Source organism: Phacochoerus africanus, chromosome 11 (genome assembly GCF_016906955.1).
Source record: "Phacochoerus africanus isolate WHEZ1 chromosome 11, ROS_Pafr_v1, whole genome shotgun sequence".
Lineage (NCBI taxonomy): Eukaryota > Metazoa > Chordata > Mammalia > Artiodactyla > Suidae > Phacochoerus > Phacochoerus africanus.
The window spans coordinates 39,635,624-39,779,512 of NC_062554.1; the positions used below are offsets into that span (position 1 = coordinate 39,635,624).

At 46.8% G+C, this 143,889-nt stretch overlaps 1 protein-coding gene and 1 long non-coding RNA gene across 2 annotated transcripts; both read left to right on the top strand.

Annotated features, from left to right (window-relative positions):
• Positions 1-15,625: 15,625 nt before the first annotated feature.
• Positions 15,626-96,994, top strand: LOC125111059 (uncharacterized). Its single transcript, XR_007130821.1, has 3 exons — positions 15,626-16,209; positions 95,033-95,196; positions 96,448-96,994. It is a non-coding gene; the product is annotated as an uncharacterized LOC125111059 (long non-coding RNA).
• Positions 96,995-97,353: 359 nt separating this feature from the next.
• On the top strand, positions 97,354-113,463 carry LOC125112108 (uncharacterized). The gene is made up of 4 exons (XM_047754355.1): positions 97,354-97,464; positions 99,717-99,953; positions 111,812-112,060; positions 113,288-113,463. Exons 1-4 carry the CDS (start codon positions 97,413-97,415, stop codon positions 113,461-113,463), a joined length of 714 nt encoding a protein of 237 aa, XP_047610311.1. The 5' UTR covers positions 97,354-97,412.
• Positions 113,464-143,889: the final 30,426 nt, after the last annotated feature.

Below are 143,889 nucleotides of genomic sequence, written 5' to 3' on the forward strand. Positions count from 1 at the left end.
GTTTCAGCCATGTCAGTAAACGCACAGAGGAAAGTCCTGGGGTCTGCGGTGGAGGGAATACGGCGGTATTTGAATCAAACCAGTAATTTCATGCTGATCACATGCATTTCCTGTATCTTCCCATCCCCTAGAAGATGAGTACCTGCCTGTATTTCTGATGCTCTCGGGCATCCCGGGTTCCAGGATGGGGGTGGGGGTGGGGGTGGGCAGTGGGCAGAGGACATGGCCACCTGCCACTGTTTTACTGAATAATTAATTGCGTAGGAATTATGAAGTCATTCTCTGACACGCTGTGATGGGGGTATGAGTAAGACACCATCCCTGCCCTCTGGGGCTCTCGGGTGATCCAGGAAGAGAGGCAGGTGGACACATAACAAGAGTTTCAGATTAACCCCCAAGCCGTGTTGGACGTGGAAAGGCAGTTCCATGAAAGAATAGGGAAGGGAGGAATTATGTTCTGAACACCTTCTTATGTGTTGTCTTTCCCCCTCCCCAGTGAGATTACAGGCTCTCGGAGGATAAATACTGTCCCTCCTTGTGTGTCTCCCATGAGACTCGGCAGACCTGGGGCAGAGCACAGGGCAGGTGCTCCCTCTCTTCTCTCTCGCTCATGCCCATGCCTGCAGGGCTTAGCACATGCTCTGCATGTGTTGGGTACTTGGTTTTCTTAAATGAATACAATTACTTTTCCCTCTCTTTCGTGCCATCCCTTCATTTCTCTCCTGTCTGTCAAGGATTTGTACAATACATGCTTATTAAGATGAATCACGAAATGGTCAATGACATTAGAAGGAATTAGGCTTCCTTGGCAAGAAATTGCAATGATTACATCAGCAAAGATGAATAAAAATAGGAGCATTCCCAACATTAATGAGGCTATGGTAAATGGAAATTTTATAAATTGTTGAAGGGAGAATAATTGTTCAGTTTTTGTGGGAAGGCATCCCGATACTCTGTCAATAGCCCAAAGGATGCACATATCCTTTGGCTTATATTTTCAATCTCTGTGCATTTACCCTAAGGAGACGATTACGCAGAGTTGAAAGGATTATATATATGGGAGGACGATAATCAGCATTCTTCATGATAGTGAAAATTGAAAACGTTTTCAGGGACTGTGGATTAGTTATCTTAAAGGAACTTATAATAATGTGGTAGAAAAGTATTTAAAAAATGACAACACAGTAAAGATGAATTGAATTTTTAAAAAATATCACAAAAAAACAGCTCGGAAAACTGGAACGATAGGCATTCTGGAATTCTGGTTTGTTTCGTCCTAGATCTGTGGCCTCTGGAAGGTTACCTGGCCCTATTTGCCCTTTGGGTTTTTTTTTTTTTTTTTTTTTTTTTACCTATAAAATGGAGACAGGCTGTCTGTCTTGCAGGGTTACTGTAAGGACTGATGGTATGTATGCGGTGCCCTTGATTCTGAGCCTGATGTGTGTCAGGTGCTCAGTTAGTAGTGGCTTTTATTACCCAAGTTCTGCTTTAAAAAAAAAAAAAAAAAAGAGAGAGAGAGAGAGAGAGAAAGAGAGAGAGATGTCTATTTGTGTAGTGAAAGAACGACCAGCAGGAATTACAGCAAAATGTTAGCAGTGTTGTCTCTGACTGGTCATATTGTAATGATTTTTCCTTCCTTCTTTGGCTTATTCTCTTTTACCATATTTCCTACAGGGAACATTATAAAAACGATGTTAATATTGAAATCAGAAACAAAATAATACTGGGCTTGTATTGAAAAATAAAAGAATTAGGAGTTCCCGCTGAGGTGTGGCGGGTTAGGAGTCCAACTGTGGTGGTTCCAGTGGCTGTGGAGGTGCAGATTTAATCCCCTGCCCAGTGCAGTGAGTTAAGGATCTGGTGGCATTGCTGCTGTTGTGGCATAGTTTGCAGCTGTCCCTCAGATTCAATCCATGGCCCAGGAACTTCTACAGGCCGTGGGTGCAGCCATTTAAAAAAAAAAGGAATTAATGAGATGAATTACTGATTCATCTATGGTAGAATTTTAAGAGACCTTTGGGATCATTTATTTAACTTCATTTTACAGTCGAGGACACCAAGGCACCAAGAGGGAAATACATGACGGAAGATACAGATGAGTATCAGGGTTTCACCTTTCCTGGGCCTGTGTTTTTCAACTACATGCGTCTGTCTTTGAGAATTTGGGGTTCAAGAGAGAGGTGGATTTAGCTCTGGATATTCCCCAAACCACTGGAGTCACTAGTCGAATCTGGGATTTCTGGAATTTTCTGTCTCTGGGGGAGAGTCTTCTGGGTCAGGTAAGGGTCCACTCCTGGCATCTACTACTTTCTAAAGGTTCCTTCTCCATATTCTATTTTTCTATTCATTAAAAGGAGACAGTGATGTTTCTGGAAATCTTTGGCATAGTTCTGGAAATCTGGGCGTTAAATCTTTCCCCATAGTTTCTGGGGGGCCAGAGCCATCTTTTTATCCGTATGTGCATGTTCTTCAAGCACCTCCAACTCTTCGTGTCTAAAATGGAATTCTCGTCTGCCTCCCAAACCCGTTTCTTCTCCTGATTTCCACCCTGGAAAGCGGCGCCCCCCCCGCCAGGATGTCTTTCTCCACACCACCTTCTCCGACCCCCTTGTTGATAAGCGGTTAAGCCTTGCCCACGCGGCCCACCAACGACTCTCATTCCTGCCATCAGTATTGCTTCGCAGAAGGCTCTCTCCATCTGGCTCGTGGGTGGGTAGGAGGAAACACCTGGCTGACCAAACCGTCCCCAAGGAGCTTATCCTTGCGAGAGGATTTTAAGAGCCATAAAATCAGGTAGAGAAGTTCCTGTCGTGGTGCAGTGGAAATGAATCTGACTAGGAACCATGAGGTTGCGGGTTTGATCCCTGGCCTCGCTCAGTGGGTTAAGGATCCGGTGTTGCCATGAGCTGTAGTGCAAGTGGCAGATGCAGCTCAGATCTGGAGTTGCTGTGGCTGTGGTGTAGGCCAGCGGCTACAGCTCTGATTGGACCCCTAGCCTGGGAACCTCCATAGATGCAGCCTGAAAATGCAAAAAAAAAAAAAAAATCAGGTAGAGAGGGACAGTCACCATAAGCAAAGGACAGAGAGTGGGACGTGGGGCTGGAGATGAAGGGGAGATGAGATCTGGGGGTGGGGGTGGGCTTGGCGGAGGAGAAGGGGAGGCATTTGACTTGGACCTTGAGGATCAGGGTAGGATCTGGCTGTGCTTGGGAGAGGAGGAGAATTCCGGACACCGAGGCACCGTGAGAAAAGGCCCAGAGGATGAGCAGGGAGAAGGAGAGCCTCATGGGAGAGGGAACCAGGGTGACAGTAGGAGACAGAGGAGGAAGGGAGGCTAGTGTGGGGCTGGGAAGGCCTTGACTTCCTCATATAGAGGCTCCCTAACTGCAGGGCTCAGGGCCAGAGGGGACAGAGCTCTGGGTGACAGGGCAGAGAAGATTCCTAGGACTTCGTTTTCACTCCCTGGGGCTCTGGTGTATATACATATGTATTTAATTCATTCTGAGACTCATTGATAAGTGCCAGGACAAGTGGTGAATAGGACACCCCTGCCCCCGGAGACTGTGCAGTTTAGGGGTGCAGACAGGCAGAGAAGAAGAAAATATATTAATTGCAAACTCTCTTCCTTGCAGGGGTGGGGTGGGGCGGAGGGGGGGGGGCTAGCTGTTGTTAATTTGTAATTTTGTCACCTCCTTCATTTTTGTTGTTTTTGTTTTCTTTAGGGCCCCACCTGAGCATGTGGAGTTCCCTGGCTTGGGGTCAAATCGGAGCTGCAGCTGCCGGCCTACACCACAGCCACAGCAATGTGGGATCTGAGCCTTGTCTTCCACCTATACCACTGCTCATGGCAGTGCCGGATCCTTAACCCACTGAGCGAGGCCAGGGATCCAACCCGCGTTCTCATGGATACTAGTTGGGTTCCTAACCTGATAAGACACAACAGGAACTCCAAACACACATTTAAAATTTTAACATAGTCGCATTATAACCTTTTCTTTTATGGGCAGTGGGCTTTTTTTTTTTTTTTTTTGAGTCTTTTAAGAGGACTCCTCGCCTTCTCTGAAATACTAAAAACGTATCCCTTGGGAATTTGGGGTTAGTACATGCAAACCATTACATTCAGAATAGATAAGCAATGTGGTCCCACTGTACAGCACAGGGGCCTATATCCCAACTCTTGGGATAGACGATGATGGAAGATAATACAAGAAAAAGAACGTAGATATATATGTATGGCTGGATCACTTTGCAGAAGTTGGCACAACATTGTAAACCAACCATACTTTAATTAAAAAAAAGATAACCCTTTATATTTTATTCCGAAGTTTAGAAGATTTCTGTGCCCCTTTTTGGTCTTGAATGTACCAGGAATTTATTTTTATGACTGGGGAGATAAGAATCGAATATTTTCCTATATGAATAACCAGCTCCATCAAAAGCATTCTATCTCCGTAGACCTGCAGTAATGCCAGCAGTGATGGGGGGGTGGGGTATTTAGATAGAAAGACATGGAAGCCCTCTCTGATAAGGGTACAGAGAGCTGAGTGAACGAGGGAGTGCATGAGCCAAGCGGTTATCTGGGGGATGTTTCCCTTTGGCCCAAATGCCCTGAGGTGACCCCCCCCTCCACCGCCCCGTCCGGAGAAGAGTCAGTACGAGGATAGAGGGCTGGGATGAGAGGTAGCATGGCAGGCTCACTACAGGCCAGGTCAGGAAGGAACTTGTCAAACACTGTACGGGCTTGGAGCTTTGGCAGCCACCGGAGGGCTTTGAGCGGGGAATGGCACGATCAGATGTAGGTCTCACATGATCAGATCTATGTCTGATCTTAGGTATGTGATCACGTTGGCTTCTGCATAAAGACAAAACTGCAAAGGGGCTAGAGGTCACTTAAAAAGCAAGAGAGGAGTTCCTGTCGTGGCTCAGCAGTTAAGGAATCTGAGTAGCACCCATGAGGACACTGTTCGATCCCTGGCCTTGCTCAGTGGGTTAAAGATCTGGTGTTGCTGTGGCTGTGGTGTAGGCTGGCAGCTACAGCTCTGATTCAACCCCTAGCCTGGGAACCTCCATATGCTGCGGGTGCAGCCTTAAAAAGCAAAAAAAAAAACAAAAAAAAACAAAAAAAAAACAAAGAGAGAGAGAGAGAGCCATTTGAATCCTGGTGGCTGGGACCGGGAGGGTGGAAGTGGTCAGATTCAGGGTGTACTTTGAAGGTTGAGTCAAGAGAACCTGCTGATGGATTGCAGGTGGGGTGTGAGAGAAAGAGGCGTGAGACCTCCTCACTCTTGCCTTCATCCTTTGCTTCTGAAACGCTTGACTGCATGTTTGTTAGAGCCACTCCGTCCATCTGCCACCCTGCCAAGCTTTCATACCTTTGATGTCTCTGTGCTCCGGCTGCACGCTGGTGAGTTACAGGGCTTCTTTCAACCCACTCATTCCCTCTTTGACTGTGGCCGCTGTAGAGAGTTTTGTGACTGTTGAGTTTTCAACATAATTACTGTTTTTCATCCCTGAGATGAAAAAAAATTTCGTGTCTGTTTTGGTTTCATAATTTTGTTCTCTTCGAAGTAGATATTGAGGGACAAAAATGTGTCTGTCTAGGATTGACCTACCCCCCACGGCCCCCAGATGGGCCTCTCAGAAACAGAGGTGGCCTCCTGCAGGAATCCATGGGAACTGTCCCAGGGCTTATGACAGCTGATCCGAATCCACAGCGGGGACGGGGGTCCCAGCCCTGTGCCCTCACTCCCCCATCATGCCTGGAGTGCGGGCTGGTGCTCCCTCCACCAGGAACCCCTGAGGCTAGTTTACTCAGTCATTTAGCTGCAGCCACTAGGCTGGGACCTCAGTCTCAGGCCCAGGGGATGGTGCTGGTGTTTCGTCCCACCAGGAGCACTGAACCCAGGTTCTGCCCCCATCACGCTGCTGCTGCATCCCTGCCTCTGATGGCTCCAGAAAGAGGCCCATGCTTCTCTAGTCAACAGCTTCAAAGCCTGAGAGTCAGAGTCCCTCTCCTACAGTCTGCGCTCTGGCCTGGGCGACCTACCTCTGCTGCCCCGGAAGAGGGCGTGGTACCTGCACACAGGCTCCTGCTCCTCTCTGTTTTCCCCAGTCGGGGCGGCTCCATCGGGCCAGTGTACATGCTGCTTGCTCACTGCCCTTCTTCGCACAGCAGACATGACACCTTCATGTATCCCTCAAACTTCAACATCCTTAGCTGCTTCCTAGAACAGAGTTCACTTGGATTGGTTCATGTTCAGATGCTTGCTGTTTTTGGCTGTTATGCACATATGCACAGCTTTCCTTTCCTTTCTTTCTTTTCTTTTTTTTTTTTTTTTAGAATTTTATTTATTTATTTATTTAATTTGGGGCTGCACCTGCAGTGTATGGAAGTTCCCAGTGCAATTCCTACGGCTGCCCTGCTGGCCTATGCCACAGCCACAGCAATGCCAGATCCGAGCCACATCTGCAACTCATGCCACAGCTCACGGCAATGCTGGAGCCTTAACCCACTGAGGGGGGCCAGGGATCTGAACCTGCGTCCTCATGGATATTAGTTGGGTTCTTAACCCACTGAGCCACTATGGGAACTCCCATTTCATTTCTTCCCGTGTTTTGTAATTTTAGATTTACAGGCTCATTTGGAAAAGGAAGCTTTAGGAGTTTTTTTCCTTTCTCTTCCTATGTGTTCAATCCTGCCTGTTGAAAGGTGTTGTGGTGGGCGCTTCCTGGGCCCCTCATGCCGTGGGCTGGTGACTGGAGATGGAGATGGGGTGGTGGGCTCTCTTGGCTCAGTTCCGGGAAAAAACGCTTTGTCCCCCACCCCACCTGGGCCCACAGCCTCCTCGGAAGTTGATGTCCCAGGCTGCACGTGGTCAGTTTTTGTCGGCTTCCTTTCTGGATCAGGGGAGTTAAGGTGACTTTAAGCAGTGGTGCACGTTTAGTCCTTTTATTGTTGTTCGGGCCGAGCTCCCCGACACTCTGCCAGCTTCCAGACCTGGAACCCAGCAGTTTAGGGCTTCAGCTCTGTTCACTGCTTTGGTTTCTCTTCCATTTCTGATCCAAAGAAATGTTAATACATACTTTTTTCAGCCCAACTCTTTTGGTTTTCTCTCTCTCTCTCTCTTTTTTTTTTTCTTTTTTGGCCACCCTGCAGCATGTGGAGTTCCTGAGCCAGGAATCATATGCCACAGCAATACCAGATCCTTTAAACCACGGTGCCAGGCTGGGGAATCTAACCTGTCTCCTGGTGCTGCAGAGTCACTGCCCATCCTGTTGCGCCACAAAGGGAACTCTTGGTTTCCCCTTTTTACCTCTCTCTCTCTCTCTCTTTTTTTGTTTTTGGCTGGACCCACAGCATGTGTACTTTCCTGGACGAGGGATCAAACCTGTGTCACAGCAGTGACAACACTGGATCCTTAACCCACTGAGCCACGAGGGATCTCCTGGTTTTCCCTCTTTATATTTTGCAATGTGTTTGGAGCAGCAGGGATGCAACAAGCCTGGACTCATCGTGCTCTCCTGACCCTTTGTGTTGTCTTTTAGCCCAGAGCAGGCAAGCTTTCAGGCCGCAGCTCTGAAAACCTCAGCGGGAAGGCTTCTGTCATGAGTGCCTCGCCCCCTGGTGGCATAAGGCAGTATGACTGGCAAACAGCCACTGAGCAGATGGCAGATGGGACCCCCAGGCCACACTTCTCCTACCTGCAAACTCAGACACCATGAGACCAATCTCCTACGCGGTGGAGGCATCCCTCCACACTACCTCCAGAGATGGTCAAGGTCAGCTTGATTAGCTCCCTGTCCAGCACTCACTCTGCACAGCTCTGTTTTCAGGGAGCCCTTCTGGTATCCAGTGTCTAAATTCTTCCCTCTAGCTCTCACCCACAGGTACTATTCTACTCCTACGCAGTGTCCCCTCCCCATTTCCTTGCAGCTGTTTGGGGGCAGCGGTGGACTTTTCTGTCCTACCTCCCTCATTCAATCTCCCCCTGTCCATTTGGTCGTCAGGAAGTCTGGGTTATCACACGGACTTTGTAAAACGAGGCTTTGTTTTGACCAAGGCGGTGAGACAGCCCATTTTGTTCCTGAGAGGAGGCTGCTTCCTGACGTCTCTAAAAGAGGAAGATGGGAAATGCGTCCCCTCCCATCCTCGGGTCTCAGCTAAGAATCCTCCCTGGTGGGTAGCCGGCTAGGACGTTACACAGGGAGCATCTCCCTCTAGTGGCCGTCGGGGTGTATCGCATGATGCTGTCCTCCCTTTCCTAGCTTTTTGGTCCTTGAAGATTACTTTATAAGCTTAAGAAGATCCACCGAGGTGTGGGTGGTAGAGCTGTAGACTGCAAAGCCCCCCGCCCCCATCTGGCTTTCTGACTAAAATGAACTGATTCTGAGGTGGTGACTGGTGTGAGAGAGAACTCGGCTTCAATTTTTCTTTCTTTCTTTCTTTGTTTCTTTCGGGCCACACCCACGGCACTCGGAAGTTCCCAGGCTAGGGGGCCAATCAGAGCTACAGCTGCGGGCCTCCACAGCAGCTCATAGTAACGCGGGATTCTCAACTCACTGAGCAAGGCCAGGATTGAACCCTCATCCTCAGGGATACTAGTCGGATTTGTTTCCACTGTGCCACAATGGGCACTCCTTCAATTTCTGTTTCTCATAATTTCCCAAAGCCAAAATTTGCAAATAGTTACACAGATGTTAATTATGTTCACTCCCAGAAACTCTGGAATAGTTCTTTCAGGAGGCTTCTTTATTTTTTGGCTCCTTTCATGATTTTCTTTGTCTCTACTTGCTAAGTGGTTTAATTGAGTTCTTTTTTTTTTTTTTTTTTTTGCTTTTTAGGGCCAAACCTACGGCATATGGAGGTTCCCAGGCTGGGGTCGAATCGGAGCTGTAGCCCCTGGCCTTCACCACAGCCACAGCAACGCCAGATCCTAGCCATGTCTGCGACCTACACCACAGCTCACAGCAAAGCCAGATTCTTAACCCACTGAGCAAGACCAGGGATCGAACCTGCAACCTCATGGTTCCTAGTTAGATTCATTTCTGCTGTGCCATGACGGGTACTCCCAGTTGAATCACTTTAATTGCAGTAAACAGATTCCTTTACCCCAGTTGGAAGGAAGTGGGGGAAGATGTTAAAAGGACAGCGGAGCAACAGGGGACAAAAGGGAGGTCCACGGAGCTGGCCTTTTGAACTCAAGGTCACACTAGAGCAGGAGTCCGGAATTTTGCTCTACCTCGTTCTCTCCAGGAAGGTGACTTGCTATCTCTCCATCTTCTACTTGCTGCTGACCGGCTCCCTTGCCCTGAATCCCACTCTAGGCTTTTCTCCGCATCATAGCTTCTGCTTATTTGTAATTTGAGTTTGCCCCTGGCTCCTTGTGGTCCCTCTGGCATCTCTCCACTCTCTCCACCTCATGACACTTCAGTCTCAGCCCTTACCACCAACTGACTTATTTTCTTGGTATTTCTCAGTTCTGTTTTCTGAGGCAGAAGCCCAGTTGGTGCCACCACCCCTGTTTTTTGGTGCTCAGCTACACCAAGAATCTCTGACCAGCCAGCAAATTGGCCAGGTGGGGCTCTGCTTCTTGTTATAATCAGCTGGGCAGGGAGGGTGGGATACAAAGCAGAACCGCCTGGGGATGCCTCTGTGGCAGGGCCAAGGGCAGGCAGTTTCTTTCGGAAGGGCAGGTGGGCGTGACACACCACAGGGCCACCCCATCTGGAAGCTCCTATGCGGCTGCTGAGCTGTGGAGCCTTGTCTGGGAGCTGGGCCATTTGGTCTGCATTGTGGGGGGCTGGGAATCCCCTCAGAATGAAAGCTTCGGGATCTCTGGGTGGGTTTCATCGTCTCCATTTGTCCTGTTGTATTTTGCATTCTCATTGTGTGGTCAGGGTTGAGGAGCATGAGGAGCTCGTGTGTCCCTGAGACAGGCATAATCAGGACTTACCTGGTGGGCAGGTGGAGTAGTTGACTGATGAGGGACAGTGTCACCTTGGGGTGGAGGAGACAGAGAGTGGGGCTGGCACCCTGGTGCTGATTGATTGAGCAAGTCTCTTTGAATATGGAAGAGGACGCCTCTTCCTCTAGACACTTCCCTGACATGACATTTTCCAGAAAAGTGTTGCGGAGACCAGACAAACCTACGACGACCACAGGGTGAAAGGAGCCCTCGGGAGCTGTGTGTGCAACCCTTGCCCTGTGTCAGCACTGCCTGCTGGGGCCACACTGAACATCTCGGGCATCCCAGCCCGCTTTGCACCTACACTTCCTTACAAGGATCTCTCGTGCATATGGAATAGGGGTCCCTCGCATTCAGGGGACACAAGTAATGCGTTTAGCATATAGAAAACATTAGAGGAAGAGGTGAGAAAAAATAAAGTTACTGAACACTTTCTGTATGCGAGGTGCTATGCTGTTTCACATACATGGTTCATATTTTTGCATCCAATCTGTTGTAACTATTATTATTCCCATTTTACAGCTCAGGAAACTGGGCTGGGAGGTTCCACCAGGGCTGCTGCAAGGTGTCTATTTTCATGATTCCAGGCAATGCCTTTCACTTTGTAGTTCAAGCCGCGTGTTGGATAGATACACAGACTGCTGCCCTAGGTGCTGTCAGCAAGACCCAGTTCCACTGGAGGCTGTGCTGGGCTAGACTGGGACTGTCTCCCGGGTGGCTCTGAGGACCTGCGCTGAAGAGGTGTGTGTGTTGGGGGGGGTCAGTAGATATGTGATTTTGGAGAAGGGTTACAGGCAATTAAGCACACATCTTGGTAAAAGGTTACTGTTAATCCGAAGGAACAGATATCTCAGTTAAAGAATTTAGAGCTTTTCTGCATGTGGGAAGACGCAAGAAGCTGGGTTCATCCAATTTTCTCCTGAAAATATATAACGATCCGAGGGCTTGTTCTGCCTGTTTCCCCAGAGCACAGAGGGCCTCATTCCTGGTCTTTGCCCTGGATCCCTTTCAGGGAGTCTTGCAGGTAGAGCCGGATACAACATTCTTTGTTTTGCCCTTTCCTCCCTCCCCTCTTCCCTCCCTCCTTCCTTCTTGTTTACAGTACTCCTCCGGCATTTCTCTGTCTTCTAACTGGAAGTTTGTGCCTTTTGGCCACCTTCACACACTCCAGCCCTGTCCTCTCACAGCTCAGGCAGCCATCGGTCTGTTCTCTGTATCTATGAGCTAGATGTGTGTATGCCCTTTCTTTAAAATTCCATGTATAGGTGTTCCCGTTGTGGCGCAGCGGAAACGAATCCGACTAGGAAACATGAGGTTGTGGGTTCAATCCCTGGCTTCACTCAGTGGCTTAAGGATCCAGTGTTGCTGTGAGCTGTGGTGTAGGTTGCAGATGCCGGCTCAGATGGATCTGGCATGGCTGTGGCTGTGGCTGTGGCCAGCAGCTGTAGCTCTGGTTTGACCCCTAGCCTGGCAACCTCCATATGCCGCGGGTGCAGGCCTGAAAAGACAAAGACAAAAGACAAAAAAAAAAAATCCTTATATAAGTGAAATAACACACTATTTGTCTTGGTCTAACTTATTTCACTCAGCATTATGCCTTCAAATTTCATCTATGTTGTCACAAATGGGAGGACTTCCTTTTTTTAGGGCTGAATAACATTCCATTGTGCGTGTGCACACACACACACACACACACACACATTTTCCTTATCCATTCATCTGTCAATGGGCACGTAGCTTATTTCCATATCTTAGCTATTGTAAATGATGCTGCAGTGAACATGGGGGTGCAGGTATCTTTTTGAGCTAGTGATTTTGTTTTTGCTAGATGTATTGCCAGAAGTGGGACTGCTGGATCATATGGTAGTTCTATTCATAATGTTTTGAGGAACCACCCTACTGCTTTCTGTAGTGCCTGCGCCAATTTAGATTCCCACCAACGGTGAACAAGGGTTTCCTTTTCCCCCGCATCTGTAAAGCACTTCTTTCTTTCCTTTTTGGGCCACACCCCTTGCATGTGGAAGTTCCCAGGCCAGGGATCGAATCTGAGCTGCCACTGTGACCTACACCACAGCTACAGCAACACTGAATCCTTAACCGATGGTGCCAGACTGGCGATGAAACTGGGGCCACCACAGAGACAAGCCAGATCATTAACCTGCTGGGCCACAGTGCGAATTCCCTTTTCTTATCTTTTTAATAAGAGCTATTCTAACAGATGTGAGGTGATAAGTCATTGTGGCTTTAAGGCACGTTTTCCTGATAATTTGCAAACTTTTAACAGATAGTTTTGAGGTGAGCATTCACTGGCATCTACATGTGGAAAGGAACTTTGGTGAGATTGGCCTTCCAAATTTTCACTTTTTATTTTTATTTTTTTGTCTTTTTGTCTTTTCTAGGGCCGCTCCCACGCACGTGGAGATTCCCAGGTCAGGGGTCCAATAGGAGCCACAGCTGCCAGCCTACGCCAGAGCCACAGCAACAGAGGATCCCAGCCAAGTCTACAACCTACACCACAGCTCATGGCAACGCCGGATCCTTAACCCACTGAGCAAGGCCAGGGATTGAATCTGCAACCCCATGGTTCCTAGTCAGATTCATTAACCACTGAGCCAGGATGGGAACTCCTCCAAATTTTCACTCTTATGAAGAGACTGAGCTGAGCTTTTGACACGCCCACCCCTTGGCCAAGGTTATCAAGGATGGAACCAGCCAGATCTGGGGAACGTGCAGCTGTCTGACCGTGGGAGATGGTCGTGCCCCAGCCCGGTCGGGACTACAGGGTGGGCGGGGGTGGTGCCCCTGGAGGGGCCTGGGTATGAGAGGGGGTAGTCCAGGGTGTGCGCTGATTTCGGGAGAAGGCCTTCAGCTGGGGTGAGGCACCATCTCTCTGACTCGGACTCCAGAGCTGGCACGGCTTGGCATGTTTCGGGCGGTGGGAGATGCGTGAGGCCTGGCCCTGTGAAGGTGGTGGGTGGGAGGTGGGAGGCCGGGGGGTAAGGGGCCTGTGGAGGTCTTTCTGTGCTTCCACTCCTCCTGGAAATGCATGGTGGATGTAGCTGGACTCAGCTGTGCTGTGTGGTGGAGCCCATGGGAGGGCCTGAGAGGCAGGGGTCAGAGCTGGGGCTTGTCCTCGTGGCCAGTGTGGCCGTGGCAGTGGCACCTCCTGGTGGAGGCCCGCATTGGGCTGCCCAGGTGCTGTTGCGCTGATGCGCCGGTTGGTTGGTGGGGGCGTGGAGTCTAAGCCCCAGGTGACCACAGTTTGGGACCTGAAAATAAATGTGTGCTGGCTTTGCAGTTTGCAGGGGTGGGGTCTGGAACCTTCTGGTTATGCTTTCATAGTCCCCTCCCGACTCTCAGCAGGGCCCCTCCTGCTTGGGAGCTCATTCTTTGGAAAAATTCCCTTTTAAGTCCTTGGCTTCTGTTTCTCAGTTTGTGTTCATGTGTCTTGGTCTCATTCTCCGTCTTGCTCTGTCTCTGTCTCTGATTTCTCCCGAGGAACTTGCCGGTCAGCAGGCAGTTGGTCACCTCGTGATTCTGAAATGTTTCTTCTCTCTCCTGCCTGTCTGAGTTCTGCTGCGGAGAAGCTGCTGTTTCTCCACGGGTCATGGAAAGACTGGCTGCTGATCTCTCTCATCCTGGGCTCAGGTGGTCCCTGCAGGCTCCCACACCAACCAAGCAGGAGCTCTTGATGAAAGAGGGGGCTCTGCTCATCTGAGATGAAGCACCAGGGGAAGAGCCGGATGGCTGAGCCTGGGGTCCCCACCCCCGCCTCTGATGCAGGCTTCCAGGCAGGCCATCGCACGCTTTGCTGGTATGTGCCATCTCCTTTGTTCTTACACGTTTCTACTTTCTTTTTCCCCAGCCTCGTGTTGATTGCTTTTCTGACAACTTTTTGGCAAGCTATTTTTGCTATGAGGGAGGCTGGGGTGGCTGCTGTGGGTGGAGGTCATGTCACAAACCCAAGAGGGAGCAGTTGCCATGACCTCATTCTGTGCCAGGGGAGTGAGTCCTGGTCCCTGACCTAGAGCAGAAGATAATGACGTTGAGTCATAAAGAGTTTTTTCTAAACTGTCAGTGATACAGGCTCGGAACCTTAAGAACTACGGTAGCCTGTAGCCAAGCCTTTTCTAGGGGCTCATTCTCTTGCTGGTTATGGGTTTAGCAGGTTGCCCTTCCAGTGCGGGGACCTCAAGGTGCAGGTGCCTGTGAGCTGGGCTAGATGCCCTCTGAGGTGTCTTCTAAGATCCTATGAAGGCCAGCAGCACAGAGACTAGAACTGGGGTGGTCTTCCTAACCACGTCGGAACATGCGGTCTGGGGAGTCAGTAACTCATTCATCACAGGTATTTACTCCTAAACTCCTGCCCTGTGCTGGGCACGGTGCTAAGAGCTGGGGTGCAATAGCCAATTGGCGGCCAATTTGGTGGGGGCGACAGACCCCCCCCACCCCTGACACAGGTGGAATTACCGTCCAGTCATATGTGGGGTGTTTGGAGCACAGAGGAGAGGTACCTGGCCCAGTGGGGGCTTGGGAAGGCTTCCTGGAGGAGGCACTGAGGCGACTGAGTCTGAAAGCAGTAGCAGGATCTGGCTCGGCCAGCAAAGGGGAGTGTAACGGTAAGGAGAGGAAAGGTGAATTGTTCTGCCCAAACCACCCAGTTTAAAAGCAAAGCCCATGAGGGATAATGACAAAGCCCAGGTCTAGATTTTACAGACCAAATTTTAATCTACTCTTCCTTGTACAGGCTTCTCAAACTTAACGTCCATCTGATATCTGACCTGGATCCCCTTCGAAGCACCTCAGCAAGGGGCATACAACCTAAAATTTCCTGCAGGGACTGCAGATAAGTGTGTCCTGATAATCCCGGCTTCAGGAGTTCCCGCTGAGACGCAGTGGGTTATGAATCTGACTGCAGTGACTTGAGTTGCTGCGGAAGATTCCCCAGCCAGGTGCCATGGGTTAAAGTATCTGGCATTAGCGTTCCCACTGTGGCACAGTGGGTTAATGATCTTGCCTGTGTCCCTGGCAGTGCCAGTTTGATCCCTGGCCAGGCGCAGTGGGTTGGGGGTCTGGCATTTCTGCAGCTGTGGTGATGTAGGCCAAAGATGCAGCTCGGATTCAATTCCTGGCCTGGGAACTTCCATATGCTGTGGGTTCAGCCATAAAACAAAATTAAAAAAAAAAAAAAAGAAAATCCTTGCTTCAATGGGGAAGTGTCTAAAAGGTGGGCCCCCTTAGCACCCAGTGTGGTGCAGAGGTGCTCAGCAAATCCTTGATTGCAGCTGTGTGTGTGTGGCCCCCCACCTGTCAGGGTGATCAAGAGGAACTTGGCAGTGAGCGGCAGCCACCAGTTACACGAATCATTGAGTTTACAGCGGAACCTGTGCCAGGCCAAGGATATGGCTGCCAGAGGCATCCCTGAGCCGCTGGCAGGAGAATTGGAGGCGAGACCTTCCCAGGTGGATGGACACCTGTGCTGGCTCTGCTGGAGGCCAGGAGACAGCGAGTTCCAGCCTGGGCCAGCTTCTCTTCTAAGGACTCTCCAGATGAACCTCCCCCCCCCCCCCCCCGCCCCGCCCCGCCCCGCCTTCCCTTCCTGACTTTGCCGCCGGCCACAGCTCTTCTGGGCAAATAACGGGAAGTCCATGGGAGATGATGTGATTTTAGGAAAAGTGGCCTTGGTGTCAGCTGGCCCTGAATTTCAGTCTAGCGCGGATGCATTAGCTGTGCAGCCTTGAACACTTAACTTCTCTGAGCCATGATTTCCTTATCTACAAAGTGGGGTTCATCATATCTGTTTTTTAATAGTCACTGGGAAGATCAAAGGGGACAGCACACATAAAACACATTCGTCACACTTTTATCTCTCGAGCTGGGCGGAGTGGTTGCATTCGTTCTGTAAACAATCACTGATTGCTTATCGCTAAGCATTGTTCTGGGTTCTGGGGAATTGGTAATGAACAAAAAGTTTCTCCTAAAGCTCACATTCTGACAGGGAAGCAAGTGGATGAACCAATACATGAACAAACAGGAGAATTTCAGATCGCAGTCAGAGCTCCCAAGACAAGGACAGAGGCCGGCATAGCAGGGGGTGATTTAGTAGGAAGCCGAGGCAGCGTCAGACTGTGCAGTGACATTGGAACCTGAAGACTGAGAGACTGTCTGCCTCGCCAGGACCTGGGGAAGGAAGAGCGTTCAACGCAGAGAAGACCGAAAGGACGCACGAGATGTGCGGGGAAGGGTAAGTGCCTGGCTCCTGCAAGGGAAGAAAGAAGGTCCTTGTAGTTGGAGCTCCTTCAACCCTGGGGACTGTGATGCTAAATCCATGCATGCTTCCCAATTCTGCTCTAGGGGTTCCTGGAGCCCTGCAGTGAATTCACAGGGCTCCCCAGGATGTTCAGTGTTTAAGGGGGACATTCAACATCTGTTGGGCTCCATGCAAACTACTCACCAGCTCAGGAGAGCTTGCAGTTTCTCCATGACATTGCCTTTGGTGCTTTTGGAGGACATATCTTTGTGAAGTTGTCTTTTTAACTGTCGCTGTGATAAAAGCAGGCACCATGGGAAAATCAGTGTCGGACAGGAAATGAGGGTGGCGCTGTCTAATCTGATTCCAAGTTTTGTGAGGCTGTACACTGCCCACAGGGTACACCACACACATCCCCTGAGTAGTTGTGGTTATTTAAGAAGGAAAGAAAAATATCATTATTTTTCAATGTATATGTATTTTTTTTTCTGATAGCTACTTAGTTATTAGGACATAAATACTTACTATATTGTTCCTATTTTTTCTTAATAGGAGGTATTTCTGTTGGCCACTGGGGACTATGAAAAAAAAAATTTCTGAGCCAGTAAAGGCACTATGAGCGGGTTTGTTTGCAAACCCACCCAGGGCTAGGTGACAGTGCTGTCAGTTAAACCCTTCTCCTTCCAAGCCCTGGGCCTGTTAGGAGGTGTTTGCCTTCGACATCCCCGGGCGTGCGTGTTTGTGCCCGCCAGCAGGTAATGAGAAAAGGTCATGTAGATTTTCTCAGTGGGTCCCCAGCCGGCCTGACCGTTTGGATCATCCGGGAAACTTGGCAAAAATAATTTCCTGTCCTGTCCTGGAGACTTCGCATTCAGTGGCACCGACAAAGGCATCTGAATTTAAAAACCTCTGCACCAAGCCGCATTCCTTTCTGCAGTCAGGAGGGCGGGGTTGAGGGGGGCAGAGGGTCCTGTTTTTTTCCGGTGTCCTGGGGGCCAGGCTATGGCCTGGGGGAAGGGAGTGGCGTCGCGGGATCTCCAGGCGGGAGGGGGCGCGGGCACCTGCGCCTCAAAACCCTGGAGGAGGTGGGGGCTGGCCGCGCTCACCCCACATCCATTCCGAGAGCGCAGTGGGCCTGGCCCGGAAGGAAGAATGGGTCACCACCGACCCAGGCCCAGGGATCACGATCCCTCGGGAGGATTTCGGGGCGGGGTGGGGGTGGGAGAGGGCCGAGTGCAGCCGGGCTAGAGGCGGCCGAGAGGTGGCAGCAGCTGCCCGCCCGCTGCCTCGGAGCATCCGGGCGGGGCGGGGCGGGGCGGGGTCGCGGAGACGCGGGCGGCTCGGGACGCGCGGGTGGGCAGAGGACGCTGGCGCCGAGGCTGTCTGGGCTGATCCTGGTGGGAAGGAACCGCAGAAGCAGATGCGGGGTCCCCACAGTGGCGGCTGCATGTCTCCCGGAGTCTGGGAGCTGGGGTTGGAACACTGTGGTTACACCCTTGTTGAGTGTCTATGCGGGATTTATAGAGGTGCAAGACACAGAGTTAGGGGACATCCAGATGCGCCAAGGCCCTGGGTACACACATGAGGAACCATGGTCTTAGTGTGGTGTGGTGTGTGATATGAAGGTTTTTTTTTTTTTTTTCAGGGAGGGGCTTAGAAATAAGTCCCTTGCTAGTGTCTAAAATATCACTATTAGAGATACATTCTTTTATCTTAAGTGTTATCCCCTCCTCAAGACCCTGGGAAGGAGGAATGCATTAGAACTTTTAAAAGTGGAATTCCCGCGGTGGCACAAGGGGATCGGCTGTGTCTTGGTAGTGGGTTTGATCCCCAGGTAGCACTGTGGGTTAAGGATGCCGCATTGCCGCAGCTGTGGCTTAGGTCGCCACTGTGGTTCAGATCTGACCCCTAGCCTGAGAACTCCATATGCCACCGGGTGGCCAAAACGAAACAACTTTTTAGAACTCTTTAGAGTAAACCAGTGACTTAAATCTAATCTTCCTTCCTGGCAGGAATAAGGTTAGCCCAGAATACTGAAGAAACAAAGAGAACCGAAGGCGTATTAGTTGGTACTTGCTAATCTGGCCCCAGGCACCAGGGCACTCCCTGAGGATGTCTCAAAACCATTTATGTTAGAGAAAAAGTAGCCCCGTGTCCACTTTGTGGATGTTTTAGAGAGGCTTAGTGAGGTACCAGGAAAGGGTTCAGCCCATGGTATTATTATTTTGTAAAAGAGGAAGCACCTGCACTGATACTTTCATGAATTATACAATTAATCTCTGCCTCCCTTTCCTTCTACTTTCTCTCTTTGAATTAGAGATGTGGTGTGGCACAGTGTGATGAAATGTTTATGCCAGAAATCCCTGGCTTGGAGATCTGCCTCTGCCACCTGCTTACTGTTTACGTAATCAACCTGGAAAACAATCTTTCTGAGCCTCAGCTTGCACATCTGTAAAGCTGGAAAAATGGTATCTACCCGGATGGTTATTGTGAGCATTAAATTAGGAGATAAAAAAACACCTAGGAGCTCCCGTCGTGGTTCAGGGGTTAAGAATCTGACTAGCATCCATGAGGATGCAGGTTTGATCCCTGGCCTTGCTCACTGGGTGAAGGATTCCGAGTTGCTGTGAGCTGTGGTGTAGGTTGCAGATGTGGCTTGGATCCCTTATTGCTGTGGCTGTGGCGTAGGCTGAAGCTACAGCTCCGATTCAACCCCCTAGCCTGGGAACCTCCATATGCTGTGAGTGTAGCCCTAAAGGGCAAAAAACAACAACAAAAAACAAAACAAAACAAAACAAAAAAACACAAAAAAAACCCAAACAACCAGAAAACCCACCTGATTCATGTACTGACTTCAGGCCTAAATGCCGTGTATGTCGTTAAGAGTCACCATAGAGAACTTCCCTGTGGTCTCAAGTTTTGTGTCTTTCTTTCTCTGTGACACCAGTGGTGCTGTTGGCCAAAGCTGTACAGCCTGAGGATGGTCACAGCCTACACGGACATGGGCTGTGGGAGTGTGTGTGTGTGTGTGTGTGTGTGGTGCTTGTAGGTATAGAAGCACCATTGCGAACAAGAACTCTGTATTTTTTCACACTCGATTTTAGGAGTCTTTTCCCAGAAGGAATGGAAAATCCCAGTAGGCAGGAAGGTCTAATCATCATTTGAAGACTGGTTTCCATAGGTTTCTTCCAAGAATTTAACATTTGTTTATTCTCGGTACAAATGAAAATCTATCCTGTGTGTTGGCTGGAGGTCTTCAGACTAAAGACCTTGAGGCAAGGGTGAAGTTTTATTTGTCTTTGGAAACACAGCTCCCCGCTCCCCATATGTTTCTAAAAATATATGTGAACACCAATCAGTATTTCTCTCAGTAATAAAGTTAAGGGTAAAATGGTATTTGGGGGGCTCACAGCTATGTAAGATAATGACTTTTGTATCTTTTTATTTCCTTCTGTTCTCCGTTTTTACTCGAAAGTTTATTAGTTAAATATGGCTTTGAAATTTGGGTTGCTGCTAAATTTTTTTTTTTAGATGTTGTGTGTGTCCTGACTCTAAATTTTTGACACTTACATTCTGTCTTGTAACTGTATTTAAACAACTATCTTAGACCTGTCCTTACGTCTGATTGGCTTTAATGCTCACTGCTAGTCCTTTTATATTTTGAGCTCTTATGAATGTCTTTTTGTTATCTCCTCTCAAAAACTAAAACTTATCCGTGAGGAAAATACTCGAGTCTAAATCTTTTCCATGTCAAAACTGTATAGACATAGCTCTATCGTAGAAGAGAAGACCAAGCATAATTTTTATTCCTTTATAGATATTTTTATATCCTATTTTTGGTATGGATCTCTCTCTGTTTCATCTGTACAACATGTTTTGAATTTTAAAAGTTGTCAGGATATTTTAATTTATTTTAAATTTTTTTGTCTTTTTAGGGCCACACCCATGGCACATAAATTTCCCAGGCTGGGGGTTGAATTGGAGCTGTAGCCGCTGGCCTATACCACATCCACAGCAATGTGGGATCCAAGCCGTGTCTGCGACCTATACCACAGCTCACAGCAATGCCAGATCCTTAACCCAGTGAGCAAGGCCAGGGAATGAACCCACATCCTCATGGATACTAGTTGGGTCGTTACTGCTGAACCACTATGGGAACTCCTGTCAGGATATTTTTAGGTGTGACTCTCTCTTAGTTACTTTCCCCCAGAACCTGATGAACCTGTTTCATTCTCTCAGGTTCCCCCCTTCCCCTCCCTTTTCGGAAAGTTTTCTTTCACTGTATCTTCAGTGATTGCTTCTTCTTTGATCTGGATTTTCCTTCAGAAACATAATTTTTGGGCTGAATCTCTGTTCTGGTCTTCCATAGCTGTCATCTTCTTTTTTAATTACTTTATTTTATTAATTGTAAGAGGCGCTATATTTTATGTACAACAAAGGAAGAAAAAAATGGTGCCAATTAAACTATGGCATGATGCCGTAATCATAGTCCTGTGAAATTGGTAAGTTGATCATATCAGCTTCTTTCTTGTTTTGAAATATTTCATCGATTTTGAGAGATTTGGCAGTTTTTCTTGTCCTACAGTTGCATTGTTTGGCATGAGTCAGGCAATCCCTTTTGCGTACATCTCCGTTATAAAGCATAATACAGCTTCGAAGCTTCTTCTTTTCCCTTTCCTGGATTCTGTAAAGCACTTGCCTTAGAAAGAGTTGCAGTCATTGCTCCAATAACAGATATTTGCTTATTAAATTACATCCTGCTGCTCTAATTCCACGCCTTTCTACCTACACAATAACTTCTTGCTTCAATGCCAAATCATAGTGTAATCTTTTAAAAGACATTTTAAATGGCAATTAAAGTCACATGTAATTGCGACAATGTACATAATTCAATTAAAGTGCTTACCACATGAACAGCTGAGACCACCGTTCACCCATGCCCAGAACTTGACAGCCTCACTGGGACGGCTCTCAGGTCCAAGATGCCACTGATCGTAAGGCTTATCCTGATTTCAGAACTGTTGTCATTTGGAAAAATGGACATCTTAGAATCAGTGAAATATGATAGTTTCAATTCTTTGCTTTCTCTGCATTTTGGAAGTGTTTCTTAAGTTTGCCATCTATAATACTTATTTGATTTTCTGCCATGTCAATTCCATTCATTTACTGCTTCCTATGTATAGCTTTCAATTACTGTTTAATCATTTTATTTTCTTTTTTTTAAACTTGATGAATTTTCTTATATTATAGTTGTACACTGATCATCTTATCATTTTATTTTCTTGGAAATATTTTTCTTACCCAAACTAGCTTCCTTTCTATCTGTTCTTGGGGACCATTGGTCAGATTCTTCTTTATAGGCCTGAAGCCCCCTAATATTTACCATGTGACTGAGTTCTAGTGAATTCCAGTGACGTGTGTGACTTATAGGACTTACATAAGAATGTGCAGTGAACTCTTCTCTATGTTCTTTTTTCCTCATTCCAGCTGAGTGCCAGGAGATGACAATGACAGCCTTGGAGGCCACGTGATGAAGATGGCAGAACTTTTGTTATTTTGGGTGCCCAAGGACAGCTGCTCTTGGCAACTTGGGACATTTGCTTCGGGCTGTTTTCTTTCTTTCTTTCCACACCTTGGCTGGGGATGAATGAGTCCGGCATCTGAGGCCTACACCATAGCCACAGCAACACCAGATCCAAGCTGCATTCGTGACCTATGCCACAGCTTGCAGCAAGGCTGGATCCTTAACTCACTGAGCGAGGCCAGGGACTGAACCTGCATCCTTACAGAGATGTTAGATCCTTAAGCCACTAAGTCCCAGTGGGAACTCCTGGGCTGTTTTCTAAGTGACAAATACACTTTTATTATATTTCGTCTAATATACAAATATTGAATGTTTCTGTATAGCAGCTGAATTTAATAATATATATTCTGAAATCACCATGTACCGTTTATAAAAGATTTTCACAAAATTCTTATGAAATTTCTATAAGAACTGCCTTGAATTTTGCTTTCTTAATTACTCATTGTTCCTGCTAAGAAAAGAGAGTAATTTGGACAATGAAACTATCTCAAATGAGGTAATGAAGTAATTACTGGATTTTAACACTCCCATCACTTCTGCCCAAAAAAAAAGAAAAAAAAAGTTTCATCAGAACACCGCCTTTCCCGAGTGGCTGTGTGGATTTCTGATTTTCTTAGACATTTGATAAAAGAAGAAAAGAACTCTCACAAGAAAGTGTCTGAAACCTGGGTGGGTAATAACGGAACATTGTCTAATGTTATTTCGGATGAAATATTTACCAAAAAAAAAACTCCACCACTTTAGCTAACTGCTGTCTCTTGTGGTCTAAAATTTAGGTTTCATTGTTTATTTAAAAAGATTCACAATTAGACTTTGTGTAAACAAAGGAGCTTCTTCCCCCATCACATTTTTTGTCAGAACATACAATATCACCTTAAGTGGCAGTCTTTGAATCTTGTCCCAGTATCAGTTATCTCAGCTTGTTTTCCATATGGTTTTCAATTTCTCTTTCTTTTCTTTTTTTGGTCTTTGTTATCTTTTTAGGGCCATACCTGTGGCATATGGAGGTTCCCAGGCTAGGGGTCTAAATGGAACTACCAGCTGCTGGCCTATGCCACAGCTGCAGCAATGCCAGATCTGAGCCACGTCTGCAACCTACACCACAGCTCAGGGTAACGCCAGTTGCTTAACCCACTGAGCAAGACCAGGGATCAGATCTGCATCCTCATGGATGCTAGTCAGATTCATTAACCACTGAGCCACCATAGGAATTTTTTTTTTTTTTCAGTTTCAACTTCGTAGGGCCATGTTTTGTTTTTCATATGATAGATGCCAAATTTCTAAAATCGTCTTCAGAGGTGTGCTCTTTTTCTTAGTCTTCTGGGTGATGCTCTCCTCCCCGTATGTGGCATTGCTTTTTTGTAGGATCCATGGCCCTATTCCTGCTCACTGCTTTCTTCAATTTACCTTAAGGCAAGTAGAGCTCTATGGAGACTTGGTGCTTGCTGAGAGAGGAATTGTGGCTTGTCCTTGGCTTTGGTCACTGCACTGTCCTTGGGTGTGCAGCTGGAGGGCCAGTTGTGGGGCACGGCTTCTCAGCAGTTCCCAGAACTGATGGGATTCATCTTGTGTAGCCCTGCTGATCTGATGTGAGGTCTCCTCTTACTTCTGCCTGAACGTTCAGAACTGATAGTATGTCAAAATCTTACTTTCTAGCACAAACTGCCTTTGTCCTGCCTACGAAGCATCTTGTGTGGGAAAAATACCTTCCAACATATGATATGCTGTTGTTAGCCCCCTTCTACTTCCTGCTCCATTGTTTCCCAGGAACTGTGTTCTGTGAATGGATGTAGATAGGTTGGGGGAGACAGAACAGTTCTCTGGCCCATCCAAAGCGTGGCACCCATAGTAAACAGCCATGTTTGGCTTGTATTGGATCTCTGAGCTGGGGGTAGAAAGCAGGAGAAAGGCAAAGGATTCCTATCATTTTTCAAGGGCCAGTCTGTTTTACAAGGTGAGACATGGATTGCCTGTCTCAATGCAGTTTAGTGTCGTTAGCTTTATTTATGTGATAGAAATTCCTTCTAGATTCTGGTAACAGTTAGTTGGTTAGTCTTCATTTTTGATGTGAATTTTTGTCTTTTTTTCTGTTGTGTAAGTAATTCAGGGAGATGTTTAGAGACATTTCATGGGGAGCGTCCAGCCAGATGCCACTTTAACCCTGAGTGGACCTGATTTTTATTTTGAAACAATAGTTCTAGGAATTAGTTCAGTTTACTTATTCATTGTGTTCTGTTTACTTTAAATCACTTCATGAAGCATACACTGGGTCCAAAGTTGGCTTCAGATCCATCTCTAAATTTCACTGCATGGGCCTTTGGAGGTGGCGGGGGTGAGCCTTCTTTGGGTTGCAGGTGGCCATGCCAAACAGTCATCAACTGAAGGGTGATTTCTCTGGCTTGGGATTTTATTCAAGGTATTTTTGGTTGTTAATATCAGAAATCAATTACAGCAAGTGGGGACAGCTTGGGAAAGGGGGAGAAAGAGAGAAAGAGAAAAACCTGGGTATTGGGATGCTGAAGTACCTTATAGAATGCAGGGACAGTTGGGACAGCAGTTCCAAAGCTCTTGGGAACCCAGACCCTTATTCACGCTCTTCCTGTCTCCCTCTGACAAAAACATTAATAGTAAATAAAGGCCTGATAGGATGTAATATGAGTTGGTCTGTTTCACATGTACGTGGAGTAAAATGTATGCCTCAGAGCTCCTGCTTTTTCTCAGTTTAAGGCATCCACCTTGGGCTGACCAATGCTCCTTCCTGGGGTCTATCCTAATTCCGGGCTACAGGGAGAAAGAGAACTTGATGGGCCCGACTTGGGTCAGGCGACCAGTCTTGTCCAATCAGCTGTGCTTGGATGTGTGTATCTCTGTGAGGTGCCAAGTCAGGGCTGGGCGTGGGGACAGCTCTCAGAGAAAGATGGTTCTTGTGCCCTGGACAGGCTCCCGCAAGGTACCTATCACTCTTGACTTTGGGAAGAAAGCTAATTAAGACCCGTCCTAGTGGGAGCTGGAGTGTCTGGCCCCGGCCCTCCACACAGGCCTTCGTGTTACTTGAGTGCAACAGAGCCCCAGTCTCCCCTTGAGCTGTGGGTCTGGGGGAACTCTTGCGAAGAGCTACAGAGTCATTTATAAGTCTGTACACCTGCATTTCCAGCTGTCTCCCTTTACATTTGCCTTGGCCTCCTTCCCACTTCCCTCTAATCAGAACAACTCTTTAGTATGAAATCCACATTTTGCAAACTTTCTAGCAGTAACTTTATTTGGAAATTAAGCTCACCCTTCATTTCTAAAGCAGGCCCAGTAACAACCGGACACGGCACACCTGCACCAATGCTTTTTTCTAGGAAGGTAGAAATGGAAATATGCTTCTCATAGATGCATTTAGTGGCATGCAGCTGAAGCTAGTAGCATGGGAGAGCACTGGCCTTGGAGTCAGAAGTTCTGGATCTTATTCCCTTTTTTTTTTTCTGCTTTTTAAGGCCGCACCCTTGGCATGTGGAGGTTCCCAGGCTAGGGGTTGAATCAGAGCTATAGCTGCTGGCCTACACCACAGCCACAGCAACATGGGATCCAAGTCGTATCTGTGACCTACATCACAGTTCATGGCAACACAGGATCCTTAACCCACTGAGCGAGGCCAGAGATCAAACTCACAACCTCATGATTCCTAGTCGGATTCGTTTCCACTGCGCCACGACGGGAACTCCCTGGATCTTATTCTTTTTTTTTTGTCTTTTTGTCTTTTTTAGGGCATATGGAGGTTCCCAGGCTAGGGGTCTAATCAGAGCTATAGCTGCTGGCCTGTGCCACAGCCACAGCAATGCCAGATCTGAGCTGCATCTACAGCTCATGGCAAAGCCAGATCCTTAACCCACTGAGCGAGGCCAGGGATAGAACCCACAACTTCATGGTTCCTAGTTGGATTCTTTTCCGCTGCTCCATGGTGGGAACTCCTGGATCTTATTCTTGACACTTCCCTTCACATAAAAGTTTTAGACTTTGAGCAAATTTATCAATGGACCCAAATCCCAGTTTTTAAATTTATAAAATGGGGATAATAACACTTATTTTGCTTACCATCTATCAAGTACTTTATATATGATCAAATCTATAAATATAAGCCATCCCCCCTCCCCCCCGCGCTTTTGGGCTGCACCCATGGCATATGGAAATTCCTGAGCCAGGGATTGAATCTCAGCCACAGCTGCAACCTATAGCAACACCAGATCCTTTAATCTACTGAACTGGGCTGGGGATTGAACCCGTGCCTCTGTAGTGACCAAAACAACTGCAATCAGATTCTTAACCTATAGCACCACGGTGGAAACTCTTATAAACTTTTTCTTTTTTTTTTTTCTTTTTCTATACACATGTGGCATATGGAAGTTCCCAGGCTAGGGGTGAGTGCTATGGGTGGGAATGAATGGGATCTTGCTGAGGCTGGGGCCTGACCATGATGGGGGCACCCGGACAGGCTCCCACCCCAGCCTCTGTGAAGAGAAGCTTGGTGGGGCCAGTCTGTCTTCTGCCAACCCCGGGCTCCTGCCTGCCATGAGTCTCTGCCTTCGTATGGCTCCAGGTTGTCAATGGGAAATGTAAACAGTGCCTCTAACACAGCAGCCTGGCAGCGGGGAGGCTGCAGGGGGGTGGCAGCTTGAGACCCAAATGGCATGACTGTGGTGGTGAGTGTGGGCTTGTCCTGTCCCTGGCAGAGAACCCTCGCCTGTCCCCGGCATTGCTCCCTAGATAGAGGCAGGAAGACTGAGGGCAGAGACTTTTCTTTCCTCCCTTCCTCCCTTCCTCCCTCCTCCCCTCCCTCCCTCTCTCTCTGTCTTTTTAGGGCTGCACCCACAGCATATGGAAGTTCCCAGGCTAGGAGTCAAATTGGAGCTACAGCTGCCAGCCTACGCCACAGCCACAGCAATGCAGGATCCGAGCCATGTTTTCGACTTACACCACAGCTCACAGCAATGCTGGACCCTTAACCCACTGAGCGAGGCCAGGGATTGAACCCGCATTCTTGTGGGTACTAATCGAGCCCTTAACCTGCTGAGCCACGATGGGAACTCCACAGAGGTTTCGAGTTCCACTCTCCCAGAATGAGATGGGTTCCCTAGGTGCCTGTCCCCTGGGACCAGGCAAGCTGCAGTGGCCCGGGCTGCTCCACTGGCTCTGCAGGGACAGGGACGCCCAGTGTGCACTGCCCTATCACACCCCTTAGCACAGGCACTAAGAGGGATCTCTTTTGTGGAGGAGGAGCTGGAGCTTAGAGAAACTCTGCCAAATAGCCTTGCCTCTGGGGGTGGTGGCGGCTGCCTTTATCTTGCTGAGGGGGAACAGACTGCTGCACCTCACTTCACCCCAGGGCCTCGGGCTTCAAAGCTCTTGTCGTCCATCCTGATGAAAGATGTGCAGATTTTACATAATTATAGGGAAAGAGAAACCCATGACATAGGTTTCATTATTTATACAGCTGGTTTTGTATATACATTGCTTTTTAGGGCCACACCCGTGGCATATGGAAGTTGCCCAAGTTAGCGGTCCAATTGGAGCTACAGCTGCCAGCCTACACCACAGCACCAAGGAACTGAGCCACGCCTGCAACCTACACCACAGCTCAGGGCAATGCTGGATCCCCAACCCACCGAGCAATGCCAGGGATTGAACTCTCATCCGCATGGATACTAGTCAGATTTGTTTCTGCTGTGCCACAATGGGAACTTCTCAGTTTTGTATATTTTTGACAGTACTGTTACATTTTCAACAGTTATCAAAGCTCTTTTTCTCTGAGAGTGGGGAGCAGGGGCTTGGCCGAACAAGGATCCCCTTCTCCTATCCTTACAATTGCTAAATTGAGATCCTTTCATTCACTTAAAAGTTTATTTATTTTTAACATTTCATTTTTAATTCATTTCAGACTTAGGGAAAAAGTTGCAAATATGGTACAAAAAATTTCCCTCACTCAAATTCCCCTAAATGTTAACATCGTCTATAACCTAGAGGACAATGATCAAAGCTATTAGGATTAGAGGTGGTGTGGAGAAAAGGGAAGCCTCCTACACTGTTGGTGGGAATATAAATTGGAGCAGCCACTGTGGAGATTCCTCAGAAAACTAAATATAGAGTTACCATATAATCCAGCAATCCCATTCCTGGACATTCATCTGGAAAAGATGAACACTCTATTTCAAAAAGATAGTGCATCCCTGTGTTCATAGCAGCACTATTCACAATAGCCGAAACATGGAAACAACCTACATGTCCATTGACAGATGAATGGATAAAAGCAGATGTGGTATATATGTGTGTGTGTAGGTATATATTATATATAAGATATATATTATACACACATATATAGTAGATATGTCTCTATGGTATATGCATGTATATATTATGTACGTACAATATATATGCAATGGAATATTACTCAGCCATAAAAAAGAATGAAATAATTCTTTTTGTAGCTACACGGATAGAGATTATCACACTAAGTGAAATAAGTCAGAAACACAAATACGATGTGATGTCACTTATATGTGGAATCTAAAGTTCAACACAAATGAACATAGCTATGAAATAGAAACAGAGTTCCAGATATAGAGAAAAGACTTGTGGTTACCAAGGTGGAGGTGGGGTGAGAGAAGGCAGGGTTGGGAGTTTAGGCTTGGTAGATGCAAACTATTTTATAAAGGATGGATAAGAAACAAGGTCCTAGCAAGGTATAGCAAGGGAACCTTGTTCAATAACCTGTGATAAACCATATGGAAAAGAAAAGAATATAACTGAATCACTCTGCTGTACAGCAGAAATTAAGACTACTTTGTAAGTTATACTTCAATAACTTAAAAAATTTGGTTTTTAATTTTTTTATTAATGTGTAGTTGATTTATAATGTTCTGTCAATTTCTGCTATACAAGGTGAGCCAGTCATGCATATATATATTACTTTTCTATTATCTTCCATCGTGTTCTACCACAAGTGATTGGATATAGTTCCCTGTGCTGTATAGCAGGACCTTGTTGCTTATCCATCCTAAATGCAATAGTTTGCATCTACTAACCCCAATACATTTTTTTTTTTAAGGGAGAAAAGGTTATTCACATTGATACATACTCTTATCTAGTTTAGAGATTTAACTAAGATTTTGCAAGTTTTTCTGCTATGCCTCTGCTCAGATTTAGGATCCAATCCAGGATCACACATTAAATATGATTGTCTTGCCTCCTTGGTCTCCTTTCAAACGAAACAGTCCTTTGGTTTTAATTTGTCTTTTGTAACCTTTTCACTTTTGAAACATGCTGGCCAGTGATCTTCTAGAATGGTCCTTTTTTTTTTTTTTTTTTTGCTTTTTAGGGCCACACCTGCAGCATATGGATGTTCCCAGGCTAGGGGTCAAATCGGAGCTGCAGCTGTCCGCCTAGGCCAATGCCAGATCCGAGCCGCCTATGTGACCTGCACCACAGTTCACGGCAATGCCGGATCCTTAGCACAGCCAGTGAGGCCGGGGATCAAACCTGCACCCTCATGGATCCAGTTGGGTTCCTTAACCACTGAGTCATGATAGGAATTCCTGGAATGTTCTTAATTTGGGTTTATGTTATGTTTCATAGTGATTTAAATCCAGGCTATGCATTTTGGGCAAGAGCACCACAGCAGTGACACTGTGTCTTTCTCAGAGCATCATGTCAGGGGGCACATGACCTCTCTTTGTTCTGGTGCCTTTGGTGGGGACTTCGATCTCTTGTTTAAGGTGGGAACTGCCAGGCTCCTCCACTGTAAAGTTACTGCTTTTACTTTTGTAGCAAATGTTGGGCAGGGAGATAACTTATAAATATCCTATTTCTTCTCAGGACTTGCCCACTGATTTTAAGACTCATTAATGGTGCTGCCTGAAATAACTGTTCCTGGGGAATTTGATTCACTTACAATGTAAAGGCAATTATAAAGCAACACTAAAAGAGCCTTTTAGGCACATGGCAGGATTGTATCCCTTCTTAGACCTCTAACTCTGTTTGCTCGGTTGTCGTCATAGTTTTGTCTCATTTAGTACAGCTTAGTCAGGAGTTAAGTACATAAGACTTAACTGAATGTCACATCTACTCCACTCTGTTTGCTTTCAGGTGTAACAATATTTCAACAGATGCTTCATCCTTCCAACTGATTCATTCCTGTCTCTTAGAGCACACAGCGCCTTAGGAGCTCAGAGCTACCTTCTAAATTTGATCTGCACTTCAGCTCCACCTCCCTCTATTTAGACTGAAGATATGTGGTCTTGCTCCGTGTGCCCCAGTGATTCCAATTTCTACTCAGGATCAGTCTTTTCTTGGTGAATGACTCAGCATTTTACAATCTGACATTTTTAAGAGAACCACTTTGCTATTAAACTGAAGTGGTATATAAAGTGAAGCCCTGAAGGAAGCATGGGTCCAACAAAGGTTAGACAAAGATAAGACAATTTGTCACACCCACTAGCCTGAGACATGCATGGCAGAAATGAAATGAGATTCCAGAACGAGAGCAGGGAGAGGGGGCTTTGACTACAAATTCAAATGCAGAGACACCCTTCTCTGAGGCAGCTGTCACCGTGGCTTTCCAAGGACCCTCTCTTGGCTGTGTTTACAGATTGGGGTGGGGTGGCGGGGGGATTCTGTGCTCTGGATCTGAGGCCTGAGGTAGGACAGCGTGTTTAAAGGAGGCTTAGACGGTGAACTTCCAGATGGGGAAAGTTAGAAACTTGAAGCAAGCTCTTATTGATTTTTGCTTTGCACCAAAGAAGAATTGATGAATGAGAAAGGAAGCCTTCCTGTCTGTGCATCTCACGGGTGCTGTCGGGCGCGGTGAATGTACTTCCTTTATTGTTTATTTCAGGCCCCACAGAAGTGCTGGCCAGGAAGGAAGGAGGCTGGATGAAGCAGCGTGATTCTTTTGGTAGAAGAGTGCTTTTCTCTCTGTGATCTACCTCCACACTGGCTGTGACCCAAGCTTTCCTTTTAGCCTTTCTGTATCTTGTTCTTCCTGAGTGTGTGTGTGTGTGTGTGTGTGTGCGCGCGCGTGTGCACGCTTGCACGCGTTGGGGAGTCCCCCTAAAACCAGGTTCCCCTGCTGAGTGCATGATGACACTCTCTACCCCAAACTTTATTCCCTTTCCTGTCCCATCCCCGTTCCCCTCAGGATTGAGGAGCATCAAAGAAAAGAGGGGACTGAAATGGAGCAGGACATTGCCAGGCCTTCAGGACACAAGCCCCCCCCTACCCCCGCTTCCGCCACCGCCGCCACCGCAGCCACCGCTGGCGCCACCACCGCCGCCACCCGTCGTGTGTCCCTGCTTCTTGTTTGGCCTTTCTCTGACTTTCAAAGAACAGGCTCATAGTGTGTATGCCCGTGCATGTGTGCACAGCAAAAGGCTCCTAAGAAAGATGCACCTACTGCATCATCCCTCTCTGCTCCCCCCCCCCCACACCCCGCACCAGTGCACTAGGGTGGGCCTGGGCCTGGCACTGTCCTGTTCCCTCACCGGATCATGTGGGGGCACCAACTCATAAGCACACAGCCGGATGTTTGTCCCTCTTCCCCTTGGCTCTTAATCCAGGCAAGTCACAGCAGGGAGGGGAGCTGATAGTTCATGACCCTTGGGAAGGGTGGGTAGCAAAACCCAGTCAGAGTGGTGACAGAATTAATCTCGTACCCTTGTCCCTGGGACATCCAAAAGAATGGGCCTTAGAAGACTCTTTTGCCCAGGCTCCTTAGCGTGAGGGAGGGAGGGCTTGGACAGAAGGTTTTGTGTTTCCCCATGATCCCAGCCAGATCCAGTTTCAAGACCTCAGAGCTTCCTCTCTGAGCCAAGAGGACACCCCTCTAGTCCTCAGATGACTCCAAAGCTGGAGGGACTGCCAGCGACTCTGGCGTCGGAACACCCAGAGCCAGGTAACAGGCCGAGAGGGAGCAGTGCCCAGCTGTGACATTAAGTGGGAATTATTTCCATCGTCTCTGCTTCCCGCTGTATGGCATGCACCTTCTCCACCTGCAGATGCAGCCTTACTCTAGGACACGAGTCTGAGGGTTTGAGGGCGGTCTGAGGAATAATGGCTCTGCGTGCCGTCACTGCCTGGATGTGCCCTTGCCAAACACACAAAACAGGGAGGTGACCTGCCGATTCAGTGGAAAGCAATAAACCACGCATTCAATTAGAATGACATACATTTAATCACAATTGTCTAATGGTATTCGAGATTTCTTATTTAATCAGTAATGAGACAACCCAGCAATTAATGTCCCTGGAATTGCATCCGCCCTTACCAGTGCAATGTTGATTTTAAACTAATCTTTCTATTTTACATCCTCTTTCTATTTCTGGAGTTAATAAAGGTGCTCTAATGAGTTGCCTTAAAACATCAATTTCTGCGTTTGTTGCACCCACCAGTTTATCATGGTTTTTAATCAAAATACTGAGTTAAGGTGCAGGAAGGCGTTTTGAACATCAGGCTTTGCCTGGATGGAGAAGCCAGGGTGGCAGACGGTTTGCCTCATTTTCCCGCCTCTCCCAGCGGTTTTGCCCCCCTTGGAAGAGGTTTGAAAACAAGGATGGCTTCATGGGCCCGTGACCTGTGTAGTCACAGAGGCCCTGTGCTCAGACGGACCCTGGCTTGTCTCACAGTCAGCTGTCACTGTCTTGAATCATAATACCTTTTGAAAAAGGGACCTCACATTTTCCCTTTGCACTGGGTCTTGCCAATTGTGTAGCCAGTCCTGTTTGAGGGTCTGGCGGATTTGGCCATTTCTTGAGTTAGTGTTGAGGCCTCTAGGCTACTGTGGAGGGGGCAGGGAGTGGGGGGGGGGAGGGGAGGAGGAAGGAGAGCTGAAATCTGTTCTGAGGTTCCCACATGATGGTTTATGCCCCCCAAACTCCCTTCTTCTTGCACTTCTAAAGCTCAGGTTATAGGAATACCAAATAAAAGTAGATGCCAAGGAAAGGGACATTTGGGGGGAGCGGAAAAAGTCTTTTTTTTTTTTTTTTCTGAAATTCATTTCAGAAAAAAAAACACAATGGCTAACATTTATTGACTACTTACTATGGCTCCGGAACTGATCTATGCACTTTACGTATGTCATTTAATACTCAAAACAGCCGTATAAGCCAGGTACCGTCTATGACTAACCCCACGTTGGAAATGCGGGCAAGAGAGGTTAAGCAGATCGTCCAAGGCCCTCTGGCCAATAAAAGGCAGAACCAGGCTTGTATCCAAATTTACATTCTGGCATGGTAGAAAGAGATGGGTTTGGGGAGAAACAGATCTGGGTTTGTATGTATGTATGTATGCATGCATGTATTTTTAGGGCCACACCCGCAGTACACGGAGATTCCCATGCTAGGGGTTGAATCAGAACTGCAGCTGTCAACCTAAATCACAGCCACAGCAACTCGGGATCCAAGCTGTGTCTGCGACCTACACCACAGCTCACGGCAACGCTGGATCCTTAACCCACTGAGGGATTGAACACACAACCTCATGGTTCCTAGTTGGATTTGTTAAACACTGAGCCACAACGGGAACTCCTAATTGGCTTTTTAAATGGAAAAAGAAATACATACGTGAAGGTAAAAATTTAGAGTGCAGAGGGCTATGTAAGAAAAAGCAAGGTTATCAGAGTTCCCGTCGTGGCACAGTGGTTAACGAATCCGACTAGGAACCACGAGGTTGTGGGTTCCATCCCTGGCCTTGCTCAGTGGGTTAAGGATCCAGCGTTGCCGTGAGCTGTGGTGTAGGTCGCAGACACAGCTCGGATCCCGTGTTGCTGTGGCTGTGGTGTTGGCTGGTGGCTGCAGCTCCGATTACACCCCCAGCCTGGGAACCTCCATATGCCACGTGTGTGGCCCTGGAAAAGACAAAGAAAGAAAGAAAGAAAGAAAGAAAGAAAGAAAGAAAGAAAGAAAGAAAGAAAGAAAGAAAGAAAGAAAGAAAGAAAGAAAGAAAGAAAGAGCAAAGTTATTTTCTATCCCCAGCTCCCAGGTCCCCCTCTGTAGAGTCAACCATTTTTTTCATTTTCTTATATATCTTGCAAACATTTAGGAATATATAAACCATATATGGGCATGTCTCTCCTCTCCATTTAAATCAATTATTTGTATAAGTATTATACATGTATTGTTCTGAATTTTCCTTTTGTCACCTCATTGCATATCTTGGAGATAATTTCATAGCAACCATAGGTTCTGTTTCCTTGAAGGTTTTGGATGGATTTAAACTGGTGTGCATGTGGAATAGAGGAAAGAGAATGGAGGAAACTAGACCAACTGGGAGGCTCTTTCGATAATTCTGATTATTTTTATTCACTCATCAAACATTTATTTAAGTCTTTGCGGGGCTCTGTGATATCAAGTCACATAAGAAATTATCCTTGCCTTCAAAGAGCTCAAGGGAGCTAAGACAAGTAAACAAATAAATCATCGCAATGCGCCCAAATGTTGGAACTGGAGTGAAGTGACAAGTGTCTGGCCTGGGATGTCTCCAAGAGATAAAACACAGGAGGTGGCTGGAATAGTTTTTTCTTTGGAAAAAGTGTCCACAGGTGCAGTCTGATAAAGGGTAGCTTTGTCACTCCTGAAAGATTAGACTGACACATCTTTCATTTATTTTATCCCCTCCTGTTTCCCCCACACAATCCCCGGGCAGACACAGACACCGTGTCTGATACAGACAGTGTTACCTTGACAGACTGAGGACAAGGCTAAGGAGAGGCTTGCAATGGGATCAGTGGCTTCTCAGCCCTTGCCGATGGCGTCTCTGACTCCCGCCTGGCTGTAGCGGAAACAGTGAGCAAATTCTTGATTATGCAGGAAGATGAGCCTCTGATTCATTTTTGATGTTCAATGTTATGAGGCAAGCTCCCCGGCCATCTGTTCCAAGGAGGAACGTGTTACATATTTTGATTGATTTATTTTTACCTTAATCAAGGGACAACTTTCCATCGTGATGGATCTTAACCTGAGCCGTTGTGGCTGGAAGGCAAAGGTCTTGAACAGACTGATGAGGGAAGGGGGGAAGGATGGGATGAGCCACCTGGTGTGATGCTGGTGTCAGATGCAGGAGCAGAGTCTCCCCTGCATCGCCCTTTCACCTCCCTAATTAGTGAAGAAATTGCAATCCCTCGGCAGGGGGTGGGGAGGCACTGAAATGCTTAGAGTGCCACCTTCCTGGGGTTCATTACACACATGGGGGCAGAAGAGCAAAACCCTCAGGATGTGTTGGCTACAGCCAGGGGGCCACAGGGAACCCAGGCTGGAGGCGAGAGGCACGAATGTCTTCCGGAAATGGTTAAGAATGAATGACGATGGGGGAGAGGCTGTAGTTTCCGCAAAACCTCTCCGCCCATCTCCTCACATTAAGAGATTTACGTCTTTCCAGCCATTGGCATTGGATGGACTACACAATTATGTTTCAGGAGCTGGATGGCCGACCTCACAGAGAGTGGGATGGAGTAGAGAGTAATAGTTTAGCCATTTGTCTCAGTTTGGGTTTCCCTGAAAGACGAGCTCAAAAAAAGGAGGGGGGAGCAGTTAGTTTATTTGGCAGTGATCTAAGGAAGAGGATGCAGAGAAGGAGGAAAAGTCAGGGTGAACTGGTTACCAGGTGGCAACTGGGCTCACTTCTGAGGAGGACCTGTCGGATGGTCCCTCTGGAAGGGAGGCTGGTGCTTTTATTCACTGACTTCCAACCCCATTGGTTGGGGGTGTGCCCTTGGGGGTGTTAATACCTTTACCTTCAGACTTCTCAACAAGTGGGACTTGGGGGGAAAAAGCCCTAAGGAAGACACACAGAGACTAGGAAGATGCTTGAGTTGGTCTTTGGTCCATGTATGGGAACCATCTGTGCCAGCTGTAGCCAAAGTCACTGTCTGGGGCACAGACAGCATCCCCGTCACTGCTGGGGAAACGGAGTGGGAAGGGGAAGAAGAAATGCCACTTAGTCCGCAAAGGTGACCAGTGCCGCGAGTTTTGTGGGCAGAGCAGGCGCCAATTACAGATGGGTGAGAAATCTCATATTCTATCCTTGCCCATCAAGTAACCTAAGTTTGACTTGGCATTCCCAAGGTACCGCGCTGATGGAAAACGCTCTCTCACTTTGGGACTCTCCTCCTCCCTCTGTGCAACCTTCTTCCCAGCTCCATGGTTGGTTCTAGGTTCCTGTGAGTCATCCGAGGGCTCGGGGCAGCAAGCTTTGTGCTTGTGCCAGTGTCTCTAGAGAACAGATTGTGATGCATAGGGTTGTTTTTGTTTGTTGGGTTGTTTTTGGTTGGTGATGAATTTTCTGGTTTACTAGTCAGGTTGAACTAGCTGAGCTTTTTCTCGTTTGCAAGCTGCTTTATTTTGCATGCTTGGAGGGTCTCCTGCAAATCACTTTGCACAAAGAGTGCTGCTCTGTAAGAAGATGTACTAGCTTTTGTGAATAGTTGCTGCCTCACTGTCCCCATCCCTGTAACCATCTCCAAATGACACTCTGACCCCTGTGTGTGACAAACAGCACAAGACTGGCACCTGAATGCTGGCAGTCTAGACATGTCCAATGCTGGCTTCTCCATGAACTAGCCTATGGGGTCTGTTTATTTATTTGTTTTTGGGTTACACCCACAGCAAGTGGGAGATCTTGGGCCAGGGATCGAAACTGCCCCACAGGGTAACCTGAGCCACAGCCCTGAAAACACCGGATCCTTAACCACTAGGCCACCAGGGAACTCCAATCTGTTTATTTTTTGACTGCTTAGGAAAGACCTTTTAAAATTTAAGTTGCTTTAACTTAATTAATTAAAAAGCTATCATTGGAGTTCCCATGGTGGTGCAGAGGAAACAAATCCAACAAGTATCCATGAGGTTGCGGGTTTGATCCCTGGCCTCACTCAGTGGGTTAAGGATCCAGCGTTGCCATGTGTGAGCTTGGTGTAGGTCGCAGATGCAGCTCAGATCTGGTGTTGCTGTGGCTGTGGCGTAGGCTGGCAGCTGTAGCTCTGATTAGACCCCTAGCCTGGGAACCTCCATATGCCGCGGGTGTAGCCCTAAAAAGACAAAAGACGAAAAAAAAAAAAGCTAGCATTCGCTCAACCTGAACATTTTTGGATGTATAGTCCTGTTTTGAGTTTAGCACATATGTAAATTTGTGGGACTACCACCAGCATAAGTCAGGATACAGAACTTCCCCTCACCCCAAAAAGCTCTTCTGGGCTGCCCTTTAGTAGTCATGTCCTCTCCCCACTGTAACCCCTGGCAACCACTGATCTGTTCTCCATCACTATAGTTTTGTCTTTTTGAAAATAAGAGCTTTGTATTTAAAACATTGGAATGAAATCCAATTTGTAAAGTCCTTCTTGCTTTGTGCTGATACACATGTTTGCTTGTCTCTCTGTTGAAGCAAGGATTAGACATTTGCAAAGTCACTTGGGATAAAGTACCTTATCATGAAGATGCTACCAGAAGACAGTCCCAGGGAAGGTGGCCAAAGTTGCCAATCCCATCAGCCCTGGAGTATTTCAGGGCCACCAGTTCCATCCTCTTTCTCTCATACTTCTTCTTCTTGGGAGTATGTAAACTGACTTCTTTTTCTTAACATTGCCATGAAGTATTCACAATAGACGGGGTCTCCCTTTGAATAGTGTAACCAGACATTGCTGGTACATCCATCTTCCTGTTGCTTTTCCAGCAAAATCAGTAGTCCCTGCTGATTGGGAGGAATCTTAGCTTTCACTTTTTTTTTTTTGACTGCACCTGAGGCATATGGAAATTCCCAAGCCAGGAACTGAATCCAAGCTGCAGCTTCGACCTATGCCACAGCTGCAGCAATGCCAGATCCCTAACCTGCTATGACACAGAGGGAACTCCCACTTTTTTTTTTTTTGTATCCATGGGTTCAGCATGAAAATGATGGTTTTTCCTGGTAGGGCTTAAAAAAAAAAATCTGCATCTTGGCAGTGGTTCCACCTGAGATAAGTGAATCTGAAAGGAAGAGTTAGTGCTGATTAAATGTTACTCAAATTTATATTAAGCTGAGTTATGGGAGGAAAAGGGAAGAAGGAGTCCAGTATCACAACTGGAGATTTTTCTAAGGACTCAGGGGAATACTCGTTACTGTAATTAGACCATCCTGCCCTGGTCCCTTGGACCATGAAAGGAATTAATTGGCACTTCTTTGAAATAAAGTGGGAGAGGGCCTCCTTACCTACTGCCCGCAGACTTGGCAGTCTGGCTGGTGATCCCAGGGAGGGCTGGAGAAAAAGGGAATAGAGTTCCTAGGGCACCTGCAGGAATGAGATTTTTTTTTTTTTTTGTCTTTTCTAGGGCTGCTCCTGCAGTATATGGAGGTTCCCAGGCTAGGGTCTAATCGGATTTATAGCTGCCGGCCTACACCACAGCCACGGCAATGTGGGATCTGAGCTGTGTCTGCAATCTACACCACAGCTCACGGCAATGCCAATCCTTAACGCACTGAGCGAGGCCAGGGATGGAACCCGCAACCTCATGGTTCCTAGTCAGATTCGTTAACCACTGAGCCACGACAGGAACTCCCCAGGAATGAGATTTTTTATGAAAATAGGGCAGGAGGCACAGGGCCCATCTCTGGAACCCTCTTTGGTAATCAATCATTCTCAGTTCCACATGGCATGAAAATCACTGCTGAGCTATTTCGAAAAGATTCCCACACATGTGATAAAAGTCTTGGATTCTTTTAAGGAAGAAGACCTGAGATAGTTTTCCGTCTCTATTAGCCAGGTTTCAGCTTGGCTATGAGAGAGTGAATCCAAACACAACAGTGGCTTAAACTAAATAGAAGTTTATTTCTCCAGTAAAGACAGGCAGTCCTGAACTGGTATGGCAGTCCCACGATTTTTGGGAACCCAGGCTCCTCGTGTCTGGTTGCTCTCTTTCTTTCAATGTGAAGCTTCCACCTCGTGGTCCAAAGTGGCTGCTCAAGCTCCAGTCATATGTTCACATTCCAACCAGCAGCAGGAAAAAGAAAGGAGGAGGAGCCAGGTGACTTCTCTTGAAAGGCTCTGCCCAGAAACCACCCATACCATTGCACTTACTGTATCCTCTTATTTTCTTTGGCCAGGACTCAGTCAATTGACTGCAATTGGCAGGGGATTTTGGAAAATGTAGTCTTGATTCCATGTAACTGTTTGCCTGGCAAAGAATCTGAGGATACACATGAAAATATCCAGATGAAAGCGGGAATGGAAAGAGCTTGATCCCTTGAGGTTCGTCTCCTGTCTGGTGTAGTCATACGTGTTTGCCTTCACCCCACTAGAGGGCACAGAACTACTCCTTTGAAATTTAGAGCCAGGAAACACAACGCCTTCTTTCCTTCTTTGTTCCTAGGAAGAATGGGTACCTTGGCATTTTCAAAGATCTTTATTTGATACTCAGGTGTGCAAAGAATAAAATAAAAAAAGAAAATGCTGCATGCTCAGAAACGTACAGATTTGGAATTTGTTTGTTTGTTTGTTTGGGGATGGATGTCCTTGGCCTGTGTAAGTTCCCGGGCCAGGGATCAAACTTGTGCCAACACTGGATCCTTAACTGCTAGGCCACCAGGGAACTCCTGAATCTTAAGGTAACTGCTTTCCCTCCCTCAAAGGCGGGCCTCCGTACGCAAAAATCATGCCTGAATAAAAATCATGCCTGCCTAAAAATCATGCCTGCCTTTGTTCCTTTCAGCTGCTGTCAGGTCTTTGTATAGAGAAGAGTAGCTTTGCTTTTTCCTGGAACAAGGCACAAGACCGTTTTCAAACTCTGCCATCCCATGGCGCTCAACCATTTAGATCTGGCTTCCTGTTGGGCTGCAGGCTTTGTCAATGATTGCTCCTAGCGATTAACAGGGAAGACTCTTCCTCTCCCTGCAGAGAATAAATTTGGTCCTTCAGGCCCATAGGGCAGCAGAACTTTCACCGCACTCTAAATAGTATATCTTGGAGACCTTTTCATGTCTGTCTCTATGGATCTAATGCCTCCTTTTAAAGAGTTGCATAGATATGCCATTGTGTGAATAACTCCAATTTATATAACTAAACTCCGTTGCTAAATACTTTAAGACTTGATGTTCCTACAACAGAATTCTGTTTTTTATTGATTCTTTTCGGAAGGGGGAACAGGCTGAGTTTAGGAGGGGACATAATGACAAGGGAAGCCATTGGGGTGGTGGGCTGTAAAGACCAACATTTTTTTACTTCATAGTATTTTGAAGGCTGACCTCATTTGAGAAGCTTGGGTAAGAATGGTTCAATAAATTACGGAAAGAATCGAAGCCTTCTAAATCTGCTGGAGGCTGAGACCAGATCCACAGGTGTCAGAGGAAATAGAGTCATTAACTTTAAACAGCAGGTGGGCTGCCCACAAATTTTTAAAGTTCGTACCTCAAAGCAAAACGTTGGCCTCTCACACGCAAGCTGGTTAATGGAAAAAGCAGAGGTGGATAACCACGAGAGCAACACTTCAGAAATCACCGATGCCAAGGACAAATATTTGTTCGGTTTCTCCACCAAACTTCTCAATCCTAATGTGATTGTTTGGAAATAGCACCAACCTCAACACTTGGAAGCATTCCTCCAAACGTCTTTAGGGACCCCAGTCTCCCAAATATATTTCTCACCTCCTTCCCCAACGGATGGTCTTCTTCTGCCTGCTGAGAATTCAGCTATCTTTCTGTTCTTTTATTTTTTCTAAAGGGCCACCCCTGCAGCACATGGAGGATCCCAGGCTAGGGGTCGAATTGGAGCTGTAACTGCTGGCCTACACCACAGCCACAGCAACACAGGATCCGAGCTGGGTTTGTAACCTATGCCACAGCTCACAGCAACGTCGGATCCTTAACCCACTGAGTAAGGCCAGGGATCGAACCCATGTCCTCATGGATGCTAGTTGGGTTGGTTAACCACTGAGCCACAACAGGAGCTCCGATCTGTTCTTTTACTGTCAAAATCTTTTCTCAAAAAGATGCAAAAACTAGAAGTTCCCGCTGTGGTGCAGTGGAAACGAATCCACTAGGAACCATGAGGTTTCGGGTTCGATCCCTGGCCTTGCTCAGTGGGTTAAGGATCCAGCGTTGCTGTGAGCTGTGGTGTAGGTCACAGACGCGGCTAGAATCTGGCACTGCTGTGGCTCTGGTGTAGGCCAGTCACTATAGCTCCAATTAGACCCCTAGCCTGGAACCTCCATATGCCGCAGGTATGGCCCTAAAAAGACAAAAGACAAAAAAAAAAGATGCAAAAACTAAAACTTGTTCATATTACAATTTAAGTTGCCAGTAACTGTTTAAAATGGTATCTGCTAGATTTATTTGTTTATTTATTTATTTATTTTTGTCTTGTTTTTTCAATTGAAGTATGGTTGATAGTATTATACAAATTACAGGTGTAAGAAACAGTGATTCACTTTTTAAAGGTTATACTTTATTTATAGTTATAAAATCGGCTATATTCCCTGTGTTGCACAATATATTCTTGTAGCTTATTTTATACCTAATAGCTTATACCTCTTAATTCCCTATCCCTATATTTTACTCTCCCCACCTGGTAACCACTAGTTTGTTCTCTATACTTGTAAGTCTGCTTTTTTTTTTGTTATGTTCACTAGATTTTGGATTTTCCAGATTCCAATATAAGTGATATCACATGCTATCTATCTTTCTCTTTCTGACTTATTTCACTTAACATAAGGCCCTCCAAGTCCATCCATGTTGCTGCAAATGGTAAAATTTCATTCTTTTTAATGACTGAGTAATATTCCACCTTTTACATATGTGTGTGTGTATCTAAATACAACATCTCCTTTATCCAGTCATCTGTTGATGGACGCCTAGGTCAATTGCATATCTTGGAAATTATAAATAATGCTGCCATGAACCTTGGGGTGCATATATATATATATTTTTGTCTTTTGTCTTTTTGTTGTTGTTGTTGTTGTTGCTATTTCTTGGGCCGCTACCGCGGCATATGGAGGTTCCCAGGCTAGGGGTCGAATCGGAGCTGTAGCCGCCGGCCTATGCCAGAGCCACAGCAACGCGGGATCCGAGCCGCGTCTGCAACCTACGCCACAGCTCACGGCAACGCCGGATCGTTAACCCACTGAGCAAGGGCAGGGGCCGAACCCGCAACCTCATGGTTCCTAGTCGGATTCGTTAACCACTGCGCCACGACGGGAACTCCCATATATGTTTTTGAATTAGTGTTTCTAGTTTTTTTGTTTGTTTTTGGTTTTTTTTTTTTTTTTTTTTGGCTATACACCAGGAGTGGAATTGTTGGGTCATATAGTAGTTCTATTTTTAGTTTTTTGAGAAATTTCCATACTGTTTTCCATGGCGATGCCACCAATATATATTTCCACTAACAGTGTACAATCAGTTCCTTTTCTCTGCATCCTCACCAACGTTTGTTATTTGTGTTCTTTTGGGTGATAACCATTCTGACAAGTGTGAGGCAATATCTCATGGTGGTTTTGATTTGCATCTCCCTGATGATTAATGATGTTGAACATCTTTTCATACACTTGTCAATCTGCATTTTTCTCTTTTGAAAAATATCTATTCAGGTCTTATGCTTTTTTTTTTTTCTTGGCCATCTCTGTGGCATGTGGAAGTTTCTGGGCCAAGGATTGAACCCATGCCACAGCAGTGAAAATGCCAGATACTTAACCTGTTGTGTCACAAGGCCCCTCTCATTTTTATTTTTGTTTTTTCTCCTTTTCAGGACCACACCTGCAGCATATGAAAATTCTTGGGCTAGGGGTTGAATGAATCTGAGCTTCAGCTGCTGGCCTATGCCACAGCCATAGCAATGCAGGATCCAAGCTGCATCTGCGACCTATGCGGCAGCTGGCAGCCACGCCAGACCCTTAACCTACTGAGCAAGGCCAGGGATCAAACTTGCATCTTCATAGACACTGTACTGGGTTCTTAACCCACTGAGCTTCAACCGGAACTCCTGTTTTCATTTTTTTAAATGTTGAGTTCTATGAGTTGTTTATGTATGTTGGATGACCACTTATTGGTCATATCATTTGCAAATATTTTCTCCCATTCAGTAGGTTGTCATTTCATTTTGTTTATGATTTCCTTTGCTGGCCAAAACGTTTAAGTGATGTTTAATTAGGTCCCATTTATTTATTTTTGCTTTTAGGGGATGGATCCAAAAAACACTGCTATGATTTATGTCAGAGTGTTCTGATTATGTTTTTCTCTGGGAGGAAATCCTGTGGTATCTGGTCTTAAATTTAGGTCTTTAATCCATTTTGAGTTTATTTCTGTATATGGTGTTAGAGAATGTTCTAATTTCAGTGTTTTACATGTAGCTGTCCAGTTTTCCTAGCACCACTTACTGAAGAGACTGTCTTTTCGCCATTGTATGTTCTTATCTTCTTTGTCACAGACTAATTGACCATAGGAGCTTGGGTTTATTTCTGGATTTCTATCCTGTTCCATTGATGTATGTGTCTGTTTTTGTGCCAGTACCATACTCTTTTGATTACTTTAGCTTGGTAGTATAGTCTGAAGTCAAGGGGTATGATGCCTCCAGCTTTGTTCTCCTTTCTCAGGATTGCTTTGATTATTTGGGGTCTTTCGTGTTTCCATACAAATTTTTAAATTTTTTTATTTATGTGAAAAACGCCATTGGTATTTTGATAGGGATTGCATTGAATCTGTAGATTGTCTTGGGTAATATATGCATTTTAATAATAGCAATTCTTCTAATCCAAGAATATTGTATATCTTTCCATCTGTTCATGTTGTCTTCAATTTCTTTCATCAGTGCCTTACAGTTTTCCTAGTACAGGTCTTTTACCCCCTTAGGTAGGTTTCTTCCTACATATTTTCTTTTTGATGTGATGGTAAGTGGGATTACTTCCCTGATTGCTCTTTATGAGTTCATTGCTAGGGTATAGAAATGCAACTGATTTCTGTATATTGATTTTGTATCCTGCAACGTTACCAAATACAATGATGAGCTCTAGTAGTTTTCTGGTGGTACCTTTAAGATTTTCTATTCTGTAGCCTTGCAGTATTGCTTTACCTGCAAACAGTGATGGTTTTACCTCTTCCTTTCCAATTTACTTTCTTTTTATTTCTTTTTTTTTAAAATTATTATTATTACTATTTTTTTGTCTTTTGTTGTTTTGTTGTTGCTATTTCTTGGGCCGCTACCGCGGCATATGGAGGTTCCCAGGCTAGGGGTTGAATCGGAGCTGTAGCCACCGGCCTACGCCAGAGCCACAGCAACGCGGGATCCGAGCCGCGTCTGCAACCTACACCACAGCTCACGGCAACGCCAGATCGTTAACCCACTGAGCAAGGGCAGGGATCGAACCCGCAACCTCATGGTTCCTAGTCGGATTCGTTAACCACTGCGCCACGACGGGAACTCCCTCTTTTTATTTCTTTTCCTTCCCTGATTGCTGTGGCTAGAACTTCCAGAACTATGTTAAATAAAAGTGGTGAAAGTAGGCATCCTTGTCTTGTTCCTGATCTTAGAGGAAATATTTTCAGTTTTTGACTGTTGAGAATAATGTTAGCTGTGGGTTTGTCATATGTAGCCTTTATTATATTGAGGTATATTCACTCTATGTCCACTTTCTGGAGAGGTTGTTTTTTTTTTTTTTTTAAATCAGGAATGGATGTTGATTTCACACAGATATGTTTTAATTAAAATTTTTATTATACAATTTTCAATCCCAAAATTAGAAAGAAAAGTGTAATAACCCACATGTCTATTTTCTTTCATCCTTTATCAGCCACCTGCCATTTTTGTTTCCATCTATCATGTGTCTGCTCCCTCCCCTCCCATTACTCTAAATTATGTCAAATCTTTTCATTTAACATATAAATATGGCAAGGGAAAGTATATTTAATGGGATCAAAACCTCATGGGAGGTTTAGTAGGGTGGTGGCTGCCTGGGTTGAGAAGAACTGGGTGTAGAATCAGGATTCAGCAGGAACGGATTGCTGGGTTGTGTAGGATGCCTGCCACCAATGCAGAGGAGGAGCAGTTGCCCCAGCCACGTAACTCCGTCTTGCTGTCTCTGCTTTCAGCCCAAGGAATGAAGCTCTTACAGCTGGCGGCAGAGACTGCTCCAGAGGCGGAGGACTTTCACGCTCCAGTCACCCGCAGTAGACAGCTGCCTATTCCTCCACCGTCCGCTGTGTATCACTTTGCAACGCCTTGATGTGGTTTGAGCAGAGTGGGGTGTGAATGTCAGGAAGAACACAGGCCTTGCTGCCAGCGAGTGTCTGTGAAGGGAACAAAGCCAGGCGAGGCTTCAGGTGGCAGCCTGCACGCTGCCGAGGGGGAGGAGGGAAGCAAAGAACTCGCCATTTGGAGGGACTGTGGGCTTCAGGCCTCCTGCAGGAGCCTCAGCAGCTGTCGGTGTTATCCAAACTCACTTGCTGCTCAAGATAAAGATGTCATAGAGACAGAAGAAAATGCCAGTCCTGCCTTTTGATTTGCTAGTTTTTCCCAGAAGCAGCAGTTTTGCCTCTAAAAGTCTTTTTGGCAAGCCAGTCTGTCCCAAGGACAGCTTTTTGCTTTTTGCATGTGGTAGAAGCTAGGAGGTAGCTCATGTGGGATTGGTGTGTGCTGCATGGGTGGGCGGGCACAGGGGAAGGCGGCTGACGTCACGTGGACCTGGGCATCTCCAGGGGCACCTTAGGAAGCTGCTGCCCCGCATCTCCCCGTGCCGTAGGCTTTGGAAACCTTTGCAGCCATAGTCAGCCAGCTATTTGAAGAACAGGGTGAATCTCCCAGGGCGGGCTAGACCAAAAGATGGGGTGACTCAGATTCACTGTTTAGCCCAAGGGAATGACAGGAGCCCAGAGGGGCTTGTTCCTGTTTCTGCTGCCCCCTCAGTAAGGCTTGCGGGCTGGGTACATGGATGCTCGGCTCAGATGGATTCTGCTGCTGCTCGTGTGATGCCTACAGAATGTTCAAGGGTTTTAGGGGAGAATCTGGTTGTTCATGGTGAGGTCCGCAGTTGGCCACAAGACCTTTTGTGTGTGTATGTGTCTTTTTTAGGGTCAAACCTGCAGCATATGGAGGTTCCCAGGCTAGGGGTCTAATCAGACCACAGCCACAGCAACACAGGGTCTGAGCCACATCTGTGACCTACACCACAATTCATGGCAACACTGGATCCTTAACCCACTGAGTGAGGCCAGGGATTGAACCCGTGTCCTTGTGGCTACTACTCAGGTTCGTTAACCGCTGAGCCATGACAGGAACTCTTCTTTCTAGTTTATTAAATAAAGAAAAAATAATCCACTTTGCCTCTGTGTAATTCCCCTCAGAGCCTGGGTATATTCTTACTCTTCCAACAACCCTGAGAGGTAACATCCCCATTTTACAGACGGGGACACAGAGACTCAGGGAGCTTTGGCTCAAAGTCTCACAGCAGGTAACAGAAATGCGGACTTCAGTTTGTCTAACTCTGAAGCTTGTGTTCTTTTCCTTCAGGTAAATGAGGGGCAGGCTTTTCTTGTTTGATGTCTGTCTTGCCCGCAAGAATAGACATACTTTCCCTGAGGGTGGGAACCCTGTTTTGTTTACTTGGGAATCCTAGTGCCTAGCACATAGTAGGTGCTCTGTAGATATTCATTGAGGGAAAGAAATCACTATCTTCTTCCACTATCCCTTCTGTGTCTGTTAAGGAGGTAAGTTTGAGAAAGTGCAGTTGAAATCACAGTCTTTGTGAGGCCAAGTCAAATGATGAGGCCAGGGTTGTTCTGGGGACAGAGAGGAAGAAGTCAGCCCTGTGGGAGTGTTCCTGCGCTGTCTCCGAATCCTGACTCCTTTTAAATTTAAAAGTGAGAAAGGAATATTTACCACACATGCCCAGGAGCAATAACAATGAGAACAATACAGAAGGGGGTGACATGAAAAGGAAGTTTCCCTCTGCACCTCCAAGGCTGGTTCTGTTCTTCACTTGACAGTTTTGAGGGTGACAGTGGCAGTGGTTTTGTCCATAACTCAAATAATATGTTTACATTTCTAGTTCTTGATTCATCTCTTTGAAGCAGTAGCTATTGACTCCCCACTATGTTCGATGAGGCATGTATCTTCCCTCCTTCTGCCGATTCTTGTTATATTTTTATTCTTCTATTTACTTCCTCTATGATTTAAAGTAAGGTGCTTAAACCTTCCTTCCTTGAGTGATCAACTTAGCATCTCTTGTTTCTCCACCAGGTAACAGGAGGACATTGCTTCCACATTGCCTCCTTCCTCCTCCTACCAATCTTGGTTACTGCTAACTTTATTTTTATTTTGTCAAAATTTAGAACATTTATATTTCATACTTCTTCAACCATAGTTAGTCTTTTCGTGCTTTGTTTATACGTAAGTTGATGCTGAAAATTGACATCAATGCCTAGCTTTAAAAATATTGTGATTTTGATGAAATATTACTCAGCCGTGAAAAAGAATGAAATAATGCAGTTTGCAGCAACATGGATGGACCTAGAGATTATCATACTAAATGAAATGTCAGAGAAAGACAAATATATGATATCGCTTATATGTGGAATAAAAAATGATACAAATGAATTTATTTACAAAATAGAAAGAGACTCACAGACTTTGAAAACAAACGTATGGTTGCCAAAGGGGAAGGAGGCGGTGGGGAAGGAATGGGTTGGGAGTTTGGGATTGGGATATGCATACTATTGTATTTGGAGTGGATGGCCAATGGGGACCTCCTGTATAGCGTAGGGAACTCTACTCAACATTCTGTGATAACCTATATGGGAAAAGAATCTGAAAAAGAACGGATGCGTGTGTTTGTATAACTGAATCACTTTGTTGTATAGCAGAAATTAACACAACATTGTAAATCAACTACACTTCAATAAAATTGAAAAATGAAAATATTGCGATTTTGTAGCTATTATACATGGTAGAATCAGTAGATTATTTGGATCTATAGTGAAGCTGTCATTCTAGAAGCCCACTAAATCTGGGCTGCTCAAAGGAGGTTGTGTCAGGCATCAAGGTCAAATGAATCCCTGTTGTACTCTGTCACTTATTCAAAAAAACCTGATTTTTATCTGTTTCATATCTGGCACATTACTCTCATCCTGGAATTGCTAACTTCATGTCTCTCTTTCCTATTGACTGAAATAACAAAGACCTCCTTTGCCATATTCTGAGACTGTCCAACTTCTTCATCATTCTACTTGTCGAATGGCCAATTTGGAACAGACTTCTTTCTAACGGTGTCATCCTGAGCTTTTTCAGCGCACTCCTGACTTAGTTCCACTCTTTGCTGGATCTCATTCAGTCTCTTAGGTTTGAGAGACTGAATATACAAATGGACAATGGCTGAGGATATTAAAAAAAAACAGAACTCTGACTCATAATCGGCAGCGACCAACCCAGGACACCAACCCATTTTTCTGTAGTAACTAGCCCAGGAAGCTGGCCTGCCATCCATAAGTCAGACCTGTAGGAAGTCACGTCCCTATCCTAGCAACCAGGCCAGGAAGCCAAACAACAACTTCTGTAACAATACAGCCAACATGGCCAGGTCCTGATTCCAACTTAGGACCAGCCAGAGGTAGCCAGTGGACACTTTTAACCAGTCATATAAGATGCCCTGCTTCTAATTAGCCCACCCACGGCTTCCCTATGCCAACAGCCTCCAATCCAGGCAGAGCTAAAGCCTTTCTTTTTTCCAATATATAGCTTTTCCACTCTTCTGACTGCCTTTGAGTCTCTGCCAAAACACAAGTTACGATGGCTAATTCCCTTGCAAGCTGTGAATAAATAACTTTTGCATGTTCTTATTTGGTTGGTCTTCATTTATTTCCACAGGTTCATTTTTGTTTGTTTGCTTTTCTGGAGTATCTCCTCATGTAATTTTTTCCCAAGACATCTGGGTCATAGCAGGTGTAAAAATATCTTTATTTTGTCCTCTCCCTTGGGTGACTTCTGGGTTCAAAATAACTTTACTCGAAATTTTGGAGGAATTGCTTCACTGTCTTCTATTATCCAGAGTTGTTAAGGTGGAGGATTATCAAGCCTTTGCAGATAAACTCTTCCCCAAGTGCTTTTAGAAACTTCTCTTAATCCATGTTCCAAAATTGCATGAGGATAGCTCTAGGGATTATCCTTTAGAATCATCCTGCTCAGGACTCGGTGGGCCTTTTTGGTGGGCCTTATTGCTATAAAGATCTCAGAAATATTTATTTGATTCTTTTCTCTATTCCTTTTTCTTGGTTCTCTCTGGACTTTCATGAGCTAAACATTGGCTCTGACTAGTCTTCCATGTTTTAAATTTTTTTTTTCTCATGTTACAGCTCTTTGCCTCTTTGCTTCCCACATTGGAGTATTTTTTTTGAATTTCTGTTTCAACAATTTTCATAGCAACCTAATTTTTTTTCTTTTTTTGTCTTTTTAGGGTCTCACCTGCAGCATACGGAGGTTCCCAGGCTAGGGGTCTAATTGGAGCTGTAGCCACCAGCCTATGCCACAGCCACATCAACGCCAGATCCAAGCTGTGTCTGTGACCTGCACACTACAGCTCACTGCAGTGCCAGATCCTTGATCTGCTGAGTGAGGCCAGGGATTGAAGCCGCAACGTCATGGTTCCTAGTCTGATTCGTTTCCGCTGTGCCATGACAGGAACTCCTTATAGCACCTTCTTCTTCTTCTTCTTTTTTTTTTGTCTTTTGTCTTTTTAGTCCCACACCCACAGCATATAGAGGTTCCCAGGCTAGGCGTCTAATCTGAGCCATAGCCACTGGCCTACGCCACAGCCACAGCAATGCCAGATCCGAGCTGCATCTGTGACCTACACCACAGCTCACGGCAATGCCGGATCCTCATCCCACTGAGCAAGGTCAGGGATCGAACCCACAACCTCATGGTTCCTAGTCGGATTCATTAACCACTGAGCCAAGATGGGAACTCCAGCACCCTATGCTTTATAAATGTAATTTCTTCTCAAATCTCTTTGGGGTGACTATGGTGAGTTCCGTACATTTCCTCGAGTCTGTTTCTTCAAGGGCCTGTTTCTTAGAGCTGTTTATTCCGTTGTTTTCTCCTGCAAGGTCTGCTGACCCTAGACGGTCTGTGCAAATTTACAAGGGGAAGACCAGAATGACTACAGCAGGGAGCCTGCATGTGGAGAGCTTGGCCATTGCCCTTCCCCTGAAGGACAGGGCTTAGTGGGTGGGCCGGCTTTACAGGCAGGCTTCATTTCATGGTGTGTGAGTGGGGAAAGCAGGCAAAATTAGGATGATCCTTGCTTGGGGTGTCAATTCCACTGTGAAATCCTACACATTTCAAGGAAAAAACTCCCACTTTCTTCTGATTTTTCAGATTCAGCCTGGGGGCAAAGCGTGGGGATACCAAGCCTGGAAGACCTCCTCTGCTCAGCATGCTCCCAGGCAGCTCCTCCTCGCCCTCTGGGGCTCTTGCTGCACATTTTTGGGTGGGGGATAGTGAGGAGGGGTCTCTGCAGCCCGCAGTCACTGCTGTTTACAATCATCATGATTGAATTCACTGTGTGACTTCTTTGGTCCTTTCCTACCCTATCTTTTGTTCTGAGCATTTTGTGATGAATTGATTCCCTCTGTACAATTTAAACTGCCATTTGGTTGAAATTTGGAATGGTCTGCTTTTTTTGGTTTGTTTGTTGTTTTTTTAGGGTCGCACCCACAGCATATGGAGGTTCCCAGGCTAGGGGTCAAATCGGAGCTGCAGCTGCCAGCCTACACCACAGCCACAGCAACACCAGATCCGAGCTACATCTGTGACCTACACCACAGCTCATGGCAATGCTGGATCCTTAACTCACTGAGCAGGGCTAGGGATTGAACCCGTGTCTTCATGGATACTAGTCATGTTTGTTATAGCTGAGCCAGGATGAGAACTTCCCCCACCTTTTTTAAATCACCTTTTAATGGACTCAAGTGCTTTTTTGTTAGACTTAGGACTGAGGTTCTTTTTTTTTTTTTTCTTCATATTTTTATTTTTTTTCTTTTTAGGGCTGTAACCGCAGCATACAGATCTTTTCAAGCTAGGGTTTGAATCAGAGCTGCATCTGCTGACCTGTGCCACAGCCATAGCAACATGGATCTGAGCTGCATCTGCAACCTGTACTGAAGCTTATGGCTTATAGCAATGCTAGCTAGATCCTTAACCCACTGAGTGAGGCCAGGTATTGAACCCCCACTTTCACAGACACTATTTTGGGTTCTTAACCTGCTGAGCCACAGTGGGACCTCCCAAGGCTGAGGCTCTTGGAACAAAGATTCTATGACCAAAGGGAAATCAGTATAATCTTAACACTTCATTGCCGTTACCCCAAAGCATCCTCCAAGTTGCAAAAAGACAGAGAACTGGGGATAAAGAGGCAATGACAGACGGGTCGGGAGTGCTTTTGCTCTTTACTATTTACCATGAGTAAATGAAGACCCCGCAGGGGCACGCTTGTTGTCCCAGGGAGATTTGCTGGGCTCTGTCGGCTTCTCCCTGCTTGAGGATATTCAAAGAATATTTTGCAGAACTGGCAGAATTTGTTGGAGAGGGCTACTTCACATTCTCCCAGGTGCCCCCTCTCTAGCAGGAGCCAGAGTTATGGTACCCTAACTTCGGAATAACAAGATAGATATGTTTCCCAGAACAATTCAACAATACATTCATAAACAACTTTGTAGAGCAGGGAGGAAAAAGAACTCTGCAAAAAAGCTGGCTCAGTCCTTTCACGAAACAATTAGGAAAAGAAGGCTTTGTTGTTATTTCTTGTATATTGTGCACGAATTGTGGGGAGAGAGAAGTCGTTGCCTGGTGTCCAGTGTCCGGTCTAGAGAATGGCTGTCCAGCATGTGCCTAGAATCTATTCCTCAGATTCCACCCTGATGGAAGCCAAGGGACAGTGGTCTTAGGATGTCAGATGCTAGGATGCAGCTCATTCCTGCAGAAGCCAGCTGTCCTCCCAGTGTGACAAATGTGGTTCTGCCTCGTACCACATCTTCTCTTAAGTTTGTGCCCAGGTCACACAGCCAGCAAGGGGCAGAGCTGGGATTCAAATCCAGGACTGCTGGACCTCAGAGCCTTCGGTCTTGCTTCCACAGCATTGCCCAGCACTGTCTCTCTAAAGAAGCCTTGGCATCAAAGGGCAAGCGTGACACATGGCTGGGCCGTGAACATGGGTGGTAATAGGCTGAGAAGTTGTGGTTGTGGTTGTGCTTCAGTGAAGGGGTGAAGGGAGGGCCGAGCGCAGTGTGGGGAGAGCAGGGAAGAGTCTGTCCATCCATGCTCCTTCAAGCAGCCTCGCGCTGATGCCTGGTCGGTATTGCAGCTGAATGAATGGCTTGGAGCCTCATGTTAGGTTTGGTGGAGAAGGTAGGGTTTGAGCTTTGAAGGGGCCTCAGGTCTGAGAGGATGGGGAAGGCAGAAAGAACTTTCCAGGGCCTGAGAGACAGGACAGAGCATAGCATGCAGGTCAGGGTGAGGCGTGAGGGTTGGAAACTTGTGACAGGTCAACTTGAAGAAGCAGCAAAGAAAGACCAGGTGAGGGAGTTCCCATCGTGGCTCAGCAGAAACGAATCTGACTAGTATCCATGAGGAGGCAGGTTTGATCTCTGACCTCGCTCAGTGGCATGTGGAGGTTCCCAGGCTAGGGGTCGAATCAGAACTGTAGCTGCTGGCCTACATCACAGCAATGCCAGATCTGAGTTTCGTCTGCTACCTACACCACAGCTCGCAGCAACACCGGGTCCTTAAACCCACTGAGGGAGACCAGGAATTGAAGCTTGGATCCTAGTCAGGTTCTTAACCTGCTGAGCCATGATGGGAACTCCTGCCTCTGAGGTTCTTAATAACTAGATTTTACTGCCTCCCAGAGCAGGTGCAGTTGGCTCCAGCTGCAACAGTGGGAGTCCCAGGGGGTGCTGGGGGCGAGTCTGCTGCTGTGTCTTCCAACAGACAGAATCAGGCAGGCAGGCTGTAGGAAGTGTGGGCTGGCTTTGCCCGGGGCTGGGCTGGCACAGCAGGACTCTTCAAGTGCCAGTGCCCTCAAGGTCAATTCTAGCCGCATTCCTCTATGCTCCTCCTGCTTCAAGACCCGAAAACAGCCTCAAAGGAATAAATAAATGAGGCAACAACATATTCACTCTTCCCTGTGAAGCTTGCCTGGGCGTATCTCTCCCACATTTCTCACATGCGAAATTCAGTTCCAGGGAGCAGATTAGCATTTCAAACTGGTTGATGCAATTAGACCGGAACACCTGGTTTTGCAATAACTCTCATTTTCCACGTGTGTGGAGGGGGCTCTTGAAACTCCTGGGCTTGGTGGGTTACCCTGATGACTGGTCACCAGCTGTTACGTTGGCAGGTTGTGCAACAATTGATTGTGGCTCCTGCTGGCATTTGACAGAGACCCCAGTAGAAGCAGCTAGTGGGTTAATGCTGACACCCGCCCCTGTCCTCTTCAGTGGTAAGTGGCCCGGGCTGAGGAGGTGCATGCCAGGAGCCGCAGACCCAGGAGGCCGGCAAGCACCCTCCAGGCCTCAACATCTGGGCTGATGGATCAGGCCTGATGGACGGCGTGGGCAGGAGGTGGGTGACAGAAGGACACTGTGAGATGTGATGTCCTCAAATCCAGACCCACTTTGTGCAGCCCTCAGGTACATGTCTTCATGGGGTGGGGTGGGGGGGCTTTCTACCAACTTTTTGACTCCCAGAGCAAGTTCTAGAATTTCATTTCACTGCAACAATGAATTCCAAATCCCTCAAAACAAACCCCCCAAAATCTGGAGTCTGGAAAGACAGAGCAGATATTTATCATGTTTTCCCAACTGCCTGAGGTTAAGCTCTCTTGCCCGCTGTGTGGGATGTTAGTGGAAGGCAGGGCCGAGCTACTCTCCTCCGAATCCACCTGAAAGCTTCTCCCCTCTTCCGCCCTGACTACAAGGCACCAGGGGGCGGCTTAGGCTGGGCCATCCAAACACTCGCACTCAGGCTGCCTTTGACCCTGGTGTCAAGGCCTCAAGGATGACAGCGAGGGTGTGGTAAGGAAAGACCAGGATCAGGAGTTCCCGTTGTGGCTCAGAGGTTAACGAACCCAACTAGGATCCATGAGGATGCATGTTCAATCCCTGGCCTCGCTCTGTGGGTGAAGGATCTGGCGCTGCCATGAGCTGTGGTGTAGGTTGCAGATGCAGCTCGGATTGTGCATTGCTGTGGCTGTGGTGGAGGCCGGCCACCACAGCTTCCATTGGATCCTTAGCCTGGGAACTTCCATGTGCTGAGGGTGCAGCCCTAAAAAGCAAAAACAAACAAACAAACAAACAAAAACACCAAAAAACAGAAAGAAAGAAAAGACCACGATCACGGACACAGTCATGCCAGCAGCCAAGGTGTCCTGGGGGAGTGGTGGGGTCCCAACGAAAGGCTGGACTAGAACATGAATTTATCACCTGTTCTTAACTGCTTGGGTCTTGGACAGTTTCTAAGACTGGAGAGCAGTTTTCATTTTATTTATTTATTTATACATTTTATTTTAAAATTTAAAAAACTTTTTAGTTTTAAAAATTTTATTGAAGGATAGTTGGTTTATCGGTTTGTGTTATTTTATGTTCTATGGCAAAGTGATTCAGTTATACATATACACATATCCGTTCTTTTTCAGATTCTTTTCCTAAATAAGCTATCACAGAATAGTGAGTAGAGTTCCCTGTGCTATATGGTAGGTCCTAGTTGGTTATCTATTTTATATATTATACTGTGTATATATTAATCCCCAAGCCCTAATTTATCCCTCCCCCATCACATTTCTCCTTTGGTAACCATAACTTTGACTTCTAAACCTGTGAGTCTGTTTCTGTTTTTGTTTTGCTTTGTTTTGTTTCTTTTGCTTTTTAGGGCTCAACCTGCGGCATGTGGAAGTTACCAGGCTCGGGGTTTAATCAGAGCAGCAGTTGCCAGCCTATACCACAGCCACAGCAATGCCAGATCCTAGAAATGCCTGCGATCTACATCGAAGCTCATGGTAGTGCCGATCCCTAACCCACTGAGCGAGGCTGGGGATCCAACCAGTAACCTCATGGATACTAGTCGGGTTTGTTTCTGCTGAGCCATAATGAGAACTCCCAGTCTGCTTCTGTTATGTAAATAAGTTCATTGGTATAATTTTTAAAATTAGAATCCACTTATAAGAAATATCATATAGTTTTTCTCTGTCTAACTTACCTCTCTTTGTATGATAATTTCTAGGTCCATCCCTGCTGCTGCAAATGGCATTATTTCGTTCTTTTTTATGGCTAATATTCCATTCTGTTTATGTAGCACATCTTTATCAATTAATTCCTCTGTTGATGGACATTTAGGTTGTTTCCATATCTTGGCTATTGTGAATAGTGCTGCCGTGAACATAGGGGGGCATGTGTCTTTTTGTTTTTGTTTTTGTTTTTTTTTTGTTTTTGTCTTTTTGCCTTTTCTAGGGCCGTGCCCATGGGATATGGAGGTTCTCAGACTACCAGTCGAATCAGGGCTGTATCCTCCCGCCTGCGCCACAGCCACGCTGGATCTGAGCAACGTCTGCAACCTACACCACAGCTCACGGCAACACCGGATCCTTAACCCACTGAGCAAGGCCAGGGATCGAACCCGCAACCTCTTGGTTCCTAGTCGGATTCGTTAACCACTGAGCCACGACGGGAACTCCTGCATGTGTCTTTTTGAATTATAGTTTTCTCCGGATATATGCCCAGGAGAGGGATCGCTGGATCATATGGTGGTTCTATTTTTAATTTTCTGAGGAATCTCCATACTGTTCTCCATGGTGGTTGTACCCATTTATATTCCCACCAACAGTGTAGGAGGGTTCTCTTTGGAGATCTGTTTTTAGAAGTCAGTTGTTGGGTCTCAGAGCTCCTTCAACTCTTTCCGTGGCCAGTGTGCCACCGTTGCTTAAAGCTGTCAAGTAAAAAACAAATCTGGGAGTTCTCCTGTGGTGCAGCCGGTTAAGGATCAGGTCCTGTCACAGCAGTGGCCGCTGTGGCTCAGGTTGGATCCCTGGCCTGGGAACTTCCATATGCCGCAGGCGCAGCCAAAATAAAACAAACACAAACAAACAAAAACCAAATCTGGACTTGATACTAACAGACTTTATTTACGAGGATTATTTCAGGGAAGGGACTATTGTAAAAGGGAGAAACTCCCCCAGTAATAGCTGCCAGGGCCTCAAAGGCTGGGCAGAAGGGTTTTGTCTTTTATACAGGGAAGTAGATAATAGCAGAAAGAACCAGGTGTGAAAACAGGGCTAAAAGGATCAGAACAGTAGCTGGGACAATGGTTTGCCCTGAGGGCGAGTCCAAGCCCAGGCACCAGAGAGGAAGGGGAGCAGCTTTTTCCTCCTATTGGTCTGATTGAACTATTGGGGACAAAACAGTCCAGCGAATCATTTACCAGGCCAAGAGTGGGACTTCAGAGGCTCTGTGTCTGGCCTTGTCATAGATAAAAAAGGCTGGCGTGGTAAGTTCTGTGGGAAGGAAGGTTCTTTGCCGTGACCCATTTTCTGAAACGCAAAAAGGTGGGGGGATTTTTTTTAACCTTCAATGTTTTCCAGGGACACAGGGCTCCTGGCTGATAAGGGAACATGTATTTTTTATACGCCTCTACTGCTGCCAAATATATTATTTCAGGAAGGGTCGCGGTGTAGGCTGTTATTATCATCCCCATTTTACAGAGAGGTACAGGATTAGCAGAGATGGAAATTTCCAAAGCACCCCCCCAGGAAATGACCTGAGCTGACCCTTAACCCTGGTGTCTTAGATTCCAGGTCTGTACACGACGCTCCTTCGCGTCCAGCTGCCTCTCTGAATGGGCTCAGCCACATACCTAATACCACAAACCCGGTTTGTCTGGAAGACATTAGCACAATTATTTGATAACATGAAGGATCCATATGTATTTGTGGAATTTTTCATGATAATTATGTTACATCAATATCCAACGCAATATGAAAGTGGAGATCAATTGCAATCTCAATTTTCTAGACTGAAATTGTGCTCTGTAATTCCTCCGCAGTCATCAGACGTACCCTGCTTAACGGGCTTGTCTTCTAATGCAAAAGGACCACATTAGTGCAGCCATCAAACCCCGCAGTGCCCAGCAATACAATCAATGCTGCTGCAAGCCCTTTAAACAAAACAAAACAAAACAAACCTCCCCAAACCCCCAAAATAACTTTTTTAAGGAATAAAAAGAGATATAAATCTTACAGCTTTCTCTTTGCATGTTTTCTGATTCCCTACCAAGTAACCCCCCAAACAAAAGATAATGGCGATGAAGTATTCTTTTTTTTTTTTGTCTTTTTGTCTTTTTGTTGTTGTTGTTGTTTGTTGCTATTTCTTGGGCTGCTCCCTCGGCATATGGAGGTTCCCAGGCTAGGGGTTGAATCGGAGTTGTAGCCACTGGCCTAGGCCAGAGCCACAGCAACGCCAGATCTGAGCCGCGTCTGCGACCTACACCACAGCTCACGGCAACGCCGGATCGTTAACCCACTGAGCAAGGGCAGGGACCGAACCCGAAACCTCATGGTTCCTAGTCGGATTCGTTAACCACTGCGCCACGACGGGAACTCCCGAGGAAGTATTCTGTATAGCATCAGGATGGAGCCCCAAACTAGCTTTGTTTGGGTCCTGAGAAAGCCTATCTCTGTTCACATGTGGTTGCAACTGTTTCAGGGGCATCTGCTGGGAGGTGCGACAAACAGTTTTTAAGCCTCATGACATTAGGATGCTGCAGTATGAGGTGAAAGGACCCCAGTGTCATCCCCTGAGGGGTGCTTGTTTCCCAGATGCCTCCAGGTGGAGGTTAGTGCCTGGGGGCTTCTTTCTTCCTCCGGCTCTGCTCCCCACGGGCAGCCCAGGGCTGATAGCTGACCTCTCTCTCCTTCTATTCACATGGGCTCCTTCTTTTGGCCGTTTTAAGGAGCTGGCACCCTGCTCCTCCGTTGTGCCCTGGGCCTCTACTGGGACTTTGGACCCAAAACCCAGTACCTCTCGGGGTACTCTCAGGGTGATGGCCAGCAAAGCCCCGCTGTAGTCGGGATCTGGGCTCAGGTTCTAGATGGAAGCAGTCCTGGATTTCCTTCTGGCTCTTCCATTGACCTGCTGTGCAGCTTGGATAAGTGATGCAGCCCTTTGTGCCTTAGTCTCCTCATCTACTGACCAGGGAGTGATAATACCCATCTTTTGGTGTTATTGTGAGGATTAAATGAGATAATGCACCCAAGTAGGTGGCATAAAATAAGACCTTAATGAATATTAGCTAATAATGATGATGTTGATAAGACAAATATATCAATCAGTTGTGGTGGGAAAGGAGAAGAGATTTGCTCGATCCTCTGCCCTTTCCTGCAGGAAACACATGGTCAGTTTCAAGTTCATTTCTGGAGCTTTGTTATTTAACCCACTGCTCTTCACTGTTGTTCTCTTGGGGTAGGACACAGGGTCTCATAATGGTCACTAAGATCTTACTCTCCCTCCTTTAGTTTGATTTTCAACGCAGCACGCTTCTCCCTGCCGACCTCCCTGCTTGCTGTTGGTTCGGAAGGGCCCAGTGTACAGTTTGGCTAAGCTTTCCTTAGCGCGGGGTCTTGCTGCCTTATCTCAGGAGACAGCAACACAGGGGGGAAATACCCAACTTCAGCAGGAATCACAGGCGGATTCAAATCCTAGCTCTGCCACTTCCTGCCTATATGGCTTTAGGCACAGATTAGGCAAAATACTTCATTTCTCCAAGCGTCAGTTTTTCCTTCTGGAAGACAGAAAAAATAGTGGTAGTTTATCCAAGAAAGTTATTGTGAGGATTCAATGAGATCTACAGTGCCTGGCATATGGTAGAAACTCAGTCAATGAAGATACTTGTTGAAATAATTACACTAAAAAGCCATTTAGATCGTTCTTGCTGCTCTATCTGCAAAGAATAGTTGAGAGTGATGGATGGGATGCAAGGTATGAAAGAGGGAAAAGCCCTAAGTGAACCCATTACGGATGCTGACAGTGGGCTTTGGAAGAGAAAGGCTGTGCGGAGAGGTTTTGGGGTTGGGCTGGGGGGGATCCCCAGTCCCACGTGTGCTTCAGGGCTGAAGGTGAGGCGGTTCCCAGCATGGGTCGGGGATTTTGGTCGTATGTCTTCACACTTGAGTCCCCTGACAGGTCTCACTTTCCAAGATGCTTCCCTGCAGCCTTCAGCTCACACCTTTCCAAAGGCCTGACATCCTCCATGCAGCAGTGCATCTTAATTTGCAGTTGGAAGTGGATGAGGGCCCAGAGCTCCGATGCCTGCCACTTTGGAGAGGGAGTTCAAGGCCCGCGGGGAGCAGGTGTGTACGCTGGCTTATTACTTTCCTGTTTCAGTCAGGCAGGCAGTTACATTTATTAAGTGCCCACAGGGTGGAAAGAATAGCACCTGATACTGGTGGGAGGAGAAGGGGACCAGAGAACGTGCCCGTCTCCCTTGCAGAAGAGTTTGCAGGCCATCAGGAAGTTAGGACACACATGGAAAAGATATAACAGAGAATTCATGTCCCTGAGTATATCCTGATGCGCTAGGTGTCTGCAGGGAGGGGAAGCTGGGCTGTGGCTGGAGGTGCAGCCTAGAGTTGTATGACGTGCATCAGGAACAGCTTTTCTGGAAAAATTAACCTGAGCAGGGTTTGGAGCCACCGAGGGACACAGAATGCTGGAGAGGAGGGGGCTGGGGCCCCGCAGAAGGGACCGTGGCACTGGCAAAACTGCAGCAGCAGGACCTATAGCACGGCTGAGAAGCCCATGGACTTGGCTGGAGCAGAGGCTCTGGGAAGGAGTGGCATGAAGTCTGCAAGGTGGTGTCGGGGAGAGTGTGGGCTGGGTGGGGAGCTCGCAGTGCAAGTCTCGCGAGAGGCCAACAGCATATTCGTGTATGTCTTCTGGCAGAGGTAAACCTTCACAGGGGGTTGAGATAGAGTGCTTTTGCCCTGTGTAGGGGTGTGGTGGTGGTGGTGGTGGTGGTGGTGGTGGTGGTGGTGTGTGTGTGTATGAGTGTGTATGTACATTGAGTTGAAGTGGGTGGTGAATTACTTAGGATTTTTTTTTGGCCACACTCATGGCATGTGGAAGTTCCCGGGCCAGGGACTGAACGTGTGCCACAGCAGCCACTGCAGTGACAATGCTGGCTCCTTAAGTCACTGCACCACAGGAGGATTCTAGGACTCTGACTGCAAGCAACAGAAACCAAAGTGCGGTAGCTTGAAGCAAAATCCCGCAGGCTTTGGAGACTTCTGAAGCTGTTTGCATAGCAAGCCCAGGGTTTACTCAGGTTATACGTTTGTTTGGAGGTGGATTAGGGACACTGTGGGGATCACGACAGAGGTAAAGCCACCAGTTCTTCCCTACCAACCTCCTGCCAAGGAAAAGCCATCTTTTCACCCCCAGCTGGGGCTGGAACCAGTAACAGAAGCTTAGGCTTCTTTTTCCCCCTCTGTCATCTCTGCTCCTGCTCCGTGTCTGTGTTCCTCTGCAGCCCACCTCCCTTTTCCCCTTTGCCACCTTGAAGGGAGAAAGTCAGACAGAATTAGAATGTCCTTATCCCTCATTCTAAATGTTGGGAGAAAAAAAATCTGATTGCTCTGACAAGTCAGATTGCTATCCCTAATCCAGTGAACCCCACTTGGGGCTTGGTCACAAGAAAAGGGTAATTTTGTGCTCCCCCCCATCATGAGATGGGCAGGGAGAGAGACAACACCCCAAAAAGTGTTGTAGCATCTTGGCAAGTGGCCGTCAGGGCATGTGAAGGAGCTTGCCTGAGGGGATGTGGGAAGGCCAGGAGCCCTGGTTCTGGTTCTGAGGTCCTGATTCTAAACGGCTGGTGATCTCCGTACACCTCCCTCCTCTCTGAGCCTCTGCTTCCTCATCTGTAACGTGGAGGGGTGTCTTAACCTGTTCCTCCCAGCTGGAAAAGTGTGGCTGTCTTGTTTATGGATGAGCTGGTGAGGGCAGTAGAAGTGAAGTAAATATGGGAAAAAATACCGTAGGAATAATCGGCAGGTGCTGGTGAGCTTAGGTGAACTAGCAGTCGTGAGTAAAGAGGACTCCAGGGACTTAGGAGTTCCCCTGTGGCACAATGGGATCGGTGGCATCTCTGGAGCGCTGGGATGTAGGTTTGATTCCCCAGCGCAGCGCAGTGGATCCGGTGTTGTTGCCGTAGCTGTGGCACAGGTTGCAATTGTGGCTCAGATCTGATACCTGTCCTGGGAATTCCATGTGCTGCGAGGTGGCCAGAAAAAGAAAAAAAAAAAGAGGATTCAAGGGACTTAGAAGCTGAGGACAATGGCATTCCTCATGGTGATAATGACAGCAGGAAAGAAGGCTCACTGGCAGAGAAAGATGAAGAGTTGAGTTTTAGGTGGCGGGGTATCCAATCTGAGAGACCTGAGGGTCCCCAGGATGGTTGATTGTCAAAAGCCATGTGGTCACAGTCAGAAATGGAGGTTCGACAGTCCTTTTCATAGGAGCGATATGTGGAGCCAGAGGAGATACTCATGTTGAGCGGAAAAAAGAGGAAAGAGGTCAAAGTCCCCTGGGCTACAGAAGAGCCACAGAGATGGCGCAGCTGGGAGGAGGGGTTTCCGCAGGGCAGGGGCTTGGGAGATGGCCAAACGTGTGAGAAACTGGAGCAGCCAGAGAAGGGCGCCGGCCACTTTTCAGGGAGCTGTGGGCGTGGGTGCCCAACGGCAAGCGGTTTAGAAATGAGAGGCAGTTGAGGCGGAAAAGGCAACCCGTTTCTTCATAAAGGAATTGAGCAATGAAGGCAAGGAGGTAAAAAACAGGGTAGTAGCTCAGTGGAGTCCGTGGATTCAACAGAAACCCGCTCCCATCCTCCTTCGCTCGCTCTCTCTCCCCCTGCTCTAGACTGAAGGTCCACATCCCAACTTCCCTTGCGACCGTACTGGGGGGTGGGGCTTCGGGGAGATAAGTAGGCCGTGGGGGCGGAGCTTCGTGGGTGGGATTCCTGATGGAACCCCCCCTCACCCCCCCACCGAGTGAGGACACAGAGAGAAAGCTGCCCGCTAGGAACTGGGAGCAAGCTTCTCAGCAGACACTGGATCTACTGGTGCCTTGATCTTGAACTTCCAGCCTCCAGAACTGTGAGAACTCATTTCTCTTGTCTGAGCCACTGCGTCTGTGGTAGTTTTGTTATAGCAGCTGGAATGCACTAAAACACCTCTCTGCCCTCTCCCCTTTCAGAATGGGGAGATCTCAGGGACCCTAAAGGACATCCTGGAGCACAGAGCTCGCTGGCCCCCTCTGTCATGCACCCTGGCTGATCTTTATAATCCATAGGGGAAATCTGCTGCATGATGGGCTGGCTGTCCAGGTGAGAGGTGTCTTTTTCCACAGCTCTTGGTCTTAGATCATTAAGACTGGAAGGCTGAACAAAGTCTGGAGACTCAAAAGATGTCCCTGCTATCAGCGGCTTATTCTCTTGTTTCTTAGGTGCTGGCCACCAAAGCATCTCAGTGAAGGCTTATGGACAGTGTCACCTGTTAGTGTTTGTGAAAAGCAACTCACAGGAGCTGAGGACCAGAAGGGCCTGGACTATGCCCCCAGGCTGTGCGCCAGGCAAGCATGTGGGCTTCAGGGGCCCTCCTCTGACCACCACCCCAATCGGGAGCAAAGAGCCACCCTTGACCCTTGGACCAACTGCCTCTTGGGGTGTGCAAGCCAAGAAGGGTGTTCAGGTGTTGGGGGAGCAGAGACTTTAAATGCACACCCTTAGGACGTCTAAACAGCACTGGCTCCCCCGTGGCCTGTCGCCTCAGAATTCTCTTCACTTCCCATGTGGCAGAAATCCCCAAAGGCTTCTGAAGGGGAGCCTCCCAGGCCTGCTCGGTCTTCTAGAGAGCTTGTCAAAACATCTTTTGTTCATCTTCCGTCTTGCTTCCCTTCATCTTGCTGCTCTTTCTCCAGCAGTAGTTTTAAAAATAGAGGACCTCCTCTCGCTTGAAATTCCCTTCTCCTAAAACATCTCTGCCATCGACCAAGCCAGACTGCAGGCTTCCTGCCCCTAATTGGCAGCGCTGCCCCGGCTGCTGGGAGTGAAGTTCCTCTCTTTGCAGGGAGGGGGTGTCCCTGGGCTCTGCTTGTCCTTCACACTCCTGTCCTGGTGTTGGGGGAGCTGGAGGGGGCCTGGTGGGGTTGAAGCTGCCCCATTTGGACTGGCTTCTTGGATGCATCCACCCTTATACCCCCTCAAGGCTGGGCGCCTGTTGGAAGCTGGCCTGGATTCTGCGCAGGAGGCCGGGGAAAGCATCCCCTTGCAGGCAGCTGCATCAGGCAGACATCTGCCCGAGGCAAGGTGAACGCTCCTGCCAGACAGACGCTGGGGCTGGTCTTTTGGCCTGTGTTCAAGCCTGAGCCAGGCTCGTGCTTGGCAGGAGCGCCCGTGGGTTCCTTCACTCAGAACGTGCCCAGTCTTTCCCTTCATCCTGGCTCTGCTTCCAGACAGAAGGAGGCCAGCTGGCTTTGAGATCGGCCGAGCCCCTGAGCTATGCAGATGCCCCGCTGGAGGAGCCAGGGAATGCGGAGGTGCAGGCAGGTGCTTCCTGGAGTCCGCTGGCTGAGGGGAAAGTGGGCTGGAGCATCTTCTGGGCCCCAAAGGTCTCACATATTCAGCCACAGACACGGGGACTTTTCAACCACAGCCCTGTTCCTGCCAGCCCTTCGTGTTTATCCACTCACAGGATTGATTTTATAATGAAATCCTCCTACTGCATGATTTAGGTTCATTTATATAAATTATACAGTGATTTATTTAATGACCTACTTGGAGCACTATAAATTCTACAGCATCCGTGCAATTTATTATTTAAGCCTCATATAAATCATGCAAGACAAGGAGACAGAATAGTGTGTAAGGATCAAGGGCTTGGTTCAAATTGCCTTACGGAAGCTCAAAGCGGGCTTTGTTTTAAGTGTGGTAAACAGACAGGCACAGGAACAGGTCAGCTATTTGGGGGTCAGGGCGGGGGTATCCCAGCAACCTCTGTTTCTTTGCTCGGACAGTGAAGCCCCCTTTGGGGCTCCACTCTCAGACTGTGGGGTGAGCTGCTCTTAGAAGAAGCCCCTGGGCTCCATGTGGCCAGGGACCAAGTACCGCACACGCTGACATTTCTGAGCTTAGAGAGGTGAGCCATGCTTCCTGCAGAGGGGACAGAAGAGGCCCGTAGGCTCTTGTCTAAGCCCGAGCACTTTTGCTTAAAAAAATGTTCTCTTGTGTGAAACTGCCCACCTCTTCATCTTCCACAGTTGGTCAGTTCCCCCCGATTTCCCTCCAGGCAGCGGTGGCAAAGGAAACCCATGACCATATACAAGGAGGCCCGCTCCCCTCTGCCTGGACCGAGAGCTGGGAACAGGATACACAAGATCTCAAGTGCAGTGTGCAGGATACTGTGAACGTGGCAGGACATCATTCATTCATTCATCACTCCCTCATTCATCCCTTCAGTAAGATTTCCAGAGCTCTTCCACCATTCTCAGGAATACGAAGAATGAGGCACCATGCAGAGCAGTTAAGGGCGTCGTGAAGTCTGTCGAGACTGGAGTGGAACAGTCTTCGAATCGGCATCCCCAGCATGGAGCTTAGGAAAATTTTAAGCCTCCTGCTGGACACTTGGTTTCCTCAGCTGTAAAATGAGGATGCTAACAGGACCTACCACCAGAGGTCTTTAATAAGAGAAGAGAAATAAGCGAGATGATGGATAAATCATCAAGAATGGGGCTTGGCAGATAATAAATGCTCAGAAATGTTAGTTATAATTTGACATGTATTCTTCCTTCCCAAACTGTAAAATATAGAAGATTTGCAAAACTTGTACATAAATAATGATGACATGAGATAGAAAAATATATGTACTTGGAAGAAAGGTACTGATGGAGTACTGAGCCAGGCTTTTCTCTTTTATCATTTGAATATTTTGTCATAAGTAAATCATACACATGGTGCAAATTCAAAAGGCACAAAAAAAAATACAATAAAGAGTAATTCTCCCTTCCATAGTTGTCTCCTGCCAGCCAGGTTTCCACAATGGGTGCAGCCACTGCTAAATCTCTTGTGTATCATTCCAGAAAAATCTTTCAACGTGGAACATATGCGTATGCGTGCTCTTTCTTTTCACATGAACAGCAGCGCACAACCACTGTCCCAGAAAGCTTTCTCTTTTCACTTAGCAATGTATGCTGGGAGTCTCATGGTGGCTTAGCAGGTTAAGAATCCGGCATTGCCACTGCTGGGGCTCGGGTCACTGATGTGGTGTGGGTTCAATCCCTGGTCTGGGAACTTCCATATGCTGTGGGTGTGGCCAAAAATTGTATGCTGAGCTTCATTCCTGCAGCACCTCCTGGAACAATTCTGTTCTGTGGGAGGACACTGCCGAGTTAACTGGCTCTGCGTGGCTCCACTTTTATGTCGCGTCCGATATTTTGCTATTACCAGGAATGGCTGCAACAAATATCATTTCCTGTTAAAGTATTTCTTAAGGTTGGCGTTCCTGTCATGGTGCAGCGGAAACACATCCGACTAGGAACCATGAGGTTGCAGGTTCGATCCCTGGCCTTGCTTAGTGGGTTCAGGATCCGGCGTTGCCGTGAGCTGTGGTGTAGGTCGCAGACTTGGTTCGGATTTGGTGTTGCTGTGGCTCTGGCATAGGCCAGTGGCTACAGCTCCGATTAGACCTGTAGCCTGGGAACCTCTATGTGCCATGGGTGTGGCCCTAAAAGGACAAAAAAACAAACAAAAAACAAACAAAAAAAATAAAAAGAAAGAAAGAAAGGTTAAGAAAAGACATGTAATTTCTGGGACAAAGAGTATATGCATCTGTAATTTTTACGGCTGTTGCCAAATCATGCTTCACAGAGCTCTCACCACCTTCACTCCCACCAGCCATGGATGTACTGCTTTGCACACACAGCCAACAAAGCGAGCCACTAAACTCTTGATCTTTGAGACGGAGTATCTTTTCATTTTTAGGAGTGATTTGTGGTCTTTCAAATGAACTGTCTATTCATTTTCTATTGAGGAGCTTATTTCTTTTTCTCATTGATTTGGAGTAGCTCTTTATATGTTAAGGATATTAGCCCACGTCAGTGGTACGTAAGAGAGGTTCTTACCCTGGTTCCACTCTAGCCTCCTGTGGATGTGCACTAGCCCACAGTTGAGGACCCAGTAGTGCTAAGGACATACTCGCTCTTCTAGACAATTCCATGGGTTCATGGGACCCTGGGATTTCCTGCTTAAACAGCACTCAGCCCATCACCAGACCTCTTTCCCAGGTCCATCCTCCAGAGAGTGGACTGTGCTGCTGTTATACACACCTAGACCCACTGGCATGAGTGTGTGTGTGTGTGTGTGTGTGTGTGTGTACAGAGTGTGGACATGCAGGCTGGGCTACTCTCAGCATGAGTGCAAGGTCCTGTTGCAGTATGAGATGGAGCCAGGAGTGGGAAGAAGAGTGGGGCGAGGGGGCTGGGTCAGCTCTTCTACTGCCATGTATGACGTGGGTCTCTGAGGAGGGCAAGAATTCTCAAGTCCAGCCTGGTTCCACAGTCCTTCCAGGTTGTTTCAAAGGCAGATTTTTCAAGGTAGGTGATCAAAGCATATTTTATTTAAATTAAGTTTATCGCCTTGATGTATGCCTTTTCAATATTATGCTATATGCTATGTGGGCTTCCATTTACAGTCTTTCCCTGGGCACTTGCCATGCCCACGTCCTCCAGAGTCAGCAGGAACTATAGGGCACACTGGCATTTATTCGCATTTTACTTTAGCATGGAACCAAGGCTTCCAATTTGTCATGGATTTCAGAGCGTGGAGGAAGTACAAGAAAGTCAGCCTTCCTTCAGACAGTTGCTGTCTTACTTCCATTTACAGATGAGGCACCAGAGGCCTGGGGAGGTTCCATGATTTACCTAAAGTCTGTCTGCTTCTTTCCTTTCCCAGGCTCCCTGATATCATTGCTAAGTGTGTCTGTGACAGCTGCTAAACACCCAGATTTTCATTTTTGTCATCAAATGGGGTAGTGCTAAAGTCTCAAGCAAGAGAGAATAAATATAGCTTCAAATGCAAGGATCAGACCGGATTTCACACCAGACTGGAACTGTCTGTCTTCAGAGGCGGCCTCCGGATGCCTGCATTTCAGAGCAGAGGATGCCTCCCTTTGATTTTCTCCTGTGCCATCATCTGGAAGCACAGGCACCAGATAGTTGGAGCAACGCCATTAAAAATATTTATACTGGTGTGGAGCTGTTTGCATCTTAGCCCGTGTGCCACTCTAATAGCATGGTGGCAAACGTGACATTTTCCCCAAGTAATTGCAGAATCCAGCAGACATTTAGAGAGGAAGTCGGCTGTGTATTGACATGGGAAGCACAGCCTCACAGGCTGGGGCTTCTGGAATGACGGCAGTGTGGCTTTATAGCCCGATTCGTCCTCCTTCCTAAGAATGAGCCGAGGCCCTGCCAAGAGCTGGGCACTCACTTATGGCCTGAGGAGCACCCCCGGCTGAGAGAGTCAGCTGCGCTGCAGGGATCAAGACTGCTGGGCTGCTCCCCACCCTGTGCTGAGCTTAGAGGCATCTCCAGGCCTGTGGGGGTGGGGTGGGTGGGGAGGGCGCAGCAGGTGTTTGCCTCCTCCCTAGGGAAATCGGTCGCCTGTCATAGCCATAGACAGGGCCTGTTGTAGCCTCTGAAGGTCCCCGCTGCCCAGGGAGGCCAAGGGGACTGTAACCATGGGGACACTGGAGGCAGGGTCAGGGATGGGGGAGAGGCAGGTTGAGACCCAGGGTTGACCCCGTGGTTCCACGTCTTCACCCCTCCAAGCCAGTCTCCGCTTTACCCCCTCCACTGTCACTTAGGTCCCAGACCTGTCTCTGCTAAGGAACTCCCCAGCCAGTGGCTAAAGTCAGATTTCTGTCAATGCCCTTCTAGGTTTGCTCCTAAGAGGAGAAACCATGCTACCCTGGAATTCATTTGGCTTTCAGCAGGGTCTGGTGCAAAGCACACACAGTCTGGAGGCAGACACACCTGGGCTGAGCCTGGCTCTCCTGCATTAAACTGCTGACATTACCAGCCAGTCACTCAGCTTCTCTAGGCCTCAGTTTTCTCTTCTGTTAAAAGGAATGATAACCCCTCTCTCTGGTGTTGGGGATTTTAGAAGGAGGTGATCCAAGGATGTACTGATCACGCCTAGCATTTCTGAGTGGTTACTATTTTTAGAACTCTCTATGCCTACTGTGTTTTTAACTTTACAGATTCTCTTAGCTTCTCATCAGTTGTCAGAGCCGCGTAATAAAGGGAAGAAGGGCGAGTATTTTTCCACATAAGCGGATGAGTTGTGTAAGTCACAGAGAGGCTTTCACAATTTAATTTACAAAAATTCGTGACCATCTGTTGTGTTCAGAGCACTCAACCTTCCATCTGCAAATCCTACCCTTGAGACGTTTGTAAGAGACCGACAGGCAATAAAATGTAAACTCAATGAGGGGAGGAACTTTGGCTATTTTGTTCATGGCTGTATCCCCAGGGCTCCAGAAATGTTTGTGGACTGAATGAAGGACAGGGTTCAAATGCATGACCCAGGGAAGGTAAGGGCTGCTTTACAAGTCTCTCTGGAAATTCACAAGTCGGGAGGGGCACTCTTCTGGCCGACTAACGCGAAGCATGCTTTAGGGAGGCAGTCACCTTTGGGCTGGGCTTCGAAGGGGTGGTTGGCTCTTGACAGGCTGGGATGAAGGGGAGTGGATTCTCAGAGGCAGGGACAGCATGAGCCAAGGCACCGACGTGCACTGGTGGCCACTTAAGGCAACACGAGGGATGCGGGTGGCCTGGAGATTGGGGTATGTGACACTCAAGTTAAGAGTCAATAGTTTAGGAGTTCCTGTCATGGCTCGGTGGTTAACGAATCTGACTAGGAACCACGAGGTTGCAGGTTCGATCCCTGGCCTTGCTCAGTGGGTTAAGGATCTGGCGTTGCTGTGGCTCTGGGATAGGCTGGCAGCTACAGCTCCGATTAGACCCCTAGCCTGGGAAATTCCATATGCTGTGGGAGTGGCCCTTGAAAAGTCAAGAAGACAAAAACCAAACAAACAAAAGAGTCAATAGTTTAGGCAACCAGGCCCCCAGGTTTTCCAGAATAAGTCCCAGCTTCTGCCTGTTGTGGCTCAATGAATGAGCAATACTTATCTTAGTGCTATTTTTCACTTTTGAAAGTGCCTGGTGGGGAAGATCCATCATGTGCTCACTTCATATGCTCACAGTGAGAGGGAGGCCCCAGGACAGGTGGGGCCGGATTCAGGAAAGGAGGTCAAAGAGATTGGACTTTAGTCTCTTGGCCATGGAGCTGGGGGGTGCGTGGTCCAACAGCCCTCAGAGTGGGTGGCTGCGGTGACCCAGCTCCAGCCAACAGCTTCCAGGTAAATAAAGGCCCGGGTCATTGGTCAGATTCTCCAGAGAGACTGCAGCAGCAGGATCTCCCTCATTTTTATTTATTTATTTATGTATGGAGGTTCTCAGGCTAAGGATTGAATAGAGCTGCAGCTGCCAGCCTACACCACAGTCACAGCCATGCGGGATCCAAGCCGTGTCTGCGACCTACACCACAGCTCATGGCAACACCAGATTCTTAACCCATTGAGCAAGGGCAGGGATTGAACCTGCATCCTCAGGGATGTTAGTCAAATTTGATTCCGCTGAGCCATGGCAGGAACTCTTCCCATGGTTTTCAAATTACTCACCGGGTGTCTGGACTTACTAAGGTTCAGGTTCTTTGTGCCTCTTCAGCGAAAGACAAAGTGATAGGCAAGAAATAGATACATTAAGATAAGATACTCGTGAGAGATGCAATAGGGCAGGCAAAGTGGCTCGAGGACCTCCCTTGTAAGAGGAGGTTCACTGTATGTGGTTACGGAGACAAGGAAGTCCCATAGTTTGCAGTCTACAAGCTGGAAACCAGGGTTGCTGGCGATGTAAATCAGACTAAGTCTGAAGACCTGAGAACCAGGGATGAGGTGGGTGGACATGGTGCTGGTCTGGGTCCCAGTCTGAGTCACCAGAACCAGGAAAGCTGATGTCCGAGGGCAGGAAAAGCTGGATGTCTCAGTTCAAGCAGAGAGAATGAATCCCCCTTCTTCCTCCTCTTCATTCCTTCCAAGGCCCTTGATGGATTTTTTTTCTTTGTCTTTTTAGGGCTGCACCTGTGGCATATGGAGGTTCCCAAGCTAGGGGTCTAATTGGAGCTACAGTTGCCAGCTTACACCACAGTCACAGCAACCCTGGATCCTTAACCCACTGAGTGAGGCCAGGGATCGAACCCACAACCTCATGGTTCCTTGTCAGATTCGTTTCTGCTGTGCCATGATGGGAACTCCTCTTGATGGATTTTTGACATGTCCCCACACTTGGCTTCGCTCAGCTCACCAAGCGCTAATCTCTCCTGGAAACGCCTTCACAGACACACTTAGAAATAATGTTTAACCTGCTGCCTGGGTATCCCTGAACCCAGTGAACTTGACACGTACAATTAACCATCACACTGGGTTTGCCAGATCTCCTGGTGCTGGAGACAAGTCAGAAATCTACACTTTGATGTGTAACTCCTGATTTCAAAAAATTTGAAAACACTGTGTAGGTCAGAAAAAAATCTCTGTGCCTGAGGCCACCCATCCACCCCTCTACTGGGCAGTGGGGAGCTGGGGAGATTTCTGGGGGGGAGGGTGGCCTGGTTCGAGCTGAGGGTCCCTGAGACCTGGGTGTTGAGGGGGAGTCAGGTGGGATGTGGGCAGAGGTGGGGCTTTCAGGTGGGAGCTCTAGGCGGTAGACCAGGTGAGCCATGAGTCATCTCTGAACGAGGCACAGGGTGTGGGGGTGCAGATGGAGATGGGATGCAAGATGCATTGAGGAAGTTTGGAGGGCGCAAGCTGGCCATGCCTGGGCCTGGGAGCTTGTGGGGGAAGGTGCAGTGGGGTGAGGCTGAGGCCCCAGTAGTTTTGTGGGTTTCACACCGTAGAGGTGACTGTCCCCCCAGGAGGCCAGAGGATCCTGGGAGGCTCTGCTTCTTCCTCAGCTAGTCCTGCCTGGAATTCAGCATCACATTTGTGGAGAGAGGACCGTCCCAGGGCTCTGGTGGTGCAAACGCTGGTGACCAGCTCCTTGGGGCAGGAAAACCCAGCCCCTTGGGGGTCAGGCCTGTGGCTGACCCTCTTCTACGGATGGAAGGTGCTTAAGCTCAGAAGCTGTCCTGACTTCTCGGCCAGCCTCTGGTGGTGCACGAGAAACCCATTAGCTGCTTGGTTACCTCCTTCAGGGGACATATGCTAACTCTGAGTCATCACTGGTAGCCTTCACCGTTCATAAGAGACGTTTGGGGGACGGGATTAAGATGGCGAGACAGAAGGAGCTCAGCTTCTCTCATAAAAACAACAAACCACAACCAAATGCTGAACAACCTTCAACCAAATGGACTGGAAACTTTCAAAGAGACATCCTACTCCTCCAAGAGGAGGCCACATCAAGAGATGAGGTGAACATTTAATTTTGGGATGCAAAGGACTTTTTTTTTTGGTCTTTTTTTTGGCTTTTTTGCCTTTTCTAGGGCTGCTCCCGCAGCATATGGAAGTTCCCAGGCTAGGGGTCTAATAGGAGCTGTAGCCACCGGCCTATGCCGCAAACACAGCAACACGGGATCTGAGCTGCGTCTGCGACCTACACCACAGCTCACGGCAACGACAGATCCTTAACCCACTGAGCAAGGCCAGGGATAGAACCCGCAATCTCATGGTTCCTAGCTGGATTCCTTAACCACTGCACCACAGTGGGAACTCCCACAAAGGACTTTTTAAGCATAAGAAATATTTGACATAAAGTACATGCCAAAAAATTACATGCAAAATTAAAAAGCAAACAGTAAACTAGTAAAACTTTCTTAAGTCGAGAAACTATTACTATGCTATATAAAAATATTTAATAAATGTTTGCTAAATGGAAAAAAAAGAGACATTTGTTTCGAGCACAGATATTTGAGATGGCCGCAGACACAGCCATTTCCTCCCCATGCTGCTTCCAGCTCCAGAAGCATGACTTAGTGACTATGGGAGCCAAGCGGGATCTGAGCTGTTGAGGTCGGAACTGGACATCTAATCCCGTGGTATTAACTAGGATGCAGGCAGCAGAGCCAAAGGCCGTATAGCGGATGGGTGACAGCTAATTCTCACAATGGCCTGATACTACCTCCACGCCAAAAATGAGGACCCTGGCGTTCCCATTGTAGCTCAGTGGGTTAAGAACCCGACATAGTGTCCGTGAGGATGCAGGTTTGATCCCTGGCCTTGCTTAGTTGGTTAAGGATCCGGTGTTGCTGTGAGCTGTGGTATAGCTTGCAGATGTGGCTTGGATCTGGCTTGGCTGTGGCTGTGGTGTAGGCTGGCAGCTGCAGCTCCAATTTGATCCTGAGCCTGGGTATCTCCATATACCTCAGGTGTGGCTGTAAAAAAGAAAAAGAAAAAGAAAAACAAAAGCACCGCCCCTCACCAACTAGGACCTTGAGGCCTCGAGGGGGAAGGAGAGAGAAGGCAGCAAAATGGAGAATCAGGGCCGAGTCAAGCACCCCTCCCACTGAGGCCTATAGTGGGCAGCACGCTCTTCACCCCAACGGTACTGTCCCAACACGGGGCGGACAACGAGCTGTGTCTGCACTTGGTCACACGCTCTCCTGAGGGAGGGCAACACACTTCTGTGCTGCTGCCGTGTCCTTCCTCCGGGAAGCACTACTGTTGGGTATAATGCTGGGGTTAAAGGCTGGATATTTGGGATTCGATCTCAGCCCCACCACATAATAGTCGTGTGACATTGAACAAGTTACTTAACCTTTCTGTCCCTCAGTTCCCACACCTGTAAAGTGGGGATGATCCTGACCTTCGAGGTTATTTCAGAACTTCAATGAGTACGTGTGTAAGTGATGAGACATTTGCAAGGGCTCCGTTATGGCACCTGGTTACAGGAGGGGCTGGACTCCAAAGGGGGAGCCGTGTCACGCGCAGAACCAGGGGAGAGAAACAGTACCTGGTCACACGCGCCTTCCACCTCCTCCCCACAGCCAGGGCACCACAGGGCTGGGAGAGGTGGAGGGCTTTTTCTGAGAGAGTTGTTGGTGAGCTGGGGCACCTCCCACAACCTTCCCATCCCGTGGGGTGGTGATGGAGAGGTGAGGACCGCTCAGAGAGCTGGAAAAGATCACCATCACTGGGGACACTTGGGGAACGACGGTTGCAGGGCTCACACCTGCGGCTGCAGGGGGAGGCGGCACCTGGAAGCGGCCACGCTCTCCTCCCTGCGGATGACGTACCTTCTGGCCCAGAAATGGGATGTGCATTAGGATCGGCCCGGAAGGGCTGCAAAGAGAGGGTCCCCAGTACAGGGCTAGCGTCCTGTGGGTGTCCCTCTTGGGAGCAGTCAGGGGTGTGGTGGTTAATTTTATGTGTCAACCCAACTAAGTCATGGGCTGCCCAGATGTTTGGTCAAACATTATTTAGGTGTGTCTGTGGAGGTGTTTCTGGATGAGAATCATCTGTGAATCAGTGGACTGAATAAAGCAGATTGCTCTTCCCCACGTGGGTGGTCCTTGTCCAATCAACTGAGGGACAAAAAGGCCAGGACACTCCTTTGGCCCGATTTCCTGAGCTGCAACAAAATCTGCCTTCAGACTTAGACTGAAACATCAGCTCTTCATGGATCTTGAACTCAGTGGCTTTCGGGCTGGAACTTAGACCACTGGCTTTCCTCGTTCTCAGGCTTATAGGACTCAGATTGAATCTGCAACACTGGCTTTTCCTGGGCTTCCAGCTTGCTGACTGCAGATCTTGGAACTTCTCAGGCTCCATGATCACAGGAACCAGTTCCTTTTAGTAAATCAACCAGTTTGTCTGTCTGTCTGTCTATCTATCTATTATCATCTATCCATCTATGCATCTATCCATGCATCCACGCCTTATTGGTTCTGCTTCTCTGGAGAACTCTGACTGAGCACAGCCTGAAGGGCAGGATGGGGAAGTTTAGCAGCAGAAGAGGCACTGCCCACATCATAGAACCCATGAAAATGCCACCCGAGGAAAACTCTCAGCTTAACCTTAAGCCCTGCCAGGTCCCAGAGAGAGAGGCCGTTTAAGTTCGAGCCAGTCAAGTAGTTACCTTCCTGTCTCCTTCCTTACCCCCTTCCCTGCTTCCAGTGGCACCGGGGGTGGGGGGGGGTGGGGTGGGGTAAAGGAGCAGCCAAGGAAGATGGAGGACGTGGGAGAGAAGGAGAAGCTGACTGCACGAGCTTCCCAGGTTGCACTGGCCCTGGGGGTGAGGGAGGAGTAGCCAGCGGCAGGCAGCAAGGAAGCATCATTCAGGTCCTGGGGAGGCAGAGATTGGCTGCAATCCCTGTGAAGAATAAAGGGGAAGAAAGCAAGATTATGCAGAGGGAGAGGAAAGGATGGAGAACCGGGTAGGAAGAATCCCAGACTAGAGAGCAATGCTGAGCCAGTCTGGGTGGGAATAGCCAGTCCCCCGCTAGCTCCCAGCTAGTCTCCTTGCAAAAATTACCATGAAGATCCCCTGCACAGGCAGGAGTGGCCTGGTCCTAGCTGTGTGTGGCCTTGAGCTGGGAGCAGCCCGGGGGAATAGGGCCTCCATGCAAGCGTGTGGGTGGATCCCCAGGGTGGCCGCTGGGCTGTCAGCTCTGCTCCCCACAGCAGGTCCTCCTGAAGGAGAATTGAGGGGTCACCTCCAAGGCTGCCATAAGCCCCTCCCACACTTCCCCACTCGCTCTTCTTGCTCCCCAGTAGCCCTATAGGCTGCAGAGCTCAAGGGCAGCAGAGCCCAGCTGCGCAGGGAACATTCTAACTCCAGGTCAAAGTTTGTTTATTGCATGGGATCTGACCACTGCGATTGCTGAATTGGAACTCTTTGTATTTTAAAGGGACTGTAGATGTGTTTATTGCCTGAGAGTGACCAGAAGAACGATGTAGAGTATTTAGGCTTTCATCTAAGAAGGGCCACTTCCAGTTAGGAGGTAAAAATGAACCGTGGGGCTCAAAGTAAAAATACCTTTATGACACTGTGTCCTGAGTCCTGCTCGTTCAATGTAGTGGTGACATCTCTAAAGTGCTTAAAACAGTGGCCGGCCCACAGTAACCACCACATAACAGAGGTTAGCTTCAGGCAAACCTGAGGTCCTAGAAAGAGTAGAGAGAGGAGATTGGGAACAGGAAAGGTCGGGGAAAGCAGAGAGGGTGTGCGTGTGTTCATATGCACGTCCAGCCCTCTGGCCAGCCGGTGAGCTTGGGGTGTGGGTGGTGGGGATGCCCTCCCCCTGCATGGGGTCTGCGAGGGACTGGGGTAGGAGGGGCATGGCTCAAAACCCATCTCTGGAATTAATTAGATCATGAAGCCTCCTCTTTGGAGGAAGAGAAAGAGGCCCATCTGTCCTGCTGGCTGGAGCCCAGCTCTGCATGAGTCCTTCCCTAGAAGAGTGGGTATGTATTTTAGGTTATTCAGAAAATACCCCCAACCTGGCCCTAAAACAGCACCAGTCATCTTGATTGCCAGTGGCTGTGAAGGACTTGGTGCAAGTGAAAAACCCATTTTGGTTTCTGAAGATGCTGGAACTATAGTTGGAGAGAAAAGGCACGGAAATAGAGAACAGATAAGCAAGACGAAATAAAAGCTCAAGGTAAAACTCAGGTGCTAGCGAAGACCTAGTGTCAGAGCTTCGCAGACTTAACTACCAGACGAATGCTTCTGACCACAACTGCGCGAGGAGTTCAGGACCAGGAGACCCTCGGACTTGGAATCAGACAAGATGGAGCTTGCATCACATCCCAGCCTTCACCTGCTGAGTGACCTTAGACACAGGACTTAACCACTCTGAGCTTCAATCTCCTAACTTGTGTGGGAGGACAGGAATTTGAGAGGATAGAAGGATACAGTGCTGGTGAAAACAAACTGTGGTTCGTAAGTGTTAATTTTCTTTCTTGCTTTCAAAGGGCTGGAGTGGGCCAGTGGGACTTGGCCTGAGCTTTATACTAAGGGGAGTGTTTGGAGTGTGTGTTGTCACAGGCAGCTTATAGTACAGGAAAAGCTTGCAGAAGGGAGAGTTCAGGTGTCTTGGTTAACAGTGAGTGCAAGTGTCTGGTTGATATGGGAGTGGGGATACAAAAGTGATGAAAAGGTGAGTTGGGGGTTGAGACTTTGGGGGTCCAGACTGTGAGAAATAGATACTTATTGCTTAAGCCATCCAGTCTATGGTATTTCATCATAGCAGCTCATACTGACTAAGAGAGTCATCAAGTGAATATTGGGGTGAGTAGATTTTTTTAAAGCAGAAGGTGCTACAATTAGTACAGAACTGACTGTAAGTGGAATAGGAAGATGGGGTAACCTCACTGGCTTTAAAAAAATATTTTGTATTTTTCTCCATTTAAAAGTAATACATTAACAAATTTGAAAAATGTCTCTCATAGGAGTTCCCATCATGGATCAGCAGTTAGTGAACCTGACTAGCATCCATGAGGATGCAGGTTTGATCCCTGGGCTCGCTCAGCGGGTTAAGGATCTAGCATTGCTGTGAGCTGTAGTGTGGGTCACAGATGAGGCTCAGATCCTGCATTGCTGTGGCTGTGGTGTAGGCCGGCTTCTACAGCTCCAATCAGACCCCTAGTCTGGGAACCTCCATATGCTGCCAGTGTGGCCCTAAAGACAAAAAGACCAAAAATAATAATAATAATATAGAGAAATAAAAAAATAAAATCTCTCATAGAAGTAAAAGGAGAAAGAAAAAATATTACTCATTCTCATCCCGTAAGGATAACACAGTAAGCAGTACACTGAGCAAGTGATAATCCCCAGAATATATATAAACAACTTCCAAACTGTTATTTGAACTGTCGCTCAAGCCTGTTCACACCTGCTCTCAGGCTGGTGCATTTTTTGTTTGTTGAGAACATCTAGGGCAGACCTCATGACTCTACCACCTCAAATAATAAAACTCTCTTGTAACTTTTAATCATGAAACAGATCCTTTTAGTGATTTAAATGTCTATTCTGTGTAACAGCAAAATTCAGAATTTAATTTGGAATTTCTCTGTAGTAGAGACTGGCCACTGTCTACTTAAATCCTTCCCCCACCCCTCATTTTCCGTTATAATAGGAGTTTGTTTTGTCTTTTTGGTCTTTTTAGAGCCACACATGTGGCATATGGAGGTTCCCAGGTTAGCGGTTACATCAGAGCTGCAGCTGCCAGCCTACGCCACAGCCACAGCCACGCAGGATCCGAGCCGTGTCTGCACCTACACCACAGCTCACGGCAACGCTGGATCCTTAACCCACTGAGCAAGGGCAGGGATCGAACCTGCGTCTTCCTGGACGCTAGTCGGATTCGTTTCTGCTGAGCCACGACTGGAACTCCCTATAATAGGAGTTCTGAGCATCTGGCCAGCTGGACTACAGTGTCCAGTCTCCCTTGCAGTCAGCAGTGATCACGTGGCTGAATTCTAGCCAATGGAATATGAGCAGAAGGGATAGGTTTCACTTCTAGGCCTGTCCTTTAAAAACCGCCCACGTGTGTGCCTCCATACTGTTTTTTCTTTCCAGTTGACTGAGATGGAAGGGACTCCAGGGTGTTTTTGGAAGCTGTGTATTAAAGATGGCCAGCAGGATCCCTGAATAACTGTGCAGCCAAGCCTCCTACCTTCCTCAGTACCCCAACCTGGAACTTTCCTGTACTGTTTGAGGAGCAAGAAAAAACCTTTCCTGTGTTGAGTCACTAAATGGGTCTGTTTGTTCCTGCAGCCTAACCTGCTCTAACTAGTACATTCTTCGCTCAGGTCTGCACCAGGTTAAAAGCCTGCAGTGTTTGGGAATGGGGACAACCAGCCCCGCTCTCTCCCTGCTTTGTGCCTTCTTTCTCTGCCCTCAACTCTGCTGACCCTCTGCAGTTTCTGACCTCTTTGGGGTTGGCAGGAGCACAGAGGGGAGGTCAGAGGCAGGAGAGATCTTACTTGATTGGGTCTATCCATCACCCAAAATTTGCTGTTTTTAATGCCCATTTTGCTTTGGTACACATTTGAAGTTGACTCTCTCTTGTGGTTTGCCTTAGTGGGGTGTGCTTGAGTGCATCTGTTTTTTTTATTTTTATTTAAAAAATTTTTTTGGAGGAGGGTTGATTTACAGTGTGACTCAGGTGTAGAGCAAAGTAAATCAGTTTTATATATATACACACACACAACATATATATACATGTATATCCATTCCTTTTCAGATTCTTTCCCCGTATAGGTTATTATACAGGATTGAGTAGATTTCCCTGTGCTATGTAGGTTCTTGTCATCTATCTACTTTATATATAGTAGTGTGTCTATGTCGATCCCAACCCCCTAATTTATGCCCCCCCCCCAAGTTTCCCCTTTGGTAACCATTAGTCTGGTTTCAAAATCTTTGAGTCTCTTTCTGTTTTGTAAGTTCTTTTGTGTCATTTTTATTAGATTCCACATATTAGTGATCTCATATGATATTTGTCTTTCTCTGACTTACCACACTTAGCATGATAATTTCTAGGTCCATCCATGTTGTGGCAAATGGCATTACTTTGTTATTTTTCATGGCTGAGAAGTATTACATTGTATAGATGTACCACATCGTCCTTATCCAATCTCCGTCAATGGACCTTTAAGTGGCTTCCATGTCCTGGCTATTGCAGACAGTGTGCAGTGAACATAGGGGTGGCGTTAGGTAGCTTCTATTTGTCAGTCTGTCTAACCCCTCACTCGCTTCAACCTGCCTTTCCGCCAGGCAGCTGACCTGCATAGACTCTATCAGAGAACGTTTTCACCTTTTGGCTTCTGCTGGAGTTGGGCCAATGGGGATCACGGGAAGCAGAGCAGAAGGAGGCAGGAGAGAGTGGCTGGGGAAGTGATTCCCTTGGTTTTCTTCCTGTAAGGTTGCACCATCTGGCTGCACCCCTCTGCGGAAGTCACAGCTCCTGCTGGGGGGTTCTCTCCATACGTTGCTCTCTGCATCTGGGCTCCGATGACCACTTTCCCTCTCGGCCCTTCAGGGTGATTGGGGTGCCAGGCTGTTATTAGCCTCAGATCACTGCACTGTTCCCAAGGTCTCCTTCTGCTCTGCCCATGCATACTCTCTCTGCTAAACTCTCCTCAAATGATCTAATTTGAGTGCCACCAATTCTGTTGGTACTGGGGGTTCTCTGGAGAAGCAGAAGCATCCAGCAGTGTGCACGTCTGTTGATGTGGGCAGAGCATCTGCTGTGCTGCTGGCTTAGGATGCGACCAGTTAAACAATGAGATTGCCCTGTCTTTCAGCTGGACTAGATTTCTGCGTGAATTAGAACGAGCTGATGGAGCTGGTCTTGGGAGAGCTCACTCTTTGGGCATGAAGGCAAAGGTCTGATTGATATGATAATTCTATCAAGAAGTTACAGGAAGGAGATGTAATAAGAAATTTAGGCCTGGATTCTGCTCTGCTTCTGCTGAGCAAGACAGCCGGTGACTCAGCAAAAATCAGGCTGCCAGCAATGGGCCTCCTTCGGCAGGTAGATGTGGGTCGTGTTTGTAAACACACTTCAGTTTGAGTGGGGGCTTCTTTGCTCCCATAACCATTCCCCTCCCTGGCCCCGACTGCTCCCAGGCCTGAAAACATCTTACAACCTCCTGGGCATCTCTTAACAGATGCGGTATTAACACAACAGCCCCTCAGAAGGGTGGAAACGGGTCCCTTGCTCTCTTGCCTCACACTCCCTAGAGGGTGGCTCTCCTGCCAGCCCCTCGGCCAGGCAAAGGTTTCCAAAGTGGTAGTGATGCAATAACAGGCACCTGGAGTTCCCGTTGTGGCTCAATAGGCTAAGAACCTAACATAATGTCTGTGAGGATGAGGGTTCGATCCCTGGCCTCGCTCAGTGGGTTAAGTATCTGGCATTGCCCGGAAGTCTGGTGTAGGCCGGCAGCTACAGCTCTGATTCGACTCCTAGCCTGGGAATTTCCTTATGCTGTGGGTGTGACTGTAAAAAGAAAAGAAAAAAAACACAGGCACCAGAAGTTGCTCCCTCAGGAGCAACTTGAATCCACCCGTCAAGGAGTGAGGTACCCGTGGGCTGAGCACCTCTTCTCAGTGTTTTCACAGTGCCCCGTTCTTAAGGCCTCTGTCAGTTCAATAAGTGTTTATTGGCACCGACTTTGTGCCTAGCCCTGTTCTAGGACCTGGCTCTGAAAATCTCCACTCCATCCTAGCACGTGGATGACTGTTTCGTAATTATCTGTCTACTCCAAAAGGCACCAGGAAAACCACTGACTTTAAATAGCAAGTATTCATACTTCTAGAAGTCTGCCTGAATTCTGAGAGGCTATGTCTCATTATTTGAAAAATATGTTCTTAAATATTATTATTAAAAAATCTTTGTGGCCCAGTGCAGCCCACATTGCCAGCAAAGAGTAGGTACGCGATACAGATAGAGCCTTTGGGTAGCTTATTGGATGAGCTGGGGTTGGGGGTTTCCTTGACAGCCTTTTTTTCGGCAGGAGAGGGAACTAAGCCAGTCAAGGGCTCATCAGGGACACATCCAAAGCCGTGGGCCGAGTCCGTGTTGGAACGCAGACTCCTGGAGCGCTCACCCTGCTCTCTGTCACTTCCCTTCCTGTTTCTGCATCCTGCCACCCTGGTGTGGCCAGCACAGCCACAAAGAGATGAGATGGGTGTGAAGAGAGAGTATCTGCTTCTGCTTTCTACGGGGAGGCCCCAGAGAGTTGCGAACCCTGTGCAGGTGTTGCCATCATCTCTGAATAGTCCCGACGAGGCCACTGAGGTCCCGAGGACTCCTAGCTCCCCAGGGCCACCCGGGTGGAGAGTTGGGGTGAGAAATTAAGTCAGTGACCTTTCCACCACACAACACCATTGAACCGGTGTTTTGGTTTAATGAGAGGCCTGTCTGGAAGGGGTTATGGTCTGAGGGCCTCCTTATTGGTCTATGAAGTCCTGACATCCATGAGGAGTGGGTGATGGGAGCCATCATGCTAGGTGGGCAGGTGTTTGGGGATGTATCGTGTCCTTCCTCACTGGGGCCTCCCGGCTCCTGGCTGGGGTTGCGCCGTGACAGGGGAGCCGCGAATATGTCTGGGAATGAATTTGGTACTTCGCCTCAGGAATCTTAGAACAATGCCAAACCACATGAACAGCAGTTTGTCTAACGCTTCACAGCTCGCTCAGTGCTTGCACATACGTTATCTCATTTCAGGTACCTGCTCTCACTTGAAATTGTTGCAGGTGTAAGCATATAATTAAAATATCAATTAAGCCAGGTTTGGAAATGAATCAGGCTGTGCTCGAACAGGAATTAAAAAAAAAAAAAAAAGACAACTCCTCAACCTCGGACTAATCCCTAGTTTCAACCCACAAACCACCCCTCTCCCCTCCAATTCTGCTCCCCCTTCATGGTGCCCACGACCCGCACTGCGAATTCTCACTACGACCCGCACTGCGTATTCTCGCTGACTTTGCTCTTGTTGGGTCCTCAGGAATTCTCTCCTCTGCCCTTATCCAACTGTGGAAGAAAGTCTTCCTTAACCTTCAAAGCCCTGGCTTTCTAGCTTTGATTTTGTTATAGTTTCTTTCTTTTTTTCTTTTTTTAGGGCTGCCCCCGAGGCATATGGAGGTTCTCAGGCTAGGGGTTGAATTGGAGCTGTAGCTGCTGGCCTACACCACAGGCACAGCAATGCAGGATCCGAGCAGCCTCTGTGACCTACACCACAGCTCAACGCCAGATCCGTAACCCACTGAGCCAGGCCAGGGACTGAACCTGCATCCTCATGGATGCTAGTCAGATTCATTAACCACTGAGCCAAGACGGGAACTCCCTGTTACAGTTTTCTTAACACCTAATCTTGCCCCTTCCAGTCCTTCGGAATTAGAATTCCCCGGGGTGCTCCCACAGACTGTGCTATAGCACTTTTACGTTGCATTATACTAATTAACTTCCCTTCACTCTCTTCATCAGACTGAGCATCTTGTGGGCAGAGCTGTTTATTATTTCCAGCGCCTGGCACCCTATAGGTGTTGGATGCATGTCTGTTCTGTGGATGAGGAGACATGCCCGAGGCATTTGGTGGCTAGAGGGGGTGTCCCGGGTGGACTGGCCTTTATCAGCCCAGCTGCTCCCCACACGCCCCAGCCCAAAGCCAAACAGAGCAGGTTCCCTGGGGCAGAGGCCAGTCCCCAGGACCAAGTCATTCTCTCAATGCAGCCCTGTTTCCACACAAAGCTCTGCCAGGTAAAGAATAAATCTCCAGTTTTACAATTTTCTTGCTTTACTTTCGAACCAGACTTATCATTATTATAACAAAGCACAATGAAAGAAAACCTCACAAAAATCTATTTTCTTGTGCAAACAATAAAACACCCTAGGAAGGATTATGAAAGATTTGGCTTCTCTGAATGCATCTGGCAATGTGTTCTATGTTGCTTTTTCCAAAAAATAATTGCCTCTGTACACAGTAGATAAGGCCTGTGTGACTGTGTGTGTGTGTGTGTGTGTGTGTGTGCACATGTGTGCGTGCACACACATACTGAGGGCTGAGGACGGGGTGTGATGGAAGGGGTGTGGGTTCTGAAGGTCAGGCAGTCCAGGGTTCAAGTCCACCTTGACTGTTCACCATCTGTATGATTTAGGGCGTCTATAAAGTGAAGATGACAAGGCCTATATAACATCGTGAGGTCCTTGTGAAGACTGAGAGGAAGCCAAGGAGCCAGCATAATTCTCGACCCTCAGAAACGCTCTCCTTGAAAGTAATAGGAACATGAAGAAAAGCACAGTTCTAGAAATTTCTCTCTCCCTGGGAGCCTTCTGCACACACATTGTCTTGTTTTTGTGTCATTGACGGTCCTGCCTGTTGTCAGTTATCTTTTTCTCAGGCATCTCTCTTCCTAACGGAGCTGGGGCTGCCTCAAGGAGGGCAGAGCCAGCGCGAATACTTCCTTCTATTATAGAGACCTTGCAGAGGTGACCCTCACCGGGGCGGCTGGCCAGGAGGGGCATGGCCACACTGGGAAGCCCCCAGGAGAGTGTGAATACAGGCTCTAGGTTGTGTAGGTGTTGAAAGCCTGGGACAGCAAGAGGGTGATTGTGAAGCACCCCAGAGCCTCTTAACAGCTGGAAGAAGCTGCCACAGCTGGGGTTGGGGATCCGAAGGGAGGGGGAGGTGGTACCAGAATCATAGAGTATGGGGGTGGGGTGGGGAGGGTGTCCTAGCCTCCAGAGTCCCATGGAGGTTTCAGCTAGAGTTGGGATGATGGAAAGAACACGGGTTCTATAGAGACATCACCAAGAGAAGAAAGGAGGAGAGAAGGAGTGAGAGAGTTAGAGGAAGAACAATAGCTTCTCCCTTTCTCTCACCTTCTGTTCTCTTCCAGCATCTTTTATTGAGAAAGCTTCCGAGGAAGCCCACTGGCAAAGGATCCAGGGCCTTGTAGAGCAGTATATGGAGGGTGGGCTTGGGGTTGAGAGACAGCACGTAAGCAATAAGAACATTCAGGTTAACAGGTATTTATTGAGTACCTTCCACATGCCAGACCTTGTTGTAGTGCTGGGGAATCACTAGTGAACAAAACAAAAAGTTCCCACTCCCTTAGAGCCCCACATTTTTGTTGGGAGAAATATCCAACAAACATATAAAAAAGGTAACAGTATCTCAGATGATGGTAAGATTTAGAGAGAAAAATAAAATAGGGAAAAGGGTAGGGAGTGGTGGGAGTGGGTGGGTGGGCAGGAAAGGTTTACTGACAAGGGGTATTTCACTGAAAGAGTGAGGGAGTGAGCCCTGGCACAATCAGTGGGAAGAACATTTTAGGTGGAGACACAGCAAATGCAAAGGCCCTGGGGCTTGCCAGTCAAGGAACAATAAAGGGGCGAGAGCAGAATGTGCAGGGGGAGAGGTACGCTCTGTATCTGTAGGTTCACATCCAAAGATTCAACCAAGCATGGATTTAAAACCCTGGGTATGGAGAGCAGACTGTACTGTCCATTTTATAAGAGACTTGAGAATCCACGGATTTTGGTATCTTCAAAGAGTCCTGGAATCAATCCCTCATGGATTCTGAGGGACAACTGTAATAGGAAATGAAGCCAGGGATACAGACTATCAAAAGCAGTTTGGGTTCTAGAAGAAAAAAAATAAAAACAGGAGACTCCCTTTGGAACATGCAGGAAACCTACAGATCTTTACTTTTCTTTTTTTCCTTCTTTTTTTTTTTTTTTTGGCTTTTTAGGGCAGCACCTGTGGCATATGGAGATTCCCAGGCTAGGGGTCAAATTGGAGCTGCAGCTGCTGGCCTGCACCACAGCCACAGCAATGCTGGATCCAAGCCATGCCTGCACCTACACCACAGCTCATGGCCACGCCAGGTCCTTAACCCACAGAATGAGACCAGGGATCGAACCTGCGTCCTCATGGATGCTAGTCAGTTTTGCTAACTGCTGAGCCACGACAGGAACTCCTAAACAGGTTTTTATTAGGCCCCAGCCCCCTCTTGACTGCAGACCTGGGTTATCTTCACTGGCTCCCACCTCTTGTGGGTGGGAGGGGAGATAAAAAGGATGGGTCCTAAGGACAGACCCTGCAGGGCCTGGGAGGCCATTGTAATGGCTTGATGCCAAGTGAGATGGAAAGCCATTCTCAGCTTCTGCCTGGCTGGTACCCACTGTCTCCTCCCCTCATTCCACATCAGGAGTGGAGGTCCTCCCTGAGCCCCAGCTCAACTCCTGGAATTCTTCCTCTGATCCCCAGGAACACACATTATCTGCTAGACTGTCAGCTTCTCAGAATCGGGGCCCTGCCTATGTTAGGTATCTCTGTCTGCCTAACCAGGGCTTGGCACACAGGAGGGCCTTAGTGAGCACCTAGTGAACGAAGGAACAGTTGAGCAGATCTTCCTAGCTCTCAGTTGTCACCAGCATTGTGCTGGGTGGACTCAGATGACTCAATCAAAGCCAGTGTTGTTTGGGTGCACGGCACTGGTACAGAGTCAGCTCAATAATACAGCCGTTGTTGGATTAAATTTTAAAACTGGCTGCATGAAACTTGTGTGATTATAATCTCAGTCTCCATGAAAGCTTTGGGGCCGAGGAGTCACTACCCATGTGTGTCCGCCCCCCTGCTTTCTGGGAATGACGAAGGCTTTTTTTTTCCCCTCCCTCTTATTAGTGATGAAGGTTTGGTTGGAGATAATTGTATTTCTAGCAGCACAGTTAATGAACTAGCTAAGCATCAATAGATGGAATCATAAAACCATTAAACACCAAGAGCAATAATGGGAAACTGTGTCTGGTGGTAATGAAATGAAGTGTCTTTATGAGGTCACTTTATTCCTTTTCTCCTTGGCTCTCTTGCCCTCCCGAGCACATGGTGACTGCCGCTCCTAATTGCTGTTTCACTAAAACGCACAATGCTCTCCATTTTGTGTTTTAATTCAATGTATTTCTAGGGCCTCTGGGATCATTAAACCCTCCACCAAGAGAAGGCAGTAGAAGCGGTAGTTATGAAGGCTTCTGGAAGTGGCCCAGGAGAATGAGGACAGCAGAGAAGGTTGAGAAAGAATAAGAAAAGGACCTCCAGGACTTGGTAGTGGACCTAAACTGATGAGCACCAGTGCTCACAGTTGAGCCTCTGGGGGTCTTTGGTACAACCTCTGAAGTCAGGTCAGGGCCACTCACGGAGGGATGGGATGTCCATGAATACGCTTGTGCTGGAACCACGCTTTTTAGTTTGGGACCACATTCCTACACATCATTTCCTTTGAGCACTGCGACAACCCCCTATGATAAATTTTTATTTCCACTTTTCAGATGAGGAAGCTGAGGCTCGTGAAGTTGGACACGACTCCCACTATTCACCAGGAGCCACAGCTGGTATTCTTTCCTTCTAGGCAGGAGGCTTCATAGGCTTTGAGCCAAACCCCTTGCCAGTGATTTAAAACTTGCCCAGCCAAGGTCATGGTACAGCTGCTTAATAATTCAAGAAATACTTACTGAGTATCTACTATATGCTGGGAATGTGATGATGAGCAAAACAGACTCCTCATAGACTCATAGAACGTGGATGCAGCTGGGAAGTGTTATAGAAGCAGCAACACGCAGTGAGTTGGTTGACAGGACAGAGAAAGCATGTTGGGAAAGCTGGTGGCTGGAGCCCCCAAGCTAATTGATGGGACAGGAAACCTTCCTGGAGGAAGTGAGGTTTAAGCTGAGCTGGAAACATGGAAGTTAAATAGATGAAGGAGGGAGAAGAGTCCACGAAGATGGGCTGAAACGTCAGAGGGAGTGGTGGCTGAACTTTATTATTTAGGAGATCGAATCAGAGGATAGGCCCAAGGACTGATCCACGTGGGGGCTAGAGGGGAAAGAGAAACTAGGAAGGCCTTTCTGGCTCCTGCTGTGGCTGCCTGGGGTGGGGCATGATGGCACTGAGACCAGGAGCCCAGGGTGGAGGTGGGTTGGGATAAGACGCTAGTTACTGGGCATGTTCCATTTTTGTATAAATGAGCCCTGAAAGGCTGCTGCTGGCTAGGCCAGTGGCATCTTGGGGCTAAGAAGCGAACTGAAGCCCTGATATAGACACAGTGTTCCTTCTTTTATCCAGGTCACCATAAATCCTGGGTCTACTTTGTTTCCACCCTGCTGGGGAATTGAAAAGACAGAAGGAAGCCTCAGAATGATCACCACCAGCTGGAATGATAAGGCTAAACATGATGGCCTTTTATAGGGCAAATATAAATGACACCAGTTCACAAAATCATATAAAGAATGAAAAGCCTGTTGAACAGCAGCTCAGGTCCACAGAACCTAAGAGAGTCAGTTGGCTGTGAATTCCACATAAGGCAACAGTGTCAAGTGGCTGCCCCCCTCTCCACTTTTTCCTCTTTCTTATGGCCGTACCCAGGGCATGTGGAAGTTGTGGCAATGCCGGATCCAATGCAACAGGCCGGGGATGGACCCGTGCCTCCATGGCAACCCAAGCCACTGAAGTAGGATTCTTAACTCAGTGCACCACAGCGGGAACTCCCCCTTCCCCTACTTCTAATGCCACCTTGAGGTCAATATGCAGAGGAGTCCAGGAGGGTGGTTATTTGACCAGAACAGAAAAGAACCTGTAAGAAAGATGCAGCAGCCGAAAAGGAGAGGCCAGATCAGAGCGATGTCGGATGGGGTCCAGGTTCCAGGGGCTATTTGGGGTGTGGTCCACGTGTATCTCCAACAAAAATACCTGAAAAAAAAAAAAAAAAAAAAAAAAACCAGAGGTAAGGGCATAGTTCTCAACCGACCTGGGAGCCTCGGAGAGAGGGAGTTGTTTGGGCTGAGAGTATGACCAAGGAAATGATAAAGGGAGGAGGAGCCCCCAAAGGCAGTCATGGTATTAATTTGTTTCCATTGTGTGTTTGAGCATTAATTATGTGCTTAGCCTTCTGCAGTGGGAAATGCTATAAAACACCAGCTACAGCATAACCACTACTAACTGGTCCAGCTCAGACAACACATGCTGTGCAGAGGACAGTGGGGTCTGGGAGGACAGGGGGATCAAAGAAGATGTCATGGAATAACTGGGGGCAAGAGAAGAGGTCACTGGCAGGGCATGAGCCACGGAAAATGAGAAAATCAGCTGACCAGAGCCTTGGGAAATATGGATGGAAAGATAAGGATCAGGCTAGAGCGTGGCATGTTCCGTGGGCCAAGTGATGCGTGGAGATGTGATGGAGATCGTGCGGGATGTAGATTTCACAGCAGAGTCTCCTACCTGGTGAAGCTGAATTCAAGGATGACTCTGAACCTGTGAGTTTCCTCCTGATCGGTTTCCCCTTCACAGCCCTTGCCCTAGGTGCCGGAGGACCCTTGTGCCCTGTGGTTGATCTATAGCAGACATGGGAATAGCAGGAGGAAGGAAATTCTAAGGCAATCTCTGGGGGAGAAACCCCATTGCCCTCTGATGGGAAATCAAATGAAAGGAGAACAGATGTGATGGTGCTTTCCAGTTACAGTGGAAGCAATTTCCCTCCCTTCCTCCTCTTTTTCCTCTCTTTTTGCCTCCTTCCTCCCTCCCTCCAACATGGAGCAGTGGCAGCACAGAGCAAGTGCTCTGTGAAGGGGTGGGGATGCAGGATGCTCAGAGGTGGGACACATGAAGACACATGAATAAGTAACATAGTTCTTTGATGTTAAAAGGCACTCTCAACATAATAACAGCTTTTCAGAAGGAAAAAAAAAAAGTCAGAAACATGACCACACTAAATGCACACCTTGTTGCAAAACATCCCGATTTTAGAAACATTCAAATGTGAAAAAATACAGTGTGTTTCAGAACTGAGCAATATGGCAAAGTAATCATTATTATCACAATGGGAGTGGGTACGGTGACCTATCAGAACATAAAAACGTGGGGAAGAATGTGTCTTAGAAGTGGTAGTTACAGCTGTGTGATCATTGTCACAACGGGGGTGGGAACAAGGCGCCACTGGAACCCACCAGAGGAAGCTTGTAAAGCCACCTGGGGACAGCAGATGAGGCTTCCAGCAGGAGCTGCTGCTGAAAGGCCACCTTCCAGGCAAACGGTGATGGACAAGGTGGGTAAAGAGACCAGAGAAGGGGGTTCCAGGCAGAGGGAGCAGCTTTGGCAGAGGAAGGCGACAAAGACAAGTGCAGTGCATTCTGGGAGCAGCTGCTTGGGGTCCTGGGATTGCCATTATCAGCCAGGAGCGGAGGGGCTTCAGTGTAGAGGGGCCCTGGATGTGTCTCATCACAAAGACCACAGGGAAGGAGATGTGGGCAGCGTGTCACGGAACGAGCCATCTCTGCCCGACTTGCCTGTCTCTTGAAAGGTTTTTCTGTTCTCTATTTACCTGAGGCTTAAGTGATTGCCTCGAGCAGAAGGGATGGGTGTGCCTGGATCGTAAGGACAGACAACAGATTCCCATCAGTAGGCTTGGAATTTTTTCTTACATCTGCCTGCCTGTTTCCCTTCAATCTTTTCTCTAGGGGAAGGATGCCCTTTTGAAGTGACTGACTGTGTTGTGATTAATTGTGTTGCCCCCATTGGCTCACGGATCTCTCACAGGTTCTTCTCTGTCTGTCTGTCTCCTACTATCTCTCTTCTTTCCAGTTGTTGTCCAGCAGCTACTCAGCGGTGACCTCAGGCCTCTAGGAACCTATTTTTTGTTTGGTTGCATGTGTGTCTATGAGGCAGTTTCTTTTCTTTCTTTCTTCCTTTTTTTTTTTGGTCTTTTTCTTTTGTCATTTTAGGGCCACACCCTTGGCATATGGAAGTTCCCAGGCTAGGGGTCGAATCAGAGCTAGAGCTGCTGGCCTGTGCCACAGCCACAGCAACACCAGATCCGAACCAAGTCTGCGACCTACACCACAGCTCATGGCCATGCCGGATCCTTAACCCACTGAGCAAGGCCAGGGATCGAACCCGCAACCTCATGGTGGCTAGTTGGATTCATTTCCACTGTGCCATGATGGGAACTCTGAGGCTGTTTCTGAATTGCATCCTCACAAACCATCCTTTGGGTCCTGGTGTGATAGGAGGCCATTACCAAGAAATTAATCTCTATTGGTCCCAGGACAGAGAGAGAATGACCGCAATGTTGACAGAAAGCCCGATAAATAGCCTGGAATATCCTCCCCAGGAAGGCCCAGTAAAAGCGATGGATGGTCCAGGATTAAGTAGGACATTCTCCTGAGCTGTGTCTCCTTCTGCTCTGGGAGAATGGGTATGCTACTGGGGCAGAGAAGCACCTGCTGGCCCTTTCTGCATTTACTCAAGAGCTCAACCCACTCTGGACCTGGACGAAAGAAGCCCTTGGCTGTTTCTTTTTCACACCATTTCCCAGCCCTGGGAGGGCCCTGAGCTGTCCAGGCACAGAGAATCGGAGTGTGTGTAGACTGTGATGGAAACAGCACCAAACGGGAGCTGTTAACTTGGCTCCTTCTGCTGGTTCTGCCACTGGAGCCACTTTGGAGCATGTTTCCAAGTCTGTGAAGTCAGATTGTTTATGATTTGATCTCTAAGACTCTGTTTCAGCTCTGTGCTAGCAATTCAAACAAAAAGATACCCATTGCTGAATGTTTATACTGTGCTCACATGTGGAAGTTAAAACCCTCACATATATTATCTCATTTATTCCTTATGGCAGCTCCATGTAGTTTATACACTTTCCTCCTCCTCCTCCTTCTCCTCCCCACCCCCCCTTCTTCTTTTTGAGCCACACCTGTGGCATATAGAAATTCTTGGGCCAGGGGTCAAATTCAAGCCACAGCTGTGACCTACGCTACAGCTTCAGCAAGGCTGGATCCTTAATCCGCAGCACCACCATGAGAACTCCACAGTTTGTACTCTTATTATCCCATTTTATGAATGGGAAACAGATATTTTGTACCTAGCCCCAGGAAACAAAACTGGTAAGGGCATGTCTCTGTTTCTCCAGACTACACTTTTGATGAGTTGACTGAGTCAGTTTGGGCTGCTGTAACAAAATTCCATAGACTGGATGACTTTTACAACAAACATTTATTTCTCAGGTTGGACGCTGGGAAATTCAAGATCAAGGTGCCAGTAGAGCTGTCGTCTGGGAAGGTCTCTCTTTCTGTTTTACAGATGGCTGCCTTCTTGCTGTGTCGTCACATGGCAGAGAGTTTAAGTTCAAGTATAAGAGAGTTCAAGAGAATTCTAGCCTCTTCCTCTTCTTCCAAGGACACTACTCCTATTGTGAGGGCCCAACTCTCATGAATTCGTCTAAACCTTATTACCTGTCAAAGATACCACCTCCTAATACCATCACATTCAGAGAGGTAGGGCTTCAACATACGAATTTTTTGGGGGGGACACAAACAATCCGTCCCTAACATGCATTATGCGATGTTGGCTCCTCCCATGACTTGGAGAGTGTGGGTGGAGACTTAGGTCACCCTTAGGGGCACAGTAGGGGACCCCACAGCTCCCTCACCTTCAGCACTGTGCCCAGAGGGAGTGGGCAAGTGTCTAGTTGTTGTGCCTGTGAGCAGGACTCTGGAAGCTGGGGAACAGGATCGTGTGTAATGTTTATGAAACCAGTTACTCTTTGGAAATGAGGCTACTTCCAGGAGCATCTGTGACTATCTGTGAACATCCTTTAATTCACACCACAAATATTGTTTGAATACTTATACTGTATTAGAAGCTGGGGATCCAATGATGTACCAGACAGGGAGCTTGCCTTCTAGTAGAGAAAGAACACCTCCCTCAACTAATCATGCAAATAAATATGTAGTCAAAAATTCTGTTAAATACTAGGAAGGACTGTATAGAGTGCTGTGAGTGTGAGCGCTAGGGGCCAGATGTGGTCCTGGTAGAAGATGTGGTCCTTAAAGATTTCCCTGAGGAAGCGATTGCTGAGCTGAGGACCTAAGGGCTTTGACTAGACACAGGAAGGAGAGGGGTGCAGAGGGCCCACGCGAGTGAAATTGAGAGGGCAGGGGTGAGGGAGAGGGAGCAAGCTGGGGGGGGGGGGGGGTAGAGAGGGCCAAGTTCTATAGCGGTTTTATAATTTAAGAACTTTGCATTTTATTCTAAGTGCAATAGGAAACCATTGCAAGGGTTTTGTTTTTCATGATTTTTTTAGAATTTGTTTTATTGAAGTACAGTTGATTTACAATTCTGTGTTCATTGCTGCCGTACAGCGAAGTGATTCATTTATGTGCATGTACGTGTTCACACATGTGTCCACATAGACACACACACACACACACATATATATACACTCTTCTTCATATTCTTTCCCATTACGGTTTATCACAGGACATTGAATACGCTACACAGTAGGACCTTGTTGCCTATCCATCCTATGTATAATAGTTTGCATCTGCTAATCCCCAAATCCCAAACCTTCCCTCCCCCACCGCCCTCCCCCCTGGCAACCACAAGTCTGTTCTGTTTTCTATGTCTGTGAGTCTGTTTCTGTTTCATTGGTAAGTTCATATTTGTTGTTTTTTTAGATTCCATTATATGGCATTTGTCTTTCTCTTTCTTACTTCACTTAGTATGATAATGTCTAGGTCCATCGATTTTTGCTGCAAGTGGCATTATTTCCTTCTTTTTAATGCTGAGTAGTATTCCATTGTATATATATATACCACATCTTTTTAATCCAGTCATCTGTTGGTGGATATTTAGGTTGTTTCCGTGTCTTGGCTATTGCAAATAGTGCTGCAGTGAACACAGGGGTGTAGGTATATTTTTAAATTACAGTTTTATCTGGTTAGATGCCCAGGAGTGGGATTGCTGGATCAGATGGTAGCTCTATTTTTAGTTTTTTCGAGGAACCTCCTTACTGTTTCCATAGTGGCTGCACGATTTACATTTCTACCGACAGTGTAGGAGGGTTCCCTTTTCTCCATACCCTCTTCAGCATTCATTGCAAGGTTTTATTTTATTTTATTTTTGTCTTTTTAGGGCTGCACCCTCGGCATATGAAGGTTCCCAAGCTAGGGGTTAAATCGCAGCTGTAACTGCTGGCCTATACTTCAGCCAAGCTGCTTCTTTGATCTATACCACAGCTCACGGCAACGCCCGATCCTTAACCCACCGAGCAAGGCCAGGGATCGAACCTGCATCCTTATGGGTGCTAGTCAGATTAGTTTCCACTGAGCCATGATGGGAATTCCCATTGCAAGGTTTTTAACAGGAAAGTGATGTGAACGAATTAGCATTAAAACAAAATCACACTGGTTGCTCTTTGGAAGAGGCCCTGGTGGAAGCAGGAAAACCAGTTGTTGGGCTGTGCCTACTAGCCTTATAGATGGAACAAGAGCTAGTGTTAGCTGGGCTAGAGTTGGCGGTGGAAATTGAAAGAATAAGAAGGATTAGGGGGCATTTAAGAGGTAAGATCTGCAAGACATGAGGGGATGGCTTGAGCTAGGGTCGTAGGAGAGATGATTACATAAACAGGGATGGGTAAGCTCACTTTGTACCCTGATGAGGGAACTTGTTTTTAAGAAGCAATGCCCATTCTTAGGGAGTTCCCATTGTGGCTCAGAGGGTTAAGAATCCAACTAGTATCTGTGAAGATTCGGGTTCAATCCCTGGCCTTGCTCAGTGGGTTAAAGGAGCTGGTGTTGCTGTGAGCTACAGTGTAGGTGGCAGATGCAACTTGGATCTGGCATTGCTGTGGCTATGGTGTAGACTGGCAGCTGCAGCTCCAATTCGACGCCTAGCCTGGGAACTTCCATATGCCATAGGTGTGGCCCTAAAAAAGCCAAAAAAAAAAAAAAAGGAGTGGGTGAGGGTTGGTAACTTTTCATTCGTACCTAGTAAAGACATTTAAAAAATCACTATCTTTGGCCTCCATCCTTTTATCAAAGGAACATTTTATTTTATTTTATATTTTATCAAATATAGTTGATTTTTAGTGTAGTGTTACTTTCTGCTGTACAGCAAAGTGATTCATATATACATACATACATATTCTTTTAAAAAATATTCTTTTCCATTGTGGTTTATCAGAGGGTATTGAGGAAATTCCTTGTGCTATCCAGTAGGACCTTGTTTATCCAAAAAAAAAAAAAATTAAAGCCAAGAAGAAAAAAACTTTTACATTTAATAAATTTAGTGTTATCAAAACTTGCTCTTTTTTCCTAATTTCACTTACCTGAAATGTGGAAACCACTCTCTTGGACCTCTACAAATCATATAAAACAGAAGTTCTTAACTGGATCCATGGGCCTATGAACTTGGGTAGGAAAAAGTTATAGCTTCATTTTTATTAACCTCTATCTGAAATGCAGCACTTCCTTCAATTGCGAGTGTGGGAACAAAGCAGCAGTACTAGTATGACCTGTGATTTTGTCATCAATAGAAATCACAAATATTTTCATATCACGTAATAGTTGTGGTAGATATCTGGAAATGTCACTGATGCCCCAGAAACCATCAGCTGCTGCAGGAAGCACGGGATCTGTCTTCCTGGAAAACTCCCCTCCAACGTGATCACTGCTATGTGGCAGCTCTGTGCATGGGGTCAGCAGCCCCTGGATGGTGCATCGTTTACTCATGGGGTGGACCCACACATCCCAACCTCTCTTAATCATAATTGTTTGTGGATCAACACACAGAGGGAGTTGAATCAGTTTCATAGTTGGTTAAAATTTTGCAAGTCTGAATCACTCTGATGTGAGTTTTCCCCTCGCCTTTGGGAATGCAGCCTTCGGTGACATAGATGGGTTCAAACATATCTGATGGCCCCGCTAACTGTTGAAATGTGGTATTTAAAGTAACTTCTTGTGATCGCTCACAGATTGCACAGCGACACAGTTCATGACAAGCTCTCTGAGGAGTAATATTTCTCTTCGATCTTTTTTCTTTTTTCTATTGGTACATTTTTTGCATTATGAAGTAAAGTCTTTCATGCACAGTATATTATGCACCTGTTGTTCTTGCACTATTATTCTGTGAAAAATTTCACACATTTAAAAAGATACCTTTGTGGGAAATGCTGACAATCTGAGAATTGAGAACAACTATTTTATTTATTTATTTATTTATTGTCTTTTTGCCATTTTTTGGGCCGCTCCTGTAGCATATGGAGGTTCCCAGGCTAGGGGTCTAATCAGAGCTGTAGCCACCAGCCTGTGCCAGAGCTGCGACCTACACCACAGCTCACGGCAACGCCGGATCCTTAACCCACTGAGCAAGGCCAGGGTTGAACCCGCAACCTCATGGTTCCTAGTCAGTTTTGTTAACCACTGCGCCACTACGGGAACTCCTGAGAACAACTCTTTCTAGATAGTCATGGAGAGTCACATGAAACAATAGCTAAATTCCAGGGAGAACAGGATCCCTGAGCAACTGCTGTCATCCGCTGGTCCACACAAAATTAAAAGGATGTTACTAGTGCACACACTGGCTCATCATACAATCTGCCTTAATTTACTTACTTGTCTTAAAATTTAATGAATATTTTATGCTTAATTAATGTACAAAGGATTCCCTTCTCAGTAGATTTATCAAACAAATTAGTTAGGCACCACAAAGAAAATACTATATTTCAAAAATGTCAATGGGAGAAAAATATTTTATTTTAGCTTTTTTTTTTTTTTTTTTTTTACAGATCCAGTTTATCTTGAGCAGGCAAAGAAAATGAAGGTCCGATGAAAACTATATACCTATTTTATTTACATTAATGAAGCAAGAAGACATAAAATCACAATGATTTCTTCTTTTTGGTGGATAAATGATCGAGAAAGGAATGTTGAAGTCAGGAAGACTGAAAGAGTATGTCATGTCTGCCCAGCTAGAAAACACATACACTCTTTTTCAGATTCTTTTCCCATGTAGGTTATTACAGAGTATTGAGTAGATTTCCCTGTGCTATACAGTCGGTCCTTGTTACCTATCTATTTTATATGTAGTAGTGTGTATCTGTTAATCTGAAAAAGAGTGGATATATGTATAAGTATAATGGTTCACTTTGCTATATACCTGAAGCTAACACAACTTTTTAATTCAACTAAGCTCCAACAATATTTTTTAAAAAATGATGCAACCCACTCTGGAAAAAAAAAAAAAAGGAAAATGCATCCGAAGAAAATGAAAGGTTTTATGTGTAGGTGGATGAAGAAAGCTCAATTTGAAAAAGATAGGGCATTCCCATTGTGGCTCAGTGGTAATGAACCTGACTAGTATCCATGAGGATGTAGGTTTGATCCCTGGCCTCGCTCAGTGGGTTAAGGATCTGGCATTACTCTGAGCTGTGGTGTACGTTGCAGACATGGCTCGGATCCTGTGTTGCTGTGGCTCTGGTGTAGGCTGGCAGCTGCAGCTCTGATTCGACCCCTAGCCTGGGAACTTCCATGTGCTACTGGTGTAGCCCTAAAACGACAAAAAAAAAAAAAAAAGGTAGGATTGCTTAAAAAATGTGCTATTTTGTGAAAAACCTTTTCTAGAAGCATTCCTGAAGATGCTTACCAAGTGCCAAACAAAAGAAGCCTGAAGTAACTGGAGAAACATCCCTTGAAGCCACATATTCTGGGAATGAGGAATAGGCTGGATACAGCTGTCTAGTCACACAAGGGTGCTTGCATGGAGAATTGTGGGAGTGTATTAAGGTGGGTTATGGAGGAATTGCCATTCCTCTCAGTAAGGAATTTGAGGAAACTACTGGCATCTTTCAATATAGCCACCTCCTTTTTTGTTCAGGATGACCCACTAAGGTCACGTAAGAAGAATTCTTATGTTGCGGGTACCTTGGAAACAACCAAGACCACTGATGTTTTGGAGATGGTGTAGTTTTGTGTGTTTTGTTTTTGTTTCAAACAACCCTGACTGGACAGAAAGTCAGACACTTGCATGGGATCTCCTGTGAGGAGCGTTTGCTCATCTTACGTTACTTTAGTGGAAAAGGGAGCATTTCAGTGGTGTTTTCATTGGCTACTTTTAACACAGACATATTCTGGCTTTTCCAAAATCCTTAGAGATGTTTTATTGACAGCCATAAAAGTCAGTCTCTGAATTATATTTTTACAGGTTTTGTCAAGAAACCATAGCAGAAAGTGATGGGATTCTCTACCATGGAGAAGCTCACTGAATTCAAGAGGAAAGTTTCACTTGTTCAAAAAGAAAAAGAAAATTCATTCTGGGAACACCTTGAAAGAAAGATTTTTGACTGTGGGCTGGTTGGCTTACCTGCCAGATGTTTTTAACCATGTGAATGAGATGACTCTTTCAGTTCAAGGCCCCGATATCATCATTAGGATGCTTCTGGAAACATTATGAGCTTTCTTGGCTGGCAGGGAGCTGACATCTTTGCAAACTTTCAAATGCAGGGAGAGAAGCGCTTTACCTCAAAGGAGTTGAGTTACAAAATGCTGTCAGTTTATTTGAAAAGAGTAATCTGGAACCACCTGGAAACACTTCAGAACTCTTGCAACAGTTGTTTCTATCTTGATAGTAACAAAATTGAACCCTAGAAGGCATTCTTTTTCTTACCGATATAAACTGTATCAATGGTGTTGACCTAGCCAGAGATGAATTTGTTGATTGTAGGAACAAGAAACCACTGTAACTCATTTCACTAAAAAGCCTTGGAGAGTTTTTTTGTTTCCTGGGAGACAATTTTTATGTTGTGAAGTTACTATCAAGTTTTAATTTCATTTTTAACACTATATCCTTGAGGAATGGATTTTCAACCTTGTTACCATTAAAAAAAAAAAAAAAAAATCAGGAGTTCCCGTTGCAGTGCAGCGGAAAGGAATCTGACTAGGATCCATGAAGACGCAGGTTCGTTCAATCCTTGGCCTCGCTCAGTGGGTTAAGGACCCAGCGTTGCCATGAGCTGTGGTGTAGGTCTCAGACACAGCTCAGATCTGGCTTTGCTGTGGCTGTGGTGTAGGCCAGCGGCAACAGCTCCGATTAGACCCCTGGCCTGGGAACCTCCATATGCCTCAGGTGCGGCCCTAAAAAAAAAAATTTGAATTTTCAACAGGAAATGTATGTTATCTCGTCAAAGACCATTCTACCATTTTGTGTTCTTGTTCATTCGAGGTAAGCAAAAAGTTTTCACATGGATGTGTCCTTAAAATTGAAAATTTAACTCAACTTATTTCCCATGTAATATTTTATTTTTAGTGTCCTGCAAAGAAGTAAATCTATTACTATATAATACATGTGTTTTAAAAATACATATTTTTTGGTATATTTAGGTTTTTTTTTTTTGGTAATTTTGTGTATTTATTTTATGCATTGAAAAACCTTATGCTGAGTCTACAGGTTTCACCAGACTACTCAGGGGATCCATGCTCTAAAATAAATAAATAAATAAAGAATTCCTGGGAGTTCCCATCGTGGCACAGTGGTTAACGAATCTGACTAGGAACCATGAGGTTGCGGGTTCGGTCCCTGCCCTTGCTCAGTGGGTTAACGATCCGGCGTTGCCATGAGCTGTGGTGTAGGTCGCAGACGCGGCTCGGATCCTGCGTTGCTGTGGCTCTGGTGTAGGCCGGTGGCTACAGCTCCGATTGGACCCCTAGCCTGGGAACCTCCATATGCCGCAGGATCGGCCCAAGAAATAGCAAAAAGACAAAAAAAAAAAAATCCTAATCAAGGAGAACATGACTAGCTTCTATGCTCTCAATTTGCTTAAATAGGGGAAGAGGGAGGTTTGATGCTTCTCCTAGTGGAGGCTGCAGAAAGGGAACCTCCGCTGACATAAAGCTGGGTCAGCCATAAGGTTCCTGTGCTTCCAGGAAAACCCACTGAAGGTGACAGCCGTGAATGTTCAGCCCGATCGCACCCAGGACAAGGAGGAAGGGGAAGGATAGCCCCATTAAGAAGGCACCCCATTAAGAAGGCACCCCTTCTTGGAGTTCCCATGGCGCAGTGGAACCGAATCCAACTAGGAACCATGAGATTGCAGGTTCCATCCCTGGCCTCGCTCAGTGGGTTAAGGATCTGGCGTTACCGTGGTCGGTGGTGTAGGTCACAGACGTGGCTCAGATGGTGTGTTGCTGTGGCTGTGGTGTAGGCTGGTGGCTACAGCTCTGATTAGACCCCTAGCCTGGGAACCTCCATATGCTGAGGGTGCAGCCCTAGAAAGACACACACACAAAAGGCCCCCCTTCTTTTCTTCCCATAATAGCTGATTTTAGGAAACCGGCCACTTTTCATTTTTCTTTCTTTTTTCCCCTTTTTTTTCCCCTCACCAATAACTAGATGCTAAATTCAAAATATGACTGTGAGGAAACAGAGATGTATAACTCCTTTTTTTTTCTTTTTCTTTTTTGTTAGGGGCCTTATTAGAGGCATATGGAGGTTCCCGGGCTAGGGGTCAAATCAGAGCTGCAGCTGCTGGGCTACACCACAGCCACAACAACTTGGGATCTGAGTCACGTCTGCAACCTACACCACAGCTCCCGTCAACGCTGGATCCTTAACCCACTGAGGGAGGCCAGGGATCCAACCTGCATCCTCGTGGATGCTGGTCAGGTTCCTTTCCGCTGAGCCAGGATGGGAACTCTGGACACTGGCCACTTTTCAATCCATCCCCGAGTACTGAAGTGAGGGGCATTACTGAGTTCTTCCTGTGTGTCCGGAGTGTGATGTAAGGCCACAGGGCAGAGAATCACATGGTTCCTTCCCCTGAGGGGTTAGTTTATTTGCAGAGACAAAACTAGTGCACAAAACAATGGAGGAGAATTAAATGCAAAGCTAGATGTTGCCTTGAGGAAAAAACCTGCCTGTTGACTTTTTAAAAATCACAGTATCCCCAGAATCTAGAATATTGCTTGGCACACAGAGGGTGCCAGAAAATCTCTTTTGAATGAAAAAATTGATGACTGAATTTTAAAAATAACACCTCTTGGTATGAGGGTAACACATGTTCATTAGAGAAAACTTGAAAATATAGAGACTATAAAGAAGTAGAAAAAAAGAACCAACATTATTGATATTTGTTTTTTCTAAATACCCATGTCCCCCACCCACACACACTTTTTTTAGCCAACAGAACTGGGACCTGAGTTTTATGGCTTGGATTTTTTTTTTCTCTTGAAATTATACCCTGAACATTTTTCTGTGCCATTAGATATTCTTCAGAACATTATTTTTAATGGCTTCGTTGTAGAGTATTCCATAAATAAATCATGGTGTAGTCTAACTTATCAACCAGTTTCCTATTGTTGAGCATTACTGTTGGAAAGCTAATGCCCAGAGTTGCATTTGCCACTTGCCCGGTTCCAAAACTGTGCTGAGTTTTTAACCCCCTTCATTCACAATCTCATTTCATTTATTCTTCACAGTGATCCAAGGAGGAAGCATTCATGACCCCCTTTTTACGGAGGGCATATCTGGAGATGGGGGGAGTAAAGAGCCAAAGGTATGCTGCTGGAAAGTGACAAAGCTGGGATTCAAGCCTAGGTCCCATTTAATGTCAAGGTTCGGGCACCCAGACATGCTCCAGACTGCTCTCTTGGCATGTGTGAGGAAGATGCGTGCCTCCTTCGGCAATAAGGAAGTGGAGAAACACACATCAGAAGGTGAGCAGGTGTATGGTGGCTGAAGCCGAGATGTGAAGGTGCTTCTCCCAGATCCATTGCTGTGGAGATGCCATGATGGACCAGACCAAAGCAAAGCCCTTTCAAGGAGTCTGTTTCAAGAGAGGCATTTCCAAAGAGAGATGGGTGAGAAAAGTGTGTTCTGAGCTCACCTCTCCCCACTGGGGGCAGTGGCAACCCCCGCTCCCTTTTAAAAGATTTATTGGAGTATAGTTGACTTTTAATGTTGTGTTAGTTTCAGGTGTACAGCAAAGTGAATCTGTTATACATACACATAAATTCATTCCTTTATTTTGGCCGCACCTGTGGCATGTGGAAGTTCCCAAGCCTGGGATGGCCATGCCACAGCAGGTGGCTGAGCTGCTGCAGTGAAAATGTCAGGTCCTTAACACACCAAGCCACAAGAGAACTCCCATATATCCATTCTTTTTCAGATTCTTTTCCCATATAGGTTATTACAGAATTTTTAAATTAAAGTATAGTTTACTTTAATATACTTTGTTTTACAGCAAAGTGACCCAATCACACACAGTTCCCTGTGCTATACAGTAATATTGAGTGTAGTTCCCTGTGCCATACAGTGGGTCCTTGCAGTTTATCTCTTTATACACAGCAGTGTGTTTACGTTAATCCCAGACTCCTAATTTATCCCTCTGCCCATGTTTGTAACCGTAAGCTTGATATCGAAGTCTTTGTTTCTGTTCTGTAAATAAGTTCTTTCGTGTCATTTTTTATTAGATTCCACATATAAGTGATATCATATGATATTTGTCTTTCTCCTTCTGACTTACTTCAGTTAGTGTGATAATCTTTAGGTCCATCCATGTTGTTGCAATGGCATTTTTTGTTCTTTTTTATGGCTGAGTAATATTACTATATATATGTATACACCACATCTTTATCCATTCATCTGTTGATGGACATTTGGCAAAACCCCTCTTTTATTTCTTCCTCATATGAAGAGTCATCTAACAAACAGCTGAAGGGAAAGGACATAGAAGCAGCAGAGGGTGGCTCTGTTCGCAAGCATCCCTGCACCCTCTGTGGTGTGAGCAGTATCGGAGAGGAGCTCAGAGGCTTGAAAGGGTGGAAGGCAGGGACCCCTACCCACCCACAGGGGAGAAGTGCAGGGTGACCAGAGGGGCAGGCTGTCTTGAATGGAGCACAGCCCTTCAGGCGGGGCAGTTGAGGGACCAGGCGTAAGTGACCGAATATCCTGGTGTACCTGGGATGGAGGGCTCCCGCTGGATGCAGGACTTTCTCAAAATTAGAAAATCCCAGGTGAAAGAGGATGGTTGGTCTGCAAAGACCTAGGTTCCTTTCTGAGTCAGGGCTCATCCTGTGGGAAAGGTCCAAGCTTGTTTGTTTATTTACTTATCGGTTGATTGATTGATGGTCGTTTGCTCCTTCTGTGGTAACACTAAGTGAAGAGATGAGCTGTGGGCATCGGGCACTGTGGCTCCTCCATGAAAAGAGCAGCTGGTGGACCTACAACACCACTTCTGCTATCGAAGTAAAGTCTGCCATCACAAGACTGAAGGAATTGAAGGGTCAGTAGAAACACCTCCATTGGAAACATTGCTAGCCTGTAACCAATGGGCTTATTTATTTATTTACTTATTTATTTTATTGTCCTTTTAGGGCCACACCTGAGGCATATGGAGGTTTCCAGGCTAGGGGTCGAACTGGAGCTGTAGCCGCTGGACTATGCCACAGCCACAGCAACCCCAGATCTGAGCTTCGTCTGCAACCTATGCCACAGCTCATAGCAATGCCGGATCCTTAACCCACTGAGCAAGACCAGGGATCGAACCTGTGTCCTCATAGATACTACTCAGATTCTTTTCTGCTGAGCCATGACAGGAACTCCCGTATGGGTTAATTTATGTAAAAAAATAAAAATAATAATCCACATATGGATTTTTTAGTACATGTAGGTGTCCAGTTCACTTGGGTAAACACCTAGGAGTGAGATTGGTAGGAATGATATGATAGAGGTATGTTTTACTTCATGAGAGATCGCTAAACCGCTTTCCAAAGTACCTGTGCTTATTCTGGATCCCTGCCAGCAATGAACGAGAGTTCCAGTTGCTCTGTATCTTCATCAGCACTTGGAATTATCAATTAAAAAGATTACTTTAGGAGTTCCATCGTGGCACAGTGGAAACGAATCTGACTAGGAACCATGAGGTTGTGGGTTTGATTCCTGGCCTCACTCAGTGGGTTAAGGATCTGGCGTTGCTGTGAGCTGTGGTGTAGGTTGCAGACGCGGCTCAGATCCCGTGTTGCTGTGGCTGAGGCATAGGCTGGTGGCTACAGCTCCGATTCGACCCCCAGCCTGGGAATCTCCATATGCCATGGGTATGGCCCTCAAAAAGACAAAAAAAAAAAAAAAAAGAAAAGAAAAGATTATTTTAGCCATTCCACTAGCCATGTAGTGGATCTTACTGTGGTTTTAATTTGTGTTTCCTTAGTGGCTAATGATGTTGAACATCTTTTCATGTACTTGTTTCCATGCAGTGTCTGCTTAGTTCTTTTGCCCGTCCAAAAAAAAAAAAAATTGGATTGTTTGCTTTCTTATTGAGTTTTGAGTATCCTTTATATATTCTGTATCAAGTTCTTAATCAGATACATGATTTGTGAATATTTTCTCCCAGTCTGTAGCTTGTCTTTTCATTCTCATGATGGTGTCTTAGGAAGAGCCAAAGTTCTTAATTTTGGTGAAGTCAAAGTTATCAGTATGGTGTCAGAGTGTTTTATAGTTTTAGATATCACATCTGTGTCTATGATCCATTTTGAGTTAAATTTTATATCGCAAGAAAGGGATAGAGGTATTTTTTTTCTGCATATGGATGTCCAGTTGTTCCAATGTAGAAAAATGAATTGAGTTGCCTTTGTACCTTTGTTGAAAATAAATTGCCCAAATATATGTAGGTCAGTTTCTGAATGTATGTGGGCAAATGTTTAAGAACTGGCTCTGAAGAGAAGGGAGGTGAGGAGTTCTGATTTTGTAGTGTTTGCTGATGGTTGTTTCTTTTTTTTTTTGTCTTTTTGCTATTTCTTGGGCCGCTCCTGTGGCATATGGAGGTTCCCAGGCTAGGGGTCGAATCGGAGCTGTAGCCACCGGCCTACGCCAGAGCCACAGCAACGCGGGATCCGAGCCGCGTCTGCAACCTACACCACAGCTCACGGCAACGCCGGATTGTTAACCCACTGAGCAAGGGCAGGGACCGAACCCACAACCTCATGGTTCCTAGTCGGATTCATTAACCACTACGCCACGACGGGAACTCCTGATGGTTGCTTCTTAAATATTCTCACAGTAGACAATTTGAAGCAACTAATCTGACATCAACCAACGTGTAAAACTCTCAAAAATTTAACGGGTGGCTCTCATGAGCTGCTTCCAGCTCACCATCAATATCTATCCTGTTCTCCAGTACCACACTGCCTTAATCACTATGGCTTTATAGTAAGTCTTGAAATCAGGTAATGCAATTTCTCAAATTTTGTTCTTCTTCAGAATTGCTTTGTCTAATCTAGTTCCTTTGTCTTTCTGTACAATTTTGGGAATCAGAGTATTGATTTCCACAAGAATTCCTGCAGAGCTTTTGATTGAAATATGTTGACTCTGTAGCTCGCTCTAGGGAAAATTGGTATCTTAACAACACCAAGCCATCAAATCCATGAACAATATAGCTCTCTATTTATTTACATCTTTTTTTTTTTAATTTCTTTCATCAGTGTTTTTTAGTTTTCAGTACACTGATCTTGCACATATTGTGTTAGTCTTATACTTAAGTGTTACAGGTGTAATAACACTTTTGGGTGCTATTATAAATGGTACTTTTGTAAATTTCAATTCCTAATTATTCATTGGTAGTCAATGCAAATACAATTGTGAGACTTTAGGAGGTTCGCTTGTAAGGCTTTTTTTTTTTTTTCGTAGATTCTTTAGAACTCTCTATTTAGACATTCCTGTTGTGTCTAAATAGAGTTTATACTTTCTTTCCAATCTGCATTCATTCATTCATTTCACCGGCTGGGATGTCCAGTGTGATGATGAAGAGAAATAGTGAGTGTAGGCATCCTTGCTTTGTTTCCCATCTTAGAGAAAAAGCATTCAGTCCTCACTGTTAAGTATGATATTAGCTGAAGCTTTTCTGCAATTGTCCTTTGTCAGACTGAGGAAAAATTGCTTCTATTTCTAGTTGTCTGAGAGTTTTTATCATGAGTGGGTGTTGAATTTTTCAAATGCTTTTCTTGCATTTATTAAAATGATTATGTGGTATTTTTTTGTGTGTGTATTTGCGTGTGAGTTGAATTGCAACCTTCCAAAATATATATTTAAAGTTCTAAATCCCAGTTCTTGCAAATGGGACCTTATTGGGAAATAGGGACATTGCAGGTGTAATCAAGTTAAAATGAGATCATATTAGATTAGGGTGGCTGGTGTCCTTATAAGGAGGGAGAGATTCAAAGACATGGGAGAGTCTGTTCTAAGACTCCAATCCTGGCATCGCTCCCCTCTGCCTCCATCTTCACACGGTCCTTTCCCTTGTGCATCTGTCTCAAATAGCCCTTTCCTTTTTCTGATAAGGACACCAGTCGTTGGATATATGGCTCAATGTAAATCCAGGATGATTTCATCTCCAGTCCCTTAATTGAATTACATCTGCAAATATCCTATTTCCAAATAAAAACACACTCATGGCTCCAGGGGTTAGGACTTGGACATATATTTGGGGGGATCACTATTCAATCCACTACGTACACCAAAATAATGTGTATACCATCTATTTATTTATTTGCTTAAATCCGATCTTTCTTCAACCTGTATGACATTTTCATGAGGGTAGAGAGTTTTGTCTGTTATAATCACTTCGCTGCTCTCTCTTTGTACCTAGAATGGTGCCAGCCACATCATGGATGTACAGTGAATCTTTGTGGAATGAATGAGTGCATCTCACTTCCCTTTGTTTCAGCATCAGACAGGCTGTGCACCTCTTTTAGGCCAAGATTTCTCTTGCTTGGTTTCGAAGACCTCCCTCCAATGCTTCTTTGCTTCTCCTTTGCCTTCCCTGAAGGTTCCGTCTCAGTCTCCGTTGTTAGAGTCCTTACTCTCCCCCTTAACTGCTATGGCCCTGACTTTTTCTAATGCTCTGCTTCTCCTCCCCAGCAAGCTCCCTCACCTCTGTGGCTGGTCACTTCCTAGGAGCACAGGACTCTCATTTCTGTATCTTCACCCCAGCATTTTCTTCTGCATCATATTTCCACTTTCCCCTTTCATCTGACTTCTCTTTATAATGAATGTACCCAACACTCTCATTGTCTTTCTTTCCCAAATCTGTCTTCCCACCTTCCAGGGTTCAGTACCACGAACTTCCTCGTCCCCAGAGCCAGAACCCTGGAGTCATCCTCACCTGTCCTGCATCCGCTCTCTCACCAGGCCCTATCAATTTGGCCTCTTAAATAATTCTTGGATCTGCTCACTTCTCCATACCTTCGATGCCGCAGTTCAGCCACCGTCATTCTCTCCTCATCTCTCTGCTTCTTCCCAAAGTGCAAAATGGCTCTGCACTTTTTCTATCATAAACCCCTCTAGCGAGTCCACATTGCCCACAGGCAAGACTGACCCTTACCCTCCCCAGACCATCCCCCGAGGCTGGCTCCTTGGCTTCTGTGACCCAGCCATATCGACCCTGCCATTCCCCCAGTTCACCGATTTCATGGGTTGGACCAGAGGGCCCTGGGAAGGAGCTGACTCCATCAGACAGCTTTCTGGGGTTTGCCTCCCCACCTGCCTGTTTCCTGGTCCCCTGGACCCTGGGAAGACTGTGCTGAAAATTGTTGGGATGGAAAACATTGCCCCCCAAAGCCTTAACATTTGGAGGAGGGGAAGCTGTCTCCAAGAGAGATTTTGGGTTCTGTCTTACTCTTAGGTAGTGGGAGCTTCTTGGAGAACTTCCATCCCATCTCTGCTTTTTGGCATTAATTGTTGGGATCGATGCTGCGGTAATTATATAATGTTTATTGCAGCCACCACATATCCAAGGCTTAAGTGTTGCTAAATGTCACTTTCATGCTCCCCAGTAATTATAACGGGTTCACTACCTTCTTTGTGAGGGAGGCAGATGCTTTTAGCCTGAAAAGCAGAAGAGGAATGCATTTTCTCTAACCTTACAAGAGCCCTCGTTTCCAGAGAGATACTGGATGGAGGGAGAGGAGCTTGACACAGGCGCTTCATCACAGACACTGTTGCCTGTGGGAGCTCCGCTGCTGTCTCCTGGGATCACCTAGGAAGTGGTTTAAAAGTGCAGGTTTCTCTTTCACTCTCTTTCTCTCTCTTTTTGACCATGCCTGCAGCATGCAGAAATTTCTTGGGCCAGGGATTGAACCTGAGCCATGGCAGGGACAGCACTGGATCATTAACCACTAGGCTACCAGTGAACTCCTAAAAATGAAGGTTTCTGGGCTCATCTCTAGAATGTGTCCTTTGGTGCTGGAAGGAGTGAGGTTTTGGAATCTGGGTTTGTGAAATCTTCTGTTCAATAACCTGTGAGTAAGAGGTTGTGTTTGGCTCTTATTAGAACTTTGATCTCATCGCTTTTGAAGCAATGGTCTCCAACTGTCTTTTCTTCCTATCTCTCAGCTAGTTAAGCTGATAAGCTTGTCAGCAGTAGTTTCAAAACATAACTGGGATCCAATCATTTCTCACCAGCTCTACTGGCTACCATCACTGTCCTGGCCACTGCCATCTCTTGCCTGGGCCACTACAGAGAGGCAGCATCACCCAGCAGAGTAGAGGCAGGGGATCTGGGTTCAGAACCTGATGCTATCACTTGCTGAAACTCTCTATGTCCTGGTTCCTCAACTGTGACCTGGAGATAATAAAGGTGTAGCTGTAAGGTTTGCATCAATTACACGGTAATATATGACATGATGAGCCCCTAGCCTATTATGATCCACATTCCAACCAGCAATGAGAGACATTTAAAAATGTAAATCAGGGAGTTTTCACTGTGGCTCGATGGGTAAGTATCCATGAGGATGTGGGTTTGATCCCTGGCCTCACTCAGTGGGTTAAGGATCCAGCATTGCCATGAGCTGTGAGGTAGGCTGCAGATGTGGCTTGAACCCCAAGTTGCTGTTGCTGTGGTGTAATCTGGCAGCTGCAGCTCCGACTCAATCCCTAGCCTGGGGATGTGCCATATGCTGCAGGTGCACCCCCCAAAAAGCAAAAAAAAAAATGTAAATCAGGCTATTTCAGTGTCCTACTTAAAACCTTTTAATAGCTTCAAACTCCCTGTTATACTTAGGATGAAATCCAAACTCTTTTCTGTGACCTGGAAGCCTCTACATGTTAATCCCTTAAATATTTTCTCACCCATTCTTTCCCTCACACTCCCTAGTCTAGCCATGTGGGCTTTCTTGCTATTTCTTAAACATGCCAAGAACATTCTGGCCTCAGGATCTTTGCCCTAGGTCTAGTTATTCATGGCTTGATATTATATTATATATTTGTTTAAATTGCCTGTCCCTCTGCACAGAAACTACTAGAACTGATATACAAATTCAGCAAGGTAGCAAAACACAAGATTACCATACAGAAACTGTTTGCATTTATTTACACTTGAATGAAATATCAGAAAGCGATCATTAAAAAAATACATATACCTTTTAAAATCTCACCCCCTAAAATAAAGTACTTAGGAATAAACCTGACCAAGGAGGTGAAAGATTTATATACTGAGAACTATAAGACATTAACAAAAGACATTGAAGATGATTCAAAGAAACGGAAGGTTTGGGACTGGCATATGCACACAGTGGTATATGGAATGACGGGCCAATGGGGACCTACTGTGTAGCACAGGGAACTCTACCAAATATTTTGTAATAATGCACATGGGAAAAGAATCTGAAAAAGAATGGATGTGTGTACGTGCATAATTGAACCACTTTGTTGCACAGCAGAAATTATCACAACATTATGAATCAACTATACTTCAAGAAAACTTAAAACAATGAAAATAGAACAAAATGTGACACAGATGAATCTGTCCATGAAACAAAAACAGATTCATGGACACAGGACATAGAGAACAGACCTGTGGTTGCCACGTGGGGAGGGGGTTGGGGGAAGGATGAGTGGAAGGTTGGGGTTCGCAGAGGTAAGCTATTATATATAAAATGGATAAGCAGCGAGGTTCTACTGTATAGCACAGGGAACTATATTCAGTATCCTACGATTAAACCATAATGGAAGAAAATATTTTTTTTTAAAGAAGGTTAAAAAAAAACCAACCTTCAAAAAAATTAAATTGTCTGTCTCCCTCACTAGATTGGAAGCTCTATGAGGGCAGGGGGTATATATATTCCCAGTGCCGAGAGCAGTGCCTGGCACATCCATTCTTTCTCCTGCCTCCCGCCTCGTAAGCTCTAACGTGTTCCTTTTCTGCTTTGACTTCTCCCAGCCCTCACTGTTCCTGAGTGGTCTGGGCATTTAGCTGTAGTTTATCAAGGCTGAGGAAATTATTCTCTGGGAAATCATAACTTGAAATACACCTTGCTTTTGCACCATGTTGGTGTGAGCACTAATGAATCCCGTGGAGGAATAACTATTTCTGCAGACACAGGTCGTCCAGCCAGGTCTCTCTTTCCTGTCGGGAGGGGTGGAGGCCATTTGTTACCCCCTCACTTCTCTGCTGGAATCACAGGTGGGCGGCCGCTGTAGGGGCTCCTGAAGCGTCCATCATTCATCTGACTTTCCATCTGATCAGTAAATCTATCTCTTGAGCACAACCATCTGGGTTTAATGTATCCAGGGAGTGGGTTAATTAAGCACCTAGTTAGATGGCCTCTTCCTAGGCAGCTTATGGTCTAGAATTTTCCCTGTGACTCATGGAATTTCTCCCTTTAGGAAATAAATCCAAGCTCAGTTTCTTGAGCCATGAGAAGCCAGATGCCAGCCATTCATTTTCCTGGCTCCCCCCTTGGCTCATGACAGCTTCTGAGTTCTTCTCTCCCACGGCAACTTCTCTTAGGCTGTGGCTTAATCTCCCAAAGCCTGTGTTAGTCAAGTTGAGATCCATCTCATGGTTGTGGTCAGAATTCAGTGTGTCATTTTCCTAAGTCCTTATCTTCATGCAGGGGGTGAGATGCAAAAATATTTACTCATTACAGAGGTCCACGTTGGCAAATGGCACCAGTGCTGAGGTGACAGTCGTGTGGATGTAGTTTCTAGAGTCTGGGGGTCACAGTGGAGGGGTGGGGTGGCCAAGGTGATGGGAGCCCCAGTGTGGCAACTGGTCTTAACCAGTATGGCATATTCAAGAGTCACATGGATGACTTACTGCAGAGTCTTGGCTAATGTCAGCTGTTCCTGTCTGACGAGCTCCTTGGCCTCGCCTGTCCCTGGAACATACATGTCAGACACGACAAATACAAAGGCTCCAGCCTAACTGTTCCCAGTTAGCTTTGGCTTTTTTTTTTTTTTTTTTTTTGCTTGCTAGGGCCTCACCCACAGCACATGGAGGTTCCCAGGCTAAGGGTCCAGTTGGAGCTACGCCTGCCGGCCTATGCCAGAGCCACAGCAACGCAGAGTCTGCAACCTACACCACAGCTCATGGCAACGCCAGATACTTAACCCACTAAGCAAGGCCAGGAATCGAACCTGCAACCTCATGGTTCCTAGTCGGATTGGTTTCCGCTGCACCAAGATGGGAATCCTCGGCTTTTTCTTTTTCTTTTTTTTTTTAACTTCTTATCTTGTTCCTGGTTCTGTCCTACATTTGATTTGCCTGCTATTGACCTCTGACTTCCTCTCCCATCTGTCCTCCCTTCATCCTTGGATGTGACCCTGGGTGCAATTCTGGCCTGTCTTCTCTGGATAAGCAGGTCTGTCCTCCATCCAGCCCTTGGGGCTTCATGTCGCCTCATGCAAATACTCCTTGCATTCTCCTTCTTTTGGGGCCCTCCAACCCCAGCTCTAAATTTCAGGCTGATCTGGTCTCAGGAACAAGAAAAGGTTCTGCCTGTTGGAACCTCCACCTTGAAGCTTGTCTCTGAAAAGTTTTCTCTGCTCTCCCCAATGGTTTAAATGGAAAAAAGGGAAACACCCCACAAAGCTGTTCAATCCAGGATGGTTGTACAGTGCTGCCTCCCCTTCTTTTTCTAAAATTATTATTATTATTATTATTTTGCTTTTTTTTTTTTGTCTTTTTGCCATTTCTTGGGCCGCTCCCGAGGCATATGGAGTTTCCCAGGCTAGGGGTCTAATCGGAGCTGTAGCTGCCAGCCTACACTAGGGCCACAGCAACACGGGATCCGAGCCGCATCTGCAACCTACACCACAGCTCACAGCAACGCTGGAGCCTTAACCCACTGAGCAAGGGCAGGGATCGAACCCGCAACCTCATGGTTCCTAGTCGGATTCGTTAACCACTGCGCCACAACGGGAACTCCCTATTTTGCTTTTTTTTATGCATCTGCAGCATATGGAAGTTCCCAGGCTAGGGGTCGAATTGGAGCTACAGTTGCTGGCCTACCCCACAGCCACAGCAATGAAGGATCTGAGCCACATCCTGCACCACAGCTCATGGCAACAGTGGATCCTTAACTCAAGAACGAGGCCAGGGATTGAACCCGCATCCTCTTGGACTAGCCGGTTGCGCCACAATGGGAACTCCATCCCCTTCTCTACTTCTGAGTGGCCACAGTGATTGACAAAGAAACGTGGAACCATTCACCTGATAAGGTGTAATCTTCGGCCTTCGATTCGTTTTTTTAACCTGGCATAAAGGTACTAAAGGAAGTGGCATTATTGGAGAACCGTCTTGTTTTCAGAAACATTAGGTAAATTAGGTTACATATTTTATTATTCCTGAACACTGTGCAATCATTTATTTCCCTCCTTTGAAGGTGCCTGTTCCAACATCCCAAAGCAATGCTTTATTTTGCTCGCAGTTGATGTGATTGGCTCACCCGATTACTCCTTGTTCAAATGAACTTGCTTTAATACAATTTTAATTGTTCCTAATTCTTTAAATTAATTATAGCCATTTCAGTGGCTCCTCTGTGTCTATGCTATTTCTCTGTTTTATCTCCATGGCAACCTTTCTTACGAAGAAGCGTAAGTGTGTGTGTGTGTGTGTGTGTGTGTGTGTGTGTGTGTGTGTGTGTGTGTACGCACATGCTTTTTCTAGTCTGGATTTTGGCTTTAGCTTGCTTTTAAATTCTGTAATATCTGGTCCTGGAAGAGGGATTTTGGGGTAACAACAGGTGAAAGCTGTTTAATGTTTTCCACTTGGGAACAACGCCTGGCCTCGAACGTTAGCTGTGAACTCTGCTCCCTCGCCCCTTTCCCATCTTCTCAGCCTGTGAGCAGCTCAGAAGAACTGTGTGGGGTTGGTGCTGAAATGATTTGGTGCCATGTTTGAATTAATGCATTAATATTCACAGGGTGTTTTGTGTGCCAGGCAGGGCTCCTCGCAAATGTTGGCTCGTTTGATCCTTGTAGCCACCTTGGGAGGCTGGAGTTATTACTTTCATGTTAGAGATGAACAAAAGGCCCAAAGAGGTTAAACGACTTGACCAAGGGAGTTCCCTTGTGGCACAGTGGGTTAAGGATCTGGCATTGTCATTGAGTGGCTTGGGATGCTGCTATGGCGAGGGTTAAATCTCTGGCCTAGGAACTGCCACATGCCTCAGGTGTGGCCAAGAAAGAAAAAAAAATTGGCTAAAATTGCTCAGCCCAGGGTTTGATCTCGGGTTTTGCTGCTCTCGAATGACAAGATCTTTTCACTCCATCACACTGTCTCTTTCCCTCTGATGCTCAGGTCTGGGAGACTCACTCTGTCCTTTGGATCCTGTTCAAAATGCCCCCCTTCTTGAAGCGTTCCTGAGAAACCAACCAGCCCATCTGCGCCTCCTCCGATTCTCTGGCTCTTTGTTTTGGCTCCTGTTGGCTCCCTCCCTTTGTTCTCATGTGCATCATCCCCGGGCATCTCCTGGAAGCAACCTGAGGGCAGCCTTGAGTCTCATCATCCTTCTACATCCTTCGTTCCCAGCACGATGGTCCCCACAAGGTGGGCGTTTAACAAATATTGAACCGATTTGGGGAAAACCACAGAAGGAAAAGCAGAGGTGCTTTGGAAAGTTATCTGATATTGTAAACATGGTAGTGGTTATTCTCTTAACCGTTACCCTGGCGTATGTAGATGCTGGCTTCTGTGTTCAGGCGTGCTTAGGAAAACAGGGTAAAATCCAGTTAGGTGCATAGTAAAATAACCCTTTTTTTTTTGTTGTTGTTGTTGTTTTGTGCATATGGGGGCAATGGGCCTCTTGCCTTTGAAGTACCTGAGAATGTCACTTGCCGTTACTTCGGGGCTAGCAGGCCTTGGCATCAGAATGTGGTCTGACTCAGGAGATGGCAGGAGGTCCAGGCTTCTCCGTTTGGCTGTCCAGGCAGGGTAGGAGGCGAGAGATTAATGGGAAAAGCTAGCAGAGGTGGGAGTGGGAGCCCAGATCCAGGTGACCCCTCCTTCCTTCCTTCTGGAAGTCTGTGGACTCAGTGAGAAGGCATCCAGAGATTCTGAAAGGGCAACAGGAGGATTTAAAGGTAAGCAGTCCTACATGAGGAGATAGGAGGCTGTAAAGTTGTATTTTTTGGGGGCGGGGTGGGGGGGGGACCGTGGCACATGGAAGTTCCCAGGCCAGGGATCTAACCTGCACCACAGCAATGACGACACTGAATCCTTAATCTTCTAGGACAAGGGAACTGTTGTAAAGTTGTATTTTGAGCAATTATTCCAGCACCTACATGCCAGTGGACACGTGCCCCATCCTTTCTCCTCCCAGCCTGCAGCCATGCATCCATGCCAGAAGGGCTGCCTTGCTCAAAACAGACCTTAGAGCTTCTCAGCGGGATCAGCCTTCTGGACCCACTGGCTCTTGCACCGTGCAAGCAGTAGTAGCGCTGCCCTGCTGATACAGCTCCTCAAGCATCTCCGCTCCCCTCCGCACGCAGGTCTCCTCCACCCTCTGCACCACCGAGACCCTCCCGCTTGCGCACCCACATGCAGCCTAAACGCAGGCACATCACCTGGCGTCTCCCCCATGACCGCCCCTGCTGTGGCCCATGGCAAAGACTCCTCTGGTTTCTTAGTGATGAGGTGGCATTTCGTGGCAATTTTTTTCTTTTACTACTGTCACCAGGTGCTGTCTGCCCTTGGATTCAGGGCCCCAGGTGGCTTCCACCCCCAGAGGGCTTCCTTTTGTTACTTGTTACTGTTCTGTTTCTCTTACTGACCCAGACAGGCTGGCTTTTGAGCTTGATCTTGGGGGAAGCGGGCCGGCAGGACTTCAGGGGGCGGGTTTTGGTTCCGTGACCACCCTGGCTTGGCCGGTTCTTCAGCATTTCCTGCTAACAGCCAGTCATGTGAAGTATCAGTTCAAGCTCATTGAAGGGCGAGCTGCCCTGTGCCTCTAACTGCATGGCCTGGATTAGGGGCCAGGAAAGCTGCCTGTCCTGGAGCCTGGGCATCTGGGTAGGTACTTAAGGTGGCTGGCCCCAGCAGCTCTGCTGGAAGGTGAGGGAGATACCCACACCTGAGTACTTGTCCGCAGGAGGTGGGGGTGTGGTGGAGACTTCTAGAAGCCTTTCACCTTTCAAATATCTACTCTGTCCACCGTCAATCAGGCAATTTCCGATCAGTTGGTTGTGCCCAGATGCTGCTTGTGGGGCTCTCTGGGCCATCTTCTCAGCCTCCGGGCCCTTCACACAAATTCCCATTCAGCAGGTGGCAGAACCTTTGGGAAAGTTCCCGCTGAGGCTGTGTGAGGAAGAGAAGGGAGCTGTCCTGCTGATGTTTTTGCTTCTCACTGTCTCTGAAAACACTGAAAGAGAAAATTCTGCTCCCATTGGGCCATGGGAAAGCACACTGTGCCATTTCAGCACAAAGACAAGCAAGCACACCAGCACCAGCGCACGTGCACACACACACAGAGACACACACACTCACACACACACACACACACACACACACACATATGCACTCTCCCTCAGAGTCCAAGGCTCAGTACCCACTCTTCCCTAGAAAGATCCCTGGTTGCTCAGGCCTCCGGTGGGTTGTAAACCAGTGGCCTCTGGTCTCTCTCTCCCTCTCTCTCTGTTTTTTTTTTTTGTCAGATTCATTTGTGCTGAGCCATGATGGGAACTCTGGCCTCTGGTCTCTTTACTCCTGTGAAGATCCAGACCACTTGTTGCCCAGGGTAATCAGCAAACAGAAGCCTGGAGGAGAGAGCTGTGGTCCCATCCCTTAGACAGAGAGAGCAGGGCCGGATCCGGGCAAACCGGGATGGGAGGGGGTTTGACGGGGGCTTCCCTCTACCTCCCCTCTCAGAACCTTCTTCTCACAAAACTCTGTTTTGTGCTGGGCACCAAGAAGTCACAAAAGAGAACACAGCTCATAGAAACTTGGTCACTGTGTCACACCAGCTTTCAGATAAAAATGCCCTTTAAAATTCCCAGGAAGCCCGCACCACCTCTGCTTGACCTTCTCTGGACCAACATCCCTTCCGCACCTGCACCTCACCCAGGCTGCTCCATCCTCAGCCCTTGTCCTGGGGGGTGAGGCTGCAGGAGTGGTGAGGCTTGGGGTCAAGGTTAGGGGTGGGTGGAAAGCTCAGCAATGGGATGGGAAAGTTAACACTAGCGACAGTCACAATTTACTCATGTCTTGGCTCTATAATTTTTTTTTAAATTGAGGTTTAATTGACAAACATTATATTAGCTTCAGGTGTAGAACATAATGATTCAATATTTGTATACATTGTTGGCTTAATGATTAACAGCACTCTCCGTCAGTCTCCAAAGTGTCCTCATTTGGATAAGTGAGATGATCATCCAATCTGAACCCACTTTACTCACCAGCGATTTACATAATGTGTTCTCACAGTATCTCAAGATGTCCCTGCATCCAAAAGGCTGCTTCCGAACATCTCCTGTCCTGTGGCAGGGCCCAGCTCAGGGAGGGAAGATGGAGGCAGTGCAAGTGACCTCAGGACGGGCCTGGGGACCACACCTGACTCTCCTCTAGAGGTGCTTTGTCCATTGCACAGGAAATTCTTAAAGTCTTCTTCTTTATGCTCAAGGCACATAGCTGGACCAGAGAGCTCAGGCTGTAGTGAGCTATTTTTTTTTTTTGTCTTTTTGCCATTTCTTGGGCTGCTCCTGCGGCATATGGAGGTTCCCAGGCTAGGGGTCGAATCGGAGCTGTAGCTGCCAGCCTATGCCAGAGCCACAGCAACACAGGATCCAAGCTGCACCTGCGACCCACACCACAGCTCATGGCAACGCCGGAACCTTGACCCACTGAGCAAGGGCAGGGATCGAACCCGCAACCTCATGGTTCCTAGTCGGATTCGTTAACCACTGTGCCACGACGGGAACTCCTGTAGTGAGCTATTTTAAGACACAAGCTCCTCACTCCTGGGCTTCCCCCAGGCAGCCAGAAGCTACCTGAGGGCTCCTGGACCATCCTGGCAGCAGCCTGCAGGTGAGGGGAGCAAGCAGCTGCGGCTCCCAGGCGCTGGCATCTTGACCTCGGTGTGGAATGCCAGGCCCACTGGGGACATGAGGAAGATGGTTGATTTTTCTGCCATAATGCACAGCTTTGCTGCAGCAGGGCTGTCTGCTCTGCCATATTAATAAGAAACAAACACATTTTGTTGTTGTGTTTGATTTCCACGTTAGGCTGGAGCCTTCGAGGGCTGTTTAAAATTTAATAAGTGAGAATAAAATCAGGAGAGAAAAAGTATTCCTCTGGGGCATCTGACTGCATCAGACTTGTTAATTCCTGCTCTGTGTTCCCAGTGGCAGAGCACTGACCCAGCACAGGGGGAGCGTGCCTCCCCTTCTTCCTCCAGGGCTCAAGGCTGGTCTGACCCTCTGTTCTAGGAACAGATCCACCCTGGGGAAAGTCATGGCTCAGATGGGAGTCCATGCAGCTCAGAGAAGGAGGGTTTCCAGGGAGCCCCAAACAAGTGCCCTGGAAGGCCCTGTATGTCCTCTTTGCTCCTTCACATTCTACAGGATCTTATGGAGCACTTACTGTATGCCAGCTGGGGTCAGGTGCCGGGCTGGAGAGATGAAAAAAGTGTGAACCTGTGCTCAGGTGGGCAGAGACCGGAACTGTGCAAATTCAGTGCAGTGTGAGTGAGTACTGGGTACAGGAGGAAACAGCAGAGGTTCCTGGGGGAGCCCCCAGCAAGGACCAAGACTTACTTCCCCAGCTGCTAGGAAAGCTGGGGGGAGGGAGGGGCTTCGGCTGTGGGCACCTTGTGGAGGTTCCCATGTTTGGGGAGAGCCACCTGGCCCAAGACCATGTGTCCTTCCCAGGGCAGCGGCATTCCATGGCTGATGGACTGTGTGTAGAAAGCCCCAGATTCTTGACCCAACTTGGGACACTTCTGACCCATTAGAGTCTCAGATCCCCCATGAGATCAGCTGAAGCCTTTCTGGGGGGCTGCATCACAACTCAGCCTCTCCCTCGGCCCAGGTCTGCTTCCTCCCCTCCCACACGTGCTGATTGCCAGAACATTCCCTAATAAACCGCCTGTAGGGTAATCTCTGTCTCAGGTTCTGCCTCCTGTGGAAGCAACCTGCAACAGGACCCAACATGGTCAACGCTATTCAGGGAGGGCTTCCTAAAAGTGGTGACTTTTAGGCTGCAACCTGGAGGAAGAGTAAGGATCAGTCTGGCAACAGGTATTGATCTGGAGGGACAGGGTTTCGATTCCAGGTAGAGGAAGAGAATGTGCACAGAGTAATAGGCTCAAGCGAGCAGAGCAAGCCCAGGTGGGACGGCAAAGCGGGAGGCCCGGGGTTTGGGTGAGGACATTTCATAGGGTTCTGTGAGCCGTGATGGTGGCTTGGGTTTTATTCTCAAGGTTCCGTGATGTCATTGAGGGGTTTTAAGCAGGGTGGACATGGTTGATTTGTTTTCTAATTAAAAAAAAAAAACTTAAAGAAGGTTAAGAAGAAGCAAGGAGTCCAGCTAAGGAGGCTGTGATAGGTACTCAGAAGACAGATGATGATGGCCTGAATTGAAGCAGCTGGAGAGAGGTGGATGGAGGTAAGAGACATTTACTGAGGAGGAAGGTCCAGTTGTCGGGAGCTGATGACGGATGAGGCTTGGAGGACAAGAGAGGAGGCAAGGATGATATTTGGGTTTCCGGCTTCCATATTTGTAAGGATGCTACCACCATGTAGTGAGGTGGAGAGCAAGAGGAGAACCAGGTTTTGGGAGAAGGTGGTGGAGGGGAAAATGCGCGAATAGTTCAGAAGTGCTAAATTTGAATTATCTTTGGAATATTCGAGAACAGAGCTGAGACATTCAGGTATCTGGATATAAAGCTTCAAAGAAAGGACCAAGTTATTTATTTGTTTATCTACTGCTTATGAAAAATTGCTCTTAGAGGTTGGTGGCTTAAATAACAATAAATATTATTTCAGTTTCCATGAATGAGGAATGAAAGAGTGTCTTAGGCTGGAGACTTCTCATTAGGTGGCAGTTAAGATTCGGGTTAGGGTTGTAATCACCTGAACTTTCAACCGGGGCTGGTGGATGTGTTTCCAGATGACTGGCAAGTTGGTGCTGTCAGCAAGAGGTCCTAAATTCTCACCATGTGGATCTCTCCACAGTGGTTGTTTGAGTGTCTCCAAGACATGGGAGCTGGCTTCTCTCAGAACAAGTGACCTCAGAAAGTAGGGCAGAAATGGTAATGTCTTGGAGTTCCCGTCGTGGTGCAGTGGTTAACGAATCCGACTAGGAACCATGAGGTTGCAGGTTCGATCCCTGGCCCTGCTCAGTGGGTTAAGGATCCGGTGTTGCCGTGAGCTGTGGTGTAGGTCACAGACGCGGCTCAGACCCCGCGTTGCTGTGGCTCTGGCATAGGCTGGCAGCTACAGCTCCGATTCGACCCCTAGCCTGGGAACCTCCATATGCCACGGGAGCGGCCCTAGAAAAGGCAAAAAGACACACACACACACACACACACACACACAAATGGCAATGTCTTTTATTGACCTAGCCTCTGAAGTCACACACCATACCTTACCCTGTCCTAATGGTCACACAGACTGACCTTGATACACTGATGGAGGGGACTACACAGGGTGTGAATACTGGACCTCAAAGATCATGGTGCCGTCTTCAAGGCTGCCTACCACACCTGGAGAGATAGATTTGAAAATCATTAGCATTTAGATGATTTTCGAAGCCTTGATAATAGAGGAGATGGCTTGAGAGAGGCATGCAGAGGAAAAGAGGAGGGTTTAGGAGCAGAGCCTTGAGAGACACTGGTCTTTAAGGCTAATCGGAGAAAGAGAAGCCGATAAAGGAGATGGATGAAAAGTGTGCCTGCGTGTCCCGGTGTGCCTGTGGTGGTGTGTTTTGGTTTACGCCTATTATGTCCACATGGTAGTTTACCCTTTTCATCTTCAAAAGCAACCTTGATTAGATGACACTTTCATGGTCACCCCATGATAACAGGCAACCAGAGCAGCAGAGGGAAACCAAGAGGAGCCAGTATCATGATGGACACTGGATTTTGTGACAAGGCGGTCACTGAAGACACTAGCGGCAGATATTTGAGTTGCGGGCATGGAGAACAGGTTTCAGTGGGTGAGGCGAGTGAGGGAAGTTATTTCTATCAGTGTTGTTTCTAGAGGCTGAACCAAAGAAATGAAGGGAGAAAATGGGGTTTTAAGAGTATACAGTCTTGGAAAACGCCAGACACTAGAATATGTAAAATTGATGAAGAAAGGGCTCAGAAGAGAGAGAAAGGATTTTTGTTTGATTTTTTTTTTTTAAAAAACCATCTCAGTTCTTCAAAGCAGGGGAACAATCTGGAAGATGATTTGGAGGCCTCAGCCTGTCCAAATTTAAACCCCAAATGAAGGTGCTGAAGCTGATTAGGAAGGAATGACAGCCACTGGAGACCTCTGACATTCCCAGGTCCCTGCCTGGTGATCAGTGGGGCTTCCTGGTCTGGAAATCCAGGTGACCTGGCATCAGAGGCACTATGAGGGTCCTGACAGCTACCATTACTGCTTGCTTCCCCTTTCTCTGTGGAAAGGCTGCTTGTCTGGGCTCTGGTCTGGAGATGCTTTTGCTTCTGTGCTGGCAGGTGAGCAGCAGGACCCTGGGAAATTGGATTGCATGATGTAGCATTGTTGGAGGTGTCTACATTTGTATGTGCTGCAGAATGCACTGAAATGGTCCCCATCCCGTCCCCAATCACAATGTTAAGTGACAACTAGAAGCATGGGTCCCTTGTCCTAGATAGTGCAGGCAGGGCCGCTTGGGAGCCCTTTGTAATGAACTGAATCATTATAAAAAGACCAGGATAATTGCCTCACAAGGAATAGAATCCAAGTCCTATAGCTAAAATGAATATATGGGTTTCAAAAGAAAATAAATTCTTATAAGTGAAGTGTGTTTACAGCTCCGAAAATCAAGGGGAAGCTGGTGGTAGCTGGCTCTGGGCGAGAAAGACCTTAGAGCCTTTGAAAAACTACATCTCTTCTCCCTCCACTCAGGGCACCATTGCCACTCCTGCCACCCCCCTGGGAGGGAGAAGGGGGACGCTCAGGTGGGGAAAGACTTTACTGCCTTCTAGCCCATATCAGAGACTCCCATGAGAAGGGAGTCAGGGCAGGGTCACCAGTGTGGAAGGGAAGGAGCATCCCCAGAGAGGAGAGAAGGGTCACCAGGTGGTGACACCTGCCCAGAGAGGGGGCTGGGAGTGACGGCACAGCCAAGAAAACTGGAGGCGCGGACTGAGTCCTTGTCCTTACCTCCAGCACATGGTACAAGGGATAAAGTCTCCTCGCCTGTCCTCTGCCTCTACCAGGGCAATTTCTAGAGCCTTCCAGCAAAGGGGTGTTTGACCGTTGGGTACAACAGAGGCCAGGTTCAGTCCTCCCGGTGAGGAGCGATGCCAGCTGTATCAGATGATGTGACAGTGGCTTTTCCTGCCGGGATGAGGAGGAAGGCTGGACTATGCACAGGAGAGCCTGGGAGGCCGCCTCCTTGGGCATCTTCCCCCACGAATTTCATCTCCTCACGGGGGAAACACACACGGGAGGGGAAGGAAGGCGCAGAAAGGAGGCCTGGGTTCCAGGAGGTTGCTTCTTAGAGACTTCTGCACGTGCTGGGACGCCGGGTTAGGGATTTGCAGAACAAGTAAGTGAGAGAGGGGCCGCCCCAAGCTTGTGGGGCCGGGTGGCCCCGGGCGTTGGCTGCACGTGCAGGTGCATTAATCCTCTGTGTCTGGGCGGATGGGTGGTCGCACCGCATCTCAGCGGCGGTCGGGAGCACGGCGCAGCATCTTTCCGGCAGGGAGTTGGCTCTTCCCGGCAGACTTATAATTTAAAAACAAATTGATACGCTATAATTGCACATGTCTGGATTGTCTGGCCCTGACAGAAATCGTCTGAAAGCGAAAGGTCTGGTCTGGCCGAGGGAGATGTTTCTTGACAAATGCGCACTGCTAATAAAAGTATCCCTCTGCATCCTAAGTCCTTCCCCGTTTTATGGCAGGATGTAAATTCTGCACAGGGTTTTTTTTTTCTTTTCTTTTTTAATGATTCCTTTTCTTGACGCTTGCATTCTGAATTTCATTTCTCCCTAGAGAGGCTCTGGAATCATCCAGCCGTCCTCCTCGACAAAGTTATGGGCAATTTGACCTGCCACTTAGCCTCTTCCTGGAGCCGGTTGAGTGGTTCTTTGGGCAGTTTGTGCCTTGAAGACAACGCAGGGCATGTTTCCGTCCATGCAGATGAGGATCCGGAACCGCTGGCTCGAGACTCCTTGCCCTTGCCCTTGCTCATTCTGCCTCAGCTGATGGCTGAAGGTTTCTCCAAGTCCTCAGACCCTGAGTGGGGCGGGTAGCCCTTTCCCCAAGCAACCTACCTACTTTAAAGGGCAAGACGGTGAATAGGCAGATTGGACAGAAAACAAACCACGAGGAGTATCGCTTTATGGGGAAACTTCCCAAAGCCTGAAGGAGGTCCACAGATCTCTTGGGAGTCTGCATGGGTAGGAACATGTGAGCTGACACTAAATGTGGTATGTTCCTCTAATACTGTGATTGAGGATAAGAAATGTCTTTGTCCTGTTCTTGGTTGAAAGGGCATAAAACTCTTGGAGTTTCCTGAGGGGTAAGAGCCATAAACATAAAAACTAATCTTTTATTATTCATAACAAGCCCCTTTCCATCACACCTGGGCTGATGTCAATGGAGCAATTTTTGGACAACCCTGAGTTTAACCACAGGATGGGAGCTACTTGCCAGGGGAACCAACCCAGGGATTGGAGGTTCGAACTTTCAGCTCCATCCCCTTACGTCCCAGTCCCTGGGGAGGAGAGGTGGGGGGAGGCAGAATTAGTCAGCAATGGCCAATGACTTAATCAATCCTGCCAAGGCAATGCAGCCTCCGTAAACATCCTTAAAGTATCGAATTCAGATTACTTCTGATGGGTGAACACGTGGAGAGGCGACGTGCCTGGCAGGGACACGGAAGCTCCGTACCCCTTCTCTCATACCTTGCCCTATACATCTTTTCCATTCGGGTGTTCCTGAATTATATCCTTTTATAATACACTGGCAATCTATATGTACACTGTTTTCCTGAGTTCTGTGAACTGCTCTAGCAAATTAATCAAACCCAAGGAGGGGATCATGGGAACCTCTGATTTATAGCATCAGTCAGAAGCAGGTGACAACCTGGACTTGCAGTTGGTGCCTAAAGTAGGGTGGGGGGCCATCTTGTTGGATGAACCCTTAACCTGTAGAATTGAAACTGACAGCCCTTATGGCTTGAACCCAGCCTAACCAGATTGGGACTTGAACCCATGTGCCAGGATTTAAACCCAGTCAAAACCCAGATTGGGACTTGAACCCGTGTCTTTTTTTTTTTTTTCTTTTGGTCCTTTTGCCATTTCTTGGGCCGCTCCCATGGCATATGGAGGTTCCCAGGCTAGGGGCTGAATCGGAGCTAGAGCTGCCAGCCTACACCAGCAACGCGGAATCCGAGCCGCGTCAGCTCACGGCAACGCTGGATCGTTAGCCCACTGAGCAAGACCAGGGACCGAACCCGCAACCTCATGGTTCCTAGTCGGATTCGTTAACCACTGCGCCACGACAGGAACTCCTTGAGCTTGTGTCTTTTTAAATTGGAATCCCTCATCCCATATCTGGACTTACTGAGGTTCAGGTTCTTTGTGCCTCAGTGCAGAAAGAATTCAGCGAAAGACAAAGTGATAGGCAAGAAGTAGATTTATTTAGATAAGACACTTGTGAGAGATGCAAGTGGGCAGGCAAGGAGGCTCTGCCCGAGGATTAGATGGCTATGTTTTTATCATCCAAGGGATATGGGGGGTGGGAAAAGACCACCTTTCTCTTTCTTAGAGTAGTAGCTCCTCCTTGGTATCTGCTAAGAGAGTATTTGACCCTATAAGGTCAAACTGGGACAATCATGGTACTTATTCAAATCAGCAGAAGGGCGGTCCTTAAACTCCCGCCCTTGGTCTGAACCTGAATGCAGGCTTCACCCCACCCCCCACCCAATGACCTGAGGCATATCTCTTGCCTCCACCAGTCAAGCAAGCCTGCCTTGTTCTGGTGGCTCGCTTTTTTTTTTTTTTTTCTTTTTGGAGGTTCCCAGGCTAGGGGTCCAATCAGAGCTATACCTGCTGGCTACACCACAGCCACAGCAACATCAGATCTGAGCCATATCTGTGACCTACACCACAGCTCACAGCAAAACCAGATCCTTAACCCACTGAGCAAGGCCAGGGCTCGACCCCACAATCTCATGGCTCCTATTTGGATTTGTTTCCACTGAGCCATGATGGGAACTCCTGATGGCCGTCTTGAGCAATTTTTTTTTGTCTTTTGTCTTTTTTTTTGTTGTTGTTGCTATTACTTGGGCCGCTCCCACGGCATATGGAGGTTCCGAGGCTAGGGGCTGAATCGGAGCTGTAGCCACCGGCCTACGCCAGAGCCACAGCAACGCGGGATCCGAGCCGCGTCCGCAACCTACACCACAGCTCACGGCAACGCCGGATCGTTAACCCACTGAGCAAGGGCAGGGACCGAACCCGCAACCTCATGGTTCCTAGTCGGATTCGTTAACCACTGCGCCACGACGGGGAACTCCATTGAGCAACTATTAACTGAGAGTAATCTCCCAGACTTCCCTAGGTTTCCCTCTCTATGTATGGTCCCTTACTGGGCCTTCTACAACCAGCTGTGTAACTCTCCTACTCCATCCCTATCAGAATCATGCTATTTCCGGATAGATGGTGTCAGAATTGAGTTAAACTGTGGGACACATAGGTAATGTCTAAAAATTGCCTGGTATGGGAATTTGGCGGCCGGAGAGATTGCAAGGAGAGTGTGAAAGTGAAGGCGAAAATGTTTTTTCCTTTCTAGCTCTTAACTTTGCTTCTGTGCCAAATACTCACGGAGCACCCATGGTGTGACAGGTGCTGGAGATGAAGTAGGCTCTTTTCTGTGCAGTGATGAAAGGGGTCCATTTCAAACCCAGTATGGTTAAGTGCTGGGATGCAGGCTTATGTCAGTGTTTTGCAGAAGCTGGGGTGGGAGCAGGGGGGTTGATGTTTGCTGAATTCCTAGCCTGTGACAGACATCCTGCTAAATGCATTCCCTGCATTGTCACATGTAATACAACAACCCTAGTTGGCTGGTATTATCAGCTCATTTTACAGAGAAGAAAACGGGCACTTAGAGAGGCTATATAACTAAGCCACGCAGGTGGTAAGAGCAGAGCTGGGGTTCAAAGCTGGGTCTTTCCAACGCAGCCCTGTGCTCTTAACCACTGTTATTTTATTTCCCATTCTCCTGGCCTGTGAGGGTCAGAGAGGCCTTCAGAAGACATGTGGTGAGCCTTGAGGCCAGGGTAGGACCACCTGGGTGTTGGCCCGGGGGGTGGGGTGGTCTGAGGGATAGCTCCTCCAGGATTAGGGGGGCTGAGGGGGAGGGGTGGGTTGCACTTGCCCTCTGTCCCTCGAGCTGCTGCCTTCCTCTTCCCAGTCCTCCTTCTAGGCTCCAGCATAAGAAAGACTGGGGAGTTCCCACTGTGGCTCAGCACTAATGAACCTGACTAGTATCCACGGGGATGTGAGTTCCATCCCTGGCCTCACTCGGTGGGTTAAGGATCTGGTGTTGCTGTGAGCTATGGTGTTGGTTGCAGATGTGGCTCGGATCCCAAGGTGCTGTGGCTGTGGCATAGCCCAGCAGCTGTAGCTCTGATTTGACCCCTTAAAACAAAGAAAAGCTGGAAAGTTCAACAGGAGACCGCACCTTGGCGGCAGTTGAATTGAGGAGTTTTGCTGCGATTGGACCCTGCTGGAGAGAAGGAACAAGGGAAGAGTGTGAAGAGCTGGTCTTTGAGTTGAAACTAAATATAGCTTTGCCCAAGTGCTTCCTTCCCTCCACTGCTCTTCTGTTGATTTTGAAGGAGCTTGGCTCCTGGGAGGCCATGTTTAAGGCTGGAGAAATAGAGTTTTCTTCACTTCGTCTTCTGTGTAAATAAGAGGGACATGAACCACAAATATTACCCTGGTTCTTGTTGATGAAAGTCCTAACAAGTTAAACAGTCGTCCAACTGGCCCGCCTCTCATCTTCTCAGGCTCACTGTTGGGAGGCCACACTTCAGGTGACCAAGCTCCTGCTCAGGCCCTTGGGTCCCAGGACGCCACTGGTTTCTCTGTGTTTTGTTGTTACTTTCTTCAGGCTTTCTTTGTAGTCCTATTGCTTACTCTTCATCTATGCCTCTCTTCCTTTTTTTTTATTTTTTAAAATATTTTTTATTTTTATTTGTAGGGCCACATCTGCAACATAAGGAGGTTCCCAGGCTAGGGGTCGAATCAGAGCTCCAGCTGCCGGCCTCTGCCACAGCCACGGCCACGCGGGACCCGAGCTGCCTCTGTGACCTACACCACAGCTCATGGCAATGCTGGATCCTTAACCCATGGATGTTGGGTTCTATGTCAGGTTCTTAACCAGCTGAGCCACAACGAGAACTCCTCTCTTTGTTTTAAATCTCCCTGGGTCTTTCTTGCTGTGCTTTTACTTCAGATGCTACACTAAATAGACCCAGAACGCGAGGAGTGTACAGCCTGGACCTTCCAGATTGTTCAGTATCTGTCAGTGGCTGGGTGAGGCTGGTGGCTGTCAGGCCTGCGTTTGTCACTGTCAGCCCAAGGAGGTGAGGAGGAAAGGAACGCAGTGATTGATGTTACCTGCATTCTCAGCAACATATAACCTTGGTAATGGCTTCATGCTAAGGCGGGCATGCCCACCTGAGGTCTGTGTATGAGTCCAAAGGGGATGAGATAGTCAGCAGATTCTAAATATATGTGACTGTGTTGCATTTTAGGGGGACGTTTCCTAACTCTCATCATGTTTTCAAGGTTGACCATGAGCCAAATGATGTAGGAACCACCACCCCACCAGCATGGCTCCAGTAGGATGGCTCAGTCATTTAGAGCCATTCGGAATTCAGCTCTGGACATGCGCTCCTAGTGGGGCTCCCACTCCATTGGAAGCTTTCTTTACCTTTGTAGAGCATCTGTGAAGAAAGAAACCAATAGCCATATTTGACCTCTCAATCTATCTTTAAAAAAGATCATTTCCTTGTTACTTGATCTTGTTTGGGGGCTGAATTGCAAAGATACTAAGTTATTGGACTTTATTATGTGCTCAAAGGAGCAGAAGGTCTTCATTCTAGAGGAAGAATGGAGTTACAATTGCTTTATCCTTTGCTATGTCCTAAAACTGCAGCGTTGCAGCAGAGCTAAAAGTTCACGTAAGCCCTCCCCGAAGCCCCAGCCTTATTGCCTCACCCAGAACCGTCTCTGTACTGCTCCCACCAAATTGCCATAGAGCCACTTGCAGGGACAGAGAATGTTCTGTTCATTTACACACTCATTCACTCGCTCAACGGCACCCTCCCGTATGCCAGGTACTCTGCTAAGTTCTGGGAATTTGATGATGTAGAAGACAAAGGGCAGCCTTGTCCATCCCTAGGGAGCTTTCAGTCCAGCCATCTGGAAGGGCAGACACTGCACAAGGATGAAGAGAGTTAGAGCAGGGACAGCTCTGAGGCTAATGAGGACCACTCTGGTCTGCGGGTGGTAGTGGTCGTGGGAGGGTTCCCAGAGGAAGTGGCATCCGAGATGAGCTGAAAGAGGAGTAGGAGCTAGAAAGATGGAGGAAAATTGGGTGGAGGGTGTGTTGTAGGTAAAGGGAGATTATTCAAGGATCCAAGAATGAAAGAGAAAGAGCAAGGCTCAGTGGAGGAAGTGGGAGATAATTAGCATGGCTGGAACAGAAAAAGAGAATAAATAGAAGCGTGGTTTCCATGGCAACCCACTTTATTTTTTGACAGGTCTGGGTGAGAAAGGTCTCTCTGACCTTTCCACTACTTATGGTCTTCTGATGCTCCTAGGTAGACAAAAACCTTCATGGGATTTATTAAGACAAACAAGCACACCAGCCATGAGTTTCCTTTTCCATTTGCTTATATTTCATCAGAACTTTTAAACCAGGTACAAGTTTTGGTTCTGCTATACCTTTGCCATGCCCAGTGCCCAAAATGCTGCCCCATCCACTCAGCTCAAAGGCTTTGCATGTGTTCACTTCTTCAACTTCCCTATTAGACTGTGTTTGTGAAGGGCAGGGACCGTGACTAATTCTCTGTAGTGTCTAGTGCAGGGTCTAGCACATAGCAGGTGCTCAGCTGGTGCTTTGTGGTTGTCCAGTGAATGGATGAATGGCTTAGAGGCCAATCAGCGATGAATCTTACAAACAGAAGTCAGTATGAATTAGAGAGAGACAAGCTGGAAAGCCGGACAAGTCACGGCAGGAGCTCTTGGTGCTCCATTCTTTCTCTAGAATGAAGACCTTCTGCTCCTTTTATTTTATAACTGGAAACTTGTACCCTTCGACCCTTTTTTCCTATTTTGCCCACTCCCACACCCTTCTCCCTGCCTCTGGCAACCACTGGTCTCTGTTTCTATGAGCCCAATTCTTGTTGTTTTTAAGATTCTACATAGAAGTGAGATCATATGGTATTTGTTTCTCTGTCTGACTTATTTAACTCAGCATAATGCCCTCAAGGTCCAAATGTGTTGTGCAAATGGCAAGACTTCCTTCCTTTTTATGGCTGAATAATATTCATGTTTATGTATGCATGTGTTTATATACATACACAGGAATATTAGTCTACGTATAAATACATGTATATTATATACACACACACACATGCACACAACGTTTTCTCAATCCATTCATCAACCAGTGGACACTTAGGTTGTTTCCATGTCTTGGCTACTGTAAATAATGCTGCAATGAACATAAGGGTACATATGTCTTTTCTAATTAGTGCTTTTTCCCTTCAGATAAAGAATACCAAGAAGTGGAATTGATGGATAATATGGTAGTTCTATTTTTAATTTTTTGAGGAGCCTCCGTACTGTTTTCAGCAGGGGCTGTACCAATTTACATCTACCAAGAGTGCCCAAGTGTTGCCTTTTCTTTACCTCCTCACCCAGACTTGTTATATGTTGTCTTTTTGATGACAACCACTCTGACAGGTGTGAGGTGACATCTCATTGTGGTTTTGATTTGCATTTCCCTGAGGATTAGTGATGCTGAAGCATGCCACTTCTAAATATGAACGAACACAAATATTTAAGGAAAGCATCTCACATAAAAGAGGTAAACCAAAAACAAGCAAACAAAGGCAACTTTGAGGAAATGGCTAGTGTGTAGGAAGTGAAAAAACTTCAAAGAAATCCATCAAAATGCTCGAAGAGATAAGACAGTGCAGCCCAAACCTAGAATAGGATGCAGAGATCACAAATAGATCTTGGAAATTTAAAGTTTGGTAGCAAAAACCAAACACTCAACAGTAGGGCCCAAAGACCGCATGATCAATCAGCATTTTTTTTTTTCACAGCTGCATTTCCAGCACCTCGAACATTGTACATAAGTAGAGACTCAACAAAAGCTTGTTGAGAGAATGAATAAGTGCATGATAATAAAGTTGGGTGACTCTCACTAGACTAGAGGAAAAAGACAGAGAAGGGAAATAGAAAAGCAAAGCAAAAGGCCTCCAGGAGATCTGAATTTGAATAACAGGAACTCCAGAAGGAATAAGTCAGATGAGAAAAAAGAATCCCTGGAAAAAAAAAGACTCAGTAAAAATTCCTCAAAATGAGTGACACGAATTTCCAGAATCAGCACAATGAGTGAAATGAGAGCTATCCCAGGGCATAGCATCGAAACATTTCAGAACACTAAGGGCAGCCACACTTGAAGCCAAAAGACAATAGAGCAATACTTTCAGAATCTGAGAGGAAAATAATTTCCAGCTTGGAATTCTATACCGAAACCATCAGTTAAATATGAAGGTAGGAGACAGACATTTTCAGAGATTCAAGACCTCAAAAAATTTGTTTCCTATGCACACTATACCAGAGGAGGCGATTTTTCTATGAAGCTGCTGGAGGAGGTGCTTATCAAGATGAGGAGGTAATCCAAGAAAAACAAAAACACGGGATTTAAGAAACAGGCTCTAACACCAGACAGAGGGGGAGGAGATACCAGTATGTTGGTGCAAAGAGGACCCAAGATGGCAGCTCTGTAACAAGAATGGAGAACAATCCCTAGGGAGATTTCTCCCCCAGCAGGAATTCGACAGAACACCTAATGTGTTTGAATGTATTGAGATGAGATTCACACAATTGGAGGAGATGGAGTTCCCTGGTGGCCCAGTGGGTTTAAGGACTTGGTGTTGTCACTGCTATGGCTCCTCTTGCTGCCATGGCATGGGTTCGACCTCTGGCCTGGGAACTTCTGCATGCCTCGAATGTGCCCAAAACCCAAATAAAACTTAAACTCAGAGGAGAGTCAGGGTGAATTAATGAGACATACATAGGAAACCAACAGGACCATTATTACTATTTTTATTATTGTTTGTTTTTTAGGGCCACATCCATGGCACATGGAGGTTCCCAGGCTAGGGGTTGAATCGGAGCTGTAGCTGCTGGCCTACGCTACAGCCACAGCAACTCCAGATTCGAGCCGCGTCTGCGACCTACACCACAGCTCACGGGAACGCCTGATCCTTAACCTTCTGATTGAGGCCAGGGTTCGAACCTGCATTCTCATGGATCCTAGTCGGGTTCATTAACCACTGAATCATGAAGGGAACTCCCAATAGGACCATTATTAAGCACAGGGGGGACAAAATACAAATGGTTTGGCTGTGAAGAGCATTTGTATAATAACAGTTGTGTTGAAACTAAATATCCACCAAACCAAACTTACCTTCTGGCTTTGCAGGGATAGAGAATAGGGGCAGGAGTTGAAAGTGAGTGTGTAAGTGGTGGGATCAAGAGGGGGAAGGAGAGTCAAATATTCACCTTCCAGGGAGTTCCTGTTGTGGCTCAGTGGTCAACAAACCCGACTAGGAACCATGAGGTTGCAGGTTCGATTCCTGGCCTTGCTCGGTGGGTTAGGGATCTGGTGTTACTGTGGGCTCTGGTGTAGGTCACAGACGCGGCTCGGATCCAGCGTTGCTGTGACTGTGGTGTAGTGTAGGCCGGCGGCTACAGCTCTGATTTGACCCCTAGCCTGGCAACTTCCATATGCCATGGGTGTGGCCCTAAAAATCAAAAAAATAAAAATTAAAAAAAAAAAATCTTCACCTTCCAGACGAGGCAAGAGAGTCTGAAAATTTTAAAAAGGGGCACATTGCAAGCATGTTATTTAGTGACATAGAAATAAATTCAGGAGTTCCAGTCGTGGTGCAGTGGTTCGCGAATCCGACTGGGAACCATGAGGTTGCGGGTTCGGTCCCTGCCCTTGCTCAGTGGGTTGGCGATCCGGCGTTGCCGTGAGCTGTGGTGTGGGTTGCAGACGCGGCTCGGATCCCGCGTTGCTGTGGCTGTGGCGTAGGCCGGTGGCTATAGCTCCGATTGGACCCCTAGCCTGGGAACCTCCATATGCCGCGGGAGCGGCCCAAGAAATAGCAACGACAGCAACAACAACAACAACAAAAAAGACAAAAAAAAAAAGAAAGAAATTCAAAAGAAAATCAGGTAAGAGAGTGGAAAGCGAGTGGGCAATGGAATGGAGATTGTGATGGGGTCAGGCTGTTCTTTAATAATAAGCCTTATAGGGTGATTTACTCTTTAAACTGTGCACATGCAAGTCTTTGATAAAGGTATAAACTAGATTAATAAAAAAAGCAAGAAAGAAAGTAAGTAGGTGGTAGCAAAAGAAAGACCAATTTATAAAGAGCAGAACACTGATTCAGGACAGAAAATGAAAATACCAAAAAGCTGTGAAGGTAACCAAAATCCTTTCTTCCGTTCCATGTGAAATAGAGTTTTACTGCCTCAACTGGGAAAATTATTTTGCACTACAGTAAGTTTATAAAAGTGAAATGTCTGTCATGTTAAAGAAGCAGCATTTTCCGCTTAAAATAGGGAAGACCCTCGAGAATACAAACTGCAGGTCAGGGGGTAAGCACCTCCTGGCAGAATGTTTTTAAGGACGACTCTCAACATCATTTGCAAATGGCTGTTCTCACGACTCAAAGCAAATTTAAGATGCTTATTTATTAAGCAACGAATACATGTCAAACTTGCTGAGAGCGTCAGCATAGATCGTGGTTACCTATTTTTACATCAACACTGATGGAAGGACATCAAATCCCTGGTGTGTAAGTGAAGAATTTGAGGCTCAGAGATGGTCATTCACTCCACAGCCCTTCACTAGACTAGTAGGTGGTACTGATGGGGTTTGAGCCTGGAACTGTCTGAGTCCAAAGCCAAGGCTGGGAAAAGACAGCAGAGGTTCCTTCCTGTGACATCTAGGTTACATGCCTGGTCCTAGTCCGTGAACTTAAGGACATCCTGCCTCCAACACCCTGAGAGGCCAAGGATACGGAAGAAAGAGCAATGGGCCCAGAGGGAGGGGATGGGGATCTAGCGTCTGTCCTCAAGTTGCTGGGAGACCTGGGACAGCTTCCTTCGTTTCTCTCTGCTTTTAGTTCTTCACGTTTAAAATGAGGAGGGAGAACCAAAGGAAGAACCAACTCAGCTCTTAGTTTCCTCCCTTTTGGGATATTAGGTGATTTTATAATTCATCTCGGATGCATAAGACATGTCAGGGAACTATATTCAATATCTTGTAATGACCAGAGTACCCGTCGTGGCACAGCAGAAACAAATCCGATTAGGAACCATGAGGTTGCAGGTTCAATCCCTGGCCTCGCTCAGTGGGTTGGGGATCTGGCATTGCTGCGCTGTGATGTAAGTTGCAGACACAGCTTGGATCTCACATTGCTGTGACTGAGGTCTAGGCCAGCAGCTGCAACTCTGATTCGACCCCTTGCCTGGGAACCTCCTTGGGCGTGGCCCTAAAAAGACCAAAAAAAAAAAAAAATTCTTGTAATGACCTAGAATGGAAAAGAATCTGGAAAAGAATATATATGTGTACACACACACACACACACACACACACTATATATATATATATATATATATATATATATATATATATACACACACACATACATATATATGTATACACACACGTATATATGAAAACTGAATCACTTTATATCTGAAACTAACACAACAGTATAATCAACTCTGCTTCAATTAAAAAAGAAAAGAAAAGAAAAGAAATGTGACAGTGGCCTAAAGAGATCAAGGGCAGTGGGCACTGGCTTTAGTACCTTCTTGGATGCTGCCTGGGGCTTGATGCCCTTGGCCCCACTCAGCTGAGGGTTAGGGCAGAATAGCAACTGGTGATTTCCTGTGTTGTCACTGTGCCCCCCCCATGCCTGGGACCCTGTTTTTTGGTTCAGCTATGGTCACTGGGGGTGCCTGATTGTTGTGGCAGAAAGACCAGGGCGTTTGCCTCCAAAGACTTAGGTTATAATCCTGGCTTAGCCACTTTTATTCACTCTTTTGCTTTTATGTATTTGATGAGTATTATCAGCATTGCCAGAGGATATGAAGATGAATTAGACTTGATCTTGGCCCTCTGGAAGCTCCTGGTGCAGTAGGAGAGAGAGGTATATGAAGAGATGATTGCAATTAAATGGTTAGTGTGTCTCTGAAAGAATCCTGCCCAGGGCAGAGCGAGGACAGAAGGAGGTGGTCAGAAAAGGTTACCCAGAGAAGAGGCATGAACATGAGTCGGTGCCTGGGGGGAAGATAGGGGTGGGGAGTGAGGGTGGCAAAGAGAGGCAGAAAGAGCCTTTCAGGTAGAGGGAACAGCACGAGCAAAGGCAAGGAAGTATGAAACACCAGGTCGTGGTCAGAAAAGAGTGCAGTGAAAAGAGTGGAGCTCTGCTTCCTCGCTGCGGAAGGTCATCTTCCCGGCAGAGAGAAATTCAGGTACCATTAAGTCTAGGAGGTAGAGGGAGTGTTTTAAGAAAGGGTGGAGCATATAGTGGTACATATTTTTACGACAGAATGTGGGTTCCGCTGGGCTCAGAGGACAGGATTTGGCGGGAGGGCAGCCATGGATGAAGGGCGAGTTGGAAGAAGCACAGAATGGGGTGGGGATGAGGGTGGAAGACCAGGGTGCATGTTGGCCAGATGCTGACAGTGGGAGGGGTTGAGTTTGGTGTATGGGATTCAGGGGTGAGAACTTTCCAGGCAGACAGAAGCAGTCACCCAGGGTGGGGTCAGAGGCCTCCAGGGCTCTGGTCCTGTTGCTAGCTACAGCCTTTGGTTGTGGTCCCAGCCAGAACATCTCTAACCATACTGGAGGGACTGGACTTTGCAAAGCATCCTGCCCACGTGGCTTGGAAGAGTCTGGCTGGCACAAAAGACACCTTCCTCTAATGGAAAGTCCTTTGATCTCTTGGAACCTGAGACTGGAACCTTATTACTCTCATCAAGAGTCCTTTGATCTCTTGGAACCTTATTACTCTCATCATCTCCACTTTGTAGTGAGACGATGGGAGTAATAATAGGAACTAATTCTTGGGGATGTACCGAAGAGGCTCAAAATGAGCTAATGTGGGTGAGACAGGACTACGAGCTGTAAAGAACTGTGTGGGATTGGAATTATTCTAAACTTTCTTCACCTCGGGTCCTCTATTCCATGCCCCTACCACCTCTCGGAAGGAGGTGGCATGTTTGCTCTAACTTCGAAGTTAAGTTTAAGTTGACCTTGTGCTTTCCAGCTACCAAATTTCCTTTAGGGATCTGTGGTCTTTGTGCTGAATTGCACAGCAGTCCTGAGATAGATGAAATATACTCATTCTCTAGAGCATTAAACATCGTTGCTTTATGGAGTTCCCGTTGTGGCGCAGTGGTTAATGAATCCGACTAGGAACCATGAGGTTGCGGGTTCGGTCCCTGCCCCTGCTCAATGGGTTGACGATCCGGCGTTGCTGTGAGCTGTGGTGTAGGTCGCAGATGCGGCTCGGATCCCGCGTTGCTGTGGCTCTGGCGTAGGCCGGTGGCTACAGCTCGCATTAGACCCCTAGCCTGGGAACCTTCATACACCGTGAGAGCGGCCCAAGAAATAGCAAAAAGACAAAAAAAAAATCGTTGCTTTATTATTATTATTATTTGTCTTTTTGCCTTTTCTAGGGCTGCTCTCATGGCGTATGAAGGTTCCCAGGCTAGGGGTCTAATGCGAGCTGTAGCCACTGGCCTATGCCAGAGCCACAGCAACGTGGGATCCGAGCCTCGTCTGCGACCTACACCACAGCTCACGGCAACGCCGGATCCTTAACCCACTGATCAAGGGTGGGGATCGAACCCGCAATCTTATGGTTCCCAGTCAGATTTGTTAACCACTGAGCCATGATGGGAACTCCCAGCTTTATTATTTTTTTTAAGCAGGACATTGCTCAGGATGACTGGACTATTTGATATTTGATAGTTCTGCTTTTTGAACTCAAATATGTAATGTTTCATTTAAAATTAATTTGCACCATAAGAGTGTGCCAGTGAGTGCATATCTGTGTAGGTATTGACCTTTTATTCCTTCAGAAGCTTAACATACAAAGTTTTTATGATTCTAGGATATTATTTGGGGCTAGACTTGGTGGCAATACCTTTATTTTTCTTCATTCTATCACTTCTCCCTTCCAAGATGCGGATCTCTGCCCTCAAGGGCAGTATGCCCAAAGTCTCCTGAGAGTGGTATTTTGTCAGAGGGAGGAGTGTTGTCCTCAGTGGCTTCAAAGGAAAAAAGCCCACTGCTGTTTTTTGCTGCATCTGACATCTCTCCACTCCAGTTACAATGATCAGCTTCTAGAGGGCATCTCCAAGAGACAATGTTTTGTGTTTTGGTCCTTTCTTCCAGGGCTGAGGTAATTTGCAAGGCCTATCATTGTGATGGGGCTTCCACAGACTGGCACCAGTTGACATATGTTAGGCATGGTATGCAGGCCATATGCCCTGGTATGGCATATGGGGTGATCTGTTCTGATGAACAGTTTGAACAGCACTCACACTTTCTCCGCTTCTCCTGACAGTACCTCTTGTGCTTGTTAGGGCATTTGCAAGAAAAGAGACCCAATCCAACTTTCTCAAATGAAGGGGTTTTTATTCTAAGACTACAAATTAGAATCAAACCCACAGATGCTCCTGGAATGGAGGCTCCACTAGCACTTGGGGTTGAGTCCCAACTTTCTCATGGGCCACAGTCTCGTTCTCTTCTTACCACACTACTGACTTCGTCCTGCCCTGCTCTGTGTCTTTTCTCTACCCCAAAGCTTTTGCTCACTTATGACTTTGGCTTGCTGAGATCCTTAATGGCTCTGTGTCCCTTGAGGGTACTTTTTCAGCTCCCATATCTAACCAGACCAGCCTATTTCCTGGTTAAAATCTTCAAAGATGGAATGTGATTAGTCCAGGTCATCACTTTATACCAGGGTCAGTGGTCGAACCCACTCCTGGGCCAATCTCTAGTTGCGGGGGGTGGGGTTCTGCATATCCAGATACCACCTTGTATGTTACAACGACCCGAGGAGACAGGTCCTGTGACTGATGTCTCCAGTCTGGGCCAAATCTTTCCTTGAGACAGAGGAAAGTATAAGAACTGCAAGAGTGCCCTTCCAACCAGAGGATTGTGATTAAACATTTTAATAAATGAACTCCAGACTCACTGGTAGCATTGTACGCAATGGCCTTCGTATTTATTTTGCATTAAGACTTTATACTCCAGATTAGGTTTCAAGTACTAATAGCCTCCCAAGTAGTTAGACAGGAAAAAAGTATGTCTGAAAATCAAGTCCATGGCTGTTTCCTCCAAATATGTCTCTCTCCTTTTTTTTTGTTTTGTTTTGTTTTGTTTTGTTTTTTGCATTTTAGGGCCACACTTGTGGCCTATAGAAGTTTCCAGGCTGGGATTGAATTAGAGCTATAGCTGCCAGCCTATGCAGCCTATGCCACAGCCGCAGCAATGCCAGATCCGAGCCGCGTCTGTGACCTACACCACAGCTCAAGGCAACACTGGATCCTTTAACCCACTGAGTGAGGCTAGGATTGGAACTGCATCTTCATGGATACTGGTCAGGTTCTTTACCACTGAGCCACAGTGGGAACTCTACCAAATATGTCTCATGATTCTCAGAGAAATTGAGAATCTCAGAATCAGAGAAACTGAGAATCTCAGCAACTGGCCCAACTCAGCTCCCAAGTGTAGACATGGATGTGCTCCTGAGATGGAAGTTTCTGCTAACTGAAAGAATCCATCAGTCAAATACCCCAAGATATGGAGGTAATTTCTAGCAAAGGTTTTCATGGAATTAATTTGTTTTACTTTGACAACTTGATTAATCAGTTTTATTGTGACAACTTGTTTTGCTGCAATGCTGCCTAATCAGGGAGCTGTCACCAAAATACTTTATGGCTTCCCTATTTTCCATCACAAATCAAAAACTTCACTGATAGCTCACCAACAGAAGAAGCTGCGATAATTAAAATGCATTCCGACAGAATTAGGAAGCATTCAGTTGGGCGATGGTATTAGGAGAGATGGCACTTGCAGAGAAAGGAACAATCAGAAGGCACTCTTTCTAAGTGATTATGCAGCTTCCCTGGTGAACCCCAAATGCCACACCTGTGTAAAGCGTCAGGGTGTGAGCTGAGAGTTTTGCATGCACCTCTGCTGGATGCCTGGGGTTTTCCTTGCTGGATCTAGGAAAAGTAGAGCCTCAGATCCTGGCTGATTATCAGAGGTAGAGCCATTAGTATTTATCCAGGAGACAGTAGGGAATAGAGAAGGCTTGTCAAAAATGGAGAGTGTATTATAAGAAGAGGTCAGGAAACGCATCCCCACCTGTTTCTAGGAGCTATGCAGGGAGCAATGGGAGAGTGGTGGGGAAAGAAGGATGCAGAGAGGGTTATGAGGCTGTGCATCTTCCAGAGGGCACAGCAAGTGATCATTTGAAAGAACTCAAATTTATTTTTCTGCCTTTTCCTGGTCATTATATGTACAGCGGAGGTGAGGAAGTGATGCATTGAAAGAACAGGTCCCCCTGCCATCTGAAATCCACTAGATTGTAAATATTTATTAAAAATTATAACTGTAGGAATCCCTGTTGTGGCACAGTGGAAACAAATCCGACTAGGAACCGTGAAGTTGTGGGTTCAATCCCTGGCCTCGCTCAGTCGGTTCAGGATCCGGTGTTGCCGTGAATTGTGGCGTAGGTCACAGACCCGGCTTCGATCATGCATTGCTATGGCTGTGGCGTAGGCCAGCAGCTGTAGCTCCGATTGGACCCCTTGCCTGGGAACCTCCATATACTGCGGGGGTGGCCCTAAAAAGCAAAATAAATACATAAATAAATAAATAGATAGAAAAATTATGAATGTAAATGATTATAAAAAGTAAAACATTATAATGCCTATGAGTCAAGCACTTATGGTCCTGGGTACCATATAAGCAACTCTATATACATTCTATTATTTAATCATTACAGTAGCCATATAATAGGCATTATCAGCTCCCTTTTCCAGGGAAGGAAACTGAGGCTCAGAGAGGTTAAGTACATCGTCCAAAGTCATGTAGCAAATAAGTCAAAGAGCCAAGATTCAAATTCAGGTTGTTCTGACTCCAAAGCTTAAGTATTTCTGGGGGCTTCCTCAGGGCTCCCCTCGCCAGGTCCTGGCCTGGGGCAACCCCTTGGGAGCTTGACTTCTTTTCCCTAGGGATGGCATTGGCTGCATGGCATTGTCTGCCATCTGTTCAGACACAGGTGGAGAGGCTACCTGACTCGTGGTGAGGTGGGTGGGTGGGTGCAGCAGGTCCAGCCTGTGTGCAGACATGCAGGGGAGCCCAGCTCCATTACAGCAAGCAGCCTGTCTCCTTGCCATCCTGAGTTATGAATGAGCGATGTGTGCTCTCCCGGGGAGGGTCCTGATTTGCAAGAGCTATGGAGATGAGAGCTATGACAAGCAGGACATTTATGGCCCCAGATGCCACAGGGCACAAAAGTCAATATGTTATATGCTCATTTAGCATGTTTGGTTCTAATGGAACAGGTTGGAAATAATTGGCTTTTTAAGAAATGCTGCATTGCATTTCATTTCAGTCAGAAGGCACACACCCGCTGGGTGGTCGTAACTCCAGCCTTCACAAATTTACCTCATTCTGAGTCTGGCAAGTGGGGGGTGGTGGAGGAAATAGACACATATGCGCAGAGGATGAGATGGCAAAGAAGATGTCCCTCCAGTAAATGTACAAAGCTGGGCATTTTTTCATGGTTGTGTAGGAGTCTTACATGCAGCTGGATATTTTCTACCTGGTGGCATTTCCTCAGATGTGTAATCATTTCCCTACCAGTGATCAAGGTCTAGCATCCCTGGCCTGGGATGGTTGGTAACTATTTCTCTTCTCCTCCTTCATTGGTTCCCAGTTGAAGACTATGAAATGGTAAATGGCACAGTGCTTGGAAGTGGTAAGTTTTATTTTTATTTTTGCTTTTTAGGGCCGCACCTGCGGCATAGGGAAGTGCCCAGGCTAGGGGTGGAATGGGAACTGCAGCTACGGCTTACACCACAGCCACAGCAACATGGGGTCCGAGCCACATCTGTGACCTACACCACAGCTCACAGCAACGCTGGATCCTCAACCCACTGAGAGAGGCCAAAGATTGAACCCACATCCTCCTGGATATCTATCGGGTTCATGACCTGCTGAGCTGCAATGGGAACTCGTGGATGTGGCAAGTTTTAGAATCAACAAAAGCATGTACTTTCATGTTACAGTCTATATTGTAAAGTAGAAACTTCACTAGTTATTTCTATAGAGAGAAGAGGATGTGGGAAATTGATTAAACAGATGTTGGGGGACTGAAGAGCAACAGAGTAACACAGAGGCAATAAGGGCATGAAGCCATTATCATCCTAGGCTTGGGAGAACAAAGGAGGAGCCTGGGGTTATCAGAACACAGAAACTCTGAGGAGGATGCCACAGAGTTGGGACCCAGGCCTTTGGAAGAGGGGATCTGCCTGGATGGTGCTGGTACCCCTGAGGGCTACAACGGGGCGTGTGGAAAGAGGCTGGAAAACGGAACCAACTATTGCTGTACCTGTGGATGCCCAGGTGAGGAAGTGCTATGGGGGTGACACTGGTAGAAAGGGGAAGTGACCTCTTTCCCTCCTCTAACCTTCCAGAGCCCCTCTAGAGACCCCCACCCCCACATTGGTAGAGACTAACAGGGCACCTGCTGCCCATGCAGAGAGAAGGGGCTTGCCGGCTTCCCCCCGCCACTACAAATTCGCCCATGAAAGAGTGGATGTGAAACTGAGAGTAGCTTAGTAACACGCACAACTGTGTACAAAACAGCACAGTGGCTAAGAGCATGCGAGAAATGGGCTTGTCAGATCTGATAAGAGCTGCGGTTAATGTCACTGACCATTAAAGCCTCTGGAGGGCAAAGAAAACGACACTGGGATTTGCTGCATCTGCTCAGATGGAGGGGCCATGCACATCTTTTTCTGGTAAGCTTCTGGATCTTTGGCTAAATGTATTGATGCTCTAATCTGGCTGTGAGTTTTCTTTTTGCTGATTTGGAGCTCTCAAAAAAGTTGCAGTTGGTGCCAGAGTGTGATAAGTACCAGCCCCTCACCAGCATTGTTAGATTTTGGAAGGAGTTATCAGGAGAGTGGAGAAATGGGCTCTGAGAATGTTCAGTTTTTTCTAAGTTTTTTTTTTTTTTTTGGTCTTTTTGCCTTTTCTAGGGCCGCTCCTGTGGCATATGGAGGTTCCCAGGCTGGGGGTCGAATTGGAGCTGCAGCCACCGGCCCACACCACAGCCACAGCAACACGGGATCCGAGCCGCATCTTCGACCTACACCATAGGTCACACCAATGCTGGATCCTTAACCCACTGAGAAAGGCCGGGGATCGAACCCGCAACCTCATGGTTCCTAGTCGGATTCGTTAACCACTGCACCACAACGGGAACTCCCCCTAAATGATTTGTGAAGGCCATTGTATGAGAGCTGCAGGACCAGCTGAAGATAGGGAGGTTGCCTTCAAAGACAACAGAAGAGTTAATGTTATTACTTTAACCTGTGTGAGTTAATCTTTGTTTTTACAGTAAAGTCTTTTGAGAGCTATGACCTTGGCTTTCACCATTTTGTGCAAGCCAAATGAGTTTTTAAAAATGAATTTCAGAGGATAGAGTCTCAGGCATAACCTTATTCTTCAGAAAGGTGACTTTCAAGTAGGATATTAAAAATACCAAATTGAAACAGTCTCAAGATAGTTCGACAAAAGTGTTAAGTCACTCTCTTTGGCCATAATTTGTTTTAGAAAAAGATACCTGTTTTGGAATGGAGTTAAGAAAACAGGAGAAGATGGCCACAGAGCCTGGACAATTATTATCAAAAAGTTCATCTCCAGGACTAGTGGTTTGGGGAAGGTCAAATTCTTCCAATTTATTTGGCTCACTTTAGGATCTTGGCCTGAGGCCATGCTTTTTGCAACTTCTGTACTCCATAAAGATGACCGAGGGTGCCAGGCAGTTTCTATCTGAGCTGTAAGAGATTTACCCAAGCCCTAGCTGGGCTGAGCTGAGCTGAAAGAGGCAAAGAAATAGATGGTGGAGGAATCCAATAGACATGGTAGTGGAGCCATGTTTTCCAGCTTCTGAAAGAGAAGAAATGAGGTAAAAGGAGAGCACTGTTGCCTTAGACAACTGCTCAGAAAGTTGAACCCCCACAAGGGGAGCCTGGCTGAGTCTGCCCAAAGGTAGGTTAGGTCATCTGACCTCCTCCCCTCCGCCAGGTTGGTGACTCCTAGTGGAAGTGACACAAGATAGCGTCCCCTTGTTTAAATGCACCAAACCAATAACCAAGCAAATCTCTTTATCTAGAGCTACTTGGACATGCGTAATGGAAAAGTCCATTATTAGCCTCTAAGTAGGTAGTTTTTCCTAAATATTTAAGTGCCTAGTGATCAAATTAGATGGAGATTTTCTTTAGAAATAGATAGTGAGCTCAAGTCAAAGGTAGTTTAGTACCTGATCAACTGACTTTGGATGTAGCAAAACAATCTCGCACAGTCCTACTCTCGCAGACCCACAAAGGGGGGGTCCTACTCACGCAATTACCCTGAAGAAAGTGACTACATTTCTTTTCTCTTGTGATTGAGCAGTTATCACAAAATGCAAACCAGAGTCATGGAAATCTTTAGTCCGCATATGGATTCAGCTTTTTTGCTCTACATATGAAATGACTAAGTCTTTTTTTGATTGTTTCTGGAGTCAACATGGGGTGTTATGAGAAAGTAATGTGAACCCAATGCTGAGACTGAGGTGTATTTGCCTTAAATGTCCTCTATCGTTTGAGTTTGATCATGACAAACCCAGCCAATATTGCATACATTTTAAAGGTCTTACAAAAAGTGTTCCGCTTGAACTTTGGGGAAAAGTATGAAAATCACTTATAGTTCTTGATTTTATTTTTGTTGCATTTTCTGATATTAATTGGATTTTGAAAATTTAGGCTGGCACAGGGCAAAAACAATGAACATCAATTTATTCAAAGGAAATGGTTCAAGACTAAAGCTACCTATGATATAAATTAAATTATGATCTAATGATCATGAAAATGAAGAGTTTCAAGTGATTTTTATATTAAAACCTAGGAAGCCGGGATTTGTGTTCTACCCTTTGTTGCTCTTGTTATTACTATGGAGATATTGTTTCTTACTATAGAGATATTGCTCAGGGACATTTGGGCATGGTCTCAGCTTTGTGCCCCAGATAGGACTGTGTCCTCACCGACTGGTCTGGGATTCACATTGCTTTTGTTTTTTATTAGGGTATAGTTGATTTACAGCATTGAATCAACTTCTGCTATACAGCATAATGACCCAAACACACACACACACACTCTGTTTTTCAGTTATCTTCCACCACATTCTATCCCAGGAAGTTGGATATAGTTCCCTGTGCTATATGGCAGGACCTCATTGCTTATCCATTTTAAATGTAATCGTTTGTGAGATGCCCATTATCTCAAGCTTGTGTATTTTTTGGTGGTTCTCTGGAGGGAGGTTGGAAGGCTTTTTCCTTTTAGATAGTTTGTACTTGAGTAGATTGATGTACACTTTGAAGCTGGGTTCCTGTGCTGGAGCTGGAGATCAAAAAAGGAAAAGTAAGGGGAAATTAAAATTTGAAAGCAACGGTATAATTTGGACAGGTGATTTGGTGTAAGAGTATATAGCGTGGTATATCAAATTTAGAGCAAGATTTTAAAAAATTGGTGAAAATAAAGGCAAATTGAAAATATCAACACGGGAATTCCTGCTGTGGTGATGTAGGTTAAGAATTCCACTGCAGTGGCTTGGGTCGCTGTGGAGGTAGAGGCATGGGTTCGATCTCTGACCTGGCGTTAAAAGATCCAGAGTTGCTACAGCCGCGGCTCGGATCTGGCCCAGGAACTTCCATATGTTGCGGGTGCAGCCCTTAAAAAAAAAAAGGAAAGGAGTTCCTGCTGTGGCTCAGTGGTTAACGAACCTGACTAATATCCATGAGGTCACGGGTTCGATCCCTGGCCTCGCTCAGTGGGTTAAAGATCTGGCGTTGACGTGAGCTGTGGTGTAGGTTGTCGACACAGCTCGGATCCTGAGTTGCTGTGGCTGTGGTGTAGGTCGCAGACACAGCTCAGATCCTGAGTTGTTGTGACTGTGGTGTAGGCTGGTCGCTGCTGCTCTGATTCGACTCCTAGCCTGGGAACCTCATGTGCTGTGCGTGCGGCCCTAAAAAGACAAAAAAAAAACCAAAAATTTAAAAAAATTATAAAAAGAAAATATCGACATGAACCCTCACTTTTTGGAAACAAAGATAACTTCTTTTCTGTCAACAAACCAAATCGTGTGCTCGTGTGAAACACGGCACTTCCATAGCAGGTACCTTTACGTCTTTCCTACCATTTCCCCAAGGAAAAGCCCAGTTTTCTTGGGGAACAGTCATTCTGTGTTTGGGGCATCTGAACGTGAGGTGGACCAAACTGTAGTCATATGAGCTCAAAAAAAGTAAATTATGACTATGATAATTACAAGTTTATGGAAGACTGCAAGTCCACAGTGATGCTCGAGTGGTGACACATAAAGTGAAGTGTGCTGAGGTGGCCCCGCTGATCCGGGCTGCATTACCGAAATCGGAACTGTACCAACCTGTGGCGGAGGGAGCAGTCCCTTCCAAGGTTAGCAGGTAGACGACAGAGGGTTATACTGGTCCTGGTTGTTTTCAGCTCTTACTTAGGATCAGAATTGCACAGGTCAAGAAGTATTCAATCAGAGTCGGGAGTTCTTTGAGAGAAATGGACTCTTTTGAATGCTGGAAACCTGTAAGCAGAGCTATTTTTCGGGGACACTTGGGTAAGGCTTTTCAGCTTTCTCCCTCAGAAAAACTAGCCTTGCTGCTAATGAATTTAGCTTGAGGGATAGGGGGGTCCTGTCTCTTAACATTAATATTTTAAATATTCCTTCGTAAGAGCCTAGAAGATTTGTGTGAGTTCTTCCTGAATGGTATTCTCAGAAGTTTTCCTTGTCCCTGTATTTTCAACCTCTTCCTCTCTGCGGCTTATGTCTCATCAGCCTACAGACACATGCTCTTATAAGCATAGTTTCTCCTCTTTTATAAACAGAAGCAAGCAAAGAAAGGCATCACGAACAGCAGAACCCCCCCAACCAAAAGCAATGTTCCAAAGCAAACCCCGGAAAGGCTCCCTTGACTCCAACGTCTCCCTTTCGTTATCGTCCAAGATCTTCCCTCTCATCTGAATATTTTTGCCTTAACATTTTTTTTTTGGTGACATTTCATCAAAAATTTAATTCTGAACTTAAGAAAAATCCTGTAAACCTATAACATTATTTTATAGAGACTACTTACTTATATTTAATAGAGACAAATGTATTTGTTTATTTAATCCATCATTTGCTTTCAATTATATCTTTGATGTCAGATCATATTTTAGGGGATTTTTTTTTGGAAATTTTTAGGGCCACACTTGTGGCATATGGAAGTTCCCAGGCTAGGGGTTGAATTCGAGCTGCTGCTGCCAGCTTACACCACAGCCACAGCAACGCCAGATCCAAGCCGTGTCTGCAGCTCATGGCAATGCTACCAGATCCTTAACCCAGGGATCGAACCCGAGTCCTTGTGAATACTAGCTGGGTTTGTTACCACCGAGCCACAACAGGAACTTCAGGGATAATTTTTCTTGCTCTTTTATTCATGATTTTAATTCTTTCTAATTGTGGTAACACACACAAAATTCACTGTCTTAACCGTTTTTAAGTGTAGCATTCAGTA

Coding starts and splice junctions, on each gene's coding strand:
- LOC125112108 (XM_047754355.1), top strand. CDS start 97,413: ATGTTATCTCGTCAAAGACCATTCTACCATTTTGTGTTCTTGTTCATT. Junction 97,465..99,716: donor TGTGTTCTTGTTCATTCGAG/GTAAGCAAAAAG, acceptor TATTCTTCACAG/TGATCCAAGGAGGAAGCATT. Junction 112,061..113,287: donor AGCACGATGGTCCCCACAAG/GTGGGCGTTTAA, acceptor TTACTGACCCAG/ACAGGCTGGCTTTTGAGCTT.